Source organism: Puma concolor, chromosome C1 (assembly GCF_028749965.1).
Source record: "Puma concolor isolate L17-30 chromosome C1, mPumCon1.1.hap2, whole genome shotgun sequence".
NCBI lineage: Eukaryota > Metazoa > Chordata > Mammalia > Carnivora > Felidae > Puma > Puma concolor.
Genome location: NC_141674.1, coordinates 67,990,301 through 68,134,479, shown reverse-complemented (window position 1 = coordinate 68,134,479; position 144,179 = coordinate 67,990,301).

Here is a 144,179-nt window from a genome sequence, read left to right as displayed (position 1 = left end):
TCCCAAAAATAAATAAACATTGAAAAAAAAAATTAAAAAAAAAAAAAGAAAATAAACTTAAAAAAAAAAGTCTATGTACAGACGATAGGAAAGAGCTAAATTCAGTTACACATGAACAGTGTTTCGCACATGAATAAAATCATCTGGAAGAGAAAATTAAACATTTTGGTAATTGTGAACAGTAGGCGCGAAAGCACACTGTGGTGAAAGAGCATATTCTAAGGCAGTGTTGCCTGAGTATGAATTATGAGGGGAAAGGGAGGAAGGAGTGATAAGAGTCTGGAGAGCCACACGGAGGTCAGATCTCAGAAGACATGCTTAGGAACTTACACCGCCTTTCACTAATATGGGGAGAGAATAAAGCAGGGGAATAGCTTAGAGTAGGTGTATTACTTGACATCACACTATCTGTGTTGGATATTGGGAGTGAGAGAGCAGGGAATGCCAAACCAGTGAATATACCCTGGGTAGACCTATTTGGTTGTAAGAAACAAAGGTAATGGGGGTTCTTACCTGTGTTCACATGTAAGAATAGGAACTGTAGTAGACACTGTACTAGACCTTAGTGTCAAGACTTCACAGAAGTATGTCCCTAATAATGTAACTCAACTCTAATGTTTTATTCCATGTGCATTTCAGTAGATCTAATCTTGCCTCCAGAGATTTTTGTCACCTTCTGCTTTATCCTCTGCCTCCTGCTTTCTCTGCACTTGTAACATTGGCCTCCTTGTAACTTTAGCTTAATAATAGTCCATTATGTCCTCTTAGGTTGTTTCTACATTGGCAATCCTTTTGTTTCCTGCTCCTCTAGTTTACTGGATGATTCTCTTCATATTCTACAATGCCTTTACATTGGAAATCTGGGTAACCCAACTTAAATGTAGCTCTTCACATCAGACTCTGAAGGTGTTTTTTGACATTAGGTTGTATACTCCCCATCCAAGTCAAATCATAAGCAGAGGAAACAGGGTTATATACATCACTACACGGAGCTGCCCCTTTTATAACCACAGTTTCCCTTAGGAAAAATGATGGATATGATAAATATTATAATTAACTTCTAGGGAATATATTGTGATAATGCAAGTAACAGAGGACAATATCAGGGAAATGGTAATGGAGATGTAGTCAAGCACTATTTAGAAGATGAATCTCTAAGTCTTTAATTAGTTTGAGAGGAAAAGAATCAATGACTCCAGTGATTTCTGACTGGATCGACTTATGACACTAGGCAAACAGTGGAGATGCAAAAGGGTAGAGGAAAGGCAATTTTATGAGAGAGCATAGGGAAAATCATGAATACAAGTTTTGAACATATTAAACTTTTATTGCCTATGGGTCATAGAGCTAGATGAAATGAAGTTAAAATTCTTCTATGAGGTCAGTTCTAGAAAGATTTGGGTGCATAAACAGATGGGACAGACTATTGCTCAAAGTAGGAGTGTGAATGACCTTGCTGCTGGAGAAGAAAACCTGTGCAGATGTAACATAGGCAGGCAGAGAAGGAATACAATACAAGACCTACAAAGGAGTGGTTAGGGATACTAAAATACCACAAAAATAACGGAGAGCATGGCGTCAGCAAAATCTAAACAGTCTTAAGATTGTGCAGCCTGTCAAAGAACCAAAAATCAATGAATAAAATGGACAGGTGTCCATTTTACTTGGCAATTAGATGTCCTTGATGGTGTTGGAGGAAGACTTTTAGAGCTATGTTGTGGTCAGACTGTTGTTGAGTAGTGGCTGGTGATGGTATGGGAACTTAAATGTGGGCAACTCTTGAGAAAGAAGGAGGATGATAATTAGATGTGCTATGAAGACCTAACATTTTTTGTTTTGCATATTTACCTTTCGGATGAGTGAAATTTGGACGTAGCCTGAGATCTTTTATAAGAAAGATCCAGGTGCCGAGAACAATTCAAGCGACCAAACTAGGTTAGAAAAACTGTGAGGCCTAGAAAGCCTTGGGGGAAGAAAGGGTCACAGAGCAGAGAAGGAGATAGAACCAGTAGGAGGATGTATTATCGGGTTGGCTCTATTACTGGTGAATAATTCCTCAATTCTGTGCGAGAGTGTGAGAATCTGTGTGAAATGCATCTTAGGACCAGGTAGGATGTATTTGTCAATTTGCTCCTGTAGGCCAGTGGTCAGTGTTTTGCCTCCAATGGTGTTAATCCTCTGAAATTCTGGGTTGTGCCTGTGGGAGTGCCAAATGAATGTTCAGGGTGGAGTCCACAGAAAAATCCCATGGTGGGAGGTGCGAATGCAAGCCACAGACTCAAGTGGGTCTGTGTATGTATGGTGCTCGTCATTACATCCATTGCTGGAGGGAGAAACGGATGAAGTCAGGAAATTCGAAGTCATGCATTGTAAGCAGAGGATGAAGATAGGAAGACCATAAAGTTTTAGCTGTCATAGTCCTTGATGGCAATTGTCATATGGCCCCCAAGTCTTTTTAACTTATCATTTCTTACATTATTCTTAGAGATAATAGATTGTTTGAAGGCAAAATATTCTCTAGTATTCATTGTATTATCTGCTAGTAACCCTGTCAAAAAAGAAATGGTGTTTAACTTAGTTTGACTTAATCTTCTGGATGTCCCTGATTTTTATTAATCCCCTCTTTATACTGTTAGTGTATGCAAAGCATTTGCTCAATTACTGTATCACACAGTTTTTCCACAGAAGTATAGTTAGTGCCCATAGTTTTAAGAATCTTGTATTTTCCCCTTGTTTTGAAAAATTGGACCTCTGCTTTTCTATATTGTTTATAATATTCTCATTCTCTATGATTCCAAGATTCTCTGCAGTAGTTCTGAATAACCCTTGCTAAGTCTAAGTCTCCTGGAAGTTTTTCTGAATCTGACAAGTAAACTAATTTAAAATCAGTAGGTACTTTCTTCCTATCTTCCTATCTGGGGTCCAATGGCTCCTCAAGCATCTTTGTGGACTGTGGATTACAAAATAAATGATAGTAGCTGAGTTAAACCTCACATAATGTCTTAATTTTAATCTTGATTCTAAATTAGTTTTTATTTTACTAGTGTTGATGACAAATGTATTAACTTTTTGTACTAAAATATATGCTTTTAAACTAAACCCGTGAAGGCTAATTAATACATATTAGTCATAGTGTAGTACAAATTTATTGGTTGAAAAAATAAGGAATAATGTTAATTCAATATAGCCTTAGTTTTATCTTCAAAATTGTCTTGTCCTGATAAGTCTTCCTGAGACTCTTCCAAGAGCTATACTTCAAATGACTAACTTGGAGTGGTGACTTTAATATTCCTAAACCAGCTAAGTTGTCTATGTGGGATCTACTTTCTATTCAGAGACAATAAAGAAGTGCAGATTTTCTTTCCAGTTCCGTTATCTTTAAAGAGTGTGGATTCACCCAAGCCCACTGTAGAAGCTGCCAATAAATGCAGTTCAAATGAAAGTAAGTGGGCTAGAGTAAAATTGCAATTCAACTAGCATTGTCTGAGCAAATCCGATGGGTGTTGAAGTATGTCCATCTATCCACTCTTTGGGAAGAGACTGTGGCCACTTTAGGACCAGGGGATTGCTGAGAAGCAAATTCTTAAAAGTACATCTTGGTTCACAGAGGACTGCAAATTAGAATAAGTTGGTAAATGATGTCTTAAGTTTAAATTCATATTCCAAAGCAGAGTCAGCAGTCAGCATGTTTTATAATATGAGCATTTAGGTACTAGCCGGTTTAGATTTATAACTCATCCCATTGTCGGCTGCAAAGACTGAGCGAATTGATGAAGCTATTTTATTAGCGGTGCTACATATTGAGTGCTCTTCCGAAGCCTCCTTTTATCACACTTTAAAAATCATTCTCTAATTTAACAACGATATTAAGAGAGCTCTTTTATTCAGTCCAATTATGTGGAAGCACACTCATTTTTTTTAAGGGGTTAATCTTTAGGGATGAAACAGATTATCAGCTTTTGAACCAATTTAAGTAGAATCTCCAGAAACAAAGCCAGGACAAATAATTATTGGCAGTTCACAGAAGGCATTCTGTGCCCACTGCGCTGCTGGATTCCGTTAAAGTCAGCTTGCTTGTCTTAATGGGAAACACCTGTGGTCCGGAACGTAAGAAGACAAATCAAACTAACTGTGCTTTGAGACACTCAAACTAAATTATGGAAATAAAAATCTCCTCGTCTCAGCATCGCCAATGTCCCTCTTTCCCTTGAAACAGATATTAAAGAGAGGCTGTTTTGAAAGTATTTATTTCCCCGAGGCATTCCGGAACTCTAAACATTGTCAATGAACACGTCAGCCAGAAGACAAGTCCCCCAGACTCCATGGCCATTATTTCAGTGGCCCATTAAATAATTTAAAAAGAGCAAGCTTGTAGAAGTAAATGCAAACTCTTTTCTCTTCAAACTTGGGAAAATGATTAGTATGTCAAAAAGGGATAGAAGGTACCTTCTTTTCCACTTGTCTTAAGTAAGACGTTTTGGATAACCTAACTTTTTTTTTTAAAGGACAAGTTTGCTTATTTTTGGAGGGGCTAGAGAAGTGTTCATGTCGGGAGTGTGATCTGATGGAAAGGTGTCATCTGCGAAATACTTTACAATAAATACGATCAAAATGAAACGTTTCTGCATTAATAGGTGCTCACAGGGAGACTCCAAGGATAAAAAGGAGATCTTTGAAAAAGGATGTGTAGAATCTCTCCTTTGGTCCTCTGAATGGCCAAAGGCTCTTCCATAGCATGGGCTAACGTGGCTTAATAAACTGTTCCCAATGACACTGCAAGGAACTGACTTCTACATGTATCCCAGAAAACATGTTTAGTATTACTGATAGATTTTAGTATTACTGACAGCAAAAATATTTTTTGGTAAAGATAATACACTTAAAAAAATAGTTTTAATGTTTATTTTTTGAGAGAGAGACAGAGTGCAAGTCAGGGAACGGCAGAGAGAGAGAGGGAGACACAGAATCCAAAGAAGCTCCAGGCTTTGAGCCATAAGCACAGAGTCCTATGCTGCACTCGAACCCACAATCTGCGAGATCGTGACCTGAGCCAAAGTCCAGACACTCTACCGACTAAGCTACCCAGATGCCCCAAAGATAATACACTTTTAAAATTGCAATGAATAATGCATAATAGCATCAAAAGAGATTAATGACACTCCAATATATGGTGACCTACGCCATACATATAGATGTTATCCATACTGTAAAACTTTCCAATCTAACGCAGTAAAAATGAAATTTTATTTTTTTGACTTCCAGTAAGATTTAATATCATTTTCCATGTAAAATTATTAGTTTGTAAGAATTAAAAAAAAAAAAACAAAAAACTAACATAGTGACCACTAGAAATCCATGAATCTTCACTGAACTTTTGTGATAAGATTGCTGACTTGCAAAATCAAGGAAATGGGAAATACATTCCTAAGCATTTAATTTTTTTTTTTTTACAGTGTCTATGTTGAATTTAATGCTAATGGAGTGTGATTTGAATGAGAATATGTTTCACTGCATAGGCAGCTGCTAGTGCAAAACCAAACCAAAGAAAACCCCATTCTAGTGGTTACAAGACCTGATCAAAATAGTAATTACTGGTAACATTAGTTAGTATTTGTTTCACATAGTGCCAAAAAAAAAAGGGTGTTTAAGGTTTATTTTGAAATAGTGAAAAAACATTGAATACATTCTCAGTATAAGACGTAAGCGTTAAAACAGAAAATGAAACAAATTAAATGATGTATTCCCCTTTAAAACAATTTTAGGGGCTTCTGGGTGGGTCAGTTGGTTAAGCATCCGACTCGTGGTCTTTTGATTTCGGCTCAGGTCATGATCTCACAGTTTCATGGGTTTGAGCCCTTCACTGGGTTCTGCGCTGGCAGTGGGGAGCCTGCTTAGGATTCTGTCTCCTTCTCTCTCTGCCCCTCCCCTGCTTACACTGTCTCTGCCTCTCTCAAAATAAATAAACATTAAAAAAAAAAACACCCAATTTTAATAGACAATAAATACTAATGTATTAAAGAAACCAAATACTTCATAAACAAAATTTAGCCTTACTGTAAAATTGAAAAATTATTGAACCTTATTTTACACTTGATCTTTGTCATAATCTTATTTTAGAAAGACTTTGATTACACAAAGTGCATTCCTGGTATTATCATTGATTTCCCAAATAGACTTATGTGCAAATTTTTCATGCTGTCGATAAACTGTTTCCAAGTCTACACCTGCCTTGAGAATGTGAAGGGACATGTATGAGGTAACTGCAAATAGTTTCTTTTGACTTCTTCATCTTGAAATCATCCCATCTCTTATTAGATGACAATGATAAATCCTTTTGAAAGGCCTGCTTTGTTTTTTGTTTGTTTTTGTTTTGTTTTTAGGAGATAGTAAACTATAGTTTTTGTTTCAAATAAATCATTTCTAGTTTGTCCCAATCTTCTTTAGTGTTATGACATAGATGTGAAATTCTGATGAAGAGGTATTTGTATCATTTTCAGCACTGTCCTGTTGTATTCCACCTGTTTAGGAAGTCTTTGAAACGTAGAACTATACTTGGCACATAAGCTTTGCTTTGTTTATTGTCATTTTCTTCCACTTCTTAAGGATTTTGAACTACAGAAGAGATCCCCTACTTAAAAAAAAAAAAAAAAAATAATGCAGTGGATACACCTCTGATAATGTCTCGGGACATAAATGATGCAATCTTTTTTTAAAAATGTTTATTATTTTAGAGAGAGACACACAGAGCATGAGAAGGGGAGGGGCAGAGAGAGAAGGAAACACAGAATCTGAAGCCAGCTCCAGGCTCTGAGCTGTCAGCACAGAGCCCGACGTGGGGCTCGAACCCACAAACCACAAGATCATGACCTGAGCCGAAGTCGGACCCTTAACTGACTGAGCCACCCAGGTGCCCCAATGATTCAATCTTCTGATTTTAAAAATCACATGAGTGTTTTATGCCTATTAATATCTATAAATATTTTCTTCACTTTTGAATAGCTGGGTTTTCTTCTGACAGATGGGTGTAACACTGGACAGAAGCCTTAAATTGTTGTGCCAGATCATGTGTTGTCCTGCCCTGGTAAACATTAAAAGAAAATCAGGGTTGGGGCGCCTGGGTGGCGCAGTCGGTTAAGCGTCCGACTTCAGCCAGGTCACGATCTCGCGGTCCGTGAGTTCGAGCCCCGCGTCGGGCTCTGGGCTGATGGCTCAGGGCCTGGAGCTTGTTTCCGATTCTGTGTCTCCCTCTCTCTCTGCCCCTCCCCCGTTCATGCTCTGTCTCTCTCTGTCCCAAAAATAAATAAACGTTGAAAAAAAAAAATTAAAAAAAAAAAAAAAAAAAGAAAATCAGGGTTTTATATAAGAACATTGACATCTACTTGTTAAAATTGCAATGATCCATATCTGGGAAAAGGAATAAATACATATAATGTTTCTGAATTGATTTTAAATGTATCCCTCTAGGTTAGGGTTTAAGTCCCGAACTACTAGCAAGAAGAATTTTAGGTGTAAATTATTAGGTACTTGAGTTTAAAAATCAGTTTCATGAGCGCATAATGGTGTCAGCAATTGACATAAAAAAAAAATATTGAGCAAACTGCATCAGGATAAAACTAATCCAACAACTATTCAGTTATTGGAATATCATGGCCAATTATAGAGTACAGAATGCCATTGTCTTCTTTACTAATCAGGTTACATCATCTTGTTTTATGTTGTCATTGCCAACACCAAGATCTACCATGCCGGCAACTTCCTAGGCAGCCAGTCTAGGAGAGGTGTTAAAAATCCATTCTTTGGAAATAGCCAGAAACATGGTTGTAGTTAACTCTGGTTTGCACCAGCAACTGCTAACATAACTGTCAAAAGGAAAATGATCCAGCACCAGAGCATGTAAGAAATCTCTTCTTTGAATCTGAACCTGTGACAGAAAAAGGGTTATTTATGGTCTCCCATTTCTTTCTAAGACGGGTGAGCTGTACTAACTATAGACTCTTTGGTTTGCTGAGCACTCACACACAAAATCGTCATCATCATTGTAATGGTCTCTGGCACTCTTAAAAACAGTAGTGCAGGGGGTGGTGTGTGGGGTGTTGGAGATTGAAGCAAGACAGTACTAAATTACTCTGACGAAAAATGGGAGAGGGATTTGGGGAGTAGGAGGGATGAATGAAAAATCAGAGGTGGGAGAAAAATGGCAATAGCTGAGAAAGTGAATAAAGTTAGCAGGGCGAGAGAGGAAAACTGATGTCAGCATGGCCAATGAAAGACATGTCTAATTGCGGAATTGTAAAGGAAATGCTGCGGTAAATTCAGCTTCTATTCTTCCATTTTGAGAAATCTTTGGGAAATTAAATACCACTCTAAATGGAGCTTATTTGGGGGAGGGCTCAAGGAAAAAAGTCAAGGGGGATCACTGACATTTCTAAATATCACGAAAAAATAATTTATAATAATTGATACTAAGTTTCTCTCTCACTAAATAAAGGTTGAATAGAACTTAAAAACAACAACAAAAACATGACAAATGCTAGGTGTGCTTAGAAGAACAGGTTTTGTTTTTTTTTTTAATTATTTTAATGTTTGTTTATTTTTGAGAGAGAGTGAGAGTGCAAGCAGGGGAGAGGCAGAGAGAGAGGGAGACACAGAATCTAAAGCAGGCTGCAGGCTCCGAGCATTCAGCACAGAGCCGGACATGGGACTTGAACTCACAAATGGTGAGATCATGACCTGAGCCGAAGTCAAACGCCTAACTGACTGAGCCACCTAGGCATCCCAGTAAATGAACAGGTTCTGATGGTCACATGGCAACAGATAGAAAATTAATAAACTAGAACACTCTCAAAAGAAGCCTACCGCTATAGTAGGGTGTCTTAAAATCATGACAGATGAGGACATCTTGAGGCAAAAACACCTCAGGCTTGAGATGAAGAAACGGAAGTTTACATTTGGGGAAAGAGGGTCCGTGCTGGCTTTGCAGCACCCCGTGTTGCTGTGAAAGGTACAACTGGGACTAGCAGAGGTTAGAGGTAGGAAAGTGAGACTGGTTTTAATGTAAGAAATAATTTGCTAACAACTGAATGTGGTCAACAATAGAAGTTACTTTGGGAGGTGGCCGCAACCAAGTAGATACGGAGTATTCATTTCTTGATTGCTGTATTAGACCTGTCTGGACCCCACAGCCTGCGAGTAGTTAGAATTCTATGATCTTACCTCTGGTTGTCCTTTTATTACATAGTGTGTGTGATCCATTCCTTCAGAGTATGCTTCAATTTAGAGAAAATAAACCACGTATCATTCATTGGGTTCTATAAAAGAAAAAAATAGATTCTTCCATTTCAGCCAGTTGTTTTAGCATCACTTTGCTAATTATACACTTGTAAAGTTTAACTCCTTGCTGACATGATTCATACAAGTAATTCACAATCAAATATAAATGAAGCTGATTTAATTAACCATTGACCAGCATAACTAAAATGAAGGGATCAAAAATTTTATTTTGAAATAGAACTCTGGAGTTTCGAAAACCGAGTTTATTCTTAGAAATCTATGTGAGGGAGAAAAACACGAAAGAAAGTAAGGGAAAAAGAAAAGGATGAAAGAGAGGGGAAAAAGAGGGGAGAAGAGGTAAAGGGAGAAAGGTAGGTTCAAGTGTGAATATGTGTGTGTGCAATTTCCCATCCCAGTGCCTTTCAACAGGAGGACTAGAAGAGCAGTGAGAAAAAAGATTTATTTTTTAAACATGGTACTATTATGAAGAAAAGGCCACGACATGCCAAAATGTTGAAAAAAAGCAGCCCCTGAACTCTGGCTAGGAGGATTATGAAATTCCAAAAATATACTAGACTGTGAGAACTACCACCTACATTTGAAATGTTTTACAAGTTAAAAATGTCACAGCGCATAAAAATAGTTTTTTTCACCCCTATGGACTGGCGGTTGGTGGTTTAACTTGAGAACCAGATTGCTGTGGTAGTATGAATAGCCTGAATATTCATTCACAGCATGGAAATAAAATGAAAAATGGCTTTCATCAGATTTTCCTTGTGTCCAGGAAACATATTTAGTCTTCTGTTTCCCTCAAAGCCTTTTTGGGGAGAAAAAGGAAAACAGCTCTGTTTTCAGAAATGCTTGTAACCAATCCTCTCAAATCCAGAGTGATTGTGTCATTTTTTGTCATGATTACATAAAGTGTTTTTTGTGATTTTATTATTTTTTAACTAAGCTGGCTAGGAAAAGTAAAATATGAAACAATGCCATACAATTTCTTAAGAGTAGGCTGATTCCTCAAGATACACTGTGTAACCTGAACAGGCTTACTTGAAAGGGTTTAGTTTTCTGTGTTCAGCACGGTAGCTCACTGTTGAAAAGCTTCCAGCCTTGATCACTTACCCACAAACAAAAGGGGCTCTCTTCCAATCTTCTCGCATTCTCGGTTCAGAGTCCGTGTGTTTTCTCTTGTGGATCTTCTGCTTCACAGTCCTGGGGCATTAGTAAACACCAAAGGTGTCCCAAACATATGGCTAGCCACAAGGTTTCCATGTGGGGTCTGGCTTTGAGTGTATTCGATGATTACACACTTCAAATAGAAACCCAGCTGGTGATTCCCTGAGCCTAGCTGGTCTCCATTTGCCTCCAAATGATCTGGGAGTGGATTTTCCTGTTTGAGGATTACCCGTTTCTGTAATGGCCCAGCTTCTGTTCCTTTGACCCTTTGGTCACCTCTGCATCCTAGGGATCAAACTACAGTGATCTTTCATTCCATTGTTCAAGAGCTGCAGCAGACAACCAAGGCCAGTTGGGCCCGCAGGAGCAGGTGAAAAGGACCTATTAGTAGAAACAGAAACATATTTTTTAAATAGGCTCATATGTTCAATTCACCCTTGAAGGCTTTTATTTCCTCCTTGAACTTTTTTTTTTTTTTGTGGTTTTCCTTTTAACCCTGACGTTGGTTCACATAATCACAAAATTATTGATAATGGAGAGTTGAAGGACCCATTTTTTATTTTGCATTTTATCAGAGGGAAAAGCTAAAAAACTCTTTGATGTCTTTCAAACATCTGGGGTAGCATAAATGTTTCCACATAGCGTAACTTAGTAACAAGTTATCTTTATCCCTCTTCCCCCACCCCCCACTTTGTCTTTGAAGATCTATTTCTTTCTGCCAGGAACATTCTTCCACTCCTTCTTTTGCTAAATCGCTTGGAAAAGCCTATCAAAACAGATAAGCAAGAGTTGATTGTGTCCCTTTTATATGCTTTCATAGATCCTTGTGCTTTTAATACATAGATTCTCTCACAACTGTAACTAATTAATTATTGTGGGTATAATAATGAAGCTGGGGTTATCTATTGACCATGTGTCTTCTCCGCTTGGCAGTACTTTGAACATGCTGAAATGGGTCAAAAATTTTTTTCAGTGTGGAATAGTTGTTAGCACAGTCCCTGGACCATGTTGGAGGCACTCAATAAATATTAGTTGAATAAAAAAAATTATTGGCTATGTGAATGGAAACCCCAGGAACGGGATTCTCAACTTTCTAGATCATTTTTCTAAGTGATTTTCTAGATGAATGCAATAAACTTTATTTTCCTTAGTAGGTTGGGCGATCGACACATCAAATCAGGAGACATCTGGTCTTATTCCTCTCGGACTTTCTTCTTTTCCCCACGTGTCAATACACACTGTGTCCCTGCTTAGTCTTTAACTTTTACATTGGGAGCTCTGAGTAAGCAGGAAAGAGGAAAATCAAAGGAGACTACAGTGGCAATTAGGAGAAGAGCTTCAGGGCTAGAAGAGAGTGGAAAGTGAACAGGGGTGGCTTTCAAGGTTGAACAGCTAGGCTTGGCTTTAAAGAAGTTGGAACTGGTTGAAGTAGACCTTTTACTCTCCCCATTTTCAACAAATGTCTCCTCTCTGTGGGACTTTTCCTTTCTATAAGGCTCTCTATGTAAACTTCCAGCTCCCATGCTTGCCTGGGATCCTTCCTAAAAAAGCACTTCATCCTCTGGGTTATTGTTCCATCAAAACATGTCTGCTATGTGTTTGAATACCAAAGGGTCTGCTCTTTCTAGACGGCATAGGGAGAAGGACTTGGGCTCTAGAATCTGAGCATTTGGATTTGAGTCTCTGCCTATTTGGTAAATTACTACGGATCTTGTGCCTCTGTTTTCCTTTCTCTGAATGCCCCCTATCCATTTCAGTGTGTGTGTGCGCGCGGGGGGTGGGGGTGGGGATGGGGATGAGGTAGGTATTGAAACACTTTATAGATCTCTATACACATCTGCTTTTCCTTCTAATGACTCATCTGATTAATAAATAAGTCCTATAATATTACTGAGTGGTTATGTTACATGCCATCCATCCACAGCCTTCTACAGGCAAAGCTTTAGAACGCAATTACTTAAAAAAAATTTTTTTAACGTTTATTTATTATTGAGAGAGCGTGAACAGGGAAGGGGCAGAGAGAGAGAGAGAGATGCAGAATTGGAAGCAGGCTCCAGGCTCTGAGCTGCCAGCAGAGAGCCCAACGCAGAGCTCGAACTCAAAAACCGCAAGATCATGACCTGAGCTGAAGTTGGACATTTAACCGACTGAGCCACCCAGGGGCCCCCAAAACTCAATTACTTTTAACAATAAAATAATACAAGCTACTGTTTACTAAGTGCCTGCTGTGGCCAGGTGACTTAAATAGTATTAATTAAATTGAAATAATTGAATAGAATTTTTATTTTATAGATTTGGAAACAGAGACTCAAAGGTCATTTGGCTGAATTTCAAACCCAGATCTTACTATAAACACCATCTTCTTACATCTCTGTCCAAAATAAAATCTCACTATTTTAAAAACATTTGTTAAAAATTTTAGACCCTTTAACAGTCTTATGGGAGAAATATTAAAAGACACGTGAGTCTTGTGGACAGGCTTCCAAAAAGTTTTGTTGTTGTTGTTGTTGTTTTTTAACTTTAGACCCTTATTTTAAAAGCTTCACATATGAACAAAATTTGCATGTAATTTCACGGGTTTTATGAACTGCCTTAAGCCAATCCATGGAACTTTGGCTTAATAACCCTGCATTAAGGTATTATGAGCCCCATGACATAAAATTCCTTTCCAATACACAGCTTGCTCGGGCCTCCCTGATCAGACAGAAGGCAGCCCAATGGGGCTCATGTACAGCTAACCAGGGTTTTTCATTGGTAGCAATTGTTGACATTTTAAAGCCGTATAATTCTTTGTTGTTGGGTCTATCCTGTGTGTTGTAGGTTGCCAGCATCCATGGCCCCTCCGCCCACTGGATGCCAGTAATTACCACCCCTCGCTTGTGAAACTATAAAGTCTCCAGAATTGCTAATGTTCCCTGGGGGCCAAAATCTCCCCATGTTGAAAATAACTGAGCTAAACTCACCTGGCTTTCTAAGGCAGGATGATTGACCAGGCGTCCTCACCACTGATGTTCAGAGTTTCTGGATTTATGAATGTTTGTGTTTGTTGAGCCTTTGAAACTTCTCTTGTCAGAGATGTGGGTCCTTGGCAGCTGCCAAGCTGACTAGTTTTGTTTTTTCTCCCCAGTGGCAGAGGAGGTAAGGATGAGCAGGGGTTTGGGAGCAACTGTGCTCATAAACGCTTTCAGCTCACCTCTTAGCACTTAGAGGTCAACTTTAGTTAACAAAATCCTCCCTTAGAAGGCGGTTTCATTTTCCGTTGGTCAGGGAGTTGCATTCATACCTAATGGTGATTTTAACAAGGGCCTGGAAAAACACACTGAGTCTTTGAAAGCACTGGGTGTTGACTTAAACCTTGAAGGAGAGAGTTGGGTGTGTCGTATTCTGTAATCTCTAAAGTCATCAGGTGTCTGAGAGGTTGAGGTCTGAGAGGCCACTGAGGTAGATGTCACTTATTTTACAGTTGTGGGCAGTGTCCTGCCTAAACAAATAGCGATTAGTTCCACCCTCTCTTTTCCCCTTCACCCCTCAGTTTTCTATTCCTTCTAAGGAGAGAACGAGGATTTGGGGAGGTGGGGGGGAGGTATAGACCAAAATAGGAGTGCGCAGTAGAAATAACTAAGGGTATCACATGAATTAATCTCATTTGCTGCCCATCGCAGCCCATGAAGTGAAATTTTCATTTTATAGTTCAAAATACAGAGTCTCAGAGATGTTACAGACTTTGTTTAATTTCATTTTTTTTTAAATTTTTTTTTTCAACATTTATTTATTTTTGGGACAGAGAGAGACAGAGCATGAACGGGGGAGGGGCAGAGAGAGAGGGAGACACAGAATTGGAAACAGGCTCCAGGCTCTGAGCCATCAGCCCAGAGCCCGACGCGGGGCTCGAACCCACGGACGACCGCGAGATCGTGACCTGGCTGAAGTCGGACGCTTAACCGACTGCGCCACCCAGGCGCCCCAGACTTTGTTTAATTTCAAACATTCACTAACGGTTAAACTCACGACTTGAACCGAGGTCTGGAGCTATGGAATCAGGAATCCTACCTGTCGCACTCTTCTTGCCCTTTTCTCCATCCTCCTCTCCTCTTCTACCTTCTTCTTTCTTTTATTCCGTGCTTGAAAGTGTTTTTGAAGGGTACTACTCAATAGATAAAAAGTATGAACATAAAACATAAAATGTAATAACTAACTAAATCCCTATGATCTACCACTCAATAATTAAGGTGTTACCAAGGCATTGTAGGTACTGCTGTGATCTTCCCTTTTTCTACGTCTCCTCTAGAGATACTATTAGTGTAATTTAGTGCTTTATCATTGCCTTGCCTTTAGTCTATATAACGTATACATCTGAACAACATATAATCAAAAACAGCTAGAGGTCTTGGGCAGGTGGAGTTAAAGGAATTACCAGCTCCCTTTAAGTGAAATTTGCTCAGCCCTAAGTCAGGTTCCCATCCCAAGCAAGTATCAGAAAACATGCAAGATGATCCCATTTTGTGTTTTTAAAGAAGTTCCCAGGCAAGAAAACTCAGTGTGTTTCTAGGAGTCACTCAGGTTTACAATCAGCTAAGGGACATTCATTGTTACTGTTCTAAGGTATACTATCCTTTGAATATGCCGTACTATCCATTTTTCCAGTGGATAATTGTGTCCTTTTCACTTTTTTCCGTTCACTTTTTTCTGTTATGGAGGATGCTGGTACACTGTGTGTACATGTTTCTTGGTTCAAGAAATATACACCGAGGCCTGTCTCCTAGTATACAGGACTTACGCCTAGAAGGGGGATTGCTGGGTCATAGAGTATAAGAGTGTATAGCTCTACAAGATGCTGCCAACTGCGTTTCCTGAGGATTTTTCCAAATTCTACTCTACCAAGAATAAATGTCTTTATTGACGTTCATCCTCTTCTACACTTAGTGTTTCAGACGCTCTGCCAATCCAGTGGGTGTAAAGTGGTGTCTCATTATGCTCTTAGTTTGGAGTTTTCTGATTACTAATGAAGCTGAGTGTCTATCCGTACATTTATTTGCCGTTTGAGTTCTTTTTTTCTGTGAAATGACTCCCTATATTTTCAGCCATTCCTAGTTTTATTATTGATTTTTAGGAGCTTTAATATTTTAGATTCTAATACGTTCGTTTTACAAGTATCTTATCCCAGTTTGTGGCTTGTCTTTAGTTCTACATAGTGCCCAGGACTTCTGCTTTTCACACTACATCTTAGCTTCTCAGGAAGAGTAGCATTTTTGTTCAAATTCATCTTGTCCAGTCTTTTCATCTCAATCTTTAATTATAGAACACTGATTAGTGTATTCCTCTGCGTTTTTCTAATTTTCTCTGATGCTCAGCTATAATCTTTAGTAAGTGTAGAAACTATTGTAAAGGAGTTGGCAATAAAGATGTGCTGAAAATAGCGTTTCAGAGAAAGCAAAGTGGAGGGTGGGGTGAGAACCAGCCAGGTGGCAGCAAATGGACAATTAACTTTTGGAGGCAAAGCCGGATGTATGAGGTAGAAAATTGGTCTCTTTTGAGAATGAGACTTACAATAGGTAAGTTGTTTGCCCCTGGTTCTACAACTCCTTCTTTCAGAGACCAAATCAACTAGATTTATCTCCCCCAAATCTGTTTCTCTCCCCCCACCGTGCTGGAATTCTAATAATTCAAAATTGATTAGGGTTGGTAAACAAAACCCCCAGGTACCAGTTTTTGTGGTCTTTGCTTACTTCTAAGCACCAGGTCTAAAGGAAAGAGTCTGTTCCAATTAATTTATACCTTAGGGACTGGGGCTTTATTTGGAGGTTGGAGAATTCCACTTAAATGTTGGAGACTGGCTTCTGGGAAGGAAAGAAGCAACATTTTGTACTCCCAACCAGATGGAAAAGGTAGTTCTAGCTACTACTGATTCTTTGAAGGAACGGAGGCGCGTGGGTCTTTGAAATTTGAACAAACTGCTTGTTCTGTCCAACTACTCCTGTTTTCCTTCAGATTGGGCTAGGAATACCTTGGTAAAATAAATGTGATTCTAGTCATTTACATGCCTGTTCAACATTTGTCTAATAACCATGTAGCAGAAAAATGAGTCATGTTGTTAAGCATGTATCAAATTATCTTGCTGTTTCATTTGGGTATGATAGTAACGCGTGAGCAGTGTGTTTGACCTTTGGTTGAGCCAGGTGGTTTGGGTGAATGCTCACAGGCAGTGCAGCAGAATTGAAAAACCTTAGATATCGGGGGAAAAATATTTTTTTTTGACTTTTTTTTAAAATGTTTATTTTTGGGGCGCCTGGGTGGCGCAGTCGGTTAAGCGTCCGACTTCAACCAGGTCACGATCTTGCGGTCCGTGAGTTCGAGCCCCGTGTCAGGCTCTGGGCTGATGGCTCAGAGCCTGGAGCCTGTTTCCGATTCTGTGTCTCCCTCTCTCTCTGCCCCTCCCCCGTTCATGCTCTGTCTCTCTCTGTCCCCCAAAAAATAAATAAACGTTGAAAAAAAATTAAAAAAAAAAAAAAAAAAGAATAAATGTTTATTTTTGACACAGAGAGACAGAGCATGAGCAGGGGAGGGGCAGAGAGAGAGGGAGACACAGAATCCAAAGCAGGCTCCAGGCTCTGTGCTATCAGCACAGAGCCTGACGCGGGGCTCGAACTCACCGCGAGATCATGACCTGAGTGGAAGTCAGATGCTCAACCAACTGAGCCACCCAGGAGCCCCTGGGGGAAATATATTAACTGCATGGTAAGAAAAAAAACTGGTTTCTAAACTGGACTGAGACAATCTCCAGCTTTGTTACTAGGTGAAAATTCTTTTGAGAACCCATTCTGTTTTAAAATGGATGTAATATTCAACTTCCGGTAGTGCTGTGAGGATAAGCAGAGATTTGTATATAAAGTCTGATACCAAGTGTATCCTCAAAATGGTAATTAAGATTTATCTATTACTGGGGCGCCTGGGTGGCGCAGTCGGTTAAGCGTCCGACTTCAGCCAGGTCACGATCTCGCGGTCCGTGAGTTCGAGCCCCGCGTCGGGCTCTGGGCTGATGGCTCAGAGCCTGGAGCCTGTTTCTGATTCTGTGTCTCCCTCTCTCTCTGCCCCTCCCCCGTTCATGCTCTGTCTCTCTCTGTCCCAAACAAATAAATAAACGTTAAAAAAAAAAAATTAATTAAAAAAGATTTATCTATTACTGATATTCTTTTTTTTTTTATCAAAAATATTCAGGGTGTGTGTGTCTTTTGTTTTTTTGATTTTTGCTTTTTTTTCTTCATTAAATAAAGCTGTAACCATCTAATCCCCTTCCCCTAATTATAAGAAGGAGGCAATTTTCAGATGAACCTGTAGATCATTTTAAAGCTAGGATGGGATTATAGCTCTTTAAAATACAAAATAACTTTTTTTTTCTTCTGCTAGTCTCTGTGGGAAACATTAGTGAGAGGATGTGCTGAGGAAAAAGAAAGCATTTTTTAAATAGAAGCTTTAAGGTTTATAGAAATGATTAATGATTGTTTAATTGCTAAATCTTAGAGAATTAGCTAGAATATATTACTATCAATCATTTAACCAAACATTTATTGAAATACAATGGAAAGAACATAAAGCTTTGGGCCCAGGACTGAGTTTGAATCCTGGCTCTTTTATTTTCTGTTTGTTCAAGCTTAAACATATTATTTCACCCTCTGAGTCCCATTTTCCTAGCCTGTGACATGAAATCTACTGAGAATTTTTTTAAATAATGCATGTGAAATTCATGGTATAAAACTTGGAAAAATGTAGGCTCTCTACATGATAGATGCCATGAGAATACTAATGATAGTTGGTTAAATGTGAAGGTATAGTATTAGGATGGAGATAAATAAAATACAACAGTTTTCCTCAAGCAATTTGACATATTATTGCAGTAGAGAAATAAAGTATCATTGAGCATATGCTAGAATAAGCCTATGTGTCTATGTGCAGAATGTTGTAAAATCATGCAGAAATATAAATTATAATATTATAAACTGATGAATTGGGTATAAAAAGAATGATAATTTGGGCAGAAAGCAGGAAGGATATCGACAGTAGAACTGAATTTTTTCAAGTCGGTAAGGCAAGGAATAGTAAGTTCAAGCAACAGCAAGCCAATTAATATGGCTTAGCAAACTCTAGAATTTTACCTTTCAAAATTTAGTGTAAAAATTACCTGGAAAAATTCTAAAGAATGCAATTTTCTGGCTGCCTCCTCAGAATTTATTTAGTCTTGTGTGAAGTGGCCTCAAATCTACATTTAAAAAACATTTTTTAATGTTTATTTTTGAGAGAGAGCCTATACATGAGTGGGAAGGGGGCAGAAAGAGAGGCAGCTAGAGGATCCAAAGTGGGCTCTGTGCTGGCAACAAAGAGCCCAATGTGAAGCTCGAACTCACAAGCTTTGAGATCATGATTTGAGCCCAAATCAAAGTTGGATACTTGACCAACTGAGCCACCCAGCACCCTACCTTTTTTTTTTTTTTTTTTTAAGCACCCAAGTGTTCTTAATATAGATGGTCTTCTGACAATCCTTTGTAAATACAAGAACCTAACAAGGTGGAAACCACGAATTGGAGATATTTGAGTTAGGGAATCAAATTAGGACATGATGAGCAGTGTCCCAGTGACAGAAAATCAGAGTGAGCTTGAAAAGGCTTTTATAAGCTATTAAGAATATAGAAAATAAGGGGCGCCTGGGTGGCTCAGTCGGTTGAGCGTCCGACTTCGGCTCAGGTCATGATCTCGCCGTCTGTGGGTTCGAGCCCCAGATCGGGCTCTGTGCTGACGGCTCAGAGCCTGGAGCCTGCTTCGGATTCTGTGTCTCCCTCTCTCTCTGACCCTCCCCGCTCATGCTCTGTCTCTCTCTCTGTGTCAAAAATAAATAAAACATTAAAAAAAAATTTTAAAAAAGAATATAGAAAAATAAGAAAATCTGGTGGCATGTTGGCTATAGAAAATGAGGGAAAATTCAGCCGTGAGTAAAACTCTTCTTTCCTGTCAAACCTACCATTTTCAAGGGAGAGCCTGATCCTAGGTATCCATTCATACATCTAACCTTCCATCCATTTATAGTTTTCTAAATTAGTGTTTATTCATTTGGTCCAATGTGGAAAAAAAATGATGGCAATCTCAATTATCATCTATATTAACTAAGAAATACTAGAGAGAGTCAGTATTAATTTCCTTACAGAGAAATGATCATCATTTTGAATGTACAGTAAAATCTTGGTTTGTGAGCATCATTTGTTCTGGAAACATGTTTGTAATCCAAAGCACTCGTATATCAAAGCGAATTGCAAGAACTATTGGCTCCATTGTGATTATGTGAAATTCAGTGTCAGGTACAACTTTATTGCAAAACATCACTTGTTTATCGAGTTAAAATGTATTAGAAGTGTTCATCTTGCAGAACAAGTTCTTCACAGTCCAAGGTTCTACTGTTTTTAACATTCTATTGTATACAGGCTTATTGCAGTGAGTAGGAGAAGTCAGCAGTCGTCATGGCTAATCCTTGTCTCCTATTTGTTTTAATGTAGGTCTCAACACTTTTCTTCTCTACCTCTTATTCTCTTATTGGGGAAGGTCTACACTTACTACATTGATGCTTTCACACAGAGAAATGCTTTGGTAGCGTTTCATTTCTGTGGGTCATTCTTTTTGAGATGCAAATATAACTACAAATGATGCTATGTTAAAGATTCATTATCAGTTCATACCTGTGTTTGATGAATCTATAAAATCCTTTCCTGTTGGCTATCCAGGTGAAGCAACTCCCTACCTTTAGTGTATGGTAAGGACTTTCTGGGAGTGGGGGGAGGTAAATGAGGGTTTAGAGTTGTTCTTTATTGAGGAAGGGGAGGGGTGGAAATTCTGCTAGTTTTCTGTCTGGGGCTATAGTGTCATTACCACTAGAGACATGGTGGCCATTAAACATATTAAAAATATACTAACCGTTCTTGTTAGATAAAAGCAAAGTGAAGCAATAGCATACCATTTTATAAAAATCAAACACCCCAGGTATGCAAAAGTGAGCAGTACTGATATATTTCCAGTGCTATTAAGAGGAGGAACATGAAAGCTGCTTAAATAGAGCTGGTGGGAACGTGGAGTGCTACAACATTTTAGAAAGTAAGTCCTCAGCCTCCATTACAATGTAAATATGAGCCTAGTTGTGAAACAGCACTCTTCTAGGAATTAATAAAATGTAAAATCACCAATATGGAAGATTCTATGTATAAATAGATAGTTGATACCTTATTGGTTCTAGTGACTCTCAAACTGGAAGCATCTTGAGTGTCTATTGATAGGAGAATGGTTAAAAGAGTGCCTGTTCATGAAGAAATATTACTCAGCTATTAAAAGAATGAGTTGGATCTATATGTATCAACTCAGGAATGTCCATGATGTATTATAAGTGAAAAGAGGAAGATGCAGCATTCAGGAGATAGAATGTTGTGATCTTTGTGATAAACAAGGTTTGGAAAGACAGTGATCAAGCTCTCATAACTTTGGTTACCTCAGAGTGGAGAGATTGAGAGTGTATATGTGTACCATTTATATATATTTTTTGGCAACCGTATATTGCTAAGTTTAATATGAAAACATACAACTCAGTGTACCACAGAGGATGAGTTTTGGTAAAGAAGGTAGAAACTACCTGATGATCAAGTTCAATATAGGCAACCTATTACAGATGACCCGCATATGCAAAATGATGACTTAAAAGCTGGCAGTTTTGACATGAACAATATTTGATGCCAAGAACTAGAAATATATTTTCATCAATTTCTTGCACTATTTGTTTTTATTTAAAAGTAAAGCCTTTCTTACAAAAATAAGGGATCATTGCCAAGAGACTTGAAATTTTGAACAGAAATTCTGGGAAGCCAGAAGTCTCTGGGTAATGTATGAGTCAGAGGGAAGGAATCTATCACTATCTGGACAAAGCTTTTCTCTAAAAACATAAGCAGGCCAATAGGTCATGGATGGTCGATTACTTTATTTGCAATGACATAAGTAAATATTAACAGGACTACTCTCTTCAGAATAATTGATGACTAGTTAAAAAGAAATAATTGTACATTTATTATTCAGAGTGTTAAGGGGTTGATTTTACCTTCCTCTTTTATTCTTCTTGCACCATTTCTTTCTCAGATGTAGATCTTTAGAAAAGACTTTCTGGGAAATCAAGGAAGTGAGAAGCTTTCTAATGAAGACTTATTTTTCCCCAGGGAAGGGATAGCTACTTTGCACTGATAAATTCTCATTTTTATCATTTAATTTTGTAATAACTCAACACTTAGAATCATTCCTCATCAAATCCAAATGATATAACTTTACATTACTTTTGCTTGATCATCATGTCATACTTTTTTGCTCATTTATATATTCACGTTTGTTTTTAAAGTTTATTTATTTGGAGAGAGAGTGCAATTGGGGGAAAGGCAGAGAGAGAGGGGGATAGAGGATCCAAAGTGGGCTCTGTGCTGACAGCAAACAGCCCTGTGTGGGGCTCAAACTCACCAACTGTGAGATCACGACCTGAGCTGAAGTCAGACGCTTAATTGACTGAGCCATCCAGGTGCTCCTACATTCAGTACACATTTATAGGTCACCATATTTAGGAAAAGGGAAGGGTCTGAGGGTACAATAAAGAACAAAACCAAGTCTTGCCCTCATGGAACTTGCCTTTTATCAAAGTGATTATCCAACTGAGTGCTGTCTCTGTCACGTGACCTCTACACTCAGACTCAAAGACTTGGCTTCAGAACATCACTATATTGCTTCCATCTAGATGACATTTTAGATTTTATACCACATTGAATATAATTTGTAATCTAGAATTTTCACTTTATAATACCTCATGTGATGCTTTATCTGCTGATTATTTTTTAAATTCCTGTTTGCTAATAAAGAAACTAAAGCTTAGATGCGTTAAATACAAAATTTATTTATTCACTCAGGCGAAAAATGTGTGCTTACTGAGTCCAGCACTGTTGCTGGGTATTGGAATGGTAACAGAACAAAAAAAGCAAAGCAGTAGTTCCATGCTATGCTACAGATAGGGCTGGCTTCACGGCGAAGCAAGCTGTGTCGTCAGACAGGGTACTATGTTTAGAAGACCCTGCACTTGATTTAATGCTCTGCTCTCACTGCCTAGATACTAAGTTTTAATTTTGAACTTGTGTTTTGTAAGTGAAGTGCATTGAAACAATGGCGGATGCCTATGAGAGTAGGAGATACGCACAATGTTCATGACCACCATCATTCCTTGTCTCCATGTTGGCATATGGTGTTTGTGACTCCCCATGAGAACTGAATTCTAGCGGGTCCTTTATGCTCCAGGTGACATGGAGTAAGAGATACGACTGTGCCACATTCCGACTCTGGGAGGACACCTAGAGTCCTCTGCATGGCCACGTTTTCTGTTCAATAAGAACTTGTTTCAAACACAGAAAGAAGGCAGCGATGTTCTAAAGAAACACAATTCTGGGGGCCCTATCATATTTCTTTACTCCCGTATTACTTCCCTGTATTAGCCAATCACTTGCTTCAATGTGAGGACACAAAAGTAAAAGGACAGACAGGGAAACTCCTGGTTCCTTTTCCTGTCATCCTTCCTTACTCATCAGTAAATGGAGGTAGAGAGTATTAGTGGAATTGGTGTATATCAAAAAGTGTAATGAAAAACTGGGATAGTTTTGTGTGGTATTTCTATTGTTCTGTTAAGAACAAAATACAGCGGGCACCTGAGTGGCTCAGTTGGTTAAGTGTCTGATTTTGGCTCAGGTCATGATCTCATGGTTCATGAATTTGAGCCCCCTGTTGGGCTCTGTGCTGACAGCTTGGAGATTGTAGCCTGCTTTGGATTCTGTGTCCCCTTCCTCTCTGCCCCTCCCCACCTCACTTACTGTCTTCCTCTCTTTCCTTCTCTCTCAAAGATAAATAAACATTAAATATTAAAAACATTTTCTCTCTGTCTCCCCCTCTCTCTCTGTCTCCCTCTATCTCTCTCTCTCAAAATAAATAAACTTAAAAAAAAAAAAACCAAAATACATAAACATGTACAGGCTGTGAAATACAACATGTGTAATCTGTGATTCTGAAGGAGTTAAGTCCTCCCAAATTGTACAACGTGAAGAATGCTATAATTCATGCTAACAATTTAATTTTTTTATATTTTAAAAATTAGAATAATATTAAGTAGCAAATAAAAACACCATGATGAGTTTAGACAGAACATGGAATAAAGGGGGGAAAAACCCTTAATTTTTGTACCGTTAGTGGCAATGATTTCCTGTTTTCTGGACAAGCGGTCCCACATTTTTATATTTTACTGGGTCCCACAAATTAAGTCTCAGACTTGGATAGAGGAAGTACGTGGTTGACATTTTCTTGATGACACTCAGCCAGAGGGGCAGAGCTGGTATTCAAGTCTAGATGGAGTTAATGTCCTTGCCTTCACCCACTGCAATATATTACACACAAGCTTAGCCATGTGCTTATGGTGGTGCTGGGGACCAAAATGAGGGAGAGAATGAAGTGAGTCATACGTTATAAAGGAGGATGCCTATTTTTCCCCTTTGGCAACACTATGCAAAGCTGACACTAGACAAATGGCATTGGGGCATCTGACTGTTGGCATTCCCTTTCACTATCTCCCACGTGACTGCTTTACATGGTCCTGTGGCAGGAGAGACATGTTTGGATATTAAACCACTTGTTTCTTTAAATTTTTTTTTTTTTCAATGTTTATTTATTTTTGGGACAGAGAGAGACAGAGCATGAACGGGGGAGGGGCAGAGAGAGAGGGAGACAAAGAATCGGAAACAGGCTCCAGGCTCTGAGCCATCCGCTCAGGCTCAGAGCCCGACGCGGGGCTCGAACTCACGGACCGCGAGATCGTGACCTGGCTGAAGTCGGACGCCCAACCGACTGCGCCACCCAGGCGCCCCTAAACCACTTGTTTCTTAAACCACATCTTTCAGGCCATCCTCTCATTCTGTTTGCAAATAAATCAGATTCTACATGATGATCATGGTTTATATTCTGGATTGATCATCTGTTGATAATTCTTTTATAATGTATAATGTTCCATAAAAATATAGAAAGTATATAAATATTAACAGGAAACTTCAGGATACTTTATTTCCTTTACCTTTCCTTGAAGGAATCTATTATGAACTTGATTTACACTTTTTTTTAACCACTACAATTTTGCCTATAGCACTAAGAGAAAAGATGCATGCTGTCATACCTGTGGCATGACATAAACAAAAGTAGACATGGAGAAAACAGTGGTTTGAACACAATATAGAATCTGGAATTTATATGCAAAGTCAGAGAAGAGAGAAAATGCTATTCCGACATGACTTGAAGAAAAGGTAAATTATGAGGCATATAGTTTAAATCTTGTGCGTGCGTTTCATAACCACATTGTTTTCCTTCAACCTCCCCAAATTGTAGCACATTGAAAAAGACAGCCCCTCCTACAGTCCTAGATACTATCCCAACATCGAATCACAAGGTGTACTGTTTTCAGATATTAAGGTTATACAGCTTTTCACAACTCTAATTGCATTTTATTAGTTTTACATAAGCTAATAATATATACAGTACAGAGCATGAAATACTCAAACCATACCTGAATTATTTTCTTAACTGGTTTTCCAAAATTCCTAATGGCTCAGGAAAAAAAAAAGAAATAATATATAATTAGGAATGAAAGTAGAACATTCATACAATACTATCTTACCTCTAGAATGACTGAAACACTTAAGAATGACTTGTCTGCTGAATCAGGAAACAAAACACCAAAACCCAAAACTTTGCTTCTAAAGGCATTTATTTTGATAGATGTATCAGATTGGAAGGTCAGAGAGAGGCTAGAGATTGGACAATATCTCACATATTGTTTTCTAAACATGACACTGGTAGGAGACTGTTGATAAAACAAATGGTTGAAATTAGTACCTGGTTAAGCTGTGCTCCCAAGAGACTGGTGAACCCATAGATGTCAGCTTTTAAAGACTTTAGTGGTGCAGCATGACCACTGTGTGCAGACTCTGGTGATACGCTATTTGAGGGACTAACAGAAGACAGTCAAAGCTGAAAGAGCTCTCAACAGGCTGAAAGAATGGATTGAAGTGGAGATAAAACCCCACAGGGGGATAATTGTAAAATCTCTCATTTCAAAATATTGTCTAAGTGTAGGATAAAAGAAGAAATGTTCCACAATGTCATACTTTGTGGCTTCGTTGAGTGTGAACTTAAATATTTGTCAATGGTGTGTCATTATCACCGTAAAGACCATCCAATCCTGAGCTGCATTAATAGAAGTAGTGAATCTGGGACACTTGGGTGGCTCAGTCGGTTAAGCGTCCGACTTTGGCTCAGGTCATGATCTTGAGGTTTGTGGGTTTCAGCCCCGCATCAAGCTCTGTGCTGGCAGCTTAGAACCTGGAGCCTGCTTTGGATTCTGTGTGTGTTTGTGTGTGTGTGTGTGTGTGTGTGTGTGTGTGTCTGCCCCTCCCCCACTCACATTCTGTCTCTTCCTCAAAAAACAAACATTTAAAAAATTAAAAAATTAACCTAAAACAAGGGGGAGGGGATTATTCCAGGATATCAGAGAGCTGTGGGGCTGAGTACACTAATTACACTACATGGGAAACGTATTTAAAAAGACACAAAATAAATATCTGAAGAAAATTAGAATATTTTGTCTCTAGAAAGATATTAGGGGTACATGATAGTTGCCTTAGCTGTTTAAAGGGATCATATATGGAAGATGGATAAAATGTATTCTTTGTGACCAAGTAGCTGGAGGACTTCTGAAAAGAAGTCAAGGAGAGGCCACTTTTGATCCAATAGAAGGAATACATTAATTGGAACTCGTAAGAGGCAGGCTGGATACTTTTCCAGGCAGTGAATTCACTTGCACTGAAAGTATATAAGAAGATACTGGAAATTCAAGTTACCATTGTAAAAGAGTCCTTCACCGAGGGACAGGTTGTACTAGATAACCTCTCAGCTTTCTTCCAAGTCAGGCCATATTTCAAGTATCAAATTAAAAGTAGGAATTAAGCACCATGTGAATGAAGTCTACATAGCTAATGAGACAATATCTTTGCCATAATTCAAGCTTCATCACCTAAATTTACCATTGGAATATGCCTTCTTGTCTGCCGTGGCACCTAAGACTATCACTCATTGTTTACCATGTATTTTAATCATGGGACACTTATTTGGGATAAGCCGAATTCATAATAAAAATCTTTGTTTACAGAATAGTTGAAACATGTACATAGATGTTATGATTAAACGGGTTCCTTCCCAAATATTAATACCTATAATTTGTCTTTATTTGTAGTCCCAACATTATTTTATATCATAAAAATATGCCTTTAATTAAAAAGTCTGAAGTATAAGTGTTTAATTGGGAAAATAATAAGGTAAAATGCTTTTTCCTCTTTTTTTCTCTTTATAGTTTGCTAGTATGCTGTGATATTAGACTCTGGGATAAATGCTAAAGCTGGCTGGATTTGATCAAAGCCCTTTCTGTCATTTTCATCTCTTGAACTCAAGAAACAGATATGGTCAAAGATGAGGCAACCGAGTTTATCTCTCATGTTCCAGCATCTTTTGTACAGAAAGCTTTATGCTTTAAAAGTCAAATAGAATAGAAAACGAGAACATGATGCATTGTAGTGGAAATATAATTTTGATATGCAGTATCTAATATGAGAAACTATAAATCATAGATATATTCAGTCAAATTGGACCAAATTATAAAGTAAACTTTAATTTTAAATGGGGATGCTAAATTCATCCTCTCTCTAAAGCTTATGAACCAGTTCTAGGCAGATATTTGAATGTGGGTACTAATCCAGGAACAAAAAAGCAAAGCAAAACAAACAAACAAAAACCTAAGAAAAACTTCATGAAGTGGAGTCTATGCTACATTATGCTTGGTGCTTCATAATTGTAAACCATAGTAATGCATGTGTCTATGTGTGATTACCAAGTTTTATTTTTCTCAAATGACGAGTTATAAGAAATATCTGTGCAAGGCAGTTAACTCTTTCCAACAGAGGCAGGATATGGAGGTAACTAGTGGAATGAAAGCATTTGGCTTGAGGCCTAGTGCCATTGGTAAACCACAATTTCTTGCACTGCCACTATAATTTAAATTAAGTAGAAGCCAGGCTTATAAACTCACATTATGACCCAAACTTTATGGCCTTTTTATATCTCCTGGGTTCTGATCACAATGAAACTTTCTCCATCTGAAGCAATTTAATGCAAACATTCCTTTGGCAGACTATAAAATGTGATTTTTCAGTCAACCTTTTATAGGTATGTTGGGTGCATATTGTGTGCCCAGTTGGAAAAGGGAAAAAAAAAGAAGAAACAATGACAATGTAAGCATTGAAACATATGTGTTGTGCTCCTATAAAACAGATTTACACATGAAAAAATACTAAGATCTTGCTAGCCCAATTTTGGTTTTTCTCTGCAGAAGGCAGATGAACAAATTTTCAGCTGAACATATTAGTCTGTTAAAGAGCAACACTTTTTAAAAAGCTTGGCAATTAGAAATTTTCCAGCACTCAAATTCAAATTATATACTATCTCTCCTTCCCAGCCCCAACAAGACCGTTTCTCTTTGCAAGTAGAAAATTCCTCTTTTGCTGGGAGCCTGATGCTAAACAATAACCCACGAACATTTAAGTTGAATAAAAAACCAGAAAATAGCAAAGCTATCACCTCATAATTTTATTATAATAGGTAAGCTGAAAATAATGCCAGATGTTTTAAGAGACTTCTACCCTTAAGAATATGCCGGGGAAATAGTATTGAAAATAGGTTGTTAAAATATGGTGGAGACAGGTGCAGGATTTGAACAGGAAGAATTTGGCTAGAAGGAAAAGTATGGATTCCATATTTACTGTGTAAACACCCAGAAATAAGCATTCATGATGAAATTGTTAGAGATCGAAGGTATTAAATGTGATGGCCAGTTGGCTTTTGAGTGGTTGTGTACTAATGCCACTATCAGTTATAGTTTTTCAAACGATGTATTTCAAATAATTTGTAATGGCTCCAGAGAGAATGAAATTGCCAGTCAATTCAACTTTCTGTCACCAGTTCTTTCCCCACTCTTCTCAAAGATCGGATCGTAAGGAGACAGATTGTATTTGCACATGTGATAAAGATAATGAATTACTTTGAAACTAAAATTGGGAGGCAAAGGCGCCAATTATAGTGATTGGAGCACTCGTTGGCATCTTAGTGCTTGGGATATTTTTAAAGTGAGGAGTCAGTTACTACAGGGGAAAAAATGTTTAAAAATGAGACCTTTAATATGGAGAGATAGAGAAAAAAAAAAAAAGGGAAACCAACTAAGCTGGTGCAAAACTTTTGACTAGTAACAGACGAACAAGGTGTCCAGTGCCTAGGGCGCGAGAAGACTGACTGATGGAGTAGATACAGAATTCCATCCTGAATTTGGTCTGCTAAATACATTCATAATCACTTTGTTCCATTTGTCTTCCACTGTAGCTGCTCTGTCACTAACGGCTTTTCTACACGTAGAGTGGTTACAGCATGTGTTCATAATTGTACTCGGTGACACTGGACCCAAACTCGAGATTTATGGAGGGCCCCTTGCAGAGTGGCCTTTCATAGAGTGCCCCATTGAGGGCCCATTCAGAACTGAGTTGTGGTGCCTAAGCATTGCTAATATAGCAGTGTTGCTCTGGTATTTGTAAATGTCAGCTGTACTTGAATAAAAATATTTTTCATTTCTTTCAAGTAAACACACACACACACACAACCTCATACCCTTTTTTTCCCCTCAAGTTTCTAGAAGAAGAAAATGAGTGGAGAAAAGGCAGTAGGAATAGCTAAAATGAAAAGCTCCATGACTAAGGTTAAATGAATATTTGGCCACAGCATTTAAGCTCTTCTATGATCTTATCACTTTAAAAATCAAAGTTATTATACTCTAACATTGTTGGTGTGTGATTTACTTGAGCCTCTTCCCTTAGTGCACCAAATCTATTTGTAGTATCTTATTCTACATCCTGTCATTGAACATTTACAGACTGGTAGCTACACATTGACAATGAATCCTGATGTTTCAACAGCATTGAATATGTATACTAATTTCCTTTTTAACAAGAAACACTTCAGTTTTCAGTTTCTTTTACTAAGAAATTATCCAACTGCTACTGAGTCCAAGGTAATTAGCCTTTGCTTTTTCCAGAAAAAACTATGATGAAAAATTATAATTTTTCTCATAATGGTGCTCCTGAAACTACCTCTCTACAGTGCTCCCAACTGATGCTTAATGTTGTGTTTTATGATTGAAAAGTATGAATTGTTGCAATTCCGTAAAATAATTAGGTTGAAAAATATCCACAGCACTCAAAATTGATTTAAAAGAAAATGTCTACTCTCTCCATTTTCAAGTTACACAAGAAAGAAATACCTTAGCACTGGAATTCAATTTGGAAACAAAATGGAAAAGCAAAATAAAATTGAAAAATAAGTCAATAGACTCCCCCCCCCCCCCCCCAACTAAGCATATTTCCAAAAAGTACCACTTGGGGAACTGTGTAATTTCAAAAGTGTTTTCCAGAGGGAGCGACAGATTCTTTTGCCTTCCAGGTTGGCACAACTACTTTGAGTTTTCTGGGTTACTGAAAAAGTGTCAGGCATTCAAATATATTTGGACATATCCTCCTGAAATTTAATTTGTACCAAATTAATGCCTTGATGATGTTGTGTTAGCACATCAGATGTTAATGACATGATATCCACAATAGTAAGCAGAGGACGTAAATTATCTGAAAAAATGGCCATCATAAGGATGACAGCTATAGATCTGATGTAGTTTTAAGAACATGGCACACACATTACAGAGTTCGATATTTGTCCTATTCTCATCTAAAGGATGGCTATTGGCCAGTACTTAATCCAACCTTTTAAAGTGTCCAATAGGATGGTAATTTACATAGTGTAAGGTAATACTCTAATTAAATTGGTGGGGCCATTTCTTTTTACACGATCCATTTTCTTCCAAATTATGCCTAAAAGGACGGAGAAAAAAATAGGAAATTCAGGGACCAAGTCCCAGAGAAACTTCTGTATGAGACAGAGTAGGTTATAGAATCATTGTTTTCTACATAGGTTTCCTTTGTCATATTTGTAGGATTTTTTTTGCTGTTAGTTGAGTACTTTTTTGTAATTTGTTCATAATGATTAAAATAATACTATTTTCATTTAGCAACAAAATAAAGATTCTAGAAAATTTAGAATGGAGAAAAGTGTAAAGACAACAATCAATGACATCTTGTAAAAATATTTTATCATAAAAAATTTAGATTTAGTTTATGCAAAGTATTGTGCAAAGCACCTTAAAAGTTGTAACTTTTTTTCTTGGGAAAGCTTTTTGGCCGGTACTATTTTTATTCCCAAGAAACAAAAAATGTTACTATTTTGGAATAAAACTTCACACATTTTCCTCAGTGCATGTCAATTTATACACATATAGAAGCACACTCAAATTTTATTTTGTCACAATTAGCATACTTTCCATCATGTTTTGTAACTTCTCAAAACAAATATTTTGTAAATATTTTCCCTTGTTATTAAATATTTTACCACATAACCTTTAGTGTTTGGCCTTCTCTTAATACCATAATTTTTAAAAACTAATTGTTATTTGACACCTCATTTTCCCCTATGACAAATAAGATAATGAATTATGTAATTATATCTGGATTCATAAATACATTTCAAAATTCTCCACTTTTTTATGGCAAGGAACAGTTTAAATTGTGTACAAGACTACTTGTTCTTTGAAATATGTAAACATTTTTTTTTTTACTTTTTTCATCAGACAGTTGTTCTTTTACTAGCTTATAATTGGTTTCGTATCTGTGGGGTTCTTTGACCATATGTATTTTTTTACGTTTATTTATATTGTGAGAGAGAGATGAGGGAGGGACAAAATGGGAGGGAGGGAGAGAGATAATCCCAAGCAGGCTCCACACCATCAGCACAGAGCCCCACTCGGGGCTCAAACTCACAAACTGAGATGATGACCTGAGCCCAAACCAAAAGTTAGATGTTTAACTGACTAAGCCACCCAGGCAATACTCTTTGACCATATTTTTAAAAATTTTTAGTCAATTTTGAAAAATGTTTCCAGAGAACTGTTTTATATAAACTGAAAAAAAAATATTTTCTTGAATTATATAGTAAAACACTCTATTTCTTAAAGACCTCTAAGGTTGACCTCTTATTTCCAACTTTGTAAGATACAGTAAGTAGCCATCTTCTTAAGGTTTTTTAGGAATAAAATAAAAAGTTATTTTATTCCTTTGACAATTTTTGTTTTAACAATTTTTTTTTTTTGTTTCTCTGATTCCTAGTGACTATGGACAAATGCAAAGAGCAGTTATTGACTGTTACTGACCAATGGGGACTGTTACCTGTTTATAGTAATGGAGGGAAACAGTGGTACTTGTGTGAACAATGGTTGTCACCACAGAACTGGTTCTGATCAAAATTATCGCCTAGGTCCTAACCCGTTGAGAGCAATAGAGAATATGGCTGTGCCTGGAGATCTCAACTCATTCACCCCATCTGTGAGAGGAATAGAATTAACTTTCCCCCTATATTTAATATCTTTGGGAAGGCTAAAGTGTAGACTGTTGTTCTGTTAGTATATATTTTACTGAGAATTTTAATAACTGTTTCTAACCAGGAAATCCATTGAGACCTTAGCTAATTGTGAATTTAGCTTAGATAATTAACTTACACATCAAACATTTTTTGAGTATCTTCTGTGTACCAAATATTGACATATTTGTTGGGAACATTAAGGTGAAGACAATATCATTTGCTTTCAAGAAGCCTATAGTCCAATGGGGAGGATAGGCATAGATATTTATAATGCAATGTGTTAAGAGTTACAGTTGGAATGTATACAAAATGCTATGGAAGCACAAAAAAATAATCTACTTCTTAGAGAAGTCACAGAAGAGTTTGCAGAAGTAGGGAAGCAAATTAGATGAGGAGCTATTACCAGGTGCAAACTTGAAACGCGGCACTTAAAGGGGCCAAAGTTATAGAGAATCTAAAGATCTGGGTGTATATGCAGACTGTACTGACAGATATAATAGACTCTATTCTTGGAAGGGCATGTAAAGGGCCGGGTTCCCATATTTGTACTGTATCACGTGTGTAAAGGCAAGACAGAAGAGACCTAAGCTTCAGATTCCTGTCCAGAATGAGGAGTCTAAGGTCAGGAACTTGGTCCTCCTTGTCCCTTGTCAACATCCTCAGTAGAAAAAGGCATATATTAGGCATGTTAATACATAAATGTTGACTGAATGAAGTTCAATTAAGGACCAAGATCTAAAGACAAAATACCACAAGGTATGTAAGAGCAGTTTGCAATATCTGATAGGTTTCAATGTTCAAACAGATACACAGAGGAACCGACAGCCTTTGGTTTTAGAATGATTCCCATAAATTATATTCACAATCCACATCACATAGTAAATTATTCTTTTCTCAAGGGAATCAATAAAAGCCACTGAAGAATTTATTACACTACACATTACTATGGCCTTATAAAGAGCTTTTAAAAGTATGGACTAATGTTTCAATGTGTCCATGAATTAATAAGTTACATACAATCTCCCACTACATGGATAAATAGGAACATGTTAATGAAGATCTTGGCAGTCAAAGTTAACAAGAGAAAGATTTTATAAATGGGGTTACTAACTCTCCTCTTTTGGTTGTGGAATCCCAAATAACTAGAAAAACAACATGATCATCTTTAGCTTGCATATATTTCCCCGCTTGTATGAGAAAGATTAAAAAGTAATTTATATTATTTATTTAGGTAACTAACCTTTTAGCAGATATATATGGATTAATCCTCTTCAGTGATGATACAGTAGAATAATAGGGTACTTCAGGTTTATGATGGGGATGCAAAAAATGTCTGAAATTGTAGCTGAATCATAAAAAATAGGGAAACTGTAGTTTGTGGTTGCATGTATGTTTCTTATAATCAAATTCTTTGAAAAATAATGCTGAATACATGTTCAATATATATATGTTATATATAGATCATACATCTATTCAAATATTCCATTACAGAGACATCATCACTCCTTGATCCATCTTGTATAGGCAAAAACAGATCTAGTGTCTCAGCATATTTTTACATGTTTTTATGAGGCGGGGAGTAAGTGGGGAGACACAGGGGTGGCATGAAAGAAATGGAATGGTCTACAGTGGAGACCAGTTTGTTTATTTTAATTAGGTGGTGGGGAGAGTTATTTTATTTTAGATTTAATAAGGAGTTAGGAGGTTATTTTGAAATTTATCCTTACCCCACTCCCCAGATCATTAGTCTTCATTTTTCTTTACAAAACCACACAGATTTATAGCTCATAAATTATATTTTCTCTCAGATTTATTGTAAAACGCTTTTTTAATCCTGAAGAGAAAAGTAAGGTGATATGCATTTTAAATAAAATAAAAATTTGTCTTCAGGCTAACTTGCAGGTTAGTAATTCAGGAGACGATAAAAAGAAAATACATAGCTGTGGTTTACGTGAGCAAACCAATCTGTTTCCTGAGTGGATATGCAACTGTTCAAACTGTAGCTCAGTGCATTAAATAATGTTTGGAAAAGGCCCCCTGGTTATTTGCAAACCATGTTTAGATTTAAACTTAATATTTTGAGCCCAAGAGAAGGGGATCACCATAAACTCGCCTCATCTGTCAAACACACAATACACAAGAGGATTCTGGTAGGATAGGATTTAGAACCAGCTGCCAAAGGTGATAAGAACTAAAGCAGATTTGGAGAAATTTAAATATGGCTTAATTTAACATTTAAAGTCATTAGTAAAGTGCAAACGTCACTGATAGGCTATAAAAAAAATAGAGAACGAAGGTTCTGAATACTTTATGTGGTTTGCTGTAGGTAATATCTGAAAGAAGCTTGTACTACATTTTTATGTGTAGTGCTACAAATTTGCAAATAGCAATGCCAGTACAAATGGGATTTTGCCAATGTTTTGACTTTTAAAAATCCCGATTAAGACAACTAATTAAATAGGAGTATAATTTCTCAAGCACATCTGCAGTAGTGACTTGAGTCATTGCCATATGAGAGTGTGTGTAGTAACTAAAAGCAATATTAAAACTGAGGTAAGACATTTTAACCAAAATCCAACAAATGCTAATTAAATATATAATCAGATGCCAGTGTGAGATGTAAGAATTCATGATACTTTTTAATATAAATACATGCTGCATTTACACAAACTCAAAGCAAAGGCATTGACGTGTTTCATTCTGAGTTACTTGAATCACAGAATCTTAGTTAGGAACTGCCACCAGGGATCACCTAATCTAGGGTCCTGACTGTCTTAAGGGATGAATTTTTGCCAATTCTTTGCTAATAGTTCTCCTGGGAGAATAAATCCATCTATTGCTTTATCATTCTTATAGCTACAAATAACTCATTATTTCCAAATCACACTTAACGTAAATTTCTTAACCAGTTTAAAAATTAACAGGAACTTTTTCCTTTCAAAAAAAAAATATTTTGTGAGAGCAGGAAGGGGGGGAAAGAATCCCAAGCAGGCTCCACACTATTAGCTCAGAGCCCGATGAGCGGCTCGATCCCATGAGCTGTGAGATCATGCCCTGACTCGAAATCAAAAGTTGGAGCCTCAATGACTGAGCCACCCAGGTACGCCTGTGGTGTGCTGTAGGTAATTTCTGAAAGAAGCTTGTACTACAAGCTTTTATGTGTAGTGCTACAATATGTACTTTAAGTACCGAGTGAATACGTACTTTCAGTAATGAGTGTCTCTATGGAGGTATTTCAGTGACCAAGAGAATAAGTATAGCTGGGTAAAGAAAATGGAAGGAAAAAAAAGTTCCCTTCACTCTGGAACGTTAGGATCAAATAGATCTCTCAGTTTGCACACGTTAGATATAGGTATGTAATAAAAATTTCATGTATGGCAAAAGGGAATAGAAAAATAATGTAGCCTAATAAAAATAGCTAATATTTATAAAAACAATACTCCAGACACTGTTTTAAGCTCTGTCGATAAACTAACTTATTTCACCTTTAGAAACCCCTGGGAGAAAGCTAGATGTTCTGCTTCATACTGGTGAAGAGACTGTGGTCCAGAGATGTCAACTGCTCAAATCACCACAGCTATCAAGCAGTGGGGCCAAGTTTTTAATCCAGTGTCTGAGTCGCGAGCTCCTTCTTTGACCACCTAATCTACCTCTAACCTACCATTCTCCAGGAGTCTGGGGAGAAATCAATTAGGTTATCTCTATTAAGTCCAAAGGGAAAAAAGCCTCTTGTAGAACAGATGTTCCAAAAATATTAATTTATACGGTGACAATGATGTGATGATTAGAGCTTGTGATCTCTTGTACATTCCATCTTTAGGTAGTGTGACTTATAAACCCAGAGATTTCAAGAGTATGTATAATATGTTTGGTCACATTTGGCAGTCAATTTGGGTTCGCTTTTTTTCTTCCATCCCTGTAAGACTCTCCTATGCTAATAAGTCAACAGCTTTTATGGAGCATCTGTATTATGTGTAAAGTATTCCCACACAAAATGCTTTGCCTTAGAGAAACTTGTATCTGACTTGATAAGTCAGAATATTCTACTTGCATGAAAGATGGAATACTTTAAAATCAACATAAAACAATTGCAAATTAATTTAGTGCCAACTGCACATACGTAATAATTCACATTTGTATTGCTTGCCTGACGGTACATACGTAGAACTCACATTTGCATGATGCTTTATAGTTTTCAAAATACTCTCACATTCATAATCTCATTTGATCCCTAACCATCTTTAGCTACTTAAATCTCTGTTGAATTGCAGACACATATTTTCAACTGCTTCTAGACATGTCTACTTGAAAACTTCATATACTACTATTTCTCAATCTTTCCAAAATCAGGCAGCTTACTTTCCTGCTGAAACTCAGCACTTTTTCCTTCACTTTCTGTCTCAACTGCAAAATGATGACCTTACTTATTATTACCTATAAAGTTTACATATGTATTCCATTTTGTTGGGAAGACCAGTAGTATCTTTACTAGGTGTGAGGACGCAGAGGTATATTAAAGTGCCTAGCTCATAGTAGGTACTTGAAAAAATACTGGTAGAATAAATACATTCTAATTTTATAGAACAAACTGAGGCTTGGGAAATTGACTAGTGTGTTGAAACAAAGTAATTTAAAAATGTGAACAGAGAAAGTAAGGAAAAGAGTAGTACAATGTCCGTTTTATCCTGAAAATGTATCTGAGACCCACACAAACCAACATGGAACGTATTCTCCATCACTGCCACGCCTCCTTCTCTGTTTTGCCAAGATACCCTCCTTCTCTACGTTTTGTCAAGATGCCCATCATATAGTAATGCCCGCCCTGCTCAGGGTGCTTAGAACCTGCTGTCACAATGTTTTCAAGGCTTTAGAAAAATGAAAAATATACTTTTTTTTAATACTTCAAGATTGCTGTTCTAAATGGAAACAGAACTAGTTAGGTAACCCATCTTCAACTCTTTACCCACATCTCTACTTGAAAATACAGTGTTGGATTATAGATTATAAGGACCACAGAAGATATATACTTCAGTAAGTTTTGACGAAAACACTGAGATTTGCTTTGGCATTGACCCTGAAAAACTTTATAGAGAAATGTCAAGTTCCTGTTTTGCTAAAGGGAGATCAGGGGAATTTTTCCTGAAACTCTTTGCTGGGCTTTACTACCAAATGGGAATATGAATTACATTTAAGAGTTTCTACAACTGGGTTTAATCCCTAACTAGAGGGATGTGTGCATGAGTGCATGTGTGTGTTTCCACCTCAAGCAGGGATCTATCACTCCTTCCCCTAATGAGACAGATTTCATCTTGCCCTGGGTTACATACAAACAGAAGCCCTGGCATAAAACTTTCACACTTTGATAAGAGAAGATATATTTCTAGGTAATAGTTTTCTTAAGAGCAAATCTAATGTCTGTGTCAGTGTTCTTGAGTTTCTGGATCTTTTGGAAAACCCCGATAACTCCCCAGAAAACTCACAATATCTTTCTAACTTTTGGCTTCATGCCCATAATCTGCAACTGGGACTTTTCGAGCTGTTATATCAGATGATGTAACCTGACCTTTGGGATTGAGAAAAAAGTAGTTTATCCCATCCCGTGTGCATGGGAACTTAGTGCCATTCCTCATATCTCTGGGCATTTTTGTGGAGAGGGTTATCTCCTATTGTTCCAGGTCTATACTCTGAGTATATGTGCTGAAATATTGCTGTTACAGATCGAGTCTTAGAGAATGTGCTATGTTGTTTTCTCATTCTTTGGCCCTGAACTGTGAAAATGGTCACTTACTTTCTTCCCAAAACATCATTCACACCAGAAATGTGTGTATCTTATACACAAAGGCTTGAGGTGATAGAATTTACAGCATAGTACTAAATAGCATTAAAGTGCATATTGAACATTAGATCATGTCTTTCACAAAGCTTGTGTCTTGTTTCCAGTAAGCTTCTGGACATCACTATCTTTCTGTTTCTCAGAATCTGTGATGGTTAATTTTATGTCTCAACATGGGTAGGCTATGGTGACATTTTAGGGTCAAACACTAGTCCAGATGTTGCTGTGATGGTATTTTATAAATGTAACTAATATATAAAAATCCTTTGATTTTATGGAGATTATCCTTGAAGGGAGGGTGGTCCTCATTCAATCAGTTGAAAGCCCTACTAGCAAAAATCCAGGTTTTCTGGAGAAGGAATTCTGCCCCAACACTATACCATAGAAATCCTGCCTGAGTTTCTAGCTTTGCTGGCCTGCCCTACAGATTCTAGACTCCAGACTGCAACTTGAATTGAGTGTCCAAGCCTATGGATTTTGGACTTGCCAGCCCTCCAATTATGTGAGCTAATTCCGTAAAATAAATTTTTCTACATGTGTGTATAGGTATTCTATTGTTTCTGGTTCTCTGTCAGAGTTCAAGCAATGCATCCTCCCTCCTACAACTCTTTCTCCACACATACCTCAATTTTCCTTACTTTTCATTAGTATAAAATGTTTTTGTAATTCCTAATCTGCTCGTTGCCTACTCTTGCATATAAACAAAACAAAACTCATTGTTGGGACACCTGAGTGGCTCAGTTGGTTAAGTGTCCATTGGTTCAGGTCATGATCTCAAGGTTCATGAATTTGAGCCCTACATGGGGCTCTGTGCTGACAGCTCAGAGCCCTGGAGCCTGTTTTGGATTCTGTGTCTCCCCCTCTTTCTGCCCCTCCCCCACTCACTCTCTGTCTCTCTTGCTCTCAAAAATATTTTTTTTTAACTCATTGTTTTCTGCTTGCCAGTGAGCCATTGACTGCAGGACTCAGTTTAGTGACAAGGATTAACTGAAAGAATTTGATACCTCCTCTTTGTCTTCCTTATGCCTCCAAGTCTCTGTGGGCTCTCTGTAGGGAGCTCTATGGAGCTTGTTCATCTATGACTTGAGTTATGCCACCTGCCTCAAAAAGGTGAATGTATCAACAGTCAAATTTGAATTGAAATAATATTTTTATCACATATATAGATAGCCACCTATAAAAATTTTTGTAAAGCAACTAAGCCCAGTATTTTGTCCTGCCTTAGTCGTAATTCCTTATTTGTCATTTCTTCAAAACAAGGTCATTATAACCTAAAAAATTTGATGTATACTGAAAACATAGGTTTTAGAATTAGGTAGAGAGGGCAGAAATTGTAATTCTCTTTTGAAATCTTGGTAATATTACTTAACCTCTATATACCTTTTTCCTGCATTTTCCAAATAGGGATGATAATGTTGCATTTGCCAAATGGGGATAATAATGCTGCATGCTGGGTTTATAGAATTTTTCAGAGCACTAGGTAAATAACATTGAAGAATCTTGCCTATCTTCTTCTTTTTTTAATGTTTGTTTTTTGAAAGAGAGAGAGAGAGAGAGAGAGAGAGAGAGAGAGAGAGAGCGCGAGCATGAGCAGAGAAGCAGCAGAAAGACAGGGAGACACAGAATCCAAAGCAGGCTCCAGGCTCTAAGCTATCAGCACAGAGCCCATCATGGGGCTCAAACTCAGGAACTGCAAGATCATGACCTGAGCCAAAGTTGAACACTTAACCGACTGAGCCACCTAGGTACCCTGCATCTTGCCTATCTTCTAACACTAAGTAAATACTTCACAGATTTTTTTTTTTAATTTTTTTTTTTTTTTTTTTTTTTTGAGAGACAGAGAGTAAGTAGACAGGGGCAGAGAGAGAGGGAGACACAGAATCCAAAGCAAGCTCCAGGCTCTGAGCAGTGAGAACTGTGAGATCATGACCTGCGCTGAAGTCGGACGCTTAACCGACTGAGCCACCCAGGTGCCCCAATACTTCACAGATTTTAAATTTTTTTTTTTCAACGTTTTTATTTATTTTTTTTTTTTGGGACAGAGAGAGACAGAGCATGAACGGGGGAGGGGCAGAGAGAGAGGGAGACACAGAATCAGAAACAGGCTCCAGGCTCTGAGCCATCAGCCCAGAGCCTGACGCGGGGCTCGAACCCACGGACCGCGAGATCGCGACCTGGCTGAAGTCGGACGCTTAACCGACTGCGCCACCCAGGCGCCCCTATACTTCACAGATTTTAAAGTTGGATGCTTAACTGACAGAGCCACCCAGGTGTCCCAAAATAAACATTAAAAAAATTTTACGTATATAACATTGTATTATAAATATTATTAACTGTAGGTGTTGTGATGTATAGCAGATCTCTAGAATTTATTCATCTTGTGTAAGTTAGGACTTGACATCCATTGAATGGCAACTCCCCATTTTCCCTTCCTTCAGCACCTGTGAAGCACCGTTCTTCTCTCCTTCTGTGGGTTTAACTATTTTAAATACCTTGTGTTAGTGAAGTCCTTCATTATTTGACCTTTGGTGACTTATTAAACTTAGTATAATTTCCTCAAAGTTCCATCCATGTTACACGTTATAGGATTTCATTCTTTGAGTATGAATTTTATTTCACTATATTTATATACCACATTTACTTTATTCATTCTTTGATAGACATTTAGATTGTTTGCACATCTTGGCTATTGTGAATAACATTACAATGAACATGGGAGTGCTAATACCTCTTTGAGGTCCAGATTTCAGTGTTTGGGTAAATACACAGAAGTGTGATTGCTGAATCATATGGTAGTTGTGTTTTTTTTTTTTTTTTTTTTCATTTTTTGAGGAACCTCTAAACTATTTTCCATAATGGCTGTGTCATTTTGCATTCACACCAACAATGTGGGAATCATCCTCACCATCACTTGTCTTTTTTTTTTTTTTTCTAACTGCCCTCCTAACAGGGTGAGATGATACCTCATTGTGGTTTTGATTTGCATTTCCCTGATTAGTGAGTTTGAACATGTTTTCATATACCTGTTGGCCACTTCTATGTTTTCTTTAAAGAAATGGCTCAGTTCTTAGCCAATTTTTTAATCATTGTTAGGTTTTTGTTTGCTTATTTTGCTCTCGAGTATTGAGTTGTAGGGATTTCTTAGATATTTTGGAAATTAACCCTTTATCAGATAGCAGGGTTTTTCACTTGATCTACACTGGACCTGGAAAAAGGGTTGCAGCAAGTGCTTATATGCTAGTTCAAACACCATGTTTGCTTTCAGTAGCCTTTAGCCTTCTAGAATATGTCAGGCCCTGTCAGTGCTTCAAGATGGGTGAGACAGAAACTAGTCAGTCCCTCAAGCAGTCCTCAGATAAGTTGGAACATTTGACATGTGTCATCCAACTCTTTCTTTCCCTAGGGAAAGCTTGAACGGGGTGTTTTCCCCCAATTGTATGATATATGGGTTGGGATTGTGAAGAGAGGGTGTCTGAAATTTGCCAACCAATTTTGTGTGGCTGGTTTTGCACTTGCTCGGGGGTACAAAAGCTTCTCAACTTATTTCTGGGTTTCTTACAGAGGGAATTAATCTGTGTATTGTGAATCAGCATGTCCACCGGGAGTCAGAAATTCCAGAGATTATGATTACACCATTTTGCTGACTTCACTTAATCCAATTCTTTTCCTTTATGGTCATTGCTTTTTGTGTCCTAAGAAATCTTTGCTCACACTCAGATTGTGAAGAAATTCTGTGATTTTCTCTAAAAGCATTTTAGTTTTAGATTTTATATTTAGGTTTATGATACATCTCACAAAAATTTTTTAATGCTGCGTGAGGTAGTCATAGATGTTTGTCTTTTCTTATGGATATCCAGTCATAGTGGCTTCATTTGTTGAAAAAGTTTCTTCTCTAAATTGTTATTCATCACTTTGGAAATCGACTATATGTCAGATAGGTTTTGATTGATTTTTGTCTACCCCCCCCACTGTTTTAATTATTGTATTATGGTTAAGTCATCAAATCAGTGTATTAGTTTTCTATAGCTGCATAGCAAATTACCATATGCTTAAGAGATTTAAAACAACAGCCATAATTATGTCACAGTTAGAAGATGAGAAGTATTACATGGATGGGTTCTCCATTCCGGTTCCCAGATGCTGGAAATCAAAGGAGTAGTTGGCTATATTCTCACCTAGAGCTTGGATCCTCTTCCAAGTTTATTAAATTTGTTAGCAGATTTCAGTTGTCATTGTAGGACTTAGGATTCATCTTCTTGCTTGCTGTCAGGGGCCAATCTCTATTCCTAGATGCTACCCACACTGCTTCCCATAAGGCCTTTCCATCTTCAAAGCCAACAATGGAAATTTCCTTTTAGTTGAATTCTTCTATGTTTCAAATACCTGATCTCTTTTGTCTCTGACCTCTACACTTAGATTTGCATGTCTTTAGCTCAGTATCACTCAGATAATCTCCCTTTCCTTAAAGTCAACTGTACCATATAATATAAACCAATTACTAGAATAAAACTCATCATGTTCTTAATCCCAGAGTGTGTGCATCAAGGGGAGACAATCTTGGGGGGCATTTTAGACTTCTGCCTGACACAGGTATTAGAGGTCCATCCTTCAGGCTAGTCCTTTTTTTTTTTTTTTTTTTTTTTTTAAGATTATTTTGACTATTCTAGGGCCTTTGCATTTTTATGACTGTTTTAGAAATAGCTTGTCAATTTCTATAAAACAAAAAACTGATACTGCCCAACTGAGACTTAGATCATTTTAGGGAAATTTGATGTCTTAATGTTTGTGCAGTCTTCCAACTGGTGACCTTGACATGCAAATTGCTCAGCATTTTTTTTTTTTAGTGAAGTTTTAAATGACTTTTATTATTTTATTCCTAAATATTAACTTTTTGTTGCTATTATAACATTTTTTGATTTTCTACCGCTGGTGTATTAAAATAAATTTCTGTATATTATAGTTTTTGGAGAGATTGCCAACTTCATTTGTTATTTTTGGGAGTATTATTTGATTCTTTAGGAATTTATATATACACAATTATGTTGTGTGAATAGGGACTACACATTTTCCTTTAAAATTTTAATGTCTTATTTTAGAAAGTCATTGCCATTTATGTTATTGTTCCTCTACATTTAATGTGTATTTTTTTGCCTTGCTACTAAATTTTTTTTTTTTTTTTTTTTTTTTTTTTTTGGAGAGAGAGTGTGTACATGGGGGCAGGGGCAGAGAGAGGGAGAAACAGAATCCAAAGCAGGCTCCAAGGTCTAAACTGTCAGCACAGAGCCTAACATGGGGCTCGAACCCACAAACTGTGAGATCATGACCTGAGCTGGAGTCAGACACTTAACCTACTGAGTCACCCAGGCGTTCCTTGCCTTGCTACTTTAAAGATCATCATTTTATCTTTGGATTTTAGCAGTAGGGCAATGATTTACTTAGTTATGATTTTTGTTGTTGTTATCCTGTTTGGCTTTTGTTGAGTGTTTGGTTATATTAGTTGATGCTTTTCCAAATTTGGGATGTTTTGAGCCATTATTTTTTTTCTTCCAATTTTCTCCTTCCTTACTAACAGTCTGTTTACACAGATATTAAATGGCTAGTTATTTTCTCTTGGATTCCTCTAATTTTATTCATTTAAAGATTAAAATTTTTTAATGTTTATTTACTTGAGAGAGAGAGAGAGAGAGAGAGAGAGAGAGGCAGAGTGCAAGTGTAGGGGAGGGGCAGAGAGAGAAGGAGACACAGAATCTGAAGCAGGCTCCAGGCTCTGAGCTGTCAGCACATGAACTGTGTGATCATGACCTGAGCCAAAGTTGGATGCTTAACTGTCTGAGCTACCCAGGTGCCCCTAATTTTTTTTAATCTCCATTCTTCAGACTGGATAATTGCTACTGATAGATTTTCAAATTCACTCTTTCAGTTTTTTCTAATATTTTGATAAGCCTATAGAGTAACTTTTAAATTTTTCAAATATTGTAGTTTTTAGTTCTGGAATTTATTTTTGAGATATAACATATTGGTTTCTGATATACAACATAATGTTTCAATATTTGTATATATACCAAAATTATCACAATAAGTCTAGTTAATCTCCATCACCATATATGGACCATTTTTTTCTTATGAGAACTTTAAAAATCTACTCTTTTAGCAACTTTCCAATATACAATGCAGTATTAACTGAAGGATTTCTGTTTTGTTCTTTTTTATGATTTTTCTGGTGTGATTCTCCATCCTTTGTTGTGTATTATTTTCCTATGAATTTACAACATGTTTACTGTAGCTGCTTGTAATCTTTGCTAGTTGCAGTATGTAGGGCCTCTTAGGGAGATTTTCTATTGATGCTTTGAAAGAGGATGTAGATATTATTTTTCTTTATTTTTTTTTGGCATATCTGAGGAGTTTTAATTGCATTCTAGACATCATGAATGAATCATTGTAGAGTTTCTAGATTCTGTTATGTTTCTTTGAAGAATGACTTATCTACCATGTTAACCTGGCTGGACTGAAACTCTGTAATCTTTCTCCCCTGAATATGCAACAGCTTAAATCGATCCTAATTTATTGCAGCTTTTAATGGTGCTTTATTTATTTATTTAGTCAGTCATGACCCTGACTGAGGTCTTTATTATGACTAAATCATTTTAGTGATCTGACAAAGATTTGTGTAGATTTTATATGCAGATGTTGGGGCTTATCCCTTCCTTCCTGGATTTGCTCCTAACTTTTTGGCTGTCCTGCCGTCTCAACCACTCTTTTATGACTCCGTAAGTCATTAAGGCTGCAACATTCCACTTTTGGAATTAAGTGAAGATTTAGGCTGACCCCATACAAAGGCTACTTCAAACTCTCACATCTTCCAGTTGCTGATTGTCTTTGATAGTAGAATCCTTTCCAGCTTCTAGATGTTTTTAGTCCATTTCTGGTGCCATCTAATAATTATCTTTTATTTTGCTCAGATCTTATAAAGCAGGATGAGGGTCACTCTGACTAACCTTCTTAAACATAATGGGAAATAGGAAGCTTAAACGCTTTTGAAAGTTAATTCACAAAATGGCCTCAAAAAGCAAATAGTCTATTGCCATTTGATACATAAAATTAAGACTTGGAAATACTATAGCAGGTTACTTTAATATTACTTTACTAAACTGGGCAGTGCAAAGAGTACGATACACTGAAAAACTTGGAATCAGGATGTAAAGCTGGAAAGAGGGTGACTTGTGACTTGCTCACAGCGCTGCTGTCACATAACGGCCTGCAGTCTGTTAGCATCCCCACTTTTTCAGATGAGTGGCCAAACCTGCAAAGAAATGTGCTTTAGTTTCATTCAGGCAGAAATGAGATCTTTTTCAGTTAAAACATTCACAAAGCCTGTTAGGAAAGAAAGTGATATTCGTGTACTCACAGGCTATGGGATCGGTATTCCCAGGATCTGAATGGAATTTGAAGATACCAAGAATCTGGGGCTTCCACTAGGGAGAAGGTGTCAGGAAAACCGTGGTTGTACTAATATTTGAATATCACATGCATGGTACCCAGAATATGGGAGGGTCTTGGGAAGGAAGGAATAGATGACACACACTCCCCAACTATGTATAATTTAGTGATACAGGCAGACACAGGAGTGGACAATTACTATATGGTGTGATAAATGCTGTATGGAAGTGTTAGCTGGGTGCTGCTTGAGAACAGAAGATGGACATCTAATCTAGAATATGTGGCTAAAAAAGGATTTGCAGTAATACCTGTGCTATGACTTGAAGGAAGTATCAGATATTATGGGCGATAAAATAGGAAATGAAATATTTTAAATTGTGGAAGGATCCGGTGGGAAGGCTTAGAGGTATAAAATCTCTGGAGAATGGAAAGAATTACTGGATAGCAGATGATAATGCAGGATGAGGGTAGTGATAAGAGATAAGAAAGTAGAGACCTTAGAGGGCCTGTCATGCCAAACTAAAGTGTTTGAACTTTTCTGAAGGACTCTGGGATTTATCAAAGTGACTTGATTGGATTTGACTTTTTAAAAAAGATCACTCTACTTGCTGAGTAGGGCAGAGATGAGAGGGTGAGAAGATTGAAGAAAAGGAGATTTGTTTATAGGTGTTTTCAGTAACTTAGGCAAGCAATGGTGGGAACTGGTCTAAGGAAGTTGTGTTGGGACTGGGTAGGAGATGGACTTTGGAGACACTGCATACAAATCATAGATGTGGGGAAGTTTAGGGAGAGAAAACAAGGCAGTAGGATGACTGAAATTAACTATATTGCCCAACTTAAGCTTCACATTTAAATTATCTTTCACGTGAGAAATTGAATCTCTTCAGTTCTTCAGCCATAGCTACTACACTCTCACAATACCTGGCAAGTGATTTGTGTTCGTAGTGTCTAAATAGAGTGATCTGAAAATTCTTTATGTGCATACATGTGTGTGCTTGTGTGCACACATATATATAAACATATGTGTGGTATTATATTAAGCGTGGTAGATTTGGGCGTGGGACTCACAAAGTAGGACTTGGCTCCATTACAGTGTGCAGTTATTACAGCAAATAATTTTGAGAAACACAAAGCAAATACAAAATTTAAATAATTGAAAACCAAGGAGACCTACCCAAAGAATTAGCACTCACTGTTTTGCCGATCCTTTGGAGGGCAGACTCAATGGAATGAGTAAGTAAATGGAATTGTAAAGAGGCAAATCGTACTTCCAGCTTTGCTAAAGCTAAGCTTGTAATGTTTAAGCAGGTGACATTAATTTATAGAACACAGTTCTTCTATCCATGAAATAATGAGGTTAGAGTAGATGGTTTTTTAAGACTAACTCCTGCTTTAAAAGTTCCTCTAAGGGTTTTCTGAATAAATGGATTTACTGGTGCCACCCTCACCCTAAATACCAGAAGAGGGTCAAATATTTCTGGCATTAACATGTACAAAAATTGGCATTACATGTCATTATGTGAAAAATATTATATATAATTATATACAAAATGAATGTAATTTAGATAAAGAACAAGGGTTTTCATAGTTAGACTTGAGGTACAGAAAAACCTTTTAGTACACATTGATCTGTCTGTCGAATCCTTAGCATTCATTTAGAACTATTTTATAAGGTAATTTGAAGCTCTCAATTTTAAGTTTAAAAATTCTTGCATTCTTGACTTTAAACAATAACAGACATGAGCACATGAGACCTACACAAATTAGAAACATATGTCAAATGACAAAATTCAGATAAAAAAATGTACTCATTAAATGGTATAAATAGTAATACTATATATGACCTCTTGCATAATTTTATGAGGGGAAAATCAATAATATATAATCAAATATAGCGTACTATATTTAGGTAATTTTATTAGCTTTCAAATTCTGAAATCTTAGTCCTACATCCATGTACATAGGCATAGGATTAAATTAGATGCAAACATATGTGCTATACCCATAGCATATAGAGATTATTCACCATAATTCTCATTAAAACAGGGAAAAAAAGTAATTAGACACTTACAGAAAAAACTTTAACAAGCCAAGCTATATAACTGGTTGATGGCAGTAGGTTTCAATAAAGTAGAAATTTGGGTCCTAGTTCAATATCTTACCAGGTTAGATAATCTTTGACAAGTCATTTTATCTTTATGGCCTATTTCTACCTGTACAATGAGGATAATGACCTCTATCTCTGAAATTTGTTGTAAAGGTTTAATTATATAATTTGCAGAAAATGTTGTATTACACAGCTCTTTATTGCAATTAAAACCCACTCAAAGTGGCTTAAAACTTAAATAAAATTTATAATTTCAAACAATTGGAAAGTACAATAGGGTAAATGATTCTGGTAGTCTCCGTTCTAGAATCTCTTTGGTCTCATGCTTGGTTTTTTTTGTTTGTTTTGTTTTTTCCTGTTTTGCCTCTATGCTTTGTCAGCCTTTCTCCATGAAGTGGCAGAAGAGGATATCCACGATCAGCTCCAGACATAATTTTTATGGCTAACAATCCTAATGAAAATAAATTTCTATTTTCTCCAATAATTTCAGCAGATTCTTGGAGCTAACTTGATTGAGCAAGGGCCAAGCACCAGTTACTGACTAATGTGATTGGTTGGACAGATAGATGCATGTACCGAGAATGAGTGGGAGTGGTGTGTTGGTGATAATACTTTGTAGACTTCTTTCCTATTCCAGGGAGTATAATTAATCAAAGTCTTCAGCTGCTATGCTTTGAAATCCATCGCTGAATTTGCACAGAGGCTAAACCTCTCAAAGGCTGCTCCTAGTCAGTGACTGAATATGGTAGGGATCCAAAGACAAATCCATGCCTCTTGTGTTGGCTGAGGATGGTTCAGGGACTCTCCCACAGCTTGGTCGAATCTGCCGTTACATAACCGACTGTGACACTTGTACTCCACACGTTTTCCCTCTTCACTCTGTTCAGACTTGCATAGCAATCCAATGACTCATTCAGTCATTCCTACTCTTATTATTTGCTTTCACACAGGTATTTTCCTTAATAAAATCTGCACATTTAATTCTGTTTTGGCATCTGTTTCTCAGAGTACCCGGACTTACATAGGTGGTTACAGAATGGGAAAGAGTGGGGTTCCATTTCATTTTTAGGTAGTATATATTTGGAGAAGCCAAATCAATACGAGGTATTGCCTATAAGGGCGTTGTAAACTATATACTAATCAATGATAAAAATTTTCATTTTTGAGAGTTTAACTCTATTTATTACATAATTGAAAGTTATTGGAAGGATGTGGAACCAAAGATTAAAAAAATTAAATTTCATACACACATACATATTGACTGAATTAGCAGTAGAATTCAGTGCAATGATTCTGATTAGTACTGATGAATACATTTGGTCTATCCTTGATAAGAACTACCATCATTCCATCTTCGAATTCATAGAATACTATTGTAAACATCTTCAGTGATGAGTGAGTAGAGTGGTTCTCAGACCAGCGAGTACCTGTGAGTTACCTGAGAATTTTCCAGAAAGCAGATTGTATCTAGACCTACTGAGTCAAATTTCTTAGAAATGGTACACCTTCACACAGATGGTGAAGCTCTACCCTGGGCTGCCGTCACCACACATAGGCTCACCCAACACGTGCTGCTGCAGACCCGAAGCCACCAGTCTGTAGAGCATGGTGACTCTGTGGCTGTGCCCACTATTACCGCTGCCCTTGTTCTGGCCCAGCTTGCCTGTATGTGGATTTTTTAAATAAATAGAAGTACAGCACTATAAACATATTTTCTCTTCTTTTTGAGTTTCTTAATAACATTTTCTTTTCACTGGCTTTATTATAAGAATACAGTATCTAATATATATAACACACACAATATGTGTTAATTGACTGTTAATGGTCAGGCTTTCAGTCAACCGGAGGCTATTAGTGGTTAATATTTGGGGGAGTCAAAAGTTATATGTGGGGGTCAGCACCCCAACCCCCAAGTTGTTCAAGGATCAACTGTGTATCTCAAAGGGACAAAAAAAAGCATTTAAAATTGCAAGCTTCCTAAATAAACTTTTTTTTTTTCTCTCAAGCTTATTAATTTTTGAGAGAGAGAGAGAGATAGTGCACACATGCATGGTGGAGGAGCAGAAAGAGAGGATCCCACGCAGGCTCTGGGATGTCCGCACAGAGCATGATTTGTGAGATTCTGACCCGAGCTGAAATCAAGAGTCTGATGCTTAACCCACTGAGCCACTCGGGCACCTCCAAATGTACTTTTTAAAGAGGAGGTTCAGGGGCTTGTTTTCAGGTTTAGGTGGGGACGAATTCCTTTGGCGATGTTGAGCTGTCTCTGATGTTTTAAAAGGGGCTGGGTTTACCCTAGGGACAAAGCCTCAGTCTCACAAACTATGCTCGTGTTTATACCAGTCCCTGAGTGTGGGGGGTGGTGATGGGCAAAATCATCTGCTCTGGGAGTCGCAGTTCTTATAAGACCAGCTTGAGGCCCAGTTGAGAAGACGGCTTAGAGGAGCCTGACTGGAATTAGATAAAGGACAGTCTTTGTCACTTGTGTTGCCTTGGATATCCATAGTTTAAAGAGCTGAAGGTAGAAGCCACAGTAATAAAAAGTTGAAGTTAATGCTAAAGGTTCCAGAATTACACCTGACAATTAAGACACCTTAGCCTGGTAAGGTAGTATCAAGTATTAAACCTCTCAAAAAGATAATTACAAAATACTTGCTCTGTGTATGAGGCAAAGTTTATTTTAAAAGATCTGCTTCCTCTACAGTTAGTAACATAATAAGAGATAGTTAAAATTAAAGTGTTAGGTAAGTAGTAAGTCCCTTTGGCAAATAAATAATTCTTACGACTTAACAGATATTTAATATTTCTATAAATTATGTAGAAATTGCTTTAGAGAGGAAGGATATTTAATAGAATACTCCAAACTAGAAAACTTCTGAAATGCCTTAAAAAAAAAGGGCAAAGCAAATCTCTACAGTATTAATATCTCTAACCATAAAAGGGAGGATGCTTATGAATCCATTATGTGTTCTCAAATTTGAGGAAAATATTAAAATATTTTTAGACTTTTATCGAATTGATAAATAAGATATTTGTAATGCTCCCTTTTGACATAAAAAGCAAATGTCACATGAAATAATGTAAACACAAGTAATGATTTATAATCAAATATGATGCATACAGATATTTACCAAGATTTAATGTATTCCCCCTTTAAAACCAAATTCCAATAATTTCACTGGAACTCTTGATCCACTTCCATCCCACTTTTTAAAAGTCGTGCATCTCATTGTTCAATCTTTTGTCCACTTTCTATGCTTTTTGGTTTTCTTCTACATGGAATTCAAGTATATTTCAGTACTTTCGTGCTCTATTAGAGCAATTGGTAAATTCTAGCAACACTTTCTCCTTTTATTATCTTTTCATTTGTTCCTCAAACTTGAGCAATACAAACATTTAAAGTAGCTGAGCCTGGGTGGCTCGGTTGGTTAGGCATCTGACTTGGGCTCAGGTCATTATCTCATGGTTTGTGGATTCGAGTCCCCCATTGGGCTCTGTGAGGACAGCTCAGAGCCTGGAGCCTGCTTCGGATTCTGGGTCTTGTTCTCATTCTGCCCTGCCCCCATATGTGCTCTGTCTGTCAAAAATAGAAAGTGTAAAAAAAAAAAAAGTTGAAAAAAATTTTTTTAAATAGCTTGGCCGATTTCTTATGGTTATTTTTTGCCAGGTGATGATAACTTGGCTATTATGAACAATTAGTTTTTCTTCACTTGGACTCTGTGTACTCAGTGGATACAGTAGAGCCATTATTTTCCTTCCCAAAATATCCAGCTCAGGAAAATACAAAGTACTGTGAATTCTAATCTATCCCTCTGGAGAAGAAATTTTTATTGTATTTTCTGGTAATTCCATCTAGACCTAGATTGCCTTTTTTTTCTTCTGCATTTATGAGCAGTATAATTTATGTGCTTCAAAAATATTCTTGATTCCTGGTGTTCTTCTTGGATGACTTTCATCTGGTTTTACAAATTTCAGTTACTTCAAGGGGTATTTCAGAATTAAAATAATCTTAAGTAGAGCTTAGCTTATGTTCAACTATCTGTTTCTAGAATTGTGTCTTATTCATGTTCCTAAAACCAGGACTGAAAATAGTTCCTGACCTATAATTTGGAGGTTAATATTTGTTAGTAAATGAATAAACGGAAGAAACATAAATAGTTTAACAGTGGTCATGAAATCAAACATATACAGTCTAACAATTCTTTAAAAAATTACAGTATAAAGATTCTTTATATGTTAAAAATGATCTGAATATAGGGGCACCTGGGCGGTTGGTTGAGTGTCTGATTCTTGATTTCAGCTCAGGTCATGATCCCAGGGTCATAGTATCAAGTCCTATATCGGGCTCTGCATTGAGCGTGGAACCTGCTTGAGATATTCTTTCATATTCTCTCTCTCCCCCCACTTCCTCCCTCCCTCTCTCTCTCTGTCTCTCTCTCTGTCTCTCTCTCTCTCTGTCTCTCTCTCTCTCTCTCTCTCTCTCTCTCTCTCACACACACACACACACACACACACACACACACACACACACACACACACACACATGTACACACACTCCCTCCCTCTGCCCCTCTCCCCAGCTCACACACTCTCCCTATTTCTCTAAAATTAAAAAAAATAAATGATCTGAACATAAACCTCTACTCATCCTGTACATTATGCTTTAGATGATTTTTCTCTCTTCCTCTATTCTCTTGTTCTGCTCATAGCTGCAATCTATGAGCATCCATTTTGTCCAGAGAGATTTATGGGATTTACAAAGCCATATTGCTCATAGAACCACATCTATACTAATTCTAATGTCTAATAATTTAGATAATAAAAGAATTCATTAGAGCTATACTAAATCCCACAGTTTGGAGAACAAACATGATTAACTTAATCACCTGGATTTCAACCCCAGTTCTGAAAATCACTAGCCATGAGATTTTTGAATAAATCCTTTAATATTTCTGAACACTGCTTTCTAAATCTCTAAAATGGGAATAATAAAACCTGTTCCATTTCAGATACTCAAATGAGGACATGCATGCAAAGGAATAAAACAAGTATCAAGTTACCTTCTAAAACTGAAGCATTCTTCTCCAGTGACTGTATCAGTTTCTTCTCACCATATATTTCCACATATATCTTTTTTTCTTTCATGTTTGTTTATTTTGAAAGAGAAATCTCGAGTGGGGGAGGGACAGAGAGAGAGAGAGTCTTAAGCAGCCTCCATGCTGAGCATGGAGCCGCTTGTGGGGCTCCAGTGCACAAACCATGAGATCATGACCTGAGCGGATATCAAGAGTCAGTTGCTTAACTGACTGAGCCTCCCAGGCACCCCTCCACATTTCTTGTTTTCTTCCATTTCTTCTCATCCCTATTACCTCAATTACAGTGATTCTTTATTTCAGGCCTTTGTCCTACATTATTTGTATCACTACAATATACAACCCATATTCCGCCATGTACAGAATTTTCCCTGCTAGTATAATGTTACCCTGTCTCTCACCTCCTCTAAATCCTTTAGTAACTTTGTGGGCAATATAGGCTGGTTGACCCAACGCCCATTCTGATCTTCACTCTAACTACTTGCCTCCACTATAAAGATGGTAGGAGTTTAGTACACACAGCACAGCATGCTGGGTAGATGTTGGGAAAGTCTTTGCTTTCTTCACAGAAGGAAAGGAAGAGGGCTGCCACTGCTCCCGGTTTTCCTCTTTCTGCTTCTTCCTCTGGCGAACAGATATTTGGAGGCTCCATAGTCCTCATATGATCATGAGGAAAACCAAGAGCAGTCAGGGACACGGTGTTGATATAGGTAAACTGTTGAACCAATGCCAGCAACTGTACTACCTGTGGAATTTGGTAAAAATAATAAGCTCATATTTGTTGAACTTTGGCCTTTGAATGTTTCTTCCAGTTTTATTTTTTTTTTAATTTTTTTTTTTTCAACGTTTATTTATTTATTTTTGGGACAGAGAGAGACAGAGCATGAACGGGGGAGGGGCAGAGAGAGAGGGAGACACAGAATCGGAAACAGGCTCCAGGCTCCGAGCCATCAGCCCAGAGCCTGACGCGGGGCTCGAACCCACGGACCGCGAGATCGTGACCTGGCTGAAGTCGGACGCTTAACCGACTGCGCCACCCAGGCGCCCCTGTTTCTTCCAGTTTTAATTGGTAATATTCTCTACTGCCTTCGTGATAAAATTCAAACTTTTTTGTTTGATGTTCAAAATCTTTTATGGATATTTCTAGTATATACTTTCCAGCATCTTAAGTTACATCCTCCGTGCTAGGATCCTTGCTTCACTCCAGGTTCTTGAACATAACTATGCCTTTGAAAATTCTCTTGGCAAATGTACTTTTCTTTGGAAGATTGTCTTTTTTTTTCCCAGGGTTTGTTTTTAGTTTTTAATTTTAATTTTAATTTTTTTTCAAGTGCCACTTACTCACCTTCAAGATTTTGGTCATCCATTGTCCTCTATTTTGTTTTTTGAGAACTAGTCACACACACAGAAACCTTAGGTGAGCATACTTTCATGAGATAACTGAAAGGAAATGAGGCAAGTGAGTTGGGTGGAAAGAGAAGTGGTTTCTCAAAACAAGTGCAGCTTAGGGGCACCTGGGTAGCTCAGTCGGCTGAGTGTCCGACTTTTGGTCTTGGCTCAGGTCATGATCTCTGGTACAGGAGTTTGAGCCCCCACATCCAGCTCTGCACTGACAGCGTGGAGCCTACTTGGGATTCTGTCTCCTTTCCTCTCTACCCCTCCCTTGCTTGCTCTCTGTATCTTTCTCAAAATAGATACAAATAAACTTAAAAACCCACGTGCAGCTAAGCCCTCAGGCAATCCGATGATAAGTCTGAGATGGCCCTTCAGAATTATCCCAGATGGAAAGTAGGAGGTCACACGTTTGATCCCACATAACCTTTGGTTAAACAGTTCGATGTATTTGAGGTCATTTCTCTGTGATGGAGGCAGCTATGAGTGATTCTTCAATTACCACATATCCTAGCAGCTAGAAACTAGGTGGCTTTGACTTGAAGGCATCTGGGTAGAGGGGCAAGTTATGCACTGCCCAGCTTTTCTGTGCTCCTATTGGCAGTGATATGCTAATCAATGTAAAAGTTCACTTAATGGTTTCTCCTCTTTGTGGGTTCCTTGAGAGAAGAGGTCATTTCTCATTCTCCGTATACCTTCTGATTTCAAAACAAAGCCAGGTGTGTGGAAAGCATGTCATTTAAATGAAAATATTATCCTATAAAAGTAGACAGGATTACTATTTTGTGGAAGAAATGTTAACAGTTTAAAGAGGAATGAGGAATAAATAACAATGATGACTAAAGATGAAATATTTATCAGTATTATCCTCAAATGTGACGTAAATCTCATTTTAATAAAAAAAGGCACAACAGATACTTTTCATGAATATGTCATCACTATGGTTAAAAAAGATTATTAATACTTTATAGTAACTATGATTTTAGGGAGGAATTACATCCTGTATCTAAGATGGCAACCATCTTAAACCAAATTGCGGTATTGATGCCCTACAGTTTCCCTTTTCTGTTTGGAAAATATTGTTTTTTTTTTTTTATTTTTTTTTTAATTTTTTTTTTCAACGTTTATTTATTTTTGGGACAGTAAGAGACAGAGCATGAACGGGCGAGGGGCAGAGAGAGAGGGAGACACAGAATCGGAAACAGGCTCCAGGCTCTGAGCCATCAGCCCAGAGCCCGACGCGGGGCTCGAACTCACGGACCGCGAGATCGTGACCTGGCTGAAGTCGGACGCTTAACCGACTGCGCCACCCAGGCGCCCCTGGAAAATATTGTTTTAAAAGGAAATAGGCTGTTGATCAGAAAAGGTTTTGATATACTCATGAAGTTGCTTTATTTTTATTTAATTGACATATCCATTACTTTTGTCTGCCAATAATAAATTACCTAAGAATGGGTCAGACAGCCATAGGGTTCTTTCTATCCGACAAGTAGTAGATTTCAACAGTAGATTTCTGGGTGCTTTCTATCCCCTACCTGCCAATTGTAGTGATTATCTTTTTTGTTTTTTGTTTTTTTTTGTTTTTTGGGTTTTTTTTGCCTCATGAGGCTATAACTCCCAGTATCATGTTCACATTCAAGGTTGGAAGATGGGTGATTGAGGTTTTTTGTTGTTGTTGTTTGTTTTTGTTTTTGTTTTTGTTTTTCTCTTTTATGAGAAAGGGAATCCTTTCCCACAGTTTCCCCGTACTTGCCCTCCCTCCCCGCCCCCCATCACTTTTACCAGGTTTCTGCTGACATTTCTCTGGCTGGCTCTAGCTTGTAAGACAGACTGATGTGATGAGTCCAGTATTTACACTGAGACATAACTAACAATGGAAGAGGGGGTTGGTGATGGGCATTGGTCTACTCAATAAACCGAATCCACAATACTTGGAAAACTACTGTTTGCATAATTCAAGTGATGAGCTTTTCTGAGAGCAGTGCAGGGAAGAGGTGGGATTAGAAAAGACTAAAAGTGCCTAGAAGGCTGAAATACTTTGTGTTCATCTCTGCAGCCCCATTGTCTATCACCGTGCCTTGAATTTAAGAGACACTTAATAAATGCTTGATGAATTATCAGTAATCATACCATCCTTGTAAATGTTGATGATAGATGTTACAGGCACATATGTTCTGATAACTTTTTTATTATTATATTTGATATGAAGGGCTAGATGCAAGTATAAAATCACTTCAACTGTAAGGTTATTGAGATTCAATTTAATGCTCCAAAGAGAAACTCGGCAGCACAGATTTAAGGAAGTCGCTATTTAGAACTGGAATTAAAAAATAAAAAGGAATGAAATAAATGTTGAAGACTAGTAATATGCTTTATGAATGTCATAGTATTTGTTAAAATTCCACATAAGTATTTCAGTAGTGGAGTGACAGTTCACCAAATGAATTAGAGCACCATATAATTATCCTTAAGTAATGCAAACTAAGATTCCATATGACTAGTGATAGTGGCATATAATGATAGTGTCATCTCTCCATTTAGGGTACAACATGCCATCAGAGAAGATGAGATGAATCCTAAATGGGTGGGTAATGCTCCATATTACAAACTGAACAGATTATGATATCAAGCTGACACCCAATCCATCTGTTAGCTGTGGAGGACAGAGGCCGTATTGTTAGGGTGATCGGGCCAGGTGGTACTTCATTTGATATCACAGCTGTGCTAAACTTGCACTCAGAAACCTAACACCATGTGAAACTTTCCTTGTTTGGGGTCACACTGAAAAGAAAGAGCAGCAGCTGGGGTATATTCTTAATAAGTTCCGTGCAGAGATTCTTTAGTTGAAATTAAAAATGAAAACCTTTGCAATATGTCATGAGGAATAAAGATTTAAAGCCTAGGTTCTGCTGTTGCTGTTTGCTTTCGGATTCTTCTGTGGTGTAATTTTTGAATTTCTGATCAATTCATTCAGTCACGCAAAGCCAACGGCAGTTGTGGCATATGTAGAATCTGTTATTCGACAAAATATTGAAATGATTCATACGAAGAATGTATTTCAGTTCCTGGGACACAGTATGCTCTTAATACATGTTAGCTATTAATTCCACCATCCTTCAATGCTGTGAATTTCCAATTTCTGCATCTACTGCCCACAGTATGTCCCATGTTTAGTTATTTAATTTTGCTTTTCTGAAAATAGCTGTATGTCCTCTGTTTTCATTATGTCTGCATTTTCATATTTATTGCTATATATGAATCAAGAAACCTCTTCAGCCAGATTTTGCCTTCTGATTCAGAGGTGTAATGAGGCTGCCCTTGCTTTGATAAGATGTACCACATTAATGGAAACCACAGTTCATCCAAAACGTGACTTTGTGTGATTTTTTTTTTAATTGTGGTATAATTGGTACACAATGTTACACTAGTTTCAGGTGTACAACATGGTGATTTGACAGATCTATACATTATGCTATGTTCACCACAAGTATAGCTACCATCGGCCACCATATAAAGCTACTACAACACCAGTATGTTCCCTAGGTAGTACCTTTCATTCCTGTCACTTATTCCATAACCGTAGGCTTGTACTCCCCACTCCCTTCACCCATTTTGCCCATCCCGTCCATCCCCTACCCCATTTTGCTCCGGCAACCATCAGTTCTTTGTATTTATGGGTCGGCTTTTTTATTCACTCGTTGTCTCTTTAGGGTCCACATATGAGTGAGATCATAGTGTATTTATCTTTCCCTGACTTATTTCACTTAACATACTACCCTCAAGTTCCATCCATATTGTTGCAAATGGCATGATCTCATTTTTTATGACTAATATTCCATCGTGTGTGGGTGGGTGTGTACACGCACACAACATCTTCTTTATCCATATATCTATCGATGGAAATTTAGGTTGCTTCCATATCTTGGCTACTGTAAATAATAAACATAGGGGTGCATATAGGTTTTTGAATTAGTGTCTTCAATTTCTCTGGGTAAATACCCAGTAACTGAATTACTGGATTGTATGGTATTTCTATTTTTAATTTTTTGAGGAGCCTCAATACTGGTTTCCAAAGTGGCTGTACCAATTACATGAATTTTTAATACGTTACTCCCTAAAGAGGTATGCAACCTCCTGGGTCCCAGGCTTGAAAAGGGGTTTATGGGTTAGATTTCAGCATCTCCTCAGCCTGTGGAAGACAGCTTTAGATAAAGCCCAACCTGTATTTCTTTACTTGATGCTACTTGTTAATGCAATAAACTGCCTGCCTGAAGCATATATACAAACATGAAAGCCAGAAGTCAGTGGTAAATTTCTTATGGTAAAGGAATATGGAGACTAGAAGTGCCAATCGATGGAAACTCGAACGGTTTGATGTGTTTATTTACATAGACATGTTAAGTGTGAGGGGCCTCTTCTAACAGCCTCTTCTACTTTAGGTCTGTATCCTGAAAGAGATGTTGTATTCAAGCATTCCATATTTAAGAAAGAGCACCTTTTAAGTTATTTTAAAGATGAGAAAGGGAAGAACTACTTACCAATGGTATGGCCTACCCCCAAATTTATAAGACTTTCTTTGCACAATTCACAAGTAATCCTGCAGATTCAAAACATGAAGTCAATTGTAATTTTGCTGAGACCCTTTAGAACTGATGGCTGAGACCAGTCAAGCACCCTCATCTTCACATGGCTTCTTGGTATTTTCCCTGTTGGTGAAAGAATTCTCATAAGATGATGAAAACAGAGTGTTCTCTCTTTTCCTGTGTGAGAAACCTTTTGTTCTAATAAAAAGCAAATTCAAACTGTTAATGGTCTAAAAATTGAATTAACTTGCAAAAGCAATGTTAGTGTTGAGAAAAATTATCTAAAACTTTAACATGAGGCATGAGCTTGACTGCATAGCCTTCAAAGTCATGCTAGCACATTGTCTAACAGGGCTTTTCAAGGACTATTTGTGTTATCCTTTAGGAGACTGTGCCTTTGATCTGTTGATTAGGAGCTAAATGTTATATTTTATTCAAACTTGTAGATTTTGTCCAGTAGAAATGAATATAATTTCTGCCATGTATAGAAATGGATATGTGCTTAATGTTGCATTGTCCCTTAGGACATTAACCGATTTTATCTTTGACTTAGCAAACATTACAGTATAATTTTCCTCGTTAGCTGTATATATCTCTATTTCTCAAATACTCTTTGACTTGGCTTTACCATCTTGATGTTTTCTCATTAATAAGTTAAATAAGTCATTTGGCATGTATAAGAGTCATGTTTAAACTTTTTGGAAAATTAGGCTTTGACACTAAAGATATCCTTTGTGGGAGGAAAAAGAGAAGATGAATACTTCTCCCGGCTGCATGATTCTCTATCGTGCTGTTAAATACAATATTATAAAGTACATTGAATTTTACATCCTCAATGCTTAACTTTAAAACGGTGAAATTCCAGCATTTTTACACAGCCTTAAATCCATTAATTAGTATTTGAAACGTGAGCTATGCAAATTCTTAACATTTAAGTGTCCCTCCCACCCCCACCTCCCCTCCCCGCAACCGGTTTTGACAGTCATCTTGAAATAAGCTTTATTTCTGCTCTCCAGTGGACTGAACAACAACACGATGCATTTACAATGTACACAATAATGTGTTTTGTAGGGAGAATAAATTCAGAATTGATAGATCTTCAATAAATTTGTAAAGCCAACTTGTAGCCTTCATGCTCCAAACCAGGAGAATTAGGAGGATGGTGGTCACTGGCAAACAGCCGAAACAATTTCATTATGAAGTTTATAAAGTAACATTGCTAATTTGATTTGAATGTTAAATCCAATTGGAATACATTTTGCTATGCGACAAGTGATATTTTTTAAAATGAAGCTCTGAAATGTCATCGGCAGTTTTATAATCCCGATGAATAGTTTTTGAAATCCCGTTCCAGTGTGTTTCTTCTTTTAAAAAATAAATAAAGAGAACTTGTTCTTTGCTAGTAAAAAAAAAAAAAAAAAAAAAAAATCAGCTTCAGTAATGTCTTTCAACCTGCACTTAAAATCACCAAAAACCTAAAATCACTAATTATTGTTAGTAACTCTTTACTCTGTTTTATTGAGTGTGTTCTGATAGTGGTATTCATAAGTTAGATAATTAACAATTTTCTTGGTAATGTCGGCTCCCTACTCTGTGTGAAAAATGCTCAAGGAAGCCTCCCGAGGAGCTGGAGTTTACAGTGGTCTACCATGCCTTTGTGATACTCCATGAAGGAAGTGAGACATGAGCTGGGCCTTGAAAGATGGAAATGATTTGAGTGGACACAATGTAGGAGGACGACACCTTAAAGGTGGAAAAGGGAGCAAAGGTACATTAGCAGTAATAGGTAGAATTGTATTGGAGAAAAAGGAGGACAGAAATGGTTAAAATTAAATGTTTATGTAGGGCAGAATTGGCCAGTATACTTCACCTTGTTTTTGAATTCCAAATAATTGTTGGCAACTGCCTGAACTTGTGTTAAGAAGGGGGCTGAGAAGGAAGAAGTGTGACTTCCTATGGACATCTGCCATTAGCCCAAGAACTGAGTTCCAGAGTGAGGGAGGTGGGGGTGAGGATGGAGGGGGCTATGGTTCAAGTTGGCATGTTTTGGTCTGTCTTGTGTAGGGCAAACTGACAGGTTCTATCCACAGTGGAAGTTAAAGACAGTAGTTCTGGGATAATCTCAAATTCAGCTTCCCAAATTCCATTAGTTTCATGTGTGATAATAGCAGATTATTAGCAAAACTACCAGTTCAAAGTCTGTTCTGTCTTTTCAGATGGCCGTAAATTTTTCTCTTGCTTTTTGAAAAGTGGGTAATTTTAAATATTGTGCATAGACCTTTTTTCCTCTGAAGCTCTAAGTTAGATTGTTAATGTGACAGCACTGAAGTTACCTAGAAACATCCTAAGGGCTTTTCATTTGTAGAAACAAGTATCTGCAATAGGGGTTGGTGTCTTAAGAGACCAAAGAGAAAGTCTTATAGAGAGCAGTGACTTTAATAACTCAACATGTTTGAAATGATCAACCTTTTAGGGGACGAATTCTGAAGCCCTGACTTTGAGACAGGCATAATCATATTGTAGGAAAAACAAACAAACAAACAAAAAAACAAACGTTCCTAAAATAATTTTACATACTTTGCTAGTAATTGAATGATCTGGTAAATACCTCAAAATGACCATTTCTTAGAAGGAGTTCAAATGAGCCTACTTATTTAACTGCTGTCTCAGTCTCCTAGGTTATCATTAGTGTTGCTAATACTGTTCTTCAGATTTCAAATAAAACCACTGTATATTCTCATTATAATGAGTTTGAAGTATCCCAAAGAAATTTCTGCTTTCTGCTTTTGCCAGGGTAGAAAGTAATGGCTTTGTTTTAACTGATGAAAGGGGATAAAATTTATCAATATAAAAATTAATATCCAATTTAGATCTGTAGATAGACATGTTTTAGCAATAACTGAATTTATACTGCACACAGAAAATTTAATGCTCATTCAAAAAATAATCTCGGCAGTTTTTTTCTTACAGAACCAGGGTTAGTTAGTATAGATTTAGGTCTTTAAAATAAACCCTGACTTTGTAATTGAGAAATGCTGGAAGTAGGGGTACCTGGGTGGCTCAGTCTGTTAAGTGTCCGACTTCAGTTCAGGTCATGATCTCACGGCTTGTGACTTCAAACCCCACACCCACCTATTGGGCTCCGTGTACCGGCAGTGTGGAGCCTGCTTGGGATTCTCTCTCTCTCTCCCTATCTCTCTGTCTCTCTCTGCCTCTCCTCAGCTCGTGCTTGTGTGCTGGCTCGCGCTCTCACTCAAACATTAAAAAAGAAAAAAAAATGCAGGAAATAAAATTTAACAAAGAGTATGAAATAAATGAGTGTTCTCTAGTACCCGGTCACTGTAGTAAGGATATACACTCTTTCATAAACACACTCACATATGTTACATACACACCTCTACATGTTTCATCATTAAGAAATGGGCTGTGCTCTGCATATTTGTCTACAACTTGCTTTTTACAGTGAGCAATATATTGAAGACATGTTTCAAGGTTAGTATTTATATATCAATCTCATTAATTTTAATGGCCACATACTGTTTATTTATTGATGTACTTGTATTTATTTAAACATTCCCCAAATGATAGGCTTTTGCCTCGTTTCTCATTCTTTGGCATGGCAGTCAGTGCTGCGATGAACGTTTTTCTATGTGTGTCTTTGCAGAAACATGTAATTGGTTATCTATAATAGAAACGAGAAGGGGAGTTTCTGGATTCAGCAATGACAACCAAATTTCTCTCAAGGCAAAAGCCATTTTAACCAAAACTACAGGACAGAACTCATTTCCCCATACATTGGCCAATACGAGATATTCTCACACTTTCTATATTTTTCAAATCTGGTTAAAAAAATATTGTTTACAATAGCATTCCCTGAATATTAGAGAGGTGGAAATATACTTAGGAAATATTTATCTACATTGTCTTTTTTATTTTTATTTTTTTAAATGTTTGTTTTTGAGAGAGAGAGAGAGTGAGAGAGAGAGAGAGAGAGAGAGAGTGTGTGTGTGTGTGTGTGTGTGTGTGTGTGTGTGTGTGTGTGTGTGTGAGTGAGGGGCAGAAAGAGAGAGGGAAATACAGAATCTGAAACAGGCTCCAGGCCCTAAGCTGTCAGCACAGAACCCAGTGCGGGGCTCAAACTCACAAACCATGAGATCATGACCTAAGCTGAAGTTGGATGCTTCACTGACTGAGCCATCCAGGTGCCCCTTATCTACGTTCTCTTAAACTTCTTAATGTGTGGTCATACAGCACTATTAAAATACTCAGTGGATGGATGGATGAATTTTTCCTTTATATATTTGTATCTTTTCCTTTTGTATCTCTTTTAAGACCTCCTCTACTAAAAATTATAAATATACTCAATTTTATATTAAGTATTTAGAGCTTAAGTTTGTACATTTAGTTCAAATGCCTCTGAGGAAAATTTTCTGTATGTGTGTGTATTTCACAGATGGTTCATCACTGTCACACAAGAGGTTGATCCCCAAGAAGTGGTTTTTGAAGTAGCAACTTTATAATCTCTAAGTGGGACTTTTTCTTCAGTTCTATTCTACTCTTGTCTATTTTCTAATTTCACCAGTACTAAAATTACTTTATGGAATATTTCTTAACAGATAAAAAGGAGACCTTCCTCGTATTCTTTTAAAATAATTTCCATATTCTTTTAAAATAATTTCCATATTCTTTTAAAATAATTTTCATATTCCAGACAATATTACCATTAGTTTGTCAAACTTGGAGAACAGTTTTTTAGAGTTTTGTTTGGGATTGCATTGAATTAGTAGATCATTTTGATAATCTGTTATCTCTCTAAAATTACATCTTTCCTTCCAAGACTGTGTTTCTCCTTTTATCTAGGTTTTATAGATTTCTTCATTTAGTTTTATTCAACTCTAGTAGATTGAATTCTGGATATATTGTATTTTTGTTTGATTGTGAATTAAATTGTTTTTTTATTTGTTTGTTTTTTGGATAGTAGCTGTAGCAGGAGGCTTACTGTCTTGTTTGTAAGAATGCTTTTTGGTGGATTATTCTTAGCGATTCATTTTACTTCATGTCCTACCAAATTGCTTTTAAAAATGTATTTTATTGTTCCTTTGTGTGTGCATGTGTTTATGTATGCATCTGTGCATATGGAAAAGGCATGTGTTGGGTTTTAGTTTGAAATGACATTTTGATTTTATCAGTGCATTCAAAAATTGTTTCTTAATGTTTATTTTTGAGAGAGCGAGAGCATGAGTGGGAGAGGGACAGAGAGAGAGGGAGACACAGAATCTGAAGCAAGTTCCAGGCTCTGAGCTGTCAGCATAGAGCCTGACTTGGGGCTCAAATCCATGAACTGTGAGATCATGATGTGAACCAAGCTGGAGGCTTAACCAAATGAGCCACCCAAGTGCCCCTTATCAGTGCATTTTTTACTTTTTAATTTTTACTTGTATTTTAAAAGTTTATTTTGAGAGAGAGAGAGAGAGAGAGAGAGAGAGAGAGAGAGAGTGCCTGCGAGTGGGGGAGGGGTAGAGAGGATGGAAAGAGAGAATCCCAAGCAGGCTCCATACTGTCAGCGCAGAGCCTGACATGGGGCTCAATTCCACAAACCACGAGATCATGACCTGAGTTGAAACCAAGAGTCTCACACTTAACTGACTGAGCCACTCAGGCACCCTTATCAATGCATTTTTTAAAAAGAACACTTTATTGAGTTTTGATCAATTAAAAACACACTTCTTTAAATGGTCATATCCTGTTAACACCTTTAAACTCTGAATTAAAACTTTTAATGTTGGGGCACCTGGGTCGCTCAGTCGGTTGGGCGTCAGACTTCAGCTCAGGTCATGGTCTTGCGGTTCGCAAGTTCAAGCCCCACGTCAGGCTCTGTGCAGACAGCTCAGAGCCTGGAGCCTGCTTTGGATTCTGTGTCTGCCTCTCTCTCTCTCTCTGCCCCTCCCCTCACACTCTGTCTCTCTGTGTCAAAAATAAATAAATGTTAAAGAAAAAATTAAAAAAAAAAAACTTCTAATGTTGAGCAATGTTGAGCCCTCATATGTTGTAATATAAATATTTGGTCATGATCAGTTAATATTTTACTATACTACTGTAGTTAATTTTCTAATATTCAAAAGTTTTATATATATCATTATATGTTAGGTTTATTTAGATTTTGTGTTTGTGTATAAACTTTTAATTCAGTTTGATGTTGGTATTAAGCTAGTTTTAAAGCATGCATGGTAAATCTTTGGTTTTTTCGTCTGCTCTGAATGGGTGTTTGATATATATGAGTCCATTTTAGTGAATTTACATTTTCCTATTAAATTTCCATTTAATTTGGATTTTTCAAATTTACATGTATTAAGAAGTATGTAATATAGCTTCAATTTTATGATCAAGCCCCCTTCTGTTCAGTGTTTCAAGTTCAATCTTATGTCTTTATTTTTTTCCTTCCACTTTTTTGAGTTAATTTGGCTATTTTCACAGTTTTTTGAATTAACAGCTTATTTTGATTTTTTTTTTTTTTGTCTTTCTTGTTTCCTAAACAATGCATTTATGATTACACAGTTGCCTCTGAGAAACGTTCTGGGTGCCTTGATGGGTTTTGATGAGTCCTCTCATTTTTGGTTATTTCTAAATAGGGTATAACTTCATTTATATTTTATCTTTGATCTCAGAGTTATTTAAGTAGTCTTTTTTTTCCCCTTGGTTTCCAAATGTATTCAGTTGTTATTTTACATGCTTTCCTTTTTTTGTCAACATCTATTATATTCATATTATTTAAGGAATGTGGCCCTATGATTTCTAGGTTTCAGAATTTACTGAGGATTTTTCCCCTGCAACATGGTTTAAATTTATGTTTATCATTTTTCCTGAAATAAATGTGTAGACTCTCTTAGCTATATGACATAAACTAAGTTATATATTTTAAATCATTGGTATTCTTATATCTTTCAATCTAATATTTTATTGTGGTCAGAGGTTTGTTAGTCTTTCATTATGACTGCAGATTTGTCAGTGCCTTCTAAAATGTGTATTTTTATTGTGATTCCTTACTTCCTTGCACTCTTTACCTTGTGGCCTTCTGCTTACTCCCAATCATCAGATGAAATAAACACCCTAGTCACATGACTTGTCTTTGCAGTGGACTTTTAGGGGATGGGCACAAACAGAGGAAATAAAAATACTTATATAACTAGGCTTGGATTCCTGTGCATCTGCTCTCTGTCTGAGGCCATCTTGCTCCAGATGGACCCCTTGTTTGAAAGTCCGTGATATTTGGTGATGGGGGGGATATTTTATGCAGCATTATTGTGGCAGAAATATGTGTAAAACCAAAACTAGTTACAGGATTGGGTTGCTAATATAATGAAAACTGAAAATTCATGGAATAGGCTTTGGGTAAGAATAGGAGACTGTGATGAAACTATTATAGGGGGGATTGTGAACTTTGTTATATGATGGTGAAGCCATAGAATTATCACCTATGATGATCTGTAAGGCAAAAAATGGATATGATGACCTTATAGTGTTAGACAAAGAGGTTTCATGGCCAAATGTTGATAACATGATCTGGTTGTTATGAAATGCATTTTAAAAGGTGTTTCAAAAAAAATGCGGTATGGATTATGGCATATGGAGTTGATTAGAAACAAATCTGTATTTTTTAAAAATCTTAAACTTTTAACAGAGTTCTATTACTATTCTGGATTAAGAGTTTGTGATTTTGAAGAGTGAAAAAATCATACATCCTCACCTTTAGCCAGGCACAAAGCTGACCAGGAAAACTCCTCTATTGACAGGAAGGACATAGTCTCCCTTAAACTTTTCGTATGTAGCCAAGGAAGGATGATAAGGGATGTTGCAAAGAGAACAGAATGAAGATCTATATCCAGGAAAAAAAGTAGGCCTATTGAGGGAACATTCTTTACCCCAAGTAGAAGGATCTGAGTGTATTTTCACAGCGAGATTACTGAATTGTCATGAACTAGTTACTTGTGTGCACCTTCCAGTTTCCTCTCCTTTACAATTTCTTGTTTTTAAGGTGGTCTGGTCTCAACAATGGACGTTGAATATATAGAGGGCGGGCTATTTGTTTTAGTTCATACTTTCCTGGATCAAGGGGAGATGGATTTGGATTTGACTTAGATTGTAAGGTATTGGATTTTGAGCCAGTTGTCATAATCTGACACATTCGGGGCATCCCAGGGCAACGCAGGTATAGTTTGTGAGTGAGAGATAAGTGAATAATTATGGAGAAATGACTTACTAATCATAGATCCATAATTTTATAGTAATTTTATCTATAGACAGAAAATTCCATTTGACAGTGAAATATAGCAAAGGTAATTGACCTATCAAATAATGTATATTCAATTCTTCTTAAGCCCAAGGCCTGTTTCTGTGCACATAAATGTATTGCAGAAATATTAGCTAAAGATGATTATTAAGTGATACACACTTGTAAAGTGAAAGAATAGGAAGGGATTAACATACTCCTGTAAAGACAAACTGAATGGAAACTTAGTAGAATTGGAAATACCTATTTTCCGATGAGAATTTTATAAATATTAGATCCATCTGAAGAAGATGATCCCACTATAAATACGAAAGAATATCACTTTATTACCTGCTTGTGAAGGCTGGTGACCAGTTTAAAGAATAAAAAAAAAATTTTTATCTAACAAATCTTCAAGTTTAAGAGTGGTTGGTTATCATTTTGCATTATGAAAAACTACTTTCTTTAGGCCTTAAGATTGTTATTTACAAAGGGTGGTATGTACTTCCTTTGCTTTATTTCCTTGTCACAGATTTCTTTCCACATAAGTACTTACTTGTGTACTGACATTTATTTAAAAGTGAATTCTCAAAAACTTGTAGAATAATCACAATGAGAAAAGTGCGGAACAATTTTACGAGGCAATAATCCAGTTCTCTTATTGCAAAGCACTCTAACCAGCCTTCAGCCTTATAGTGTATCCACGCGGGAACCAGATTATTGCCTCATAAAACAGCTCGGTGCTCCTATTATGGCTTAAATATAATTGTGTTTAAAGACCTTGTTGATTCCATTTAGTAAAATTAGTTTTTATCTTATTTCATGATAACAATGGCTTCTAATAACCTTGATGATATTTTGATGTGTGCCCAATTATGTTTTCAAGAATAGTTTTGTTAAGTAAGATTTCAGTGAATTTCTAATCTTTCTTAGTTTATTGTTATAATTAATCACCGTTTTTCCTGAGATAATTTAACATAATAAGTTAATTATTTCCTTATTTTGACTCCTATAAAAAAAATCAAAGATAATTTTTCTCTCTTGCACATTCATCAGCGATGATGAGTTGGGTCTCAGTGTCATGCATTTACTGTTATACATCTGAATGCTACACAGTTTGGGATCTGAATCCAGGTTTTAGCACTTTTAAGATGTGTGGCCATGATCAAGTTGCTAATCCACAGTTTCTTCACTTACTTTAAAAATGGGGATATTGCAACAAATATAGAGCTATCTCATAGGACATTTAATGAGAATTATATGGCCTAAGTGCTCAATTACATTTTACTGTTGTGTTTATGAATCTTAGTTTTACCTTATTTTTATATATAAAAATGTACGTATTATAGAGTTCATACATGCATATAAAAGAAAGATTATACATAACGAAAATCAGAATAGAAATCTGGTCAAAAGATATTTTTGTAGCAATTAAGGATTGTGGGCTACAGAACAGGAATACAAAAAATCATCTTCATAGGATAAATTTCAGCATTTTTTCCTAACAAGAAAAGAGATAATTTGAGACTGAGTCAAAAATCACCACAGAGTATAGAGATGATGATTGGATGTCCTCCAATATCCCTTAGCCAATTTATAGATAATCTAATTTTTGAGGCCCAGAAAATGTACTTTTCTGTCACATGTTACTATTCGAAAACATTGTTTTTATTCATGAAGATTATTTTATTACAATATTAGCAATGGCTTTGGATTTTATAAAAGACTGTTTGGGTCATTTTTCTTTCCTGTGAACCATGAAATATTCCCTGGGCACCAATTTAGTGATTGCCTGCCCCTTTCTTTACTTGATAATCACAACTGTAACTCATGTGATTCATACTTCTTTTGTACTCGAGTGTGTTTTTTTAAATTAAATACAGAGAATTGTGTCAGTTCTATTTTTCCACAAGAACCTATGTATCATTCAGAAACCAATCTTAAACATTTTCTTTAAAGTTAAAGTTGTAGATTCTACTAATTTAACAAATTATTCACCTAACACTCAGTATGAAGTGACCATTTGAATTCTGGAAACATAAGTAACATTAATTATCAACTTACCTTATTTATTAAAGGCATGTTGGATATCTGGAGTTTTTTGTGTAGTCTAATAACTTTAGTCCAGTTAATAAATACTTTAAAAAATTCCCGGTATATGGTAAGTATTGAGTTAGGAAGATAAAGTATGAAAGGTCTTGCTATGTTAGTCATTTTCACTAACATTGATTTTCAGTTATATTCAATAACTTAGTCACTACATATTCAGCTTAATTTTTCCCCACACTTTTCAAGGAAGCACATATTTCTGGGAGATATTTGTAAAGGTGGACTAGTATCTACTTCTTAATCTGGGGAGTTGGGAGAGGAGAAAGATTAGTGGTCATGACTACCATCACCAGTGAAACAAAGAGAAGAAAATAGGAAATGGATTATCTTACCCCCAACTAATTAATTTTGTACCATTTTCAGAAAATCCTGTTGATTATAAACAAAGAAGAAACCAGAGTGAAATCTGCTTACTTAATTATTTTACACATTCCTTTTAGGACCAAGCACTGCTAAGACTCTGAGGTTTTATGTGTTAATGTTTTTGTGGTCCCTTGAAAAATGACCTCAGTGAAATTCACAGAACTTGTTGCCATCTCCTTCATAGGGGTATTGTGAAAATGCCCATTAACATTTATAGAGTGCTTTGAGCTCCTAAAAGAAAGACATTATACCTAAGAACAAAATACATAATTTTAAAAGTAACATTTGAGTAATTTGATTGTAAATGAATCAAACACACATGCATTAAACTTACATAAATACAGGTATGAAATTAAGCAATGAAGTACCTGGCCAAACCTGCTTTAGGTTTTATGAAATGGAAACATTTTGAACATGGTTTGATAGATTTTGTAAACCTAATATGTAGACAAGTTTGGCGGTCCTTGATAATACAAATAAATATTTCATTATGAGTATTCAAAAGAACTCCTATTTCTCATAATCTGACAAATTCTCAAGAGAAACTCATAATGTTAAAGAGATACTTATTTCAAATAAAAAATTATTGCTTTTTTTTATTAAATATTGATTACAAAGATAAGTCTCATGTTCTATCCATTCAACTGATATTTGATTACAGATAATGGTAGACTTTATTATACCTCTTAGACATGCAACAAGTATTTATTGAATAAGTTTTTGGGGTATGAATGCTGAAACAAATTACAGGTTGGCTCAAATATCAGTAAAGTCCATGTCTAGCCTTGGAACCTCAAACATAATACTTAATGGGCCTCAGAAGACTGAATTCATGTATGAAAATACAGTGATTACGAAGTCTTGGCAGAATCCATCATTAATGAACCTATGTAGAGACTCAATTTATGTTACCAGACAATTATGCCTTTTAAATGGAAATCATTTTTTCTTACCTAAATTTACAAGACCTAGAACAAGACTATACATAAAAGATAAATTGCATTGTATTCTTTGTCCTCTCAACACTGCTCAAAATTATTTGAGTTTATTTAAGAAATACTGCTTTGAAAATTCAGATTCTTGTTCTGAATTGACAAAAGTCAGTTTGATTCTAAATAATGTATGTCATTTTGGCTACTTCAAAGTAGTATTTTTATTCCTAAGGTCATTAAATTGTCAAGTTTAGTACCTTGTCTTTGAAGGCCTTCGCATAAAAGAGAGAGTTCCATAATAATTATCATAGCTTACGATGAAGGTAAAAAGTAAGAAAAATGATTGAGTACTAACCATGTGCCAGGCCCTATGCTTTATGGATATTATCTTACTAAATCATAGAAACCATCTAGTGAAGATATCCCTACCATTTCACAAAAAGGGAAATTAAGTCTCTAACAGTTTGAATAACTTGCTTAAGATTACTTACACAGCAAATAAGAGACAGACCTGGAATTCAAACCCAGGCCTCTGTGGCTCCAAATCTAATGCTATTCTCCATATATTATACTTCCTACCATGATAATCCATTTTCATGGCTTTTCATAGTAGTTATCGTAGCTACAAAGGTTGTCCCAGAAGTTATTACTTTGGCAATCACTGAAGAAACTATGGATTTCTTCACAAAGAACTTATGTCCATATGTTAACTGACTACCTTGTCAGAAAGGAGGAATGGTTTAATTATAGTGTGACAGGGATAAGTTAATTGGGTCCGATTTTATGTAGAGATTTTCCTGACTTAGGGGAATTCCAAGTCTTTATATTAGGCTTGTTTCTATGGAATGTATTAGAAAAAGTAGAAGGGGGGGCACCTGGGTGGCTCAGTTGGGTACGTGTCCGACTTTGGCTCAGGTCATGATCCCACGGTTCGTGGGTTAGAGCCCTGCATCAGGCTCTGGAGCCTGCTTCAGATTCTGTGTCTCCCTTTCTTTCTGCCCCTCCCCTGCTCATGCTCTGTCTCTCAAAAACAAGTGTTAAAAAAAAAAAAAAAAAGTAAGAGAAAGAACATGTAATAAATCCACAAAGTATTTTCATCCATAGTATAACTCGAATAAAAACAAAACAGTTCTCAGAACAGAAAAAGCGAAAAATGCAGCTTTTATAGTAGACCTTGGGAATACATGCATGTTCATCCCACTCCGCCTTCAAGATGAAATCAAAGATGAAAAGAAGTCTTCAGTGATACAACCAAACCAATCTTGAATTAAGCAGAGGTTGTAGGGTGAGGAGCAAAAATCTATACATGAAACTGGATTGGGTGAGTTCACGGTTCATTTTCACATGTAATGTTCTCATGTAATCACCTCATTCCATTTTCTTCAATATTATTGGGATAAAGGGCTAAAGAAGAGATCATTTGATTGAAATAGGCTTTTTAAATTTTTCATTATGTACAGAGTATGTTTCATTTCTTTGATAAATGCTTTACATACTATTGTATTTCTTGTTTCAACAATCCAGTGACCGATTTTATAATCCTTATTTTACTGAGGAGGAAATAGGCTCTGACCTTAATAGGCCTAAGGTTAATCAACTAGAGGGTGGCAGATTCTGGATTTCAGCCCCGTTAGTCTTCATTCCCAAACTATGCTCTTGACTTCTATGGTAATTCTAATTTGGGTAAAAGTTTCTAACCCAGGATTTAATTTAAAGTGGTTAAAGCAGTATTCTAGTATTACTTCTAAATAGGAATTTAGAAGTAAAGGCCAACAAAACAAACCAAAAAACAAACCCAACAGCATTGTATGCCCTCTGGCAGGTAGCTCTTAGAATTTGTAAAGTGGTAAATAGCAGGATAGAGTTCACAAACTCCTATAGGCTGATTATTTTGTGTTACGATAGTACTGCCAGTTTTATTATTCCTAAAGTAAATGACAGCAGTGAGGCCCAGAAAATTCTCACCACATGCTATAATATGGGACTACCCATAGTCATCTTCTTGTTTGACTTTTTTTGATCACAATATTGAAAATTTATCACTTAATATTTATCCCAATAAATATCCCACTTCTGATTGGGAAAAGAGTTAGCTGTCATCTTCCTTATCTTTCTGTCCTTGTAAGCAAGCAAGAAATCAGTTAACAAACAGTTAACAAATGTTAATAGGACAGATGAAAGAAAGTTAGAAGTTTCTATTAGAACTTTATCTTTCAAAGTAGGACTCTAGTTTAACCTTCTTTACGCTGGTCTTTTTGTTTTATCCAAGGTATAGGCTCAAATTGAACGAGAAAGATGGAACAAATAGATGAGCATGTATCTATATATATTTATAGATTGTTGTATGCTGGAAGAGAGTAGACATAGGGTGAAAATTATTTTAAAATTATCCCAGGTTGTCTTCAGGTAAGAATGGGGATTTCAGAAACTACTTAAAATACCAAATAAAGGTATCATAAAAGATATGTGACAAAGACATTCCATTTTAAATTTGAGTATCCAAGGACAATTAGAAAATCTGTGTATTAACAACAAAAAAAAGTAGGTATGCCTGAGTGGCTCAGTTGGTTAAGCATCGGACTCTTTGGGCTCAGGTCAGGATTTCAAGGTGCACAAGTTCAAGTCCCGCACTGGGCTCCTCGCTCACGATGTGGAACCGGCTTAGGATTCTCTCTCTCTGCCCCTCCCCTGCACTTCCCCCCCCCCCTCAAAATAAACTTTTTTTTTTTAAAAAAGGAAAAATATCCGGGCAAGAGCAAATGTTAAAAGAGCAAAAAAGATTGAGAAAATTTTGATGGTAGATGAATCCTTGGTGTAGTACTATAAAAAGTAACTTGGGGGAAGGAAGGAAGAAAAAAAAAAAGGTTAGGAAAGGAGCCAAAACATAAGAGACTCTTAAAAACTGAGAACAAACTGAGGATTGATGGGGGGTGGGAACGATGGGAGAGTGTGTGATGGGCGTTGAGGAGGGCACCTGTTGGGATGAGCACTGGGTGTTGTATGGAAACCAATTTGACAATAAATTTCATATTAAAAAAATAAATCCCAAAAGAAAAAAAAAATTAAAAAAAAAAAAGAAGTAACTTGTATAATGGACAAACCTCAGTAGGAATGATAGTGACATCAAGAGATAACAAAGACCTAAACAGCATCACTTACTGTTACCCAGTTGCTAGGTGGATTGGAGTAGCAAGTACTACTTCACCTTGGTTACGAGGACATTTTACTCATTCAGAAACTGGAGATTAGCAGGAATAACTCTTATTCATTGAGTAGACAATATTTGAGTGTTCCTCGGTGTCAGACATTGTTCTAGGTGCTGGAGACACAGCAGTCAACAAAACAGATGATAATCTTGGCCCTTAAGGAAGAAGACCTGTATTAAGTATGAAGCCCATGGAAGAGTGGAATTGCTATCAAAGCATACTGGTTGTATCATTTCTTAGGTCTTAATAAAACGTGTCCTTAATTTTAAAATCTATTCTTCTAAAATCAGTTATTCTCATCTTCTCCCAGCAAATCAAGTGTTTTGTTTGTTTTTTTGAGATTTCTCAAGCAACTGTAGGTTTATTCTAGGTCTATATATGCTATCTAATAAAATCAGACCACATCCATAATACCTGACCTGAATTCTCTAGATCAGAACAAATGATGATTCTAGAAGGAAAATAAACCCACAGAATAGTAAACTTGCAATTATCCATAAGCCTTTAACTCTTATAAATTTCTCACATTTTAAGGCAATTTTTTAAGCTAGGTATTGTTTGTAGTTTTCATTTGTTTTTGTTTTTAAGACTGTGAGTCTTTTTTTGTTTTTTTTTTTGTTGTTTTTTTTTTTCCAACGTTTATTTATTTTTGGGACAGAGAGAGACAGAGCATGAACAGGGGAGGGGCAGAGAGAGAGGGAGACACAGAATCGGAAACAGGCTCCAGGCTCCGAGCCATCAGCCCAGAGCCTGACGTGGGGCTCGAACTCCCGGACCGCAAGATCGTGACCTGGCTGAAGTCGGATGCTTAACCGACTGTGCCACCCAGGCGCCCCAACTTTGTGAGTCTTTTTTTGAAATGTGATGTTTTGTGAACCTGCTTTGGATGTAACTTTTTGAAAAGGCCAAAGAGAAATTCTAAACTCCTTTTTGCGATATATTCTAGTTCCCACCAGTGACCTCTTCATTGAGGAGAGAGAGAGGAAGGAAGAAAGAAAATGAGGTTTTCTCTGATGACAAGTCAATTTAAGAGAACTCTCTGATCAATGACTGTGCTTGGCCAAGGCAAGAGGTTTCTGGTTTCTTTTAAGGGAAAAAAATGCCAACACATCACTGATAGCTTGTAATCTTTGAAAGTGGGAATACATGTTCTCAATAAGGCATAGGAAAGTTAAGCTTGATTTTGCATAAGGACTTCATTTGCAGAGTATAAAAATATCCTTAGTTAATGGCCAGGAGAGAGGAAGTGATGCTCAAAAGTTATATTTGAAAAAACAATTCATTAGAAAAGACCTAATAATGAACTTTGTCTTAATAAACAAATGCTGACTTAAATTAATGGCTCAACATTTTTTTTTTTAAATACCCATGATGCTATCTATTTCTTCATTGAACCATTGGAATACTGATGTTGAAATTATGCTTTATTGTGGGACTTATAAGCCTGTTGCCTCTCCTGAGTTTAGAAGCCACAACATGAAGGAGACTCAAATATGAACTGGTTATGACACAGAATACTAAGAAAAACAAACTTTTTTTTTTTTTTTTAATTTCACACAGGAACCCAAATTGCCTGTTAGATTCAGCCTAGAGATGGGTGTGGAGGCACATCACGTAGGAACTGTCCTGTCTCAGTCAGTGGCAACTGCTGGTAGAAATGAAATTGTTTACTCCGAGAAATTTGACTAGCGATTTCCTATATTCCTTATCTAGCTTGCAGTGAGCTCATACTGTTCTTTGTTCACGATGTTTTGCAATCAGCTAAATGAGTAACAGTAATAATTTGCTTTAATATAGTACTTCTCATCAAAGTATTTTAAAGTGCTTTTGCAAAGAATTAAACTGTACAAGATCCAGTAATGCAGATGCTATGTTGTTACTCACATTGTAAAGTGAAGATATAAAGAGCTTAAGTGGCTCTTCCCAGATCTATGGAAAAATCAGTCAAAGATTCATGAATTAATTGTAGGAATCCTGGCTCCTACTTCATTGATCTGAAGCTGGACCTCATATTTATTAGACAGACATATTTGTCTTTAAAGGCTAACCAGAAGCATGCATTTCTCACAGTTCTAATTTTCTCAGCTTAGTAATGAATAATAAAAAGAATTGCCAGGCTAGGGTGAAGTTGAGATGCTAGATTTGTAGCAAGTCTATTATTTTTAAATATGATATACTTGAAACAAGGTCTTTGTGTTTGTATCCCCTTTCTCGATTCATATGTTTCATAACCTGCTTTGTTCATAACATAATTTGCCTGTCAGTGAACAAAAGAGAGGTCATTCTTTTTCCTATCTAAAACTTTAGATTCTGAAAAAATAGATAAATGATGAACTTCTCTGCTACAAAACAGGATTTTTTTTTTTGCCACTATTCCATTTAAGGATAAAATGAAGTGTTTGCCTGTGAACACTTCTCTGAGAAGAAAATAGTCATTAAGGACCTCATGTAAACATATGTAGATCTCTTTGCAGAATTTTTATATATACATATATAAATACAAACCATTTTTGATTGGTTGTCATACATCAAAATGGCTTCTTGGAATATAATCAACTCAGGTACTTTAGCTGCATATTAATTTTAGATGAAGAGACAATCTTGTATAGTTTATTAAATCTAGAAAATTTATAATATACAAGACTGAAAGTAATCTGACTATCAAGCCTAAGTGATCTTTCCTGCTGTGCTACACATCTGTTCAGAACATACCCTTGCTGGTATAAATGTTGAAAACTTAAAGGCCATGAGTCAGCAATAATATTCCATGGTATTTACCCACAGGATTTGAAAACTTATGTCCACATAGAAACCAGCACACAGATGTGTATAGCAACTTTATCCATAACTGTCCCATATAGAAAACAACCAGAGGTCCTTCAGTAGGTGAATGGATACATAAACTATAGTACATCCAGGTAATGGAATATTACTTAGCATTAAAAAGAGATCTTCTATCAAGCTGTAAAAACACACAGAGGGGTCTTAAATGTGTATTATTAAGTTAAAGAAGTCAATATGGAAAGACTATATACTGTACAATTTGAACTATATGGTACTGTGGAAAAGATCAGCTATGGAGCCAATAAAAAGATCAGTGGTTGCTGGGGTGGTGGTGGGGAGAGGTGGGGAGAGATGAGTAAGCAGAGTACATAGGATTTTCAGAGTAGTAAAAACGCTCTGTAAAATACCATACTGATGGCTATATGCCATTACCCATTTGTCCAAACTCATAACATGTGCAACACCAAGAGATTATGATGTGTTAATGTAGGTTCATCCTTAGTAACAAATACATTATTTTGGTAAGTGATGTTGATAATAGGGGAGGCAATGCATGTGTTGGGGTAGGGTGCATATTTGAGATCTGTACCCTCCTTTCAATTTTGTTGTAAACCTAAAACTGTTCTAAAAATCTTGATAAAAAAGAAAACCCTCAAAGACCCAGGTTGTCTTTTTAAATTTTGGATATTTTTATTTGGGGCATCCAAAATGAATATTTCGGAATGTCTGAGGTGAGTCTAAGTGTAGTTCTTTGAGGATATTTTTCCTCCTATGATGAACCCTGTTCAGGATATTCTAAAATAGACCTGAGAGGAGTAGAGTCTTCCTCTGAAACAAATTGCAGTCAACAGTTTAATCATTTTTTCTAAAGAACAGGGAATTTGGTAGATACCTGGATTCTACATATTTTTTTGAGGCCATTAGACTATGATAAACTTTGCTCCTACAACATTTACTAATTTAATCCAAGGGTTTCTTGTTTGTCTATTATGTGAGCTATGGGGGGTGGGGTGGGTGGGTGGGATATAAAGATAAATAGCACCTGGTTTCTTCTCCCAAAGAATCTAAAGCTTGGGCACAAAGATCACATAGGATTCAAGGTGGAAATCTGCATGCCATGAAATAGAACGTCCATCATATTTAGGATGGAGGGTCAAAGATAAAATCATAATGTCATCTAGAAGGACTCTGTGGGTATATGGTACAGTTTGAAAAAATAAATGTGTCAGGCAAACAAAGACATGGCAAGTAAAATTTACTAATTAAGACCTGTTTAAAATTAGTCATTCAAAAGTATTTATTGGGTACCTGTAATGTGTCTGATACCATTCTAGGACACTAGATGGAATGATAGGCATGCCCCTTAGGATGAAATTTGGAGGAGTGGTCAGAGATGGGTGTTATAAAAGTTGCTCTTCAATCCCAGTCATCACTGAAACGAAGGTCACCTATAGGTTAAGATTGTACATGACAAGGATACCTGAGGTAGTGTGGGGAAACACAGAAAGCTTCACAGAATGCCACATTTAGGCTGGGATGAGAAAGGTTTGAAGGTTTTGAAAGGAGTTTTGTATTTTGAGGGGTTTAAAGAAGGCCGAAGCACAAGCATGTCACAAACCCAGAGGAGAGGAAGAGGTGATGAGACCAAGGAGGAGGGAAATAAGGAGCCAGACCATGCAACCAACACTTTACTAAACTTGCACACAGGTCTTTCTTCAAAGAACACTGAGAAACAAGTGAAAACTTCTAAGCGGAAGAACAAGATGATCATATTCCAGTTTTTAAGAAAACTACTCTGGCTGCTCTTTAGATTAGAAATGACTAAGAATGGATACGGCAGAACATTTAAAGACTATCAGCAGTTCAGAAAAGGATGGCAGCTTGTATTAACATTCACAGTGACATGGGTTCTGGGCTATCATTGATCTCTTCTGTTGTTAGGATCAGCTTCCACAATAAAGTAAAATATACTTGTTTAATAGCAAACAAAGTCTCCTGAAGAGACCTAAATAGGAAGCCTCTATATTATCCAAATGTGTACTCGTCATGTATTGACTGTGAGTCGGTACAGAGTCCTGCCTGTCTGGGGTTTTTGTAATGGTCCAGGTAGGGCCTAAAGATCTCATGAATTGACTCCCAGTGAGTCAGATAATGATCTTATGACTGTGAGTCAGAACATGACATTAACCTATGACTACAACCTTTGAACTTTTTCAGTAAGGTGAATCTTTCAAAGCTTTTTAAACAACGTGCTTATTTTGTATTTCTAATGTTGGGAATAAAGCTTTGACTCTAAACCTAGCAGGTACATATGTAGGTGAACTGGAAAAAAAACAACAACACATTTTTCATTTTACATCTCAAAGCATACATAAAATATATGTACTGTGCTTCCAATTATATTTTAATTAAAATCACAATAAAATTTCTTCTAGAAAATTATTTAGCAATGTAATGGCGTATCTTTCAAAGAAACACTGCTATTCTATTTTTATGAGAAATTCTTGCATTTCAAACAAATTTAATATTGTTACAAATATCTGAGTTTATCAAGCAACATTACGATTGATTAGAGAATGGTTTAACTATGGCAACAATATGAATCAGCTTAACATTTCTCCTCCCCTTCATTCATCTTGGAATGAGATAATGAGGCAAGACTACTCTAGTAGAGATATCACTTTTAGCCGAATAATTCATCTGTGAATAGCCCCAGATTGCAAAAATTACAGCATCATTTAAGCATTATTTATGGTTAGTATGAGGTTAAAACTTTGGCACTATTTCACGGTGCATGGAGGAAAACTATTCATGGCAGCATATTTACACATTTTATAGAAATGGATCAAGATGATTCATCTCTATAAAGTTAATAGGACCTATTGAATATTATTACCAAATAGTTTTTAGGTCAATGAATTTTTTTAAATTAGGCACACATTATCTACTAAATGAAAATATCCTAAAGCTATCTAATCCATCCCCCATCTGCTAACAGTATTCCTATGTAGCCCTGGCACCTATATTCCATTTTAAAATCTAAACATCTATAATTACTAAATAGCAGAAGTGAATTTTACAGTGCAACCTTTCCAGTTCCAAATGTCATCCTATCTATGGGACACCTTCATGCAAATAGTCTGCTGTGCTTGATAGTAAGTAATTACATATAATATAGTAACAGCTGTGGAGATTAAAAAACAAAGTGCTTGGTTAAATACGAAAGATACAGAATTTAGACACATGAAACATTCATGTAAATGAAAAACAAATGCACAGACTCCTGTAAGGTTGAATTAAATTGCAACACAGACAGAAAAATTCCGAAAATGTCTTCTTTCATTCGTCTGTCTCCCTAGAGTCCTATTCATCACAGTATTGGTAACTGCCCTTGGTCATTTTTCCTCCTTCCACTGATTAAAACGAAAACAAAAACAGAAACCATACACGCTCACAGAACAACTATGATGATGTATCATCTACTGAAGAAATTAGACAAACCATAAACAACAGATAAATGCTTACTGCCACCTAAGATTTAGAAAAAACAACGTCTGGGGAATCATTTGTTTGCAAGAAAAACTAATCAAATTAAAAAGAAAAATATGTATTCCTACCTATTGACAGCCTTGAAATTCCATATTAGGAGTTGAGTCTATTTCTGAAGGCTAAAATAGTCCACAAGTATTATAGGCAGAGGTACAAATTGGTGTTTCAGTTTCTAAGTTTAATATATAGCTGTAAATTTGTTTTTGTAATCGCACAAATAATGTGTATCCACAGTAGACAGATTTGAAAATACAATTCAGAAAAAATAGAAAAAAACATAACCTTTTGGTTAGCCATTGTGTGCCATCTTGCTCTGAGACCCTGGGGTAGGTTCATTGCAGCCCTGGAAAGGTAGAACACGTACTATGCATGGTCATATAGCAGGAATCTCCTCAGAGATCCTATAATGGAGCCATGAGTGCTGACATTGTCCCTAATCCTCAAGCTTAGCCAACTGCTGCAAACATCTCTTTGGCACAGGGCAAAGGGAAGTGCTGAGGGCCACATCCATGCTTACATTCTTGGTCATGAAGATAGTCTTTGTACCACTTTTCTGCTTGTTTGGAAATGATGCACAGTGAAAGCAAACTGAGGAGTCCTCATTCCTGTGAGTTTTGATCTGAAGGCCAGCTGAGCTCAAGTATTTAAAGTCCATTTCCTAGGTTAGGTGAATTTGAAGAACTGTGGTCTGGATCTTAGTCTTATTACTTGGAGTCCTCCAGAGAAACAGAACTAATAGTGTATGTGTGTACACATATGTATGAAATATTTATATAATCACACATACATGGATGTTTATATAAAGAAATTTATTGTAAGCTATTGGCTCATGTGCTTGTGGAGACTGACAAGTCCCAAGATGTGCAGCTGGAGACCTGAGAGAGCTGATGGTATAGTATACTTCTGGTCCCAGTTTGAAGGCTGAGAACCAGAAGACCTGAGGTTACAAGTCCAGTTGTAAAGTCAGTGGGCTTGAGACCTGGGAAGAGATAAGAGCTGATATTTCAGTTCAAATCTGAAGGCAGACAAGAGCTGATGGCCCAGTTCAAAGACAGTGAAGCAGGAGCAATTTTCTTACTCGGGGAAGAATCAGTCCTTCGGTCTACTCAGGTCTTCAATTGATTGAATGTTGCCCATCCATGTAGGGAGAATAATCTGCTTTATTAAGTTTACTGATTTAAATGTTAATCTCATCCAAAACACCCAGAATATTTGGTCAAATATCTGGGCACCCCATGGCCCAATCTACTTAAAAATAAAATGAACCATCCCCTTGGTTTTCCAGTGTTGAATATAGACTTTTTCCCTAATTTCTCCTCTTCTATGTGGTCAATTATATATTCTCCTCTGATCTTTGCCATTAGCATATAAGTATATTTTAATGTTCACCACCTTCTAAAAAACCAGAATTGTCCCCAGTATCTTCCTCAGGCTGTTGTACTACTTCTCGGCTCCTATAAAAGTTCAGAAAGAATTGGCCTTATTCATGCTCTCACTCCCATTTTTGTCTCTGCCCATCACAGTTGATCTTTCTTTTGACATTCTACTGTAATAATCACTATCAATTTGCAGTTCCATCTGTTTTTTTATTCTTCATCTTTTCATGACTTCCCAGGAGCACTTGATGTGGTTAGTATTTGTCTCTTGGAATCATGTTCTTCTCTTGGCTTCCTTGACATCTCTCCTTCCTTGTTTTCTTCCTCTTCAGTGTGGCTGGCTACCTCACGGGTATTTTGTTGCCTTTTCTTCCTCTGTCAGACTTGCAATTTTCAAAGTGATACAGGGTTCAGTTCTCAGTCCTGATTTTTCTATCTATACATTTTCTTGAGTGCTTGAGTGATCTTCAGACTATAGGTTTTAAATGCCATTTGAGCAGATTAGCACAGTGGCTTTATAATGCTTTTATCTTAGGACTTTTGCAAAACTTCTTTGTGCTTCAGTATGTTCATCTGTGTATTCAACATAATAACAACTAACTTGGCAGAGTTTTGTATGGATTAAATAGATTAATACGTGCAAGTATCGAAAACCATGCCTAGTACAAAATAAGCACAAAATAACAGTAAATGTATATGAATATTATGTGTCTACTATGTTTTCATTCACTTGTAGGATAGTAAACCTCAGTTGTTCTGCCTTCCAAATTCTCTAGTGGATCTTTCCTCCTTTCCGTCTCAGTGGATTTATTTATACATTGACATTGAAACTGACAAGCAGTGCACTATCATGGAAAGGAACATAATCTGGAATCAAACATCAAACGTTCCAAGCAGATATTCACAATCAATAAAGTGTGAGAACTTGTGCAGGTTACTCTTTTGGAGCCTCAGTTGCCTCATCTGTGCAGGGGGGTTAAAATGATAGTAATGCCTATTTTATGGAATGATGGAAATTCAATTCTTTAATATGTATAAAGCACTTAGAACAGTGTCCATGTGGAGTAAACATTGTGTAAAATAGAATTATTTTATCATTAAATGTGGTGAATTACATGCCCTTATATTTTATATTAATAAAGAAGTTTGTGGTTATTCTGTTTTCCCACTGGATTATAACCTCATTGAATACTAAGCCATATGAATTATCAAGTTATATATGTAGTTGATATAAATAATCTTAGTAATTTTTCTTAATAGGTAATCTGCCAGTAAGATCTTAGAAATACATCTTTCATTTTTGTAAACAAATGTATGATCTCATCACAGAATTATCTTATAAATAGAAACTTATAATTGAAAGGTAACCAATGCCTCTGAGTACAATGACTAAGTTGGAGAATAGAATTCCTTTTAAATTTGTGCATAGCAAACATTTATGATATAAAATATAATTGCATGAAGATAGGTTAGAAAATTAGGACAAAAAGTTGATGCGTGTGTTTGTCAGAAACGAAAAAAAAAAAAACCAAACCCAAGATTATGAAATCAGTGTGTACTAAATGCTTTCAAGCGCTTATGCTGACTACTTTAATGAATGTGAACCCTAAGTAGCAATTACTGTGGGCATGCAAACCAGATTCTTTCTCATGTCATTTCTAATTTTTCTTTGCTGCCATAGAGATTAATTCTAGCTTGTTTTGAAGTCATGGCCTAAGTTCAACTGTAATTAGTGTCCAAAGAGATATTAGAAATTTTGCAATTAGAGGAGTGTTTCTATTTCTCCTTCTCAAAGAAAAGAATATTTTGTTTTAACTAAGAGGAATTAATTCCTCTGAGTAAAAAAAAAAAAAAAAAATTGTTTCAGTGTACTCTCAGTCAATATTGATATAAATAAGAGGATATGTTAGGGTTTTCTTAAAAATGATTATTTTCTATAGCATGAGTACAATCACAATCTTACCTATGGTATAAACACAGTGTTTTGTTTCATAACGTTTTGGTAGAGTTTTTGTGATTAATAATAGGAAATAGAATTCACCTCTTTTAAGTACATATAGAAATATGTATAGTTCTTAAAATTTGCTGTGCATATAATTGTCTATGATAAATATCACAACTACAGCCTGAAGGTGGACTTAAAAAGATAGCAAATAACTGGGGTACAAACCTACCTACTTCTCTCTCTCTCTCTCTCTCTATATATATATATATATATATATTTAATTTACATATAAATATCAAAACAAATATTTATTCATCAGCTGTTATGTGCAAGACATTTAATTCAGGTCCTGTGTGTTGTAACATCACTTTTAAGATGACCAATAGATAGGGGCGCCTGGGTGGCTCAGTCGGTTAAGCGGCCGACTTCGGCTCAGGTCATGATCTCGCGGTCCGTGAGTTCGAGCCCCGCGTCGGGCCCTGTGCTGACAGCTCAGAGCCTGGAGCCTGTTTCAGATTCTGTGTCTTCCTCTCTCTGACCCTCCCCCGTTCATGCTCTGTCTCTCTCTGTCTCAAAAATAAATAAACGTTAAAAAAAAAATTAAAAAAAAAGATGACCAATAGATATTTTCAGAGTTCAAGTATATTTCTATCACTGTTCTAGGTACAGGCATTATTGAAGATAAAATCTCTGTCCTTAGGTTGCTTGCATACTAGGAGTGGGGCAGATACATAATAAGTTCGTACATACAGAAAGCTGAATCAAATAAATGATTCAGGGGCAATAAATAGTATGAAGAAAGTGAAATGATTTTATGCACTTCAGAAAGACTGTGTATATATAGAAGAATTCTTTACATTAGGCAGTCAGGAGGACCTCAGTGCTTTGGAGCTTTTCAAATATCTCTGTGAAGAGCATTCCAAGGAAAAGCATAGGTATGAATGATATGAGACTGGAATGCAATGCCACAGGGTGTATTCCAGAGACCTAAAAGGGCTACGTGCCTGGGCGAGGAAGGAAGGAGAAGAGTAGGGGGAGATGACATTAAGACCGGATCTTGGAGAGTCTTCTTGTCTTGGCAGGAAATCCAATCTTATTTTCTTGCAGCGGGAATCTATTGGTAGTAATCTGCTTGCATTTAAAAGACTAGAAATATAATTCTGGCTGCTGGATGGGTGATAGGAGACCAAGAGTGGGAAGCAGGCAGACAGCAAGTCATTTGGCAGCTGATGTAAATTGGGTACACATGATGGTGAGTTAGACTAAGGTTGTAGTTACTAAAAGGTGGTCAGATTTGGAATATATATTGAGGGGTCTTCCTGATGGATGAGATAGGAGAGAGTGAAGAAGATGAGTCAAGTAGGACTATTCAGTTTTCGTCATTTTCCCTGGGGAAAGATGTTGCTACCCTTTGTGAAGATGGGGAAGGCTTGGAAATAGGCAATGTAAATATCTGGGTAGGATGTAATAAGTTGTTCTGTTCAGGCTGCATTCACTTTGAGATGCCTATAGATACCACAGTAAAGGTATCAAAAAGGAAACCAAACACATGCATTAGGAGGTAAAGGAAGAAGGCAAACCTGGAGAGAGAAATTTATGAGCTGTCAACGCATCAAAAAATATATACATAAAGTCATGGGCATCTATAAGATAATCTAGGGAGAAAGTACACTGGACAAGAGAAGAAAGCTAAAAATGAAGACCGCTGTCATCTAACATTTGGTGGTCTAGAAAAGAAGAAAAACCTGTAAAAAACACTATGAAGAAGAGACTAGAGAAATATAGGTAAACCAGGAGATCGGGCAATTGGGCAAGTCTAGCAACATTATTTTGAGAAGGAACACATGGCAAATCATGCCAAGTGGTGTAAGAGGTTGCACGAGCCTGGGTCTGGGATGGCACAGGGTGTGCTGGCCTCACCTAGAACATTGGGGAGGAAAAACCTAATTGGAAATGGTTAAGAAACTATTGAAGGTTAGGATATAGAAACAGTAGAGGCAAGTCTTAGAAGTTTTGTTTGTTTTTTTGTTTATTTTTGAGAGAGAGAGAGAGACAGACAGAATGGGAGCATCAGAGGGGCAGAGAGAGAGGGAGACACAGAATCTGAAGCAGGCTCCAGGCTCTGAGATGTCAGCACAGAGCCAGATGCGGGGCTCGAACTCACAAACCCTGAGATCATGAACTGAACCGAAGTCAGACACTTAACCGACGGAACCACCCAGGCACCCCTAGAAGTTTGGGTTTGAAAGAGAGCAGAGAAATGGCCAAGAAGGGGGACATCATTCATTTCATTCAAAAGGTAAAACCTGAAAGTTCTCTTTGGAAGCAACATCTGTCAGGATATTTATCTTCAGGATTGGTTCAGGTAACCTAGAGGTATAGGTAAATGGCATTTTCTGCATGTCTTATTCTTTAATAGATGTCTTGAAACTATAATCTTGGTGAAGGTGGCCTTCCCAGATGAGTAAACCTTGTCTTCTGTCTAAGGAATTTGAATAGCTGCATTTTCTTCGTAGGACTTGTAGTCAAGCACAGAGTTCACACTGTATAATGATAACTACACTGTGTTTTGGAGAGTCTAAAGTAAAAATATATAGCCTCCTTCATTAACAATCTGGTAGCCTAGTTACCCCTCATTAAATTCTGACTCTGTCTTATTTTGGGGGGTTGTGAAATTTAGTGCCAAATTGTGTTACTACCTTTTGGGGAAAAATAGGTCATTTGTTCTAGATAGATAAAAATGAATTTCCTGTCATAGTTACTTCAGAATTAAAATTAAAAGTCCATCAAAAATAACTTTCACATTCAACTTTTCTGGAGAAAAGTATAAAGGACAAAAGCATCTGCACTGTGTATAAATTGGCAAGTATCCTTGTCTGGCACTTTCCAAATTGTTTTAGCAACGTTTGGCAAGAATCTATCACAAATTATGGATGATTATAATTTTGCAGTATGTGAAAGCAGATGGAGAAGATGAATTGACAGGGAGAGTGTTTCTTCCTAGGAAACTGATTGGTAATAATAATTATCTTTGAAGAAGATAAAAAGTAAGAATTACCCACTGACTTTTACATACATATTTGAGAAAAAGCCCTTAACTTATACAATATTCAAAACTGATAGAAAGATCTAAAAATTATTCCATACACACACTGTACAAACTGAAAAATATTCTGTCTATTATAATTAATTAAATTGACAGTTAATTGAAGAAAGAGCACATAATTGATAATGGCTTATTTTTCTTAGAGGTGACGTTTCTATGCTCCTAACAAATGAGATCATTTTTCAATCTTTCTTTTATAGCTCATGAGTAATCATATGGAAAATCATGGTAACTTTATAAAATGGCCACATTTTAGAGGAAGGAAACTGAAAATAAGCAAGCTGTTTTTTTGTTTTTTGTTTTTTTTTTTTTTTTTTTTAATTTTTTTTTCAACGTTTATTTATTTTTGGGACAGAGAGAGACAGAGCATGAACGGGGGAGGGGCAGAGAGAGAGGGAGACACAGAATCGGAAACAGGCTCCAGGCTCTGAGCCGTCAGCCCAGAGCCCGACGCGGGGCTCGAACTCACGGACCGTGAGATCTTGACCTGGCTGAAGTCGGACGCTTAACCGACTGCGCCACCCAGGCGCCCCAAGCAAGCTGTTATTATTGAATAATTTGTAATGGTAATTTGTGCTTTATAACAATGTACTTCTTAGGGGAGCTGAGCCTTAAAGTCAGAATATCGAGGGTCAAATCTTGGGCCATTTAATCCTTGGGAATGACCTATCCCTTTACTACTTCAGCTCCCATCAGGATGCAACCACTTTTCACCACCACCTCCACTGCAACCCTGGCTCATGCTGTCATCATTTTCACTGGGATTATTCAAATAATCTCCTAATTGGTTTCTCTGATTTGAATCTTGCTTTCTTCTCACAGTTCTGAAAACGGTGGTCAGAGAGAGCCTGTTGAATGTTAGAACACGAGGCTCTTCTGGTCAGAAGACCTTCCATGGCTTTAGGACCCATTTGCGTTCTGTTCCTCTCTTTCTGTCCCTCCCTCCCTCCCTCCCTCCCTCCCTCCCTCCCTCCCTCCCTCCCTCCCTTCCTCCCTTCCTCCCTTCCTCCCTTCCTTCCTTCCTTCCTTCCTTCCTTCCTTCCTTCCTTCCTTCCTTCCTTCCTTCCTTCCTTCCTTCCTTCCTTTTTTAAGGTTTATTCATTTATTTTGAGATAGAGAGTGGGGGTAGGGGCAGAAAGGAGGGAGAGAGATAATTCCAAGCAGGCTCCACACTGTCAGCCCAGAGCCCAATGTGGGGCTGGAACTCACAAACCATAAAATCATGCATGACCTGAGCCCAAATCAAGAGTCAGACCCTTAACCGACTAAGCCGCCCAGGTGCCTCCCCATCTCTTTCTTAACACTCTGATCACAGCTTTTGCACTTTCTTCCTTGCTCCTGTTTCTCCACACATGCTGGTCTCCTCACTGTTCTCTGAACACAAAAGGCAGGCTGTAGGCTCTAGTCCTTTCTATGTGCTGCTTCAACTGTGGGACTCTCTGATCTCCCATTTTTTTCATGACCTTTCCCCTCATTTTCTTGGGATTTTCCTTCAGGAAAGCTTCCTTGAATGTCCTCTTTCAGGCTGAAAACTTCCCAGGACACATCCCTATCACCGTTTGGCAAAAAATGATAGCTAAACCCTGTCATTCTTTTATTTTTTTTCTTTTTCTATAGGACCAATCGTATCTATGAACTTTAGTTATTTGTATCGTTTGTTTGTTGTGCCTCACTAGAACGTAAGATACAGGCCAACCGGGATTTTCACCTCTATTGTTTAGTGACCTGACACAAGATAAGAACAACAAATATTTTTAAGTGAATTAATAAATTGCAGTTATTATTATCATGGTAGGAAATTCATTTTCTGGTTCTTGCCTCAGACATTTACTGACAGGAAATCACTTAATATTGCCTCACCTAAAATGAGGCTGAAAACTCTGGCTTCAATAGGCTGTTATGGGGATTAAACAAGATAAAAATATCTACCTTATAGGCTGCTCTGAGGGGTAAATAGAACATTTACATGAAAGTACCTAGCACAGTGCTTGGCAGATAAAAGGTGATGAATTAATGTTAATAGAATTTGCATCAGAATGAATAGATAGTTATGCAAATCTAGGCATCATTTATTTGGGCCCTGATTTTGTATTGAGGGGAAAAAAATATGGATTATTTTTCATGGGAAGTTTTATAGAGAACAGAATCTTACCCAATTATGTATTTGTGCCTAAACTCCTTTTTCAAACATATTTAGATAGTTCTATTTTTTACTCATAAAATACGTATCATAGAGTATGCACGGATATCTTGCTAAGGTCTCACGCCCACAGACCATCAGGAGCACTTCTGTGGTCAGAGTTGGATTTATTGTGTATTGCTTTGAGGGAGATAGTAGACCATGTTCCATGGGAACCGTGGCATACTTATCCCAGTAAGAGGTCATTAGAAGGAACTCACAGGTAATGGGCTTGTGGTAGGTCATTTCAGGAGGGGGGGTTAAGAAAATGGTACTTGGGGTGGGGTGCCTTTCGAAGCTGAGTCGATTCTGTGACTGAGCATTTTAGTTTTTATCTAGATGGTAGGAGGAAACAGGTGGAACTAAAATGGTACCAGGAAAAGTAGCAGTAATGGCTCGTGTTTGTGGAGGGTGGTGGATGTTTGGTAATTGTGTGTGTAGTTGGCACAGCGAACTTGCTGCTGTTTGTGCTCAGTCATGACTAAATGGCCTTGTCTCACTTCATCATGGTCACATAGTGACCTTGTCTGGTGTTGGCGACATCAGAGATTCTTTATGATCAGAATACCATGACCTCCTGCTGAGTACTGAGTTAGTGCCTAGCAACCCTAAGGCCTAGTTCCCAAAAGTCATGGGCTATACCTGCCCCTTTCTCAGTCTTTGTACACACATGCATATGTACTAGAACTTACTTTTGATGATTTCGACACCATTTTTTTCCCAAGTGCTAAGCCACCAATATTTAGATGACTCATTCTTAAGATAAATAATTCTTAGGAAAAACTGTCAGTATAATTTTATATCCAAATTAATCCTCATTGATTTGTAATAGTTTTAGTAGAAATTGATACTCAGCCTTTCTTAGGCTAAGTATATATAAATATCCAAACATAGCTTAAGTAAATAATATTTTGGAACAAACAAGTTTTGCCAGACCTATCTGTAATGTATGTATCGTTTCCTAAGAATACTTTATCACAATTAAAAATAGCATTTGTAATAAAAGTAAACAGAAATAAAAATTGTAAGGCAAAAACATTCTTGTAATTGAATCATGAAGAAACATCCAATTTCCTTAAGTGCCTTTTAAATATTATTATAGCTTGCATAAATTCATACCACTCATTTTTTTGGTTCTCTGTTAGGATATTTGCATTTAAAAGTTTATTATTTATGAATATCTCACTAAAAAAAAAAAAAACTTGTACCAATTCATTTAAATATCAGTCAACTGTTGATGCCTAGGATGGTAGCTATTACATTAAAGTAAAACCTCTCACTGCAGCGTCTTGGTGGCTCAGTCAGTTAAGCGTCCAACTTTGGCTCAGGTCATGATCTCGTGGTTCATGAGTTTGAGCCCTGCGTGGGGCTCTGTGCTGACAGCTCAGAGCCTGGAGCCTTCTTCAGATTCTGTGTCTCTCTCTCTCTCTCTGCCCTATCTGCCACTCATGCTCTCTATCAAAAATAAAATAAACATTAAAAAAAATGTTTTTAAAGTAAAACCCTTCAGCATTGTGTTTTTAAATTTTATTAGATTAAGTCATGGTTAGGCTAATAAGTGGCTCTCACATTACACACACACAGATAAATAGATAAAAAGATTATAGATGACTTCATGGATTTATAGACACTCAGTTCTGAATGATGATCTAGTCAAATCTCTTTTTTTGTAAGGAAAATGAGACCTATGGACAGATGTTAAATTACATACTAAGACGTGTAGAGCAGAAATGAACTAGAGTTTTTTTGACTTCAGAGTCAAGCCTTTTCCACTATGACACTTGTCTTTATCTCTTTGGGTTAAGTTGAAAATCTCCTGTGGATTGGTCTTTCTTTTATGGCAATTCACATAAAGTCAACATTTATTATTTGAGGGACCCAGGAAGAATGACGAATAAAATCATCAGGCTCCTTCGACTTCATCATATTTTGTTAGTCTGAAAAAAAATCACACTTGGTCACAAAATGCTCCAATAAAGGTGGACAGAGGTGGCTTTTTATTGCATGGTATAGAGCAAGAGCTTAAAAAATGATGTAGTCTTCTGTTGACAAGCCCTAATCAGTCTATGGGTTTTTGTAAATCTATAAATTGTTATTTCATTCTTGCTCAAATTGACACACAAATCATGAATTTTGGAACCTCACTAACCTTTGATTAAAAATCTTGGCTCTTTTAAGTTGAAACACTGTAAATGAGCAGTTCAGTGCATTGCTTACTCTCGGAGAAGCATGTGTATGCTTAACAGTTAAAGAGCTCTAGTTCTATGAAATCCAGTTCCACAGCGTGTTTCATTGTTTCATAAGGTGGGATTTGGGGGGATAATTGAAAGTGGATTTAGACTAGAAAACACTATCTTTAAAGTTCTATTTTATGCTACAAAGGACTTCTTAACAAGAATTCTTCCGACAAATCTGAAAACAAACACAACAAAATTCTGATGGATTTCACCATAATTTTAAGTTTTGTCATCTTTTCCTTTTAACAACTTTTTTTTTTTTTTTACAAGAGCTTTTGGACTCATAAATTTAGTTAGCGATTTCACGTGTTCTCCCCAAATCCCTTTTTTAAAATCCCACAAACTAGTCCATGTGCATGCGTGATACACTTTGCTAAATGAAACACTCATTTATAGGACTGTGTTTGCTGTATGCCAATTTAGTCAATGTTTTTGCATTGGTGAGGCCATCCTTACTTAACGCCTCATAAAAAGAAAAGCCAGCCTCTTCCAAAAGAACTAATTTATTGTACACCAGGGATCTGTGCTTTAAAAAGTTCTCCTACTGTAATGGAAGGTAGGTCTAACGCTTGTTGAGTACCTAAGTACTACAGATGCCATATACCTTGTAAATAAAGATGCAAATCACAAAACAATAAATTCCAGGTTTGTAACAAACACCCTGAAGAAACTTTAACAAATCATAACTGTCAGTGAAGATAGATGATCAAAGTTTGTGTCATGCCAAGGAATACAAATCTTTGTGCTGTTGCAAGCATTTCTTTCTCTCCCACGCCCTCTCTTCCCCTCTCTTTCTCTTCCCCTCTCTTTCTCTCCCCCACCCCCCCCTCTCTCTCTTTGGTTGCAGGCACATCATCAACCTTAATGATAAAAGCCTTCCACAAAAATAATTCTTAAGCCTCAGGAACAAACACCTCTTTGGCACCCTGAGAGAATATTCCACAAACATCATCAATCTCCTTCGGATCATGATTTACAACCTTTCCTTTTGGCCGACTTGAGCCATTTGTGAGCATGCCCCGGCAGCATCACACTGGGATTTTCCTCCACTTTGCCCTCTAAACACATAGCAACATAACCGTGTGTGCTCCTGCCAGTTTGGAAGCTCATGCTTGACAAAGGAATCAAGTACACACTACAGATATTAGGCTGTAAAAGCACTTACCAAAGCGGCTGCCTATTAGTGCCTGGACTCTCCAGAAAAGTGGAGAGAGGGGATAGATCTTTCTATGTAGGTTCAGGAGCTAATTTGTTGTGTTTCATATGTTAATTGTCAGTGGTATTTAGAAAGCCAAGAAATGATAACTTCAGGGCATGAAATCTGGGTTTTTCAAAAGAAAAAAAAATCAAAGGCAGTGAAATAATTTGCATGGGTGTATATTTCTCAGAACAAAACTTGTATCTTAAGAATAGTTAACAGTTGTCTGATAAATGCCATCTTTCTGGATGTTTTCCTTGAAACGCGGGAGATGGGGCTGTACCACAGCTGAATTCATTTAGTATGTGCCTAAACCCACTCTTACTCTGTGTGCTCACTAAAACAGATGCACATACATTATTAATTGTTGACTAACTCGCAATCATCATCAAGGGTAGAAAAACTACCCCCATCAGGAAAGCACACAAACATTATGATTACTTGAAAACATAGGCAGATCTTTAAGCTGTCTATATTGAGTGAAATAGTAGCTACTGACATATCTAGCAATATTTATAAAGGAAGTTTTGCAAAGCAATATGTTTACCATAACCAAGCGGTGCAAACCAGAGGAATTTCTGAAGCTGGGTACTTGATAGAGAAGTCAGGATTCTTATTCTCCCTCTCTACGCCCTCACCCCCCCCCCCCCATAACGTGTGTATATACATACAGAGTGAGAGAGAATGCAACAGTGACACATAAATTTAGTCTTAATTGTAAGGGTTAGGTTTGTTGTTGTTGTTTTTAATCGTTGGATTACATTATAGGAAGTGATGGTTCACAAACCCAATCACTCAGGTGGTCTGGTGAAGAGCAATTAGATCATAGGGGAACATGTATATTAGGAAAATCAAATTCATGTTAATTACACAGGCAAAGTGGTTCATATTTTTGTTTTCCTCTTGCCTTGGCTTTTTATATGTTCTCTGGTAAGGGCTGGGATGTTTTCAGCTTTCAGTGTCAAGTTGCTGAGGCAGAAGCAGCTATAGGTTTGGAAAATACACTCCTTCCTACACTGCTAGTAGGATTATAAATTGAAAAATTTTGGAAGGCAATATTTAAATAGTTTTACACTGCTTTAAAAATATCCATATACTTTGACAGAGTAATTTCACCTTTCTGAATTTATCCCAAGGACATAATCTGAAATTCATATAAAGATTTTTATAGAGAGATTCACTGTGTTATAACTAAACATTTTAGACAAATACTCAATGGTAGGAACAGTTAACTAAATTATGGTACATACATATGCTGGGATATTATGGAGCCATTAAAATTATATACATAACATATTCAATTATATGTTATATAATGAGAAATGCATATTAAAATGCTAAGTAATAAATAAAAACCTACCCAAAACTTTTGATACAATGCAATCTTTATTAGAAAAATGTATATGTAGAAAAATATGGAAAACTACATTGAAATGTTAATGATGATTTCTTTCAGGATGGGATTAGAGTTGATCCTAAGTTATTTACTTTTTTTTTTTTTTTTTTTACTGTTCTGTATGTTTTACTTCTAAAACTACAGACCCCTTTAGAATTGGTGGTGATAGAGGAGAAAATACAGTTTTTTAGCCAAACTATTTTATTTTCCTGGACTCAGAATGAAACTGCATCTCCTAGCCCCCATGTATCAAGTGGAAGCTATGTTTTTGGTTCTCATCAATGGCAGGTAGACAGAAGTGATGGATCACTTCCAGTCCATGGCTGTCAAGTGTGGGTGTGCCTTTTTTAAGTGCACGCCCTTTTGTCTTCTAGACTGGAGATGAAAGATTCCAGGATGGTCATGCAGCCTAGGTTCCTTAGTCTCCACTTGGATAAGAGCTAAAAGAGTGGGCCATGTCATCCTCATCAACATTTTTATGATGATTGAGATTTTTTGGGTTATTTGTTCCTTGAGCATAGCTGAGCAATGATCAGCCGCTTTACTGTGATACAAGTCTCTTGCTTGTTTTCTTAATGATGTAAGTCCCAAATATGCAAGCAATGAAAAATAGGAGTATGTAAGATGTGGCTGCTTTTATGTGCCCTGGTTATTTTATATAGGTCTGCCTAAAGCTGTTAAAAGAAAGTTATGATTGGGGATTCCTAGCCTGTTGTTGGTCTGCTTCTGTTGGGAGTGGTGGATTTCCAGATTTTATATTAATGGCAAAACCGTAAGAAATATGACAAATATGTAGCTGTCACTTCTGTAAGGTGCTTTCTTCAGTTTAGAAAATGGTTTCACACTGATAGGCTTTTTTACTGACTGTTCCTTCAGCCCATAGTTTCTCCTTTTCTACATGACCAATGCCTTCTTTACCACCAAACTCAAATACTATGCCTCAATAAAGCCTTGTTCAACCCAGTCCTCAATGTGTATGGACATTTTGCACAAGCTCGAGGTGTGGACACGATGATTGAAAATAGTTACACTCCCATGTCTTAGCAAAGAGATTAGCATAATAAACATAATCATCAAATTTGATATTGTTTCCAAATGTTTTACTTATAGTATCCTATGTTTATCCTACTGTAACAAGTGGCAGAAACATGAGTGTTTCCCATGACCTCTTTGTCACTCCTACCTGAGTCATCATAAAGCTCTTTACCTGAAGATACTTTTGATTCTGCAGTTCTAATTCTAGTTTTTTTTCTTTCAGTAACTGAATTTTTAAAAGAAACCAACCTTGCTCTTCACCTTTCCTAATGGTTTAGTTAACTTTAATGTCACATTTTTAAATGTTATTAAGTAACAACTTTAATTCATTTTTTTTTTAACTAGGTGAATCTGCTAGTATAGAAATGGTAGCTTGTGTGATTTATGAACTACTATGCAGTCATTAAAAAGAATATAGTAAATCTACATGGTAGTAAATCTAGTTATACTAGCTATAAAACTTCTCATATATTTGAGAGTCAAATATAGTAAGTGGCAATATTCTGTGTAGGTTATGGACTTTTGCTTCCATTTAGGATATGGAAAACCTCAGCAGTAGATTGCTCTCACCCTAATGACACAAACTCTAGATAACCCATAAAATCATAGCTTTTATTTATCTTACTCAGAATGCTGAGTTCACAGGGCAATCAGGCAAACTGAATTCCAAACCCCTCTGAGGAGAAGAATACATAGTTTCTTTTACATTGGTAGAACATGAGAGGGAGAGGCAAGCACAGTAAAACTGGGAAAGAAGAAAATGCTTAGGATGTTAACATACATTTTTAAAGGCCAGGTGAAGGTAAACATGAAAACTTGGAATCTCTAGGAGCCTCAGACACAGAGAAGTCTGCTCTCACTCCAAAGCTCTTTTGCATGGGCCTCCATCCAGTAATTATGATAAAGACTGGGGAAAGAGCAAGGGAGTCGAGAAAGTCCCTCTTTCTCAAGGGCGGACAGGAGTAAAACCCTTCTCACTTCTCCAGACCCTTCCTTAGATCATACAAGGCTGTTTGCCTCCCAGGGAGGGGAAGGGAAATCCCCTGTCCCCACCACAACCATTCTGTCAAGTATCTCAGCTTGACCTGCTGTAGACAAAATACCACTGACTAAGTGGCTTGAGAAACATGTATTTCTCACAGTTGTACAGGGTGGGAAGTCTGAGGTCAAGGTGCCAGCAGTGTCAGAGTTCTAGGTAAGGGCCTTTCCTGACCTTCTCATGACTGCTTTCTTTGTTCTTTCCTCACATGGTGCAGAGAAGAAGCTCTGATCTCTCTTCCTCTTCTTTGTAAGGGCACTAATACCATCAGAGGGGTCGCACTTTCATGACCTCCTCTAAATCTATACCTTCCAACGCTTCCTCTTCCTAATGCCATCACACTGGGTGGTTAAGGCTTCAGCATATGTATTCGGGGCAAGAAGAGCACAAACATTCGGGCTGTAACACCGAGTAACAAAGACAATAGTCTACTGCAAAAGGGCAGGAAACCCTCTGCTGCTGGCCCTGAGTAAAAGATACTCTATTCTGCCAGGAGAAGTGGAAGACAAAGCTTCCACTTGGAAACCCACTTGAGTACAGGATTTCAAACTGATAGAAAGTACATGTCTGTTGCTACTAAGGGGCAAGAAATTCTCTACCGCCCAAGACCATCGACAGATACAAGGCAAAGTTAGGCTGCTAAGTTTGAGAGAGAAACAAGAGTGCTAGGATAGTCCTAAACTTGAATCCCAGGTTCACAGAACCTGCCCAAGACTGCTATTGGCCCAAGATGACCAAGGACCTCCCACCCATCCTCTACTTGAAGCCTCATGTGGAGAATCCTGCAACAGAGCTCCACTGTATAAATGTGTCCCCATGGAGAGAGACCCTGCTCTGGGGTGTGGGTGTTCAGGGCCTTCTAAAACAGCAGAGCAGAGTCAGTGAGAAAACGGTCCAGCACATTAAGTCCCACACCAAGCACAAGTGGGCAGCAGCCCATCAATGTATGAATAAATAGACTGTTTACACTGTGTTCATCCCCTACTACACATACCCACACACAGCCTGACAGAGAGGGTTGCCCATCTTTGGGCATAAATGCTACTTACCTCAGTCTCTACTATTCTACCAAATGTCTAGCATTGAGAAAATGAAGACATGCAACATAAAAGGAAACAACACATTGTCAGGAGATTAAGCTGTCCATGGTCAAGACTTTGTTGGCTTAGAAATGTTGGCTTAGAAACTTTAAAATAACTATAATCCATGTTTAAAGGATCTAACACTTGTAAAGCATAACACAATGCCAATATAATTTGAGTTAAAAAATGAAATATCTGTATCTGGATGTATAAATAGATAAATAGATGTATTTTGGAAATTCTTTCAGTAAGGTAATTGAGATTGGGTAAGATTTTAATGTCTTGAATTAGCAGAGGAAAGACATCAGAGAGATACGTTGTTCTGAATTGAAAACAATTGGGTATTTAGGTATACGAGATACCTAAAAGGCAAGAGAAACAAAGGACTGTTCGGAAACATGGCAGTGTCTAAAGAGTGAGTGTTGAGTATTTAACTGTAGGTAGAATCAGTTCCGTGATAATATGACACCTTCCCCACAATCCCTTCTCAAACTTCTATGAAGTTGACTCTACACACAATAGCTTTGTATGGTGTTTGGGGTGACGTAAGTTGTGAAATAAAGAACTAGTAGAAGGAGCCATAGTTGAGGGAAAAAGTGAATAGAATCAGAAAGAAATTTACCGATAACCAAGGCAACTCACAGGGTTCTGGAGTATAGCTTTGTACAGTCTACAGCACTTCTCTGATATTAAGGGCAGAGAGATCCCCACCTAATATCTAAGTTACATGGCTAAGCCTAGAGAGAGGACAAATGTCCATCCATGAGTAACACGTATTTGTACTGGCAGGTGGCTGCGCAGGATGGCCTTCTGCAAAGCTCAGGAAGGAAAGTGACAGAATGTGAGAATAATGATGAGGGCCTCCAGGCCTCCATTTTCTGCATGTTTTCAGGGCTGAGGAGAATATGACCTTAGGATGGATTTCACTGGGGGAAAATACATTATAATACTTTTCTCCAGAATATTTTGTTACAGAAAGAGTACTTTCTTTTAGTGTTTCTTTTTTTTTCCTTTTATTTTTTTACCATAAGCTCTCTTTTTGCAAAAGGAATTAAGGGTCTTAAGTATGATATGTGTTCATAGTAAAATCACTCTTGGTTGAATGAGTGTGAAACTCACTTTTCAGTTGCATATTCCCATTTTATGGTTAAAAAGGTGTGTATTATTTTCATATTAAGAAATAATATAAAATAGATATTTAAATATAAATCAGTGTTTAAAGTGTTATTACAAATTAGCGTTTTTTTACCTTAACTTTTTTTATCTTCTCCCAAATAATTTCTATCATTTTTGAAAATTCCTTGATTTTTGTTCTATGTAGGCTGTAAAATAATTATCACTATATAGAAGTATTTTTAGGCTGCTAGTTTTCACATGCCTATCCATTATAAGTTTTTCTGCGGGTTATATATTCCTCAGAGTCATGATGTTTAATGACCTTAAAATATTTTGATTGGAAAGTGCACTATAATATGTATAAGTATTCTATTCTAAGGTCACTAGGCATTTTTTTTCTTTTTCTCTGTAATGGAACAGTGTATTTTTAATTAAGGTCCTTTGGTTGCACATAACAGAAACCAAATTGACTTAGCTAATGCACACTTAAAAAAAAAAGAAACTGGGGCGCCTGGGTGGCGCAGTCGGTTAAGCGTCCGACTTCAGCCAGGTCACGATCTCGCGGTCCGGGAGTTCGAGCCCCGCGTCAGGCTCTGGGCTGATGGCTCAGAGCCTGGAGCCTGTTTCCGATTCTGTGTCTCCCTCTCTCTCTGCCCCTCCCCCGCTCATGCTCTGTCTCTCTCTGTCCCAAAAATAAATAAACGTTGAAAAAAAAAATTAAAAAAAAAAAAAAGAAACTGAATAGGTAGAGATGCCCTTTACTATTCAAGCAAAAGGTGAGAAAAGTTTTCAGTTAGGTTTGAGACTGCGACACGTCTGAGGCTCTTCATAGGAAAAGGTTTTATGTTTTCTCTTCCTCCATTCAGCTTTTGACATAAAATCTCCCAGCTCTCAACCTCTGTGTTCTTCAGTTCAAATTGCAAGAAGAAAAGAAAAAAAATCTGATGCACTTGAATTGGGTCCGTTGTCTGCAACTCTAATCAGCAATACACAAACATGGCAGCTAGGGAAAGACTCCCCCACTCTTGTGAACCTGGACAAATAGTAAGAAAAGGGCTGTGCAGATATCCCAATAACTGTCTCTGAGCGTGTGATGAACATTTTTGGGCATCGAGCTTTTTTCTGGATTTAGGATTATTTCCTTTAAATAAATTTCTATGTATAGATTTTCTCATAAAAGGGTATAAATCTTTGAAAAAATTCCTTTAAAGATTGATATCTTTATTTCCCTTTGTATTGCGTGTTATAAACAATCTCCTTTGCTGACCATTACCTGGAGCTCCAGTCCTACTCCTGAGCCCCGGATTCATATATCCAAGCTGCTTGTTTATAAGCTTCCACAGAAATTGTCACTGGCACTTTCGAACCACCAGACCTAAAATTAAACTCATAATTTTTCAGCCCAAACCTACTTCTTTTCCTGTTACCTGAATTAAAATAATACTTAATTAAAATTGTCAATGGTTCTCCAAAAATGTAAGGTAAATTCCTTCTCTCTACCCAGAGTGTCTTCATGGTCAGACTCTAGTCTGTTTTTATTGCTTCAGCGTATGTTGTCTTTCCTGCCACCACCAACCGCATGTGTGTGTGTCTCACTGTGCTGCAGCCATAAAAGCGCAAGCTCTCATTTCTCTTCTGTTCTCTCTGCAAAGCTCTTCTTTACCTTGCTAAGTAACTTCAACCCAGCTCATGTTAATTTTTCAAAATTTTCCCAACTCATTAGTTAATTGACCCAATATCTACTCCAGTAGCACCTTGTGTATAATTTTATCATAGTATTTGTTGAATGGATAATAATTTTGGGATCGCATGGATTTATTCCCACCTAAGAGATCTCCATTTAGATAGGACTGTGTCTATCTCATTACATTGTCAGTCCTTACTGCCCAGAAGTGTTTGATGTACAGAAGTCACTCACTGCTTGCTGTCTGATATATTTGGATTCATATTCTAAATTTCTTCCAGAAAATGCTATGTCCTCTAATTATGCTGTTCCCTACTGCCCCCTTCTGAAAAGTGCTATAACTACAGAGAGAAACACATTCTGCTAATAAGGACAGGAGTCTGAACCAGAGACAAAGCGATGTAGATGACTGAGCAATGTTTTGCCAGTGCAAAAATATCATCTTAACTTAGAGAATTTGAAGAAGAGAAAAAGACAGAAATGGGTTATGAGAGAATGGCTGAAACCACTATGCTCTGGCAAAATTGAATGGGTGGATACATAACACAGATATAATTTCAAATATATTCAAATAAAAATAATGCCAAAGTGAAGCCATTATTTTCAATTATTTGAAATATCAATACAGTTTTTTCCCTCTTTTGAGAATTTAAAGGGTGGGAGGCCCTACCTCTACACCTTGGCCAACCTCCCTTGGATATTACTATACTTATGGGAAAGACAGTGGCCAACTGTCTCAGATTTTAATAATTTCTGGAGCAAGTCAATATGGATTCTAACAAAAGCCTCACCATTTTTCTTAAGCCTGCATAACAATTTTAAATCCGGGAGTTGACAACAAAAATGGACTCTGTTTAACATGAACAAAAATGAATAGGTTGAAAGGATACTAGGGATTCAGAAAAATTATAGGAGGTAAAAGGTCCACATGTGAGATTTAAGTGAACTCTAGAAGGCTAATTAAGATCTCTAATCTAATTCTAGGAGTCTAATAAGGCCATTAAGTTCTCAGGGAACCCTAGAAGGCTAATAAGCAGAACTCTGTTAGGAATGATGGGGTATTCAAGGGGAAGAGGTTATAAACTGTACCCACAATAATTTTCTAACCTAGCAGAAATCTTAGGTAGTATATCAGTGGGGACAGACAGGCTGTCCTTTTGCCTAAATCTAGTTGAAACTTAGGAAAATAATTTCCCGTCAGTGTTCAACTACTAAAATCTATACACAATAAATTTGGAGGGAAGGAAATTAATTGCTTTTAAATGAATAATTGAAGACCCTGTAAGACTTATTGTTTCTGTATTGCTCTGATTATTAAGTGATGGCATATACAACCAGAAAGAGAGAGTGTATGTGAATGAGTTTTGTGGTAGCTCAGAGTCATGAGAAATAAGTTATTAATTACACTTTGAAGTGAGAGAAAATGTCAAGGGAGGCTTCACTTTTGAGGTTGAGACTTGAAATTTGAAGAAAGAATTGGACTTTGCTGCAAGGTGGGGATGGGAAATGTGATTCAGGACAGAGATAACATATATGAATGCCTGCCTGTGGACACACGAGTTCCAAGCACACTAAAAGGCCCTAGTTTAGTGCATTGTGTTTTGGTTGAATAGATGGCATCGGGGAGAAGTAACCTTAGCTCAGGACAAAAAAAAAATGGTAGAGCCACCTAGGAAAGCTGTGAATGCTAAGGGATTGGACTTGGTCGCGTAGTTCATGGGTTGTTGTAGAAAGCTTTTGAAGAAAAAAGTTAGATGATCAAATTTTCAATTCAGAAAGGTTCCTCTGCCATCAATGAAGCAAACAGGAATAAGGAGTGGATAATGGGAGGGAGCTGAAATGAGAATAACTGTCAGTATTTCATGGAAAAACAACTAAAAATGATTTCAAGTATTGTAATGTAAAAAGTACTAGAATGCAAACATATTAAAACATGTAAGTGAAGAGTGTCAATCATCCTTTTAAAATATTTATGAGTCAGCTTGTAAGTATTTGCAGGTAGACTTTTTTTTTAAATCATGCCCTTTATTAAAACATCTAAAACATTTTAAGCAACCATCATATAAAACCTTCTTAAATCATGTTATGCTTCATTAATGGTAGCTTGGAGTGTATTCATAGCATAACAATATTTAATTTCTCTCTAGAAATTAAACCAATTCTTCTTCTGTATTGGAGTAATAATTCTAGGTATTATTAATATCATAACAAGCCCAGGGCTAGTCAGTTTTCCACACTACCTAGGGTCAAATTTTGATAAACACAATATTTTAAGGTAATAAAGATCTATAAACATTTCATTTTCTTCAGCAAATTCAAGCTCCCCTAATTAATATGTTACACTGTAATTCTGCAATAATACATTATATCCCAGGAACTGCTATTGTGGTTCAGATGCTGCCTGCTTTGTTAAAAATATCAACTGTAGGCATTTAATGTCTGAATACAAACCTGATGTCTGAATGTTAAATTTGTATAATATTTATCAGGTGCAAGATTGTTCTACACTCGATTCTAAAGATGTAATGCTTTCAAAATTCCAGAAGAAACTTCACTAATTTACTCAAAATGGAGTACTAAATTATTAAATAAATTGTTTGTTGTCACGAAGCCAGTGCAATGGTTTTACCTGTAAAAGTTTTGGAAAATTACAATCCACTTGGCTTTTCTCCCTCTTTCATTCAGTGCTGGGCATGTATTTTATGTGAAAACTCCATATAGTTTTAAGTGTTCTTTTATATCACCTCTTCCTCTCCATCAGTATGGAAATGATTCCTTGGTTTGCCTTCTCTCCTCCCTTTTCTTTCTCATGTATACTAAAAATAAGTGTTACTTCTTGAGAAAGTGGATATGTAGCCACGAGGGCAGTTACCAGGACTGTTAATGGTACAGGTTCCTCAGTGAGATTGTGACTATGCAGTGCTTAGAAATATACCATGAGGCAATAGACAATCCCAACTTCTGATAGTCCAATAGGAAAGATAAATGTTTTATTATCATAAAAACATTCAATGAAACAGGAAATAGGCATTTACTATCTATTCTGAGTCTAGAACTTTTTAGTTTTGTCTAGAAATATTTAGTTGAGAATCTACAAAGGCATAGTCCCAATGGAGGTTAGAATGGGTGAGCAGGAAACACACGCACACACACGCGCACACACACGTAGCTAAAACCTATTCATTTATGGTGAATCTTAAAGTGAATGGGCCTATCATAAACACAACAAGAATTTGAAGAAACCAGAGTTTACAAACTGTGAGGAATAAGTTATTCACAGAATAACATGTGAATATTCAGAAAAATATTAAAGAAAGTCTCATATCAAACTGGGTGTCAGTATATTATGTAAGAAATCACTGGATGACAATACCAGGAAATTTGGAAGACCTGGCACATGTGGAAATGTAATTTCAGCACAGTATTTGACTTTGCATGATGTACTGGTGAAGAACTTGGGGAGGGCAGGCTGCAATCAGACCTAGTAACTATCTAAACAGAATATCTCTAAGATACAAATAATGAATTGACATCACTGTAGGAAGTTTCTAGTAATTTACCATGGGTATTATTTGACTTGTCTGGGTCACTATTTTTCATTAATGTAGTTGATGAATATTCAGAGGGCATTCTCACCAAGTTTATAATTGACACAGATATCAAAGGGATGTTATAACCAGGATCTAAAAACAAATCATAGTAGGCTCTATTATTTTTTGCAAGCCCCATCTTTTTGTTATATGTTCAACTCACAAGTTATATTAGACATACTATAAATGTTAAATTTCCATAAAAATATCTAAATACTCTCTTTTTGTATTCATTTTGTTGTGGTCAAATAATACATAGTCCATGGACCAGCATTATTTTAGGGAATTATATTACTATTTGTATTTTCCATGAGTAATATAACACCCTGTAGGTCTTAGCAGGTTATAGATTTTGATTACTGTATATGGTAGCAAGGCCTTTTTTTTTTTTCAGCCTGTATTTTATAAGATGAAATTTACCAAGTGTGAATCAAACATCCTGCACAGGAACCCTAAAGCCAATTATATAACTACAGGATGAAAGACCTATCATTGCAGCTTCAGTAAAAATATGTAAGAGTTTGGCTTATAATGAGATCAACAGAAGTCATTGTGAGTCCAGAGGAATCAATAATCAAATGGAAGTTAGGTTTCTTCAGATTATCTTCACTGTAGTATTGTGTTTGGTTGTGTGTACTTTACAAAGAAAGAAATAAAGACCCCTAAGGGAGAAAAACTCTAGGCTCCTACAGAACTGAATAGGGTTTCAGAATTTTGTAGCATAAGATGCACGGATGGCTCTGTGGGGAAAATGTGGCTAGAGACTAGAAGCCAGAGCAGAGTAAGAAAGTCAGAGGGAGCCAACAATGTGTTTAAAATAAAAGAAAAACATGATCAGTTCTAAATTATCTTAGATCAATTACTCGTGCAGCACTTGGCAGCAAGCACCCAAGAGGTGAGACCAGCCTGCAGTCAGAGAGATGTGGAGGAAGGAACACTGGGAATGGGCATGAGAAGACAGACAGATCTGACAGTAAGAAAAAGGCAAAATCCATAGAACTTGGGGACTAACTAGATTTCAAATAAGGGTTACACTTGACTGTTCTCTCCCCACCCAACCCCCCCACCCCCCAGGAGGGAAAACAAGAAAAGATGTCAATGGGCAACTGCTAGAGGAGGAAATGCAACTGGCTACTAATTACATTTATTTAATATACTTAACCTTACTTTTAGTAGTAAGATTTGCAAACTGAAACAGTGTACCAGTTTTGTCAGCTGCGTGAGTTCAGCCAAGTAATGGGTTCTGGTTAAATCTTAACCTTTGAATGAGAGTATTAAGTGGGGACATGGGAAGTGTCTGCTGACCAGTACATATAACCCCCTTAAGTTACTTAGAAAAGGCACATACCAACCCTGGCTTGCTTGCTTTCCTTCGTTATTGCTAAAGTACTGCCCAAGATTTGTTAGTATATGGTAAGCTTGAGAGGAACTGCGCTACAAAGGTTGGAAAGCCTGCCTCATCTAGAGACCATCTGGACTGAAAGTAACATGCTATTGAAGAGAAATAAATTCTCGATCACTAGAAGCATCTGGGGGAAATTTCAAACTTAGCTTCTAATGGACTTCAGATGGACAATTTGGAACCTGGGTACATGATGTATTATTCCTGGGGACAGACAACCTTCAGTGGTAGATTATTCCTGGCCTCAGACTGAGGAAACCTTGACAGATGTTGACTCTTTGACCCCATTTCTTAAAAATGATAATAATGCATGCTGGGCAGGTGTAGGGAGATGAGCATTCATGCACACTGATGAAACAAGTAAAGATTCAAAACACCTTTCTGGGAAGTACTATTGAAATATATGGGCCTTAAGAACAATGTTCATTCTCTTAGTGTAAGGAATTCCTCTTCTGACAAATCTATCTTATGGAAAGAAACAGGAATGCAGTGATCAATGTTCGGAGACATTCATTGGAGTTTCATTTATGATTACAGCTAAATATAAGAAATAGTCTAAAGAACCAGCAATTGAGAAATGGTTACCATGCTTAAAATAAGGGAATGATCACAATAAAATACCATGTGGCTAAAATGTCACGTATACAAAAAGCAAGTTGCCAAACAGAATATACATAAATATGCATCTATTTTTAAGACTTGAATATAATACATTGAAATAGCAATGGTTATCCCTTGGCTATAGGAATATTAATGTTCTTAAATTTTTAAGTTTTTTTTTTTTTGTGTGTTTCATAACAATGAGAATTTGTGGATAGAATCAAGGGAAACATTTAAAAAACTCAGATCAAGCTTTATTATTTTAATTTTTTTAAATGTTTGTTTATTTTTGAAGGAGAGAGAGACAGAGTGTGAGTGGGGGAGGGGCAGAGGGAGAGGGAGACACAGAATCCGAAGCAGGCTTTAGGCTCGGAGCTGTCAGCACAGAGCCTGACAGGGGGCTGGAACTCACAAACCCTGATATCATTACCTGAGCCGAAGTCGGAAGCTCAACTGACTGAGCCACCCAGGTGCCCCAAGCACCTGATTTTAGACTGATTTTAGACTGATTTTCTGTTTACCAAAGTAATTTTATGTTTTGCAATTTAAAATCTTAATTTTGAGTAGAGGAGGTAGGAAGAGAGAGATTTGATAAATTTAGACTTACCGTTGTTATTTGTTAATACAGCAGAATCTGCTCACAGCACAATAGGGCTTGTCTTGTACTAGTGGCCCTGGTAGCTAGTGAGAAAGAGAAACATCGCAGGGGAAAAATCAACCTGATTTGTATCACTTGCCAATTTCCATGTCATAAATGTTCCCACCGTGGCTGATCTTAACTATCAGCATTTTTGCATCCATCTTTCAAATGATCTGATATTTAACAGTTAGCCGTCCCCCAGTAGCCCTAACCGGTTCCAACTCTTCACTAACAGATTCTCAATCCAGTTTGTTGAGCTAAGTGAATAAGGTTGTAGTTGCCTTTTTCCTATGTTAAAAGTTTTGTTCCTTGTGGGGTTAGCTTTCTTCATGCTATCATTACTAGTTTATGGGATTTTTAAGATTTGTCTTTGGGTATGGTATTTGTCTATGGGTATTTTCCTTCAATCTTTTGAACATGCACTTTTATTTTCACCCATATGAGTTGTATTATTTAAGGAGACTATCTTTCCATAGGTTTATTTATGGATGAACTATTAATAACCTTCTTCCCTCCTTTTAAGTCATTGGTTGTGAGATCATGCCTAAGCATTTTATTTTATTTTTTTTTTTAATTTTTTTTTCAACGTTTATTTATTTTTGGGACAGAGAGAGACAGAGCATGAACGGGGGAGGGGCAGAGAGAGAGGGAGACACAGAATCGGAAACAGGCTCCAGGCTCTGAGCCATCAGCCCAGAGCCCGACGCGGGGCTCGAACTCACGGACCGTGAGATCTTGACCTGGCTGAAGTCGGACGCTTAACCGACTGCGCCACCCAGGCGCCCCTTTGCCTAAGCATTTTATAATTTGAAATCTATTTGTCAAAAGTTTAAGGTATATTCTGCCCGTTCCACTATTGATTTATAATTTTTATTGAAAAATACTATTTGGGGCTATTTCTAACTCTTGTTGAGTGGCCACTTTCTCCAGTTTCCTTCTCTGTCATCGAGCATTTCTTTTTGGTCAGTTCTATACTAAAGGAATGTTCCACTTGTCTTTTTAATTATTCACCTCCCCTTTGAATATTTTCTACTGCATAAATTTATTCTTCCTGGCGATTTGATGCCTATTAACTTCTTTATGATTATGTAAAAGACAGTGTTTCATTAAGCATGCTTATCATTGCTTGGTGCTCATGGACTCGAGTATTGCAAGTCTGCTTCTTATAAATTATTTTCAAATGTTCCAATACCTGCCTGGTAAGGAAAAGAGTGATGGCATTTTTTACATTCTTCATTATCTCTTAACTGTTTACATTTTCTTTTGTTCATTTATTCTTTCTGTTGAAGTTTGATAAAAGGAAGAAGTTCAATAACTCAATTGCATTACAACATCCTTAATTTTATTCCTCTACTTATTATTAGAGAATCTATTTTTTTGCTTTCTTATTTGTCTTTCAGTTCATATATTTGTAAAAAACCATTTAATTTTAATTAACTTCTTTAGCTATAATTATCTCATTTATATATTTTCGCTTGTCCTCTTTTCTCTATAGAGATTAACTGAAAAATTACTTTTTTCTCTTCATTTCAAAACATAATCTTCTTACTATTAGTTTTTAAAGGCAATCACTCTAGCTGTATTAAAATTGGCATATTTTAAAAGTGATTCTTTTAAAGAAGAATAGCCAAGAGTAATCAGCCCATGATCCCTGTGCCAAAAGTTACATACAAAGTGTTTTTTATTATCTGTATAAAGGGGACAGAGGATGAAGGGGTGGGGGAAGAGTTGAGTTTGCTTAAAAATTCAGGTTCTTTACTTCTTGAGAACAATTTCCTTGAATACCATTCCTTGCAAAAATATATGACACTTTGGATTTATTTTCAGAAAGGTTGCCAGTTCCTTATTAGAACCACATTTTACTCACATTTATAAAAATAATATCTACATCTAATGGATAAAAGTGGTATTTCCCTTGGAGGAGTCTTCCAATTTCCACTTCATTGGAAGGTAATTCTCCATTGATCTCTCTTATTTCTGTATACCTTGCAGGAAGATGAAATGATTGCCCTCTTAGATAATAGAGATAGTATCTTCTTCTGGAGCAAATGATGGAAAGGAATTCTTTCTGTCCAGTACAAAACATTTGGGTTCCCTGCACTTAGTGTTCTTCTCCTGTAATGAAACCCACTACATGTGCAGGTAACATGTGTCCCTCCTGGTATCTCCCCATGAGAACTGGAGCTCAGATAACCAACACAAAAATGCTGTCAATAGTTTTACTGCTATTGCTGTGAATAACCAAAGGTTTTTTGTCTCTGACCTAGGAATCTTGTGTCTTTCACCAGCATCCTTGAAACCGTAACAGGTCAACTTTGTAACTTGCAAGTAGGGTAAAATATCAGACCTTTTGCTTTTCTTCACAAAAATAATAAACCATCACTGGCTTTGGAATTAAACAGTTCATTGCATCAAAATTCCAAACTTCCTGAAGTCATGTGATCATGTCCTGATCACTTTGTCCCTGTTCCATGAATACCCACATTTTATTTTAACCATGAAGCATGAAGAAAAGATAGAGACATTAAAAACTAATTGCAGAGCAAGGTGATCAGGTAAATGCTGGCTTGATAAACACAAAAACAAATGATGTAAGGGGAAACTAAAGTCTCAGCTGTGTTGCTCTAGGAAATAAAAGCAGTACACAGACACCAGTGGTAATTCATAAACCAGAAATGGGGTGACTCCTTTGACCTAAGATGCAGAGTGTATATAAGGCTAAGAAGCATTGCTGTACTTCTATGGATGAGAATGATAATGTAGACAGAACTGAGGCAATATTAAATCCTGAGTGAATTTTAAAAATGCCACTCATCGGGACATCTGGGTGGCTCAGTTAGTTAGGCATCTGACTTCGGCTCAGGTCATGATCTCATGGTTTGTGAGTTCAAGCCCCACACTGGGCCCTCTGCTGTCAGCACAGAGCCGACTTCAGATTCTCTGTCTCCTCTCTCTGTCCCTCCCCTGCTCGCATTCTCTTTCTCTCCTTCAAAAATAAACAAACATTAAAAAGATTTTAAAAAATGCTACTGATCTATGCATATGCAGCCCACTAGTTTGGAGAGCTGAGAATGCCTCTGTGCAGGAATTGAACCCTGCTCCAGGGCCCAAGATTTGTGAGTGGAACTGGGTGCTTTCAGAACTTAGGCAATCCCCCAGTAGAACATCTTAGGGAAGATCACACAAACCCCACGGTCTCAAGCAGCAGCCATGTACTCTTTGATTTTTTTATTTATTTATTTTTTTTTCTTTATTTTTGAGAGAGAAACACAGAGTGTGAGTGGTGGAGGGGCAGAGAGAGGAAGACACAGAATCCAAGGCAGGCTCCAGGCTATGAGCTGTCAGCACAGAGCCCAATGCGGGGCTCAAACCCACGAACCATGAGATCATGACCTGAGCCGAAGTCAGATGCTCAACCAACTGAGCCACCCAGGTGCCCCATGTAGTCTTTGATTTTATGTGTGCCTGTGACTCATTATTAATAAGAATAGTTTCTATTTAAAATATGCCGTGTGCCTGGTACTGTGCTACTTTAAATGAACTATCTAATTTTATCCTTGAAACGACTGTGTGAAAGAAGTATTTTTAACCTCATTTTGCAAAGGAAGAAAATGAGGTTTAGAAAGACCATTTAGAGTGTAAATAGCAAAGGCAGGACCTAAACTAAGATCCGAGACCAAAACCACACACATTAACCATCACACTGTTGCCTCTGCTACTGTCATCATCCAAGCAGAAAGGAAAAAGATGGTGAAGCTTTTTCATGACCTTTGTTCCCCTCCCCTTTCTCGTACTCCCACACTTCTCTTCAATTGATTCACACTCATAAAGTAGTTCTGCTTCTTGTTATCAACGTGATGATGTTAGAAACTAAATGCCAGAGTTTAACTTCAGTGTTAATCCCTTTGTATTGTGCTGTTTGCTTTCTTATGCCTTTATTCCACTAGAAGGAAAACGTTGGCCGATTCTGAAATTTAACAGGTTTACAATCTTCCAGAGTTCCTTTTGATGTGCTATAACCACCTAGTATTTTGAAAAGAAGAAAAAAAATTATCACATGTATACATTTGGATATTCTTAGTTGTATAGTGTATTTTGCTGATCTTTTTCTGTGCAAAGCATTCCCGACTTTTTATAATCAAACCAAATTGACTCAATTAATTCTTCTGATTTTTTATTCTCCTGTCTAGAGCAACATATCTTTTTGAATTCTCTGCTTCCCAGATTTCAGCAAAAGCTCATTAATTTTTTGGTCTCTTGAATAAGAAATTAATAATAACTTGGAAATTAAATAGACTCAAATGATCTATATTTTAAAGTTAGGGCATGTGTCATGGGTGCAACTTGGTTCTCCTAAATCCACTGAGTTTTTCCTTATCTTCTCTTTTTTTCATCCACTTGCTTCTGTGAAAGAGAATAAGGACATCTTTTGAGAGAGTTTGCCCAAAGTAGCTCCTTCTGTAGCTAAGGAGAATTCAACTTCTGAGGAACAAACCAAGCCTAGACAGATAGAAGAGCTGAAACTCTACCTTGGGAATCTCAAGGCACACATCTGTTTTATGTTTGTCAATAGTCAGTCTTTCTTTGGGGCACCTGGGTGGCTCAGTCGGTTAAGCAGCTAACTTTGGCTCAGGTCATGATCTCTCTGTTTGTGAGTTCAAGCCCTGCTTTGGGCTCTGTGTTGACAGCTCAGAGCCTGGAGCCTGCTTCAGACTCTGTGTCTCCCTCTCTTTCTCTCTGCTCCTCTGCTGCTCACACTCTGTCTCTCTCACTCTCTTTCTCTCTCAAAAATAAGCGTTAAAAAAATAGACTTGCTCATTTTTTTTTGTTTGGTTTTGTTTTTTGTAAGAAGAATCCTCTTTTCTTTTGGCATTGAGTTTTGCCAGCTCCCAAAGCAAAACAATGTGTATAAATTATTAGGACATTGTAATTAATGAAATTGCTTTCACTTAAAAATTCATTTGGAAAAAAACAATTTTTGAATAATGAGCTCCTAATTGAAACTTTTGTATCTCCAGTGATTGATTCATATTCCAAACAATACCTTTTTTTATTCTTACTAATTTTTGGGTTGTTATTAATAGACTATGGGAAAATCCAAGAATGAAATGCTATGGGCAAAATTTTAATCAAACAACAGAAGTCAAGCATTAATATCTATTGCTGTCATAACATTAAATTTAATGATGAAATAAGCCATAGTTTTCCTTATTTGCATTTAGATTCTTATTATTCTTGACTGCCTAAATTTTATTTACAGTGACTGCTTTCAGTGCTATTTCATCAATATCTGAGTATTATTTCATTCAGTGCTCTTGGTATGATATATAAAAATAGGATGTTATATGAATACTTTAAAAATATGAAGTTTTAATAGTAGCAGTACAATTATTAAGTCCTCACACTCAAGATATTTACTTCTGTATCAAGTTCCATTGGCTAGATATCTTAATAAAATTACCTTGTTTTGTGAGAAAGATTTATAGAAAATAAGTCTCAGAAGACTTTCATGTGTAAAGGATGCCAAAATTTGATTCACATTTATTAATTTTATATGGCATAATAATATCTAATGGTACAGGAAACCGAAAATATGCAATATTGCCATGGAGTTAAAGAATCTTCCAGTTGTGACAGCAACTGACTTAACGAGCCGATTCCAGCAATAATTGAGTTTCTGTGCTTTTCTTTTAATTTCACTACCTGATGATACCTGAGAGCAGTAGACTTTATTTCAGAATCCCATTAGGTACCATTATGAGATCCTATTTCCTGGGGTTTTAAAATCTAATTGTCAGTCAATGTGTTACAGTAAGCCTAGCTTCCTTTGATTCTCATGGCTCTACGCGGTGGGAAAAAAACAAAAGAAGTATGTTCCATCATCCTGTCAAGGAGGTTTCTTAACAAATTACCTTTCCCCTCAAAAGAAAACACAGAGAGACTTTTTTGTTGCCTTAACAATTCTCATAGTTCATATCTTCTTTTCTGAGCTATTAAAGGGAACAAAAACTGGAAACCCATAGAGCACAGACATCCTGACAAGTGATGTCCTTAAGATTTATAGAGAAATTTAAGTATTTAATAACTGCATAAGAGTAAGTTGTACTTCTTAAGGATATTTCAGATCTGATCATAAAGCTCTGCCTTGTATAAGGAAAAAAAATACTATCCAACATGTATTTCATTTGACCTACAAGAACATTTGACTTAATTTGAAAATTATTTCCTTTCCTTTAGCTATTTTGTAATGAAAGATGTCCTCTACATCGAATTTCCTTTTTTTCCGTAAGACTTCGTAACAAGTTTTTAGTTTTAACCTATTGCTGGATTTTCTTTTATATTTTTAAACCTCACTTTTTCAGCACACTCAAATTAATACTGGATGTCCTTGAATCTCACCATTGCTACCACTCCAGAGTGAACCACCCAAAGCCAGAGAAAGATTAAGTTACATATTGAATTAGCTAGATATTTTGGAAACTCTAGATAGATGTACTTAGGCTAGAATGACTTCACATCAAAATCATTTTGACAAAAATTTATCTGTGGGCTGGTTCAATTCCTAGATTTCTTACTACTTTTTCATTATTTTTAGGAACACTTCTCCAATTGTTTTTTTTTTCAAACACTTAGCAAGGATCACAGAAAAAACATACTCCTGCTTAAACATTATGACAAGATTGCTTATATGTCATATTTCCTGTTGGACTAAGGAAGAAGAAACAAAGGCATGGCCATCTGTTTTTCAAAATTGTAAAGATCTTGGTCATTTGCTTTCATTGTGAATTAGGAGAGTAAATGTACAACTGACCTCTATTTCATTTGTCAAAACACCCTAAAGAAGTGCTGTTCCTGGTCTAGGACAATGGGGCATGTCTATTTCTGCCTGCCATGTATGCAGCAGGCTTGCTGGGATTTTTCTAGGTTTCACTAAATGCATTAGGTTATATAACTATGAGCTCAGCACTCAATTCCCCTCAGACAGTCTGTCATAGACTATCCTGATCTACAGTTACATCCTTCCCCTCTAGCAACAGTATAGCAAGAGCAGCACATAAAATCAAGATATGATGTGCATTCTGGTCAAGAGCTAGCCATAACAGAGGATCTTTGCTCCCTCCCTTTTTGTGCTTCCCATTTATCCATACAGACTTCTAAAAACCATTGAACCGCTTAGATCAATGATTTTTGTTTTCCTAATGAAAATGAAAATGTGAATGCAAAGCTAAAAAAAAAAAAAAAGGTACATCATCAGTAGAACAGCCCGTTGGAAAGGGGAAGTCTGGTGTGAAATCTCCACCAGAGAAACCCTTAAATTAACTCAACATCCTTTCAATAATTCTTACAAATGGGGGATGAGATTTAGTCACTGAAAAACGTGTTGATTCATACCAATAATATATTTTTGAACAATCATTTCTGTCAAGCACTGTGTTTGGTATTGTGCATTTTTTTCATTAAGTACTCACAGTAGTCTAATAAAGAGGACACGACCTACTCCACTTTACAAATTAAAAAACGACTTTGCCAGAGATTTTCAAGGTCACCTAGTTAGTAAATAGCAAAAGTGGCTTTTTTTCCTCAAGTCTTTATGAGTCCAAAGTCGATTCTATAGTTCACTGAAACCATACTCTTATGTCAATGAAAAAGCATAAGTAAAATAAATTCTAGGAAAAGAAAATCAGAAATTTTGGTTTTGTTATATGGTTTCTTTTGATTTTAAGACATCATTGCTTAAAGTATCTTTCATTGACTTGTTTGACTCCAAAGGCATTGATAAGTGCCTAACCACAAGCATTTTATTTTGTATACTTTGCCGAGCTGATTCCACTTTGGGCTGATGCCTTTGAAATATGAATAAAGTATAAATAGAATCAAAATATGCCATGAGTTCCTACTATACAAACAAAGATTTAGAACATCAGCATAGTATGTTACAGGGGAAAAACAGACACAAATATCAGATCAGACACTCTCCTTTGAAAGGCAGAAGGCAAATTGGTTTAGCCACACTTTAGTCATTAGCCCAAATATAAGAAGTCATGGTAAGATGGTACATTTTCATTAACTCCTGTTGGTTTATGTCTACAAATTTAATTTTATTTTGATGGTAGGGAGTATACACATAAAGAGGCAGTTTTGTCATTCAGCAATTATTTATTAATAGCTTGGTCAGAAAATTCATTGTTTGAGCTGGGATACCTTGGTTTGCCTGGGTGGCTCAGTCAGTTAAGTGTCTGCATCGGGTTCGGCTCAGATCATGATCTCACAGTTCATGGGTTATAGCCCCAAATTGGGCTCTGCGCTCACAGCACAGAGCCTGCTTGGGATTTTCTGTGTTTCTCTTTCTCTGCTCCTTCCCTACTTGTGCGCGCGTTCTCTCTCTCTCTCTCTCTCTCTCTCTCTCTCTCTCTCTCTCCCCACACACACACACCACACACACTAAATAATGAATTTTAAAAAAGTAATAGGTAAATTAATAGTATTCTGAAACAAGAAACATAAAAGGGAATGTGCTGGGAAAATTGTGGTATATACTTAACTCCAATTGTGAAATGTCTATTTTGTGCTTAGGATTGTTTTAGGTACTAGGAAAGACATAATGAAATTGGAAGATGACCTCAAAAGTTGACAATATAGTTAAAGGAATAATGTTTACCCATGGTGTCACTGGAAGATAAGAGGACATATGATTAACTACTAAACATGAAGTACTTTCTAAAGGTGCTATTGTAATTTTAATGAAGGAAATTTCCTTGTGGGAAGCCTTTGTGCAGAAGAAATAAATTTTGCTGAGTATAGGAATCTGGATTAATATTGAAGAGGAAAAGCTAAAATCTAAGTAACATTGGTTGGTGACTTTCAACCTCTTTTTTTACCCCCCACTACCCAATTAATAATTCCTCTAATAAACACAAGGGTAATGAACAGATTAAAAAAAGGTGAAGGTTTTTGGAGAAGTCTGGATTATTACCCATGGTTGAAAATACCTTGTACTTAAATTAGAAAACAGATTGATGTCTTTCAACATTGTATCATGATGACTCTGAGTAAATATGAAAAGAAACCTGTTGATGAATTTATTTAATTTCCCCTAGCAGAATCATATCAAAACCTATCACCACACCATACTGCTACACGTTGCCCCCAAAATCAGTTCTGGCAACAAGAATATATTCTCATCTATATAGGCACAAGCCTATTGGGTGACAGTGTTTCAGCTGATCTCGATGAGGCTTGGCTGGGAATGCCTGCTTTGGGCTGTATATTGGCTATACTTGCATCTAGGCTGTGGTTCGGTTCAGTTTTCTTCCATTTTGCTTGTTCTGGAACAAGCTACCTCAGGCATACTATTTGCAAAGTCAAGTGTTGTAACACAAGCATGAAGAGAACACATGTGCATATTTAAAGCTTTTATATGTGTTATGTCCACTAAAATCACACTGAGAAAAGCCAGTTATATAGTCGAATCCAGCATCACTAGGATAGAGAAATATATCCGACCTACATGGGAGTGTGGATATTGTTTTGAACAATAATGTAAGCTGTCGAAGAAATTATCCACAAAGCAATCCTTTCCATTTAGGTTGCCTTTAAATGGATTTTCCACATTGCCGTTTCTGATTCCACTGTTCTTTAGAATTATTCTACCTACCTCATGGTTATATGAAGGTAAGAAGGGTATCAGTTTGCTGTTACATCTTTAAAGACGTTTTACAATTGGAGAAAAAAAAGTAAAACAATAACACGCTATATTCATCATAGTACAGCTTCAAATTAAAATCTGCAGAAATAAATTTCCCTCCAGTTAAGTAAAAAAATATTATTTATTCATTCAAAAGGTTTTCTTTGAGCATCTACTCTACTACTCTATGCCGGGCCCTGTTACTACAAGCTGTTAGAACAAAGACTCAAATCTTCCCCTGGAGCAGCCCACAGTTTATGTTAGGAGACCATGTGCCAACAAGTACATTGTGATGCAAGTTTAGCTTAGCTCTGGTGCTACTGATAACTTTAAGCATAACTGCAGATCTGCAGGCAGATGACTGGAGAACCTGATAATTCCTGGAACTGAAGGGAAGGAGTTCGGTACCAGTGACTTTGGCCACACATTGGTATTAGGCAGTCTCCTTAACAGTATCTCAAGACCCTCCTCTTTCCCGCTTGCTTTTCAGGCACAGTGTCCACTTGAAAGAACTGTAGAATTGTTTAATAATATAATTCAATCTGGAGAGCTACCTTCCAAATACATTTTTCTTCTTGTTTAAATGATTTGTTCGGCATCCAGTGGTTTTGGATAGAGGTGATTGCTTTCACATCAATATTTTTACATAAAGGGGTTGAATAATTTAGGACAGTGGTTGTCAATGTTGAGCGTGCTTACAAATCACTCAGGTAGCTCATGAAAGGAAATCTCCAGGTCTATGTGGCAAATGTTCTACATTCCAAGTATTATGGGATGAGGCCCGGGAGATAGCATTATTAACAATCAACCTCACAGTACTCAATCCCCGGGTAATTCTGAGGGGAAAAAATTTGTTTAGAATGTGAATACATTACTTTATTCCAAATTATCATTGTTAATACTGGCAATGGGCTTTGCAAAAGTCTGGCTTATGATTATCCCACTTAATGCTTCAGAAGCAGATATTTGGTTTTGTTAATGGAGATTCGGTTTCATGGGGCCAGGAGTGCCCATTAAAGTTTGAATGAAAAGGGAAAAAAAAGACTGTTTTCTCAAAGCAAGTAGTCTTCTTAACAGCATATGTCTAACCTCTGCTGTTGAAATATATTTGAAAGTAATTAAAAGAAACGAAAATATATAAACACAAGGTAAGGAAATTTGACATATTTTAAACATAAATGTTAAAAAAAAAAGTAAAGGCAAATAGTATAAATTTTAATAAAAGATAAAATAGTTAAGAAAGAGAGGATCTAAATCAAGTAAAAATAAAACTAAACACCATAAGACTTAAACTGGTAAAAATTTTTAGGAAGATAACTGATAAAAGTTATGTGTGAATCGGGGGCACCTGGTGGCTCAGTCAGTTAAGCTTCTGACTCTCGATTTCGGTGCAGGGCATGATTTTGCGGTTTGTGAGATGGAGCTCCACACTGGGCTCTGTGCTCATGGTGCAGAGCCTGCTTGGGATTCTCTCTCTGCACCTCTTTCTCTTTCTCAAAATAAATAAACTTAAAGTTATGTATGAATCTAAGAATAAAGAAAGAAAAGACAACAGGAAGATATTACCAAGAAAAGACAAACTAAGCAAAGAATTTTTTTGATACAATGAAACAGATAAAACAATCAAATAAGTAAAAAGCAAAACAAAAACTACACAAAAAACCCCAAAGCAGAATTACTGAGGAATTAAAAGGACATAAGAAGAAAAGGAACTAAAATAATAAAAGGGAACATAAAATACAATTGAATGCAAAAGAGAACAAAGCTTAAGGAGGAAGAAGTGAAAGCTAAGAAAATGCTGATACTAAGTCTAACACCTAACATTTCTGTGAAGCAGCAACAGGGCCTTGCTACCAGCTGAAGCTCCGTTTTTGATCCAGTATGTGGAATCTGTACAAATATGTCTTCAGGGTCGTGGGGTACACAAGAAAAATTCCTGGCTCTTCATATTTTCCCTCACACTGCTCTCAACTAGTCAACTAGTTGACTAGGGATGAGGACAAAACTAAACATTGTTTGGCCACAGTTTTTTAACTCCCTAAAACAACACCACACGTGCCCTTCCCCAGCAAGCAGCGTGCTTACTTGACAAACTAATTTTGCTTTGTGTGCAAAATGGCCCCAATCCCTACCTGCCTTTGTTGAGAAAAATGGGAGAATAGTACTTTACTCTGCTAAATGGGTAACATACTCTACTTAGTACTACATAGGGTTTGTTTGCCTCTGGAAAAAGAAGTGCCTTTTTGAATATCAGGAAATAGTCGTAAACTTTTGGGCAAAGATTCTAAATGATAATTGATAATGCAATATTTACTAAGAGCCCATGTGTATCTCAGATAATCTCTGATAAGAGTGTAGGTATAGAGGTAGCCTGGGTGGCTTAGTCTGTTAAGCGTCCAACTTCAGCTCAGGTCATTATCTCTCAGTTTGTGAGTTCCAGCCCCACATCGGGTTTTACAATGTCAGTGCAAACCCCTTTTCGAATCCTCTGTCTTCCTCTCTTTTTGCCCCTCCCCCATACTCTCACCCTGTCTCAAAAATAAATAATAATAATAATAATGATAATATTAAAGAATATGAGTATAGAGATTTCCTTGTACTTTTGTCACCTGGAGTTATTTAGCTACTTAGACATTGCTACTAATAAATATTAGGGGTTTCATTTCTCCTTCTCTTCCCTTTATGTGTTGATTAGCTTTACAAATATGTACTGAGCACCAGTAATATGTAAGGAGATATATTAGGTGCTGAGATCAGTGCTAACCAGGATGAACCGGGTGATTGTTTTGATGACACTTACGTCTTGACAGAAGATTCAAAGAAGAATAAAATATAGGCAGTCAAAATATCACATGATGATATGTGCTATTATGTTGGTATGCTAGTGTTTAGCTACTCTACTAGAAGTTTCAGGGTAGACTTGTCTGAAGATAAGATTTTGAAGCTAAACTATCAATCTTGTAAGTATGCAAGTATGCTATCCATTTGTTTTGTTTTGTTTTGTTTTGTTTTAAAGGCATTGTGGGAGAAGCCCTAAAAAGCAAATGGGCTTGGCACATTCTGGAAACCAGAGGATAGCCAATGTGTCAGGGGCAGAGTGGAAGAAGAGTAGTATGTGATGAAAGTGGCAAAGTATAAAGAGGCCAGATCCAAGAGGGATTCTTGAATGTGGTGAGAAGGTTGTGTTTTATTCTAGGTACAATAGGAAGTTATTGGAGGGTTTTAAAGAGGAGACTGACATGACCTGATTCACATCTTAAGAAGATCTCTCATGCTGCTATGTGGGAATGGGTCAGATAAGGCAAGAATAGAAGCAGATAAGTTCAGTTCAAAGACAGCAGTTCAAATCAATGAAGTATGAGGAGAGGTGGAAGGATCTAGATACGGTTTAGACAGCAAAGTCAGTAGAGTTTGCTGACGTAGAGAAAGAGTAACTTAAAGTGTGTTTTCAAACAACCAGATGGAGGATTGGGGAGTCCTGGGGAAGAGAGGACTTGGTGGAGGGCACAGTGGAATATACAGGAAACCTCTCTTGGACAGATTACATCTAACATATCTATGTAGTAATTGGAGGCTCTAGGAATGGAGACATCAGACCTTGATTTAAAGATTTGGGACTCCTGATGTACTGATTCTGTAAAAGCTGTAGTTACTTGTCCAGCAACTTTGTGGTTATTGTTGTCATTAGTGTTCTCTAAGTCATTTCTTTGTGGTGGTCTTTACAAAGAGGCCAGACCTATATATCTACACTATAATGGTCTAACTTCCTTAGTCATCATTAGGTCTGCTTCTCCCTCTGACCCTCCAGTACATATCCAACTGCTCTATGTGACTTGTGATCCCAGAAGACTGGTTCTTTTATTATTTAATGAATACTCTCTGCCTTGCCTATTCATCCCCACTGTTTGCTTCTTCCTTGTCTGGGAAGGCTTTTGGGTCCCTGAAAGCTTCAGTCCTTGGTGATGGGTCCCTTTTCTGGAATCTAAACCCAACAGTAAATTTTCTATCACTGTTTCTCCATTTCTAAAAACGTAATACAATTACTATGGGTGTCTTAGGATTCCTAAGAAATTGATATTTTAAATGAGCCATTGATATACGCAGATTACTATATTCAATATTGTTACTGCCAAAACAGATTTATCTGTCCATTTTTTTCAAAATAGGGCAAATAAAACGTGAATGATATTAAGAGCTTCACTTAGAAGGAAGTAATCATGTGTTTGTATTTACCTTGGTGGGAGATTATTTTGGTTCGCTCACCTTAGCAAGAAGTAATTTAATGACAGAATATTTAGGGCTTTTAAAGAATTGACAGCAGCTTGGGAGACTGGTCTCAGGGATAGAAAAACTCAAGGTGGCTCTAGTGGGAAGAAGACTTGGATAGGAAGCTCAGTAACTATCCTGAAGCAAATTGAGCCTCTGTCTTAACCGCTGCTCTCGTGCCGAATGAGTACTTCAAGGGTATTTGCTTGTCCTATTTCAGTTAGGTCAACCTCTAAAATTCTGGAAGAGAGTACTTCTTGGCTGAGTTCCTCTGGGGTGTAGGACAGAGAGTTATGACTCCTTTGGTCGCTTTCAACAGTATAGACAAAGGGTAAGTAATTGCTACTAGGAGAGTGTTATTGAAGAGGGAGGAATTAGATTACTAAAACTAAGTACTATTGCAGCTTTTTACAGATAGGTGCCTTCTCCCCAAATAAACGATCAGTCCTTTGGAAATTTACATATATATAAACACATACATATGTAACTATATATTTAAATATATACAATATGTTATATATATAGCACACATATGACATTTATATATATTACATATAAATCCTGGACTTTGAATTTTGAAAGAGATGGGTTTGAGTCTTCTTCTTTTGATTCTTACTAATAAACATTGTTGTATTATTGCAAGATTTTAGTGAAATCACACCAGTAAAATACTAGTACAGTGTTTGGAAGGTGTTCCATAAACATAGATAATGATTATCAATGTTATCATTAACATGAACGTAAGACAAGCTGTTTAGCTCCTCAATCTAAGGAAAGTGAAATATATGTAATTTGTTTTAGATCATATAACCGCCTAGCCCCAACATTAAAAAAAAAAACAAAAAAACACCAAAAAAACCAAAACAGATCTCATGAGCATTGTGAATCTGCTATCCTTCCAATACACATTTGTTCAAATATGTAGAATTCAGTTTTTTAACAATCCATTTGTTTTTAAAGAGCCAAAGATCTGAAATATAATTTGAAACATTGGCTCAAAGTGCAATAGTTCATTTCACTATAGTAACTCCTTCTCCTGGTGATTGCATTTTTATTTTAATACATTGTCCGTATTATACTGTTCTCACAATCTCCCAAGCTAATCAGTGTTCAGAAGGATGCACCCACCATTATTAATCAACAAAATTTCTGTCAATCTCAGCCCTCAAATGTTAAATTGTATTCTCTCCAGCAAGCCACAAAGCCCTTTTTGATATTAAAATATCTTTAATCTCATCAAGGTCTATTGCCCAGTCCATTCCTTTAAGCTATTAATCTCATTATATAACCTCCCTGGCCAAGTCACTCACTTTAAAAGGACTTCCCTTTTACCATCATTGTAAAGACCAAAGGAAAAGAAGATTGCTCTTTCCAAGCCTCAAAAGGGAAGGAAGTGATCTATTCTTTATTACACTTTATTATGTCCTTTTGAAAATCTTATCATGTATTAGCAGTAATATTCATGACACTGGAGTACACTTACAATAGTCAGCTCTCATGGTTATCAAAAAGCTTCACTTTAGCATTTAATCAACTCTAAAAGCCATTCATTGCCTTGGATATTCCCAGTGCAACGAACATTATCCATAAGCAATTTTTTTTTCATAGAGAAGCAAGATGGCACAGATGATGGAATATAGCTTTAGTAGGGATTTATCCGATTTTTAAAAGGGCATTTTAATTTCCATAATATCTTCTCCAAGGAGCCTGCTGAGTGGTCATGTAATCTACCAAGTATAGAAAAAAACTTGAAAGCATTGTCTTGCTTTCTGGTGAGGACTCCTTTCAGGAAATGAGTGGGTATCCTGGGGTAGCTTCAAGAAAAGCAGCCCATGAAGGAGGGAAGATGTAGTTGTAGTGGAAACTTCTTCCTTGTGTGGTGGATACTGGGACATGAAAAGTTCTGTCAAATTCAAACTACCTCTTTCTGTGGTGATAGTGCCACTGTTCTTTCTAATGGGATGACTTCTTAGAAGCATTCCCATTAAATACAGGCTAAGAGATGTGAATTTCTGAAAGTGAAGGAAGCCCTTGAACTCCTTCCATTACTCTTATCTTGAAAAATATTATCTCCGAGGACCTTGAGGAGCAGTTAAGCTATTACTATCATCTCATTATTATTACTATATTATTATGAGCCTGACATAAGTAGGGGCTCAATCAGCCTGGAGCTAACAATGCTGAAGGAAAAGGATTTTCTGATCTCTAAGTAACTCAACCAATATCCAGAGATTGGTATTTTTTATTTTTTTTATATTTAGCCTGTATGATACCTAGGATGAATTTGACACTTGATCAAATCTATCCTTAACTCTTTTATTTCCTATGTTCTTCTACGTTTGCGACCACTCATTACCTACTTTACCAATTCCTTTTAGTCCTTCTGAGATTTGTTTTATGGGATGTTCACTACCCTCACAGCCTCAAAAACAACAAAAATGAGAAAAACTGTTCTTTCTCTCCATACTTCAAATACCGCTTTTATGCCTGAAAAAGAGGGGCTTCCCCAACATGTTGGTGTTGGATATGGTCCAAGTGCCTGCCTCCACTGGAGGATAGGCACATTAAAAGTGGCTAAGGCTGACAGGGTGCCTGGTGGCTCAGTCAATTAAGTGTCTGACTTTGGCTCAGGTCATGATCTCACAGTTTGTTGGTTTGAGCCCCACATCGGGCTCTGTGTTGACAGCCTCTTCAGATTCCATCTGTGCTCTGTCTCTCAAAAGTAAACATTAAATTTTTTTTTTTTTTTTTACATCCCACAGTGCTGATTTCTCCAGCACTGTGGGATGTATGTTCAGAGTCAAAATTAATATTTACAGAAAATCAAGGCGTGCATTATTTTTACATATCTGGTTAAATTTGGCAGGATGAAGTTTCTATATTTTCCCCTTTACTGTAGTTTTAAATTATAAAAGTTAACTTTTACATGTCTCTAAATTTGCGGCAAAGTATTGCAAAATGAATTTTCTTTTGGATTAAAATTTGCAAATTCAAAGGTTTAATTTAAAATAAAAGATTAGGGGTGCCTGGGTGGCTTAGTCGGTTGGGCATCCGACTTTGGCTGAGGTCATGATCTCCCAGTTTGTGGGTTTGATCCCTGCATCCAGCTCTTTGCTGACAGCTCAGAGCCTGGAAACTGCTTCGGATTCTGTGTCTCATTCTCTCTCTGCCCCTTCCTCACTTGTGCTCTGTTTCTCTCTGTCTCTCAAAAATAAATAAATGTAAAAAAAAAATTTTCAAATAAAAGATTAAAAATCTTCTTCTCCTTAACACTTTGTTTTTCTGGGATAGGGGCTGACAAACAAAAATGAGAAGCTGTGTTCTCTAAAGAAGGTAGACATGCAAACATTTAACTTCATTTAAATTTCTGAGTGATTTGATGCTTGAATTTCCCAACAGTAAAGTTGCACCTAAAATTGATCATCTTCAGTGTCACCAACAAATGTCCCTAAAACTTTTAGCAACTAATGGATTGCTTAAAGGACCTTAATAGCTCATTTATCTAGTCAAAACCCCATCAACTCAACCTCTGAAAACCATACTTGCTTGTCATTAGAAAATTGAGTCCATTGTCCTTTAATTTTGAAATGACATGTATTTCAAATCAATTAAGGCAGAAAGACCAATTATCTGGTGAATCTCTGACAACCAGAGTGTTTTTGAATAGCTGATGAGAAAGGTAGCAACAGTACAGCAGGCTGTGTACTGATGAATCAGGTAGAGGCCCCCCCCCCAAAAAAAGATATATGCAATCTTAATATAAGTATGTTAGTTCCCAAAGGCTATTAAGTAAGATGTGTGTCTTCTTCCAATGGCTCCCAGTGGTTTTTAATAATGAAAGCTTATATTTAAAGGCTTCTATCTTTTCTACACCTCTTTGAGGTGTTTGGAAATATTCATGGCTTAAAAGTTCTCAGTTGTATCTTATTAAACACTTTTATCTCTTTTTTCTCATCTTCTATAGCCATGGTTATAATCTACAATTTGTTCTATAATTGAAACGTAACCAATTCCATTTGTAAAAATGGTTCTTAGAGAAAAAATGAGGTGTTTTCTCCTCATGTTTCTATATTATGTATAATGGTAGCATCTGATCCAAATTATGGTCAGATAAATGCACACAGCTATGCAAATTTTCAGTTTGCAATTTTTCAAAAGGCTATAGTCATGGGATGTTAATGCATTTTTAATTGTCCTAGCATTGCTGAAAACGTAGCCAAAATTAGCAAGTTACAAATAATAGCTTTGCTGTAACTCATGAAAACAGTTACATAAATAAAAAAAAAAAAATGTGGTGAGGAAGCATATCTGGACATGTACAAAATATTCCAATGATAATATAGTATTGATTTTTACTCTATAATAAACATTCCTTTATTTTTGCTCATATACCCCACGAACTTGGAACTTGGAACTTTTTACCTGGAAATTAATTGCCTTGCACTATCATAGAGATAAGTGAAGAATGTTCTAGATTTGATTCAATACAGCCAAGTTATTGAACTTTTAATTTAATTGGGCTGTTATTTAGAAGGGACTAATTTAAATGTCAGTCTCTAAGGGAAGGCCTTACCGAATACAAGGGTTTTCCCCCATCTTTAAAAATTAATTTTTAATTTTTTAAAAGTTAAAGTATGATTTATGTAAGTGGTAGTGGTAAACTTTTTATTGTACAGTTATGCAAGTTTCAGCAAATGCGTATGGGTGTGTAACATCATTAAGATGACAGATCTGGAACACTTTCATTACACCACAAATTTTCCTCAAGTCACTTTGTACTTACCCACTACTCTTACTCTCAGCCCCAAGAGACACTAATTTGGGATCTGTCAGTTTAGTTTTTCTAGCTGGCATTATAAATGGAATTATCAGGGCACCTGGGTGGCCCACTCGGTAAACCATCCGACTTCGGCTCAGGTCATGATCTCACAGTTCTTCATGAGTTGGAGCCCCGCGTCAGGCTCTGTGCTGACAGCTCGGAGACTGGAGCCTGCTTCAGATTCTGTGTCTCCCTCTCTCTCTCTCTCTCTGTCTGCCCTTTCCCTGCTCACACTTTGCCTCTCCTCTCAAAAATAAAAATGAACACTTAAAAAAATAGAAAAATAAATGGATTTACTATGCTATTATATAGCATTTGGAGTCTTACTTCTTTCATAATGCATCGTGCATTTTTTTATTATCATCGCTGTTGTGTGTACCAGTAGTTCATTCCTCTTTATTGCTGAGTAGCATTCCATTTTATGGATGTTTGTTCAACCATTCCCCAGTGGAGGGACTGTTAGGTTGTTTCCCAGTAGGGACAGTTATGAATAAAGCTGCTCTAAATATTCAAATAGAGGTCTTTGTGGGAACATAGGTTTGAATTTTTCTATTTATATACGTGGGAGAAAGGTTGTAGGGTCATATGGTAAGTGTCTGTTTAATTTAAGAGACAGCCAAGCTGTTTGCAAAGTGGCTGTGCAGTATGTCATTTTATACAAGTGATGTGTGAAAGTTCCAGTTGCTCTGCTCTTTGCCAGTTCTTGGTATTGTCAGATAGGTCTGTTGTGGTGTCTGGCTGTAGTTTTAATTTATAATTCCCTAATGGCTAATGGTGTTGGACATCTTTTCATATGATGATTTGTCATGCTTTTGTGGAATGTGCTTACATCTTTTATCTTTTTTCCTTCTTCCTTTTTCTGTTTTGGTTGTTAGTTTTCTTATTGAATTTTAGACTTTATATATATACACACACATATGTATATGTATGTATATATATGTATATGTATGTATATATACTCTGGATATACATGCTTTATGTTATGTATTTCGAATATATTTTCTCCCAGTCTGTCACTTTTAATTTTCTTAACTGTGTCTTTCAAAGAGCAAATATGTCCTTAATATTGATGAAGTCCAAGTTATTACTTTTCTTTTTCTTTTACAATTCATCCTTTGGTGTGGTGCCCAATAAATTTCACCCAACCCAGGCTCACAATGATTTTCTCTTGTGTTTTCTTCCAGATGTTTTATATTTTACGTATTGCATTTAGGTCTGTGATGGATTCTGAATTAATTCTTTTGCGTGGTGAGATAAGAATAACAATTCACTCTTGTACCTGTGGACATATACTTGTTCTATCATCATTTATTGAAAAGACCGTTCCTTCCTCATTGAATTGCCATTGTACCTTTGTAAAACATCAGTTGACCATTTTTGTGTGGGTTTATTTATAGATTCCCAGTTTTGTTCCATGATTTGTGTGTCCATCATTGGTTCAAAAACATACGGTCTTGATTCCCACAGTTTTATAATAAGGCCTGAATTTAGGCAGTGTGAGTCTTTCAACTCTGCTCTTCCCTTTTGGTTATTCTAGATCCTTTGCATGTTCATATACATTTTAGAATCAGCTTATTAATTTCTACACACAAAAACCTGTTTGAATTTGCATCAGAATTTTATTGAGTCTATAGAACGGTTTACAAAGAATTGACAATAATATGGAATCTTCCAATCCATGAGCATAGTAAATTTTTCCATTAGTTGAGGTCCTTTTTATTTGTTTAATCCATATTTTATAGTTTCCAGCAGATAGGTCTTACATATATTTTATGAGATTTATGTACAAGTATGTCTTGTATTTTGTTTCTATTATAAATAATCCTTTAAAATTTTGAATTCATAATTTTCTTTTATATTGATATATAATTTATTTTTATATATTGACCTTGTATGATGTGACCCTGCTACACTTACTATTCTATATTCCTATTGTTTTTTTTTTTTTTGTAGATTCCTTAGGATTTTCTACATAGACAGTCTTGCTTTCCAATCTGTGTACATCCTATTTCTTGTTGCTTTCTTGATCTAAATGCAGCCTCTGATAAAATGTTGAATAAGAATGGTAAAGTGAAACTCCTTGCTTTATTTCTGATCTTATATCATTCAGCAGTAAGTATGATGCCAACTGTAGGTATTTTGTAGATCAATTTCATTGACTTGGAATGTTTCCTTCTCTTCCTAGTTTACTACTAAGACTTTTTATCATGAGTGGATGCTGAGATTTGTGAAGTGCTTTTTTTATTATTGCATATATTGAAATGAATGTATAATTTACCTTATTCTTTTGTCAATATGGTGAATTATACTGATTGCTTTACTATATTAAATGAATCTTGCATTCCTAGAGTAAACTGTATTTTGTAAGGATATATTATCCTTTTTATGTATTGTTGAATTCATTTTGCTAGTATTTTGTTGAGAATATACCTTCCTAAGTTTATGAGGGATATAGGACCTTAGGGTTTTGTTTGTTTGTTTTTAATGTATTTAATCCTTAATGTCCTTGGTTTTTGTATCAATAGTGCTGACCCATGCAATGACTTAGAAAGTATTACGTTTTCTTTAATAATCTGGAAGAATTGGTATGAAATCAAATTATTTCATCCTGAAATGTCTGATAGAATTCACCTGCAAAGTTACATGCCCCTGGGTTTTTATTTTTTGTAATGTTTTTAATTGTAAATACAATTTCTTTAATACATATAGAAATATTCAGATTTTATATTTCTTCTAAAGTGAGCTTTACCAGCTTCTGTCTTTCAAGGAATTTGCCTATTCATCTATCAACTTTATGAGTATACAACTAGTGTGGAATTTTACTGCTATCTTTTTTATGTTTGTAGGGTCTGTACTAGAGTGATATCTGCTCTTTCTAAAATTGGGAGCCTCTCTTTCTCTCTTTCCTTTCTCTCTTTCCTTTCTCTCGCTGTTTCTCCTCTCTCACATACCCAAACACACATGCACACTTTTTATCTTTTTGATAAGTCTGGCTAGAAGCTTATCAACTGTATTAATCTTCACCAAAAGCCAGCTTTTCATTTTTTTAATTTTACTGATTATTTTTCTGTTAATCTTAATTTTACTAATTTTTGGTTGTTTTTTCTTTCTGCTTTCTTTGGGTTTAACTTACTCTCTTTTTCCTAATTCTATAAGCTTAGATAATTCACTTTCAATCTATCTTCTTTTTTAATATAAGCATATAATCCTATAAATTTCCTTCTTAATACTGCTTTAGCAGGAGCCCCCAATTTTTCATATATATTTATTCAGTTAAACATATTCTCTGATTTCACTTTAATTTTCTCTCCAACCATGGGTTGTTCAGAAATGTGTTGTTTAATTTCCAAGAATGTGGAGACTCTGCAGATACCTTTTTCATATTGATATCTAGTTTATTTTGTCATGGGCTAAGAACCCATAGGGTATAATTCTTTCAAATTTATTAAAGTTTGTTTTATGTTCCAAATATGCCCTATTTTGGTAAAAGTTACATGCATGATTGAAAAATTGTTTTGTAGTTTGGTGGAATGTTTCATAAATCACAATTAGGTCAAATTATATTATTTTCAGGTCCACAGTGATTTCTATCCACAGTTTTATCATTTACTGAAATAAGCATGAAAAATTCTCCAACTGTAATTATAGATTTGCCTGTTTCCTCTTTTAGCTCTACCAATGTTCATTCATCTAATTGGAAGTTCTGTTGGTAGGTACATACTTCTTTAGGATTGTTATCAAGTCCTTGTGAACTGATGCCTTTGTCATTATTCAGTTTCCCTATGTATCATTTGCAATATTCCTGATTCTGAAGTCTACATTTTCTTCTGTCTTTTTTAATGTGTATTTATTGAGCGGGGGGGGGGGGGGGGGAGACAGAGAGAGAGAGAGAGAAGGGGGGTTGGGGGGGGTGCAGAGTGAAAGAGAATCCCTAGCAGTCTCCATACTTAGCAAGGAGCCCAAAGCGGGGCTCAATCTCACAACCCTGAGATCATGACTTGAGCTGAAATCAAGAGTCAGATGGTTAACCCACGAGCCACCCAGGTACCCCTGAAGTCTACATTATAGCCACTTGAGCTTAATTTTGGAAATAATACCTTTTTCCTCTTCTTTCCTCTAAACTATCAATGTTTTTCTCTTTTGCATGTTTTGCATTGTTTTGGCTTTTAGGACAGCTTATGGGTGGGCCTTGCTTTGTTTTGCACTTGGACCATCTGTCTTTTAAAATGTGTATTTAGACCACTTACATTTATTGATGCTGATATGATTAAAGCCTATATCTTGTATATTTCTAATTGTTCCATATATTTTTGCTTCTTTTTAAAACTTTTCTTGCCATTAAGTGAATAATTTTGGATTATGTATTTTTTACAAATCCATTTTATTTCCACTCTTGACTCATTATGTATACCCGATATTAAAAAAAAAAAAAAATGATTATTGTCCCAGACTTCACCATTTGTGTCTTTTTGTTTGTTTGTTTGTTTGTTTTTCCCTTAGTAATCTCCACACCCAATTTGGGCTCAAACTCTCGACCTTGAGATCAAGACTAACATGTTCTTCTGACAGAGCCAGGCAGGCACCCCCACCATATGCCTCTTTAATCACAATTTGCCTTAAGATAATATTGTACCACTTCCTATATATTCAACATATCATATGACAGTTTCTCTCTGCCATCCATTGTGCTACTTTGTCACACATTTTACTTTTATGTATGCTATAAACATGTAGTACATTACAACTATTTTTGTTTTAAGTAGTCAATTATCTGCTAAGCAATTACATGACAAATTATATATTTATCTTTATTTTCAACATTCTTGAACTTGTGTAGATACCAGTTTTTGCCTGGTATTTTTTATAGATGAAAAGCTTTCTTTACAATTTGTTGTATTTAGGTCTTTAAGTAAAGTACTCTCTGCTTTTCTGTGTCTGAAAAAAAAGTATTTCTCCTTTATTTTTGAAAGTATCTTCACTGAGTATAGAATTATGGGTTAAGTTTTTTTTTTTTTTTTTTAAAGCATTATCCAGATGTCACTTTATTGTCTTGTCAGTGACAGGAATTCTGATGCAAATTTTACTTTTGTTTCCTCTGTATAATTTGTTATGTTTTCTGGTTGCCTTCAAGATTTTCTCTTTATCTTAGATTTTTAACTGTTTGAATAATATATGTGATTTTTAAAAATCATCCTGCTTGTTGTTCTCTGAGCTTCTAGAGACAGTGTTTTTATTTTAAACTTCTTCTACATTATCATCTTTGAATATTTTTTCTGCCCCATTGTTTCACTCTCCTTTTTATATGGATTTATTTGCGTGTATGTTAGATTTATATTTTCCCACTGTCCTTAGCTGCTGTCTACTCTGTTCTTATTATTACTATTATTATTCATTGGCATATCAGTTTAGGTAATTTCACTTGATGTATCTTCAGTTCACTGATTCTTCCCTCATCTATATCACCTACAATGAGACCATCGGAAACATTCTTCACCTCTGTACTGTGAATTTCATCTCTAGCATTTTTATTTTTATTTTTTTTATAGAATGCCATATGATCATGCATGTTGTCCACTGTTTCCACTGTAACCTTCAACTTATTAACTATATTTAAAATTCCATGTCTGAATCTGGTTTTATTGATTGCTTTGTCTCTTGACCACATATTATTTGTCTTCCTTCCTATTGTATCTTGTAATTTGAGGATGAAATCCAGTATCTTCTATAGCATGGTAAAAATTTAGGTAAATAATAGTGATGCTTGCGAAAGCACACATCCTCTTTTTTCTGAATTGTTCGTGTCAGAGGCTGAATCAGTCTAGTCAGGAGTTGGGCTAGGTTTGATTTGTTGTTGCTGTGGCTTCCCTCAGTGCACCACAGGCTACAAATGCCTCTTAGTTATCTTGTGTTTAGGCTGGAGACTGATCTCCCAGAGAGTTTTCCCATTTTGTTTTTCCTACCCTTATCTTTAGGTCTGAACATTGCACCTAACTTCAGGGAAGGTTTCTCTTTCTGGATGACTTTAAGCAGGATTAGACTGCCATTACTTCTTATATAACATTTACTAGGCTGGTAGAGGTAAGTAGTGGAGGGAATCTCTACCATTCTGGTCCAACCCCAATCTTAAAGAAGTGCAATGTCCCTGCTTTTTAGGAAGGAAGACTTTTCAATGATCCTACTCCTCTTCCAGGTAGGGAGATTCATGGTCTGGGTTCATGGTGTATTTCTGTCCCTACTTCAGGAGTAGAGGTTGTTAGATATTTTTTTTAATTTTTAAATTTTATTTTTTATTCCTCTTTCCTTAGCTGTACTGGATTTTCACATATATCCTGAGGGTGATAGTGTTTTCTTATGGCTCCCTTAGAAGCTTTAGGCTTTTGGTCTATGGGAGATATAAGAGAGAAGGGTCCCAGTGGGAATTTGCAATAGCTATTTTTCCCCTCCTCCAGGCTTGCATTGGAAATGAGGTTTTCTCTCTATTCTTGTCCACTAACCAGTTTTTCTTGTGAGCATATAGTGAAGTCTGTGGAAAAGAACCTTCAAGTGGGTGTGAATTCCTCTTGTATCTGTTGCATCCCAAGTTTCTACACTTTCTTGTAAATTATCACACCCAGCCTTTAGCTGAGTCTTAAAGTTTCAGCTGAATTCTTATTATTGGCACCTATGGCAGTATGGTGTTTGACATCTGCCACAGGTAAGCAAGCGCTCCCATCCAGTTTTTCCTTAGGGATTCCTGTCCTTCAAGTTTTGGGCTGAGTCTCATGTAGCCTCACGTATCTGGTGAATCCAATAAAAGACATAGTCTTTAAAACTTAACTAGCATTTCTTTTTTTTTTTTTTTTTAATTTTTTTTAACGTTTATTTTTTTTGGGACAGAGAGAGACAGAGCATGAACGGGGGAGGGGCAGAGAGAGAGGGAGACACAGAATCGGAAACAGGCTCCAGGCTCTGAGCCATCAGCCCAGAGCCTGACGCGGGGCTCGAACTCCCGGACCGCGAGATCGTGACCTGGCTGAAGTCGGACGCTTAACCGACTGCGCCACCCAGGCGCCCCAACATTTCTGGGTTAATATTGCGGGAGAAGTGATGCCTTTTCCAGCTTTCTACAATCAAGCCAAAGCCAGTAGTGACAATTGAATGAATTTTGTAACTATGAGTAATATCTAAGTTAGAAATATGAGTGAAGTAACATAAATATGTCAAGACAATTGAAAGAATTGGGTGAATGTAATTAGTTATTTTATTTTGGGTTGTTATTGTGTGTTATGTGTGTTTCTGTGGGTACATGCGAATAAGTACATGAGTATCCATGTTTAAATGTAGGAAGTATTTGGACTTAGGAAATCAGAAAATAATGATATCTTTTTATTATAAAAGAGAGGCAACCAAATTACCTTTCATCTGGCCCACAATGCTCCAGTTTATATACCAGGACAACAATTTCCTTAAAATACAAAAACAGGGGATTTCAGCGTATTAAACAGTAAACATTTGTAGTTGATGGGAACATGAGCTTTTGGGAAATTTTAAGTGAAAATCACTATGGAAATCCTAATCTTGATAACCATAATGCACCATATACTGATATGTTGAGATGGTTTCTGTGTGTGGACTATTATGTTTTTCCCCATAATTTTTACAAAAGAAGGTCCACTTGGTGGTTCTGAGAAATTCAGTATAAAATTTCCATTAGAGAATATGCATAACATTTACCAAGATGGGTCTTTGCTTTAAATATTTAACAATATTTTTAAAGGCTGCAAGACTGGAAAAATTAATGCATTTCTATCATAATAATGAAAGATTATATGTTCTGATTATGTTGAAAAGACTGATGACAGGAATGATTTGAGGCACACGTGTTGGGCCTGCTTTCTTGACATGGGTGGTTCTAATAAAAAATATTTAAATCTGAACCTTCTGGTTTTTATACCAGAAATGGAAATATCAGAATTAAATAGCTTGTACTCCCTCCCTCTGTTATATAATACAAGATGTATATAATGGGACACAGCTTGGATTGGAATTTTTGTCTATTAATAAAAACACAACCTCATTATTCAAAGAGAAAATATATGCAATAGCATAAAAGAGAGCTATATTATACAATGAATATATGGACGCTGTGATAAAAAAATAAAACCTTTTTTCCTCCACTCTTTTAAAAAACTTACTATTGAAGTGCAATCAACATTTAGAAAGGATCATCTATCATGAGTGTACCGCTTGATGAATTTTCACAGCTAAATGGCCTAGTCTAAACAGCTCTGAGATAAAATCCAAAGACAAAGTAAACAAACATATACCCCAGATCATTACCAACACTACAGATGCTTCTTTCTCTTCCTTGCAGCCTCTATCTCTGTGAGAGTAACTGTTACCCTGTGTTCTGCATAAATTAGCTTTGTATGCTTTTGTACTTCACATGAATGGAATCTTGGTGTATGTATTCCTTCTGAATTCTTTTGCTCAACGTTACGTATCAGATGTATCCAGAGTCTTCTGTGTAGTTGAAAATCATCCATTCTCCTTGTAGTATGGCATTTCATTTTTGGAATATAGCATACTTTAATCAACAATAAGAATTTGGGTCATCACAAGTTTGGGGAGATTATGAATGTGGCTATGAGTATTATAATACATATATTTGGCAAACATGTACAATGTATTAGGTAGAAACCTAGGAGTATAATTATTGACTTATCAGGCAGGCATGTTTTTGCTCTGATATCAAGCTCTGATTTCAATTTACATTTTCCTGATACACAGTGAAGATAAATATCTTGACATATATTTATTGGTAATTTAGATATCCTCTCATTAAATGTCCTCTTAAATCTTTTGTCCATCTATTGGATAAGCTGTAAATTTTGTTACTGATTTATTAGAGAACTTGATATATTCCAGAAACTATTCCTTTTTCAGTTGTGTATAACAAATATCCTCTCTCATACTGTGAGCTTCTTTCCATACTAGAAGGGGTGAATTCTGATAAACAGAAGTTCTTAAGTTTAAGATCATCTAATATTTTTTTCTTTTATAATTAGCACTTTTTGTGCCCCTTTTGAGACTATTTGCCTACCTCATATATTTGTTTCTATTTATTTTCCTAATGGTTTTATTGATTTACTTTCACATTTAGATGTGCTATTGATCTGTAGCTGATTTTTGGTTAATTGTAGGGTAGAAATCCAGGTACTTTTTTTTCATATAAAGGAACTAGCACCATTTGTTGAAATGACCCTTCCTATCTTCAAGCACTGGGGTTACCTTTGTCATAGCTAGTTGAGTATTTATGTGTGGGTCTATTTTTTAACTCTCTGTTCTATTCAAATGGTAGACATGTCTAATGTTGCATCAGTATTGCATTGGACTTTACAGTGTCACCATGGAGATGGCATCCCTCAAAAGAATTCCTTTTTTTTTAGCTTGTGGAGCTTTAGATTGATAATTCTGCCATTTTCATTTCATTTCCCGAAAGTCAGGATCGGCTTGTGAAAAGTTGTTAAACAACATACTAAATGTGAAATGTCAACCCTCACTCTAAACTTACCCTGTTCAGAGCATCAAATGAAAACTTCATTGGGTTTTATAGTGGCTTTCTGATCTTGGTAGTCCATTGAAGAAGGGAGTTTGAAAGTTGTTGTATACTGTTAATGATTGTCTCCCCATGTCCTGCCTGAAATACCATGATTGTTTATGAAAAGTATCTTTAATAAAGCTGGAGACAGTTTGGCTTGGGGAAAAAAAAAAACAAACAAACAAGACAACTTTGTCTTAGCTATTGATGAATGGAGTAAGTTTGTTAGTTATGTCTGACTTCTTCAAGATTGCCTTGTCTTATGCTTAGCAATTTTTATTTCTATCTGGCTCTTGGAATCTAGTTGTCCGTTTGCACACATGTATATACACACATCCTTGCTGGTATTTTAATTGTAAATGCATGAAATCTATAGATTAATTTGGGCAGGGTAGACATGTTTATAAATTTGAATTCCCAACCCATAGACCTGTATACCTATTCACTTATATTTTCTTTAATTTCTTTTATGCTCTTTGGAGTTTCTAGTGTAGAGCTATTTCATTTACAGTTTTTGTTAGATTAACTTAAACACTGGATACGTTTTGTTGCTAAGGTTATTAACATTTTAAATTTCAATTTTATCTATGTTGATAACCTATGGAAATACAGTTTGTGTGCTCTCTACACAGCCTTCTTGCTAAAATCATTTATTCTAAAAATGTGTCGATTCTTCTGAATTTTCAGTATAAACAATTGTCTTCAGATGATGCCAGTTTCATTTCTTTTATCTAAAAATGCCATTTCTTTGTCCACTTTCCTCCTTGCCATATTGTTCTGGTTGGTTACAGAATAAATAAAACGTTGAATAGAAGCGAGGATACTTGCATCTTTGTCTCATACCCCAGTCTAGGGAGTTCACAGGAATTGAGTGTGATGACTGCAGTTATACTTTCTGTAACCTCCCTTTCTTTTGCTACCTATTTTTATTTAATCAGGAGACATTTAAATGTTGAGTGCGTCCACTAGTTCAAAGGTGAAAAGAAGAAAGTAGATCAGGAGAAAATGGACAAAGGGATGATAAGGGCTTATTTCACTAGTTTTTATCCTGCCTGTCTAGAGAATAGGAAGGTTTAAAGAAAACTGGAAAGCAGAAAAAGTATTCAACGAGGAGCAGAATTCTGAGTGGTCATTGACATCCTCTCAGAACTGCAGCATTCAGTGTGAAAGCAGGTAACAAAGAAGACTTGATTCTGTGACTTCCCCATATCCAAAACACTTCACTTTTGATGAAGCAGCATCTATAATTGTTGTTAAAAATTACAATCAAGAAGTTCAATATGCTATACAGAGATGCCATACTTTAAATGGTCGCTGTCTATTATGATGTGAGATCATTCTCTAAATCCCATAATTATATTTATAACCTTACTTTGATACATATCACCATTGAAACTGTTAAGGCATGTATTACTATCTTGAGATTTTTGTTTCTCTTCTCAAGGTTTAATTAATCCAAAATTGGGATTCCGTACATTCATTAGAAAAAGTGCAGTAGTTTTTGGTTGTTGTGGTATGATCCATGGATTAGATTATGGTGTAACCAAAAGATGAGTATTTATTCTTTAATAGAAAATATTTACTGATGTATGTTAGGTCCATAAAAACTGTGATGGTAGACACAAACACAAAGATAAAGCACCTCAGGGAATTATTTATCTGGAGGTTACTTTGTGGCATAGGCATCATAAGGTAATTTCATCATGTTATCAAGGAGTTGTCACAAAGGAGTCAAGCAATGTTGTGCTAGTAAATATTTAACAATTGGTTTCCTGGAGACAAAAACCCAAATATGTAGCATCTACTAATTACCATAGTGTAAATACTCATTTCATAGTCCGCTAAAAGATGCCAATGGTTTAACAGCTTGCTCACAAAATTCCTAAAAATTTAAAAGTTGGCTCCTTCAAGTCCTATGAATTGGCTTCAGTACATTACTTGATTTAAGGAATAACAAAAAGCCACAAAAGAAGAAGAAGCACTAACTTAGGGCAAGGCCCAAGAATAGTACACAGGCTTTTGTCCCTGGATCTTGTTGTACATTGTATTTTAGAAATACTATGTGATGTAGTAGGAAGTGCTATGGCAGATCTTACAGAAAGAAGCTACATTAGATTTTAAGTAGTTAATATATCCTTACCCAAACTAGGTCTTTTCTTCATGGATTAGATTATATTGAAGATATTTGGGGTATAAAGTTTTAGACTGGAGCTCTTTCCATTATGTCAACTTTATTCATTTTTTAATAAAAGTCCTTTGGGCAGGATTTACATACTAATTCTAGGCTTCAGAGCTGTAACAACTATAAAGTATAACCTGTCCACAGACTTTGCTGAAACAGGTGTATAGTGAGAAATATTTGCTGGCCGAATGGAGAAGTGTTGAAACAAACAAAAACTTTCATTTAATAACTACCTGCTCTGGGTGTGTTATATACAGAACGGCAGGCAAAATGACAAGATTGCCACTCACATAGGAAATCAGATATGTTGTTTTTTTCATGTCATTCTTTATATGTATATATATATACACACACACACACACACACACACACATACATATACATATATATAGGCAATTGCCATAAAGTACAATGCCAATTAATAGGAAAATAGAGTAATAAGGGAAATCATAACCCAGAAGCCTAACACAGGAGGTGGGGTTTAGGAATCAGCTATCTAGTTAATAAACTTTATTCATTCTTTTTTCTAATCTACATTATGGGTTTAGCATATGCTGGGCAAAATGAAAACAGTAATAAAAAAAACAAAAAACAAATACAGTTCTTGTGGTCATAAATTTAGAGTCCAGTCTTTTGAGGGAGGGAAAACTGAGGCAAAAAATTAAACAAATAAATGTATACATTCAAAATGTATAAAATATTATAAAAGAAATATGAAATATGCCTTAGTTGAATGTAAGTAACAGAGTACCTTATCTAATCTGTGGGTCAGAAAAGACTTTTCTAAGAAAGGGTCTTTTGAGTTAATATCAGAAGAATGTGTATGAATTAACTAACTAAAGAATGGTGGTGGGAGCATCCCCAGCATAGATACAAGCACTTGAAGGCTGTGAAGGCAAAAAACAAAAACAAAAACATGTTATTTTAGATGGTCATTTTGGCAGAAACAAAAGAAACAAGGGAGAAGGAAGGATGAGATGAGATGAGACTTGGAAAGGTGGACAAGGGTTTCTGAGACATGTCAACAAACCTAAACTTTACCCCAACAGCTATGAGTAGTTCTTGAAGGATTTGGGCAGGGAAATGATGGGGAAAGAATATTAATCTATGTTCCAGATTTCTAACACAACCTACTGATACCTTTAGGAAAAGAAAGTTTTTTACGTTAGTCAATGGTTGAGTCTGCTCCACTGGAATTTGCTATTTAATGCAGATTTTTGTAGGCTGAGTTTTAAGAGAATCACTGTACCTTACTCTATCATTTCTAAATGGTTCACACTGGGGTGCCTGGGTGGTCAGTCAGTTAAGCATCCGACTTCGGCGCAGGTCATGATCTCACGGCTCCTGAGTGTGAGCCCCGCGTCGTGTTCTGTGCTGACAGTTCAGATCCTCGAATCTGCTTCAGATTCTGTGTCTCCTTCTCTCTCTGCCCCTCCCCTGCTCGTGCTCTGTCTCTCTCCTTCAAAAATAAATAAATATTAAATTAAAAAACTAAAACTAAAAATGTTTCACACTAATATACGTGGTCAAAAAACAGATAAAAAAATGATCTGTTCACCTGAAGTTTGGTTTTACCTTCAAGGCCAGTTTGTAAACACATCTACCATTCTGTTTTTTTGTCTCGTTTGTTGGTTTTCCTCTCTAAGAGCTCATGGCTAAGTCAAACAAGAATTACGGCTGCAGATTGAATCACAGCATCTTTGAGTAAAATAAGAGGTTTAAGAGGATTTTGAATGGAGAGAACGTTCTTTGGCCTTATTAGGTGCTTCCTTTAAGCAGATGCGGTCTGCCAGACAAATGGGAAGAGGTGGGAGAAAAGAATCTGTGTCTAGTGCTGATATCTACTGATATTCACACTGGTATTTTCTGAATTCTTGAGTTCTACGTCTTATAAAGTAGTCATTTGTTCTTTCAGTACTTAGTGCTTACTATATGCCAGATGCTTTATCAGTGAACAAATCAGACAAACACCTCAGTCCTCACTGACTTCAATGATCAAGAGAGGGAAACGTATGATAAACAAGAGGCATTATAAGGAAATACAGACATATTAAAAAATGATAACTTAGTGTGATGAAATATAGTAATGGAATACGAAGAAAAAAGAACAGAGTAAGGTGACTTGAAAGTGTTAGGAGGGAAGGGTGCGAGGAAGGATAGGAGTGTTAAATAAGTGGTCTTTTTGAAAAGATGAGATATGATCCAGGACTTGAGTGAGGTAAGGGAATGAGCAAAAACAGTGTCCGGAGAAAGAATATTCCGGGAAGAGGGAGCAACTAAAGCAAATGTCCTAAAGCAGAAGCATACTTGGTATTTTCTAGGGCCTTTTAGGCTATTGTAAGGAATCTTGCCTTTACTTTCAGTGTAAGGTGGATCCATTGAAGGGAGGCTTTTTTTGTTTGGTTTGGTTTGTTTTTTTCTTTTTTGTTTTTGTTTGTTTGTTGTTGTTTTTTTCAGTGTTTGTTTCTTAAATGCAACATTCTGGCTATCCTGTTCAGAAGACTTTAGAAAAGTAAGGGTAAAGTCAAGGAGAACACTGCAGTAACCCAGTTAAGAGAGGAGAAGAGATGGTAGCCTAGAACAAATGGTTATGATAACTGCTGAAGAAAGAGAGTCTGGATACATTTTGAAAGGAGACCCGGAAGTATTTGTGTTATGGATGTGGCACAAAAAGAAGGGTCAAGGATGACTTTTTGCCGCCCCCCTCCCCACACCCAAACAACTGGAAAGTTGCCATTAACTCAGATGAGGATGGCTACTGGTAGAGCAGATTTTGAGGAAAGATTATCAAGACATTAAACATATCAGCAGAGGTAGCACGAAGGGCAGTTGAATATATAAGTTTGGAATTTAGGAGGGTCTAATTGGTGGTATTATTTTGGAAGTAATTAACATAAATATTATTTAAAGCCATTAAGCTAAATAATACAGTCACTGAGGGAGGGAGCATAGACAGAAGAGGACAAAATACTGAACTTGGGTCAGTTCAATATTAAGAGGTTGGGGAGAAAATGAGAAAGCAGTAAAGGATGTTGAGAAAGAGTGACCTTAGGGGAAGTTAGAAATCAACAATGTACAGTATCCTGGTATTAAAGTAAATTATTTAAGAAGGTGAGTAATGGGGGCACCTGAGTAACTCAGTTGGTTAAGCAACTGACTCTTGCTTTCAGCTCAGGTCATAATCTCACAGTCGTGGGATCAATCCCCACATTGGTCTTGACGCTGACAGTGCCAAGCCACTTGGGATTCTGTCTGTCTGTCTCTCTCTCTCTCTTGCCCTCTCTCTGCCCCTCTCCTGCTTGTGTGCGCTCACGCTCTCTCTCTCTCAAAATAAATAACATAAAAAGAAGTGAGCAACAAACTATGTCAACTCTTGCTGATGGGCCAATTAAATGACTAAAATGTAACCACTGGATTTAACAATGTGGGTCATGATTGGCCATAAAAAGAGGAGCTTCAGGGTAAAAGCCACTTCAGTGGGTTCAGGGTTAATAGTAGGAGAGTTTCTGGAAAGAGTATTAGAATCACATGGTGTTTTTATATAACAAGAAAAAAAATGAGGTGCCTGGGTGGCTCAGTGGGTTTAGTGTCTGGGTCTTGATTTTGGTTCAGGGTATGATCTCAGACTTTGTGAGTTTCCAGCCCTGCATTGGGCTCTGCACTGACAGTGTAAAGTCTGTTTGGGATTCTCTCTCTCCGCCTCTCTTCCTTCCCTGCTGTCTGTCTCTTTTTCTCTCTCTGTCTCTCTAAATAAATAAACACTAAAAAAATAACTGTGGTAGTAGCTAGAAGGGGAAGGGAGAGCAAAAAAAAGAACATTTTATGACAGGGAAAATAATAGTATATTAATGTGTTGAGAGCAGCAGTACAATAAAAAAGGAAACATTGATGATTTGGAAGAAATGGTAGAGAAGAGCTAGAGAGAAATGCTTGAACAGGTGAATTGCATAAATGCAGGATTTGGGGAAAGACTGGTTTATATGGAAAAATGGAAATTGATATATGGGTAACAGAAATGGGGGCATATGCTATAGGTACAAGTGCTGCAAATGGTGTTGGCAATCTGTGAACATTCTCTTCTGATTGCTGTGGTTTTCTTGGTAAGCTCAAAGGCCATCAGCTTAAAGGAAAAGGGAGAGAATGTGTGTGGAGTACGAGGAGAGAAGGTTACAAAATAATCCTCAAGAGCAGTGAGAAAAGATATAGACTGTGTTCTTTTTTTTTTTATTTTTTTATGTTTATTCATTTTTGAGAGACTGAGAGAGACACAGCATGAGAGGGGAAGGGGCAGAGAGAGAGGGAAACACAGCATCCAAAGCAGGCTCCAGGCTCTGAGCTGTCAGCACAGAGCCCAACACGGGCTCATGAACTGTGAGATCATGACCTGAGCTGAAGTTGGATGCCCAACCAACTGAACCACCCAGGCGCCCCTGATAGAGACTGTGTTCTTATAATGTGCTTGGTCTCAGCCAATGAGAGTCACTGGTAGATCAATGGAAGGATAGAGAGGTCAGAAATTTTAGTCCCCCAGCTTCCTGCTGCCGGGCTGAAGGTTGACAGAGATCATGCTCCCATTGGGAAGCCTTTCCTATAGATACAGGTCTCCCCAGAATTCAGTAATTGCTTCTTTATCTTACCACTTCCAGCCTAAAGTTGGTGGTAACTTACTACTGCCTGCTAGCTCTGGAGTGCTTCATAATTCCCTGTTGATTTACTTAAAGCAAAAAAAAAAAAGAAAAAAAAAAAAAGTCTCTACATTTTTTCTTTTTTTTTTTAAATATGAAATTTATGGGGCGCCTGGGTGGCGCAGTCGGTTAAGCGTCCGACTTCAGCCAGGTCACGATCTCGCACTCCGTGAGTTCGAGCCCCGCGTCGGGCTCTGGGCTGATGGCTCAGAGCCTGGAGCCTGTTTCCGATTCTGTGCCTCCCTCTCTCTCTGCCCCTCCCCCGTTCATGCTTTGTCTCTCTCTGTCCCAAAAATAAATAAACGTTGAAAAAAAAAAATTTAAAAAAAAAATATGAAATTTATTGTCAAATTGGTTTCCATACAACACCTAGTGCTCAACCCAACAGGTGCCCTCCTCAATGCCCATCACCCACTTTCCCCTCCCTCCCACCCCCCACAAACCTTCAATTTGTTCTTGGTATTTAAGTCTCTTATGGTTTGCCTCCTTCCCTCTCTGTAACTTTTTTTTCACTCTTCCCCTCCCCCATGGTCTTCTGTTAAGTTTCTCAGGATCCACATAAGAGCGAAGACCTATGGTATCCGTCTTTCTCTGTATGACTTATTTCACTTAGCATAACACTCTCTAGTTCCATATACGTTGCTACAAAAGGCCATATTTCATTCTTTCATATTGACAAGTAGTATTCCATTGTATATATAAACCACAACTTCTTTATCCATTCATCAATTGATGGACATTTAGGCTCTTTCCATAATTTGGCTATTGTTGAAAGTGCTGCTATAAACATTGGGGTACAAGTGCCCCTATGCATCAGCACTCCTGTATCCCTTGGGTAACTTCCTAGCAGTGCTATTGCTGGGTCATAGGGTAGATCTATTTTTAATTTTTTGAGGAACCTCCACACTGTTTTCCAGAGTGGCTGCACCGGTTTGCATTCCCACCAATAGTGCAAGAGGGTTCCCGTTTCTCCACATCCTCACCAGCATCTATAGTCTCCTGATTTGTTCATTTTAGCCATGCTGACTGGCGTGAGGTGATATCTCAGTGTGGTTTTGATTTGTATTTCCCTGGTGAGGAGTGACGTTGAGCATCTTTTCATGTGTCTTTTGGCCATCTGGATGTCTTCTTTAGAGAAGTGTCTATTCATGTTTTCTGCCCATTTCTTCACTGGATTCTTTGTTTTTTGGTGTGGAGTCTGGTGAGTTCTTTATAGATTTTGGATACTAGCCCTTTGTCTGATATGTCATTTGCAAATATCTTTTCCCATTCCGTTGGTTGCCTTTTAGTTTTGTTGATTGTTTCCTTTGCAGTGCAAAGAGAAGAAGCTTCATGAGGTCCCAGTAGTTCATTTTTGCTTTTAATTCCCTTGCCTTTGGAGATGTGTCAAGTAAGAAATTGCTGTGGCTGAGGTCAGAAAGATTTTTCCCTGCTTTCTCCTCCAGGGTTTTGATGGTTTCCTGTCTCACATTCAGGTCCTTTATCCATTTTGAGTTTATTTTTGTGAATGGTGTAAGAAAGTGGTCTAGTTTCATTCTTCTGCATGTTGCTGTCCAGTTCTCCCAGTACCATTTACCCCAGTAGGGGATGTCATCTGTTTTCTGACTAAAAAAATAACTGGTCTCAGGAGTAGCCCCAGGAAGGAATCCTTAAAGTTAAGATTCTGAGATTTGGTTGTTTACATATTTTAGAAGCACATGTATACTCTTCTTATAGAGTTGGGATGATAATGGGCAGGTATTGGCATCTCATTTCCAAAAAATGATCATGAGCAAAGAAATGGGAAGAAAGTACCAATGGACAGTGATGCTTGATGATCAAGTGTCTGTGCCACTTAGCTATGGTGAAAATAGGTGTTACAAAGATTATAACATAGGGTAACTCCTCTGAAGGTCCCAGAAACCCAACCAAGAGAAAATGAAAAGCCGATGGCCTCGGATGCTAATCACAGTGTTCAGATGCAAATTTTTTAAAAAGCTGAGAAGTTTGAATTCCCAAACATCCCTACAAGGGTCTTGTTAATGGAGCAGTACCTCTCTACATAAGCTGGAGCAATTGCCTCTCAATGGAATGCTGGTTATGTCAGCTCTAATTCCCAGTCCTCTCGTGGCCTGCAGGTGTAGGAGGAACTAGGTGCCAACATAATTGAAATGGAGAAGTACAAGTGCTAATCTGAAAGGAAGTAGCCTGTTCACTGAAAGAGTTGTAGGATCGTGCCAGTTTATAAGGAGTCCGACGAGCATGAGTGAAATACATTCTAGGTTGTGAGACCAAGTAGCATGATATGCAAGACTAGTATGGGTTGAATATTTTGAAATGAATGTACTTAGCGTTCATGATTTGTGTTGGTTTAAGAATGGAAGTAAACATTACTAGTAGGCTAGGATGATGAATTAGAGGCAGGCCTATAATCAGTGAACTTGAGATGCCAGAGTTAGCAGGGCACACTCAACAGAAAGGGTGCATGTGTAATCCTCATAACCAATTTCTAGCTTCAACCCTAGGAGGGCCTAGGGTTGAAAAGTGGGGACATGCTTTTCTCCACACCTTAGAAACTCTGGTGACTGAAGATGGTGGTGAGAGGTGATGTAATGGTATCAGGCTCTCCAGTATCCAGGGGACTCAGGAAGTCCTGACATCCTGGAGTAACAGAGGCTTACCTTGTAGCAGAAAGACAGGGACAGAGTGCTGTCCATGCAGAAATATGTAGCTAATTGATCACAGGATCTTTAGGAATAAAATAAATGGGGGGACTATTAAGATTCTGTCATAAGTGGGAAAATCCTAGATTAGAAAAGTAGAAGCCAGTTTCAAACTGCTGTAGGGAATCTATGGTTTCCTAAGTTCTAGATCTAAGCCATCTTGCAGAATTCAAGCTACTTGTTTATGGAGGAAGCCATGTCTCTTGGAGGAAACATTCTTCAGTGCAGCCACAAGCAAATGTTTCTCCACAGTTTCTCCCAGAGAGACACAGAGCAATTTATGAAAGTATGTACAGGGAAAGAGTAAAACCCAACCCTTGGGTTTTGTGGATACTGGCTCTAGATCCATGTTAACCCTCGGTGACTTGAAATACAGTAGACAGCTTTGGAACCTATAGAGATTATAAAACAAGTAGAGTCCAAGTCCAACTCGTGCTGATTGTTTTCCTGGGCCCAAAATAAATAGTGAGAAATAGGTATGTTTAATACATAACAAAATACCCATGTTAGTTCCTTCATTGGTGAAATGTGTACTATCATGATAGAAACTGCTTATCAGAAGCTACTGGAACATCCCACCTCCTCATAACATACTTAACGCAATACTGTGTTCCTAGGAAATTTTCGGAGATTGGTGCCACTATAAAAGTTGAAAAAAGCAGAAGTAACAGTTCCTATTACATTCTCATTTACCTCTTGTTTTTGACTGGTGCAAAAACCAGATAGATAGGTATTAAAACATGACTGGATTTTGCAAATTTAAGAAGGAGTCTTGCCAAAAAGAGCTGCAGTTCAGATGTTGTATCCAGTAGCTGGCCCTAGCATGTAACCTTAGATAC